General features: G+C 47.9%; 1 pseudogene; it reads right to left on the bottom strand.

The window, feature by feature from the left end:
* Positions 1 to 93,645: 93,645 nt before the first annotated feature.
* On the bottom strand, positions 93,646 to 143,558 carry LOC123129633 (AP-3 complex subunit mu-like; annotated as a pseudogene).
* Between the last annotated feature and the right edge of the window lie 621 nt (positions 143,559 to 144,179).

Here is a 144,179-nt window from a genome sequence, read left to right as displayed (position 1 = left end):
AAGAAGAAGGTTGTGTAGTAGACATCAAGCTCTTTTCTGGCGCCATTGCCGGGGAGGTTAGTGCTTGAAGGTATATCTTTAGATCTTGCAATCGAATCTTTTTGTTTCTTGTTTTATCACTAGTTTAGTTTATAAAAGAAAACTATAAAAATGGATTTGAGTTTACCTCATACGCTTCATCTTTTTAATATCTTTTGTGAGTATGATGGAAAGGAAAATTGTGCCAAAGTGTTAGAAGAAGAATGCATTCAAATGTTTGGCACTAAATCTTTGAATGATGACCATGATTGCAATGTTGTTAGTATGAATTCCTTGAATATCCATGATGCTAATGATATGCAAAGCCACAAGCTTGGGGAAACTATGTTTGATGAATATGATATTTTTTGTCCACCAAATTTTGATGAGAAAATTTATTATGATGAAAGCATGCCTCCTATTTATGATGATTATATTGATGAAAGTGGATTTGGAGAGGTCATGACTTTATTTTGTGATTAATCCACTATTTCGGAAGAGGTTCCAATTGATTATGAGAACAAAGTCGCTATCTATGATGATTATTGTGATGACTTGTATGCTATAAAGAATAATGATATCCATGAAACTTGTCATCATGATTTTAGTTTTCAATTGGATTATGCCTCGCATGATAATTATTTTGTTGAGCTTGCTCCCACTACTATTCATGAGAAGAAATTTGCTTATGTGGAGAGTAATAAAAATTCTATGCTTGTAGATCATGAAAAGAATGCTTTATGTGATGGCTATATTGTTGAATTCATTCATGATGCTACTGAAAATTATTATGAGGGAGAAACATATGCTTGTAGGAATTGCAATAATATCAAGTTTCCTCTCTATGTGCTTAAAGTTATGGAGTTATGCTTGTTTTACCTTCCTATGCAAGTTGATTCTTGTTCCCACAAGTTGTTTGCTCACAAAATCCCTATGCATAGGAAGTGGGTTAGACTTCAATTTTCTAGTCATATTCTTCATGATCTCTCTTTATGTTTCAATTCTTATCCTTTATGTGAGCATCATTGAAATCATCATGCCTAGCTAGGGGCGTTAAACGATAGCGCTTGTTGGGAGGCAACCCAACTTTATTTTTTTATTTGCCTTTTGCTCCTGTTTAGCAATAAATAATTTATCTAGCCTCTGTTATGATTGATTTTTGATGTTTTAATTAGTGTTTGTGCCAAGTAGAACCGTTGGGAAGACTTGGGGAAAGTCTTGTTGAGCATGCTGTAAAGAACAGAAACTTTAGCGCTCACAAGAATTGCTGCCATTTTTATTGGAGAGTGATATTTAGTTAATTATTTTTGCAGATGATTAATAGATAAATTAATCACGTTCAGCAATTTATTTTAGAATTTTTGGGGTTCCAGAAGTTTGCGTTAGCTACAGATTACTACAGACTGTTCTGTTTTTGACAGATTCTGTGTTTCGTGTGTTGTTTGCTTATTTTGATGAATCTATGGCTAGTAAAAGAGTTTGTAAACCATAGACAAGTTGTAATACAGTGGGTTTAACACCAATATAAATAAATAATGAGTACATTAGAGTACCTTGAAGTGGTGTTTTGTTTTCTTTCGCTAACGGAGCTCACAAGTTTTCTGTTAAGTTTTGTGTTGTGAAGTTTTCAAGTTTTGGGTAAAGATTTGATGGATTATGGAATAAGGAGTGGAAAGAGCCTAAGCTTGAGGATGCCCAAGGCACCCCAAGGTAATATTCAAGGACAACCAAGAGCCTAAGCTTGGGGATGCCCCGGAAGGCATCCCCTCTTTCGTCTTCGTTCATCGGTAACTTTACTTGGAGCTATATTTTTATTCGCCACATGATATGTGTTTTGCTTGGAGCGTCAATTTATTTTATTTAGTTTTGATTGCTATTTGAATAAAATACCAAGATCTGAAATTATTAAATGTTAGAGAGTCTTCACATAGTTGCATAATTATTCGAGTAGTCATTGATCTTCACTTATATCTTTTGGAGTAGTTTGTCATTTGCTCTAGCGCTTCACTTATATCGGTAGTGGTTTTATTTTATAGAAATAGATGGACTCTCATGCTTCACTTATATTATTTTGAGAGTATTTAGAACAGCAAGGTAGTTTGCTTTGGTTATGAATTTAGTCCTAATATGATGGGCATCCAAGAGGGATATAATAAAAACTTTCATATGAAGTGCATTGAATACTAAGAGAAGTTTGATACTTGATGATTGTTTTGAGATATCAGGATGGTGATATTAGAGTCATGCTAGTTGAGTAGTTGTGAATTTGAGAAATACTTGTGTTGAAGTTTGTGATTCCCGTAGCATGCACGTATGGTGAACCGTTATGTGATGCAGTCGGAGCATGATTTATTTATTGATTGTCTTCCTTATGAGTGGCGGTCGGGGTCGAGCGATGGTATTTTCCTACCAATCTATCCCCCTAGGAGCATATGCGTAGTACTTTGTTTCGATAACTAATAGATTGTTGCTATAAGTATGTGAGTTCTTTATGACTAATGTTGAGTCCATGTATTATACGCACTCTCACCCTTCCACCATTGCTAGCCTCTCTAGTACCGCGCAACTTTCGCCGGTATTGATGTCTACTACACAACCTTCTTCTTGTAGACGTTGTTGAGCCTCCAAGTGCAGAGGTTTGTAGGACAGTAGAAAATTTCCCTCAAGTGGATGACCTAAGGTTTATCAATCCGTGGGAGGCGTAGGATGAAGATGGTCTCTCTCAAGCAACCCTGCAACCAAATAACAAAGAGTCTCTTGTGTCCCCAACACATCCAATACAATGGTAAATTGTATAGGTGCACTAGTTCAGCTAAGAGATGGTGATACAAGTGCAATATGGATGGTAGATAAAGGTTTTTGTAATCTGAAAATATAAAACAGCAAGGTAACTAATGATAAAAGGGAGCGTAAACGGTATTGCAATGCATTGAAACAAGGCCTAGGGTTCATACTTTCACTAGTGCAAGTTCCCTCACTAATAATAACATAATTGGATCATATAACTATCCCTCAACATGCAACAAAGAGTCACTCCAAAGTCACTAATAGCGGAGAACAAACGAAGAGATTATGGTAGGGTACGAAACCACCTCAAAGTTATTCTTTCCAACCAATCCGTTGGGATATTCCTATAAGTGTCACAAACAACCCTAGATTTCGTAAAAGAATAACACCTTAAGACACAAATCAACCAAAACCCTAATGTCACCTAGATACTCCAATGTCACCTCAAGTATTCGTGGGTATGATTATACGATATGCATCACACAATCTCAGATTCATCTATTCAACCAACACATAGAACCTCCAAGAGTGCCCCAAAGTTCCTACCGGAGAATCACGACGAAAACGTGTGCCAACCCCTATGCATAGGTTCATGGGCGGAACCCGCAAGTTGATCACCAAAACATACATCAAGTGAATCACGTGGTATCCCATTGTCACCACAGATACGCACGGCAAGACATACATCAAGTGTTCTCAAATCTTTAAAGACTCACTCCAATAAGATGACTTCAAAGGGGAAACTCAATCCATTACAAGAGAGTAGAGGGGGGAAGAAACATCATAGGATCCAAAATATAATAGCAAAGCTCGCGATACATCCTGATCGTATCACCTCAAGAACATGAGAGAGAGAGATCAAACACATAGCTACTGGTACATACCCTCAGCCCCGAGGGAGAACTACTCTCTCCTCGTCATGGAGAGCACCGGGATGATGAAGATGGCCATCGGAGAGGGATTCCCCCTCTGGCAGGGTGCCGAAACGGGTCTAGATTGGCTTTCGGTGGCTACTGAGGCTTCTGGTGGTGGAACTCCCGATCTATTGTGCTCTCGGATGTTTTAGGGTATATGGAGATATATAGGCGGAAGAAGTACGTCAGGGGAGCCATGAGGGGCCCACGAGGGCGGAGTGCGCGCCCCCTACCTCGTGGCCTCCTTGAAGCTTCCCTTACGTGCACTTCAAGTCTTCTAGGCTTCTTTCTTTCCGAAAATGAGTTCCGTGAAGTTTTAGGTCAATTGGACTCCATTTGATTTTCCTTTTCTTCGAAACCCTAAAATAGGCACAAAAAACAGAAACTGGCACTGGGCTCTGGGTTAATAGGTTAGTCCCAAAAATGATATAAAAGAGTATAATAAAGCCCATAAATATCCAAAACAGAAGATAATATAGCATGGAGCAATCAAAAATTATAGATACGTTGGAGACATATCAGCATCCCCAAGCTTAATTCCTGCTCGTCCTCGAGTAGGTAAATGATAAAAACAGAATTTTTGATGCGGAGTGCTACTTGGCATAATTTCAGTTTAATTCTTCTTAATTGTGACATGAATATTCAGATCTGAAAGACTCAAGATAAAAGTTCGTATTGACATAAAAATAATAATACTTCAAGCATACTAACTAAGCAATTATGTCTTCTCAAAATAACATGGCCAAAGAAAGTTCATCCCTACAAAATCATATAGTTTAGTCATGCTCCATTTTCGTCACACAAGAATGCTCTCATCATGCACAACCGCGATGACAAGCCAAGCAACTGTTTCATACTTTAGTAATCTCAAACTCATAAACCTTCACGCAATATATGAGCGCGAGTCATGGACATAGCACTATGGGTGGAATAGAATATGATGACGGGGGTTATGTGGAGAAGATAAAAAGGAGAAAGTCTCACATCAACGAGGCTAATCAATGAGCTATGGAGATGCCCATCGATTGATGTTAATGCAAGGAGTAGGGATTGCCATGCAACGGATGCACTAGAGCTATAAATGTATGAAAGCTCAACAAAAGAAACTAAGTGGGTGTGCATCCAACTTGCTTGCTCACGAAGACCTAGGGCACTTGAGGAGGCCCATTGTTGGAATATACAAGCCAAGTTCTATAATGAAAAATTCCCACTAGTATATGAAAGTGATAACATGAGAGACTCTCTATTATGAAGATTATGGTGCTACTTTGAAGCACAAGTGTGGCAAAGGATAGTAGCATTGTCCCTTCTCTCTTTTTCTCTCATTTTTTTATTTTTTATTTGACCTTCTCTTTTTTTATGGCCTTTCTCTTTTTTTTCTCTTCTTTTTTTGGACCTTCTTCTTTTTTATGGCATTTCTCTCCCTTTTTTTATTCCTCAATTGGGACAATGCTCTAGAAAATGATGATCATCACACTTCTATTTATTTACAACTCAATGATTACAACTCGATACTAGAACAAAGTATGACTCTATATGAATGCCTCCGGCGGTGTACCGGGATATGCAATGGACCAAGAGCGACATGTATGAAAGAATTATGAACGGTGGCATTGCCACAAATACTATGTCAACTACATGATCATGCTAAGCAATATGACAATGATGAATGTGTCATGATAAACGGAATGGTGGAAAGTTGCATGGCAATATATCTCAGAATGGCTATGGAAATGCCATAATAGGTAGGTATGGTGGCTGTTTTGAGGAAGATATAAGGAGGTTTATGTGTGAAAGAGCGTATCATATCACGGGGTTTGGATGCACCGGCGAAGTTTGCGCCAACTCTCAATGTGAGAAAGGGCAATGCACGGTACCGAAGAGGCTAGCAAGGATGGAAGGGTGAGAGTGCGTATAATCCATGGACTCAACTACACGGCTGACATCCGCAGGGACTTGATCTTCGATGGATTCGAGCCATAGCCAAGCGCGCCGCACTGTCTCGATGGGCATGATATAGCTCTGCCGCCGAACAGCGCCTTGGAGGCCGCACACGCATCGGTTCCGACCATTGATTCGGAGCCTACTACGCTGATCGAGGATCAGCGGTTGGACGCTGCCTGAGGGGCTGCGATCTCAGAGGCAATCGAGCTGAACTCCAGCCCCGCACTCCGCATGGCCCGTGACTCCGAGGAGCCGGATTCCTCTCCGAACTCTGAGCCCCCCGCGCCCCTGCCGATCGAATCCGATTGGGCGCCGATAATGGAGTTCACTGCCGCGGACATCTTTCAGCACTCGCCCTTCGGCGACATCCTGAATTCTCTAAAGTCTCTCTCTTTATCAGGAGAGCCCTGGCCGAACTATGGTCAGCAAGGTTGGGATACAGACGATGAGGAAATTAAAAACCCACCCACCACCCACTTCGTAGACACTGTCGACGACTTAACCGACATGCTTGACTTCGACTCCGAAGACATCGATGGCATGGACGACGATGCAGGAGACGAACAAGAACCAGCACCTGTAGGGCGCTGGAAGGCCACCTCGTCATATGACATATATATGGTGGACACTCCAAATTATGGAGATCACTAGTAGAAAACAGGGCTATGGTCCAGGCCGGCTCAGCCCATTAGTCCCGGTTCATTCTAGAACCGGGACTAATGTGAGCATTGGTCCCGGTTCGTGCGGCTAAGGCATTAGTCCCGGTTCACTCGGGCCCTTTAGTCCCGGTTTAAGACATGAACCAGGACTAAAGGGTGCGATGACCTTTAGTCCCGGTTCGTGCCTCAAACCGGGACTGAAGATTAGACCTTTAGTCCCGGTTTGAGGCACGAACCGGGACTAATGGGGTTGAGACCTTTAGTCCCGGTTCGTGCCACGAACCGGTACTAAAGGTACCATTTTCAAACTCTACCCCCCCCTGTGGATTGCCTTTTCAGTTTAAAAAAAATAAAAGAAAATAATGGAAATGTCAAAAAAATAAAAGAAAATAAGTTTCTCATGTGATATGTGGTCTAGTTGTTGGGAAAATTTGCAAATGTGAAATTTGACTTTATTTGCAAAATCACTCTGAAATTTGTAAAAATGGGCATAACTTTTTCATACTAACTCAGATGAAAAAGTTTTTTATATGAAAAATCATCTACCTGAAACAGTCAATTGGGAGGGCGAAACAGCAGAGACAAAAAAAGTACGGGGAGAAGCACTTACCAAACGGCGACGAGCCCGACGCCGGAAGGTAAACAGCTGCGGAGAGGACTAGAGGAGAGCAAACCCTAGCGTCCACGGAGAGGACTAGAGGAGAGGCGGCTGTGGATGGATGGGACCGATGGGAACAACTATAATAAATTTAGGACCTCGAGAAGGACCCAACATTCCGTCTGGACAGGTGGCAGACCGAACAAAACGTTCCACCTGAGAGGGCGAACTATCAAACAGAGTCGTTCGGTGCGGAAATGCTCCAGCCCGAACACCTCCTTCGCGAGAAAGCTTTTTTTGTTAAATCCCTTCACGAGAAACCTTGTCGATACATCCGGGTTAAAGAAAATGGGCCAACAAAAGGCCCAACGTATGGACACAAAAACCCACAAAGACCCCAGGGATTATTAAAAAGCTAGCAATTGCATACAGACCGGCAAATCAAAAATGAAAAAATTGCCATGGCAAATTTTAGTTTAATTTGTCATGCTAAAATTTACTCTATGTTTGCCATGGCAAATATTATTTTTATTCACATGGCAACTTTTAGTTTAATTTGCCATGGCAAAAATTATTTTATTTTTGCCTTGCCAAAAATACTTTTGTTCACATGGGAAACTTTAGTTTAATTTTCCATGGCAAAAAATGCTTTTATTCACATGACAACTTTAAGTTTAATTTTCCATGGCAACAATTACTCTATTTCTGCCATCGCAAAAATACTTTTATTCACATGGCAAATTTTACTCTATTTTTGCATTTTCCATGGCAAAATAGTACTTTTATTCACTTGGCAAAAATAGCAAAGAAATACTTTTATTCACATGGCAAAAATAGCAAAGAAATACTTTTATTCACATGATTTTAGTTAAATTTGCCATGGCAAAATTTACTCTATTTTTCCCTAGCAAAAAAAAAATACTTTTGCTCACATGGCAAATTTTAGTTTAATTTGCCCTGGAAAAATATACTCTATTTCTTCCATGGCAAAAAATACTTTTATTCACATGGCTTGTTTTAGTTTAATTTGCCATGCCAAAATTTACTATATTCTTCCACGGCAAAAATACTTTTATGCACATGGCAACTTTTACTTTGGATTTCCCATGACAATATTCACTCTATTTTTTTTGCCATGGTGAAACTATTTAATAAGCATAGATGGTATCATAAAAGAATGTGAATTCATGCAAGTATATTGAGCACAGCCAACTTGTTTGGTTGAAGAAGCTCCTGTCATGCATACAAGCACAAGAAAAAAGATGAGCTTTGTCTCAAAAAAAAGATGAGCTGATTGGAAAGCTACTAACATACACTCTTTCCATGTTGTAGAACAAAGTTGTTTTCCAAATTGTGATTGCTGAAACAATACAAAAAAAACAAAAATCAAACAGGCTGCATGTTCTAGCTAACACAAATTTCAGAAAATTGCCATGTCAAATTTATAAAAATTGCCATGGCATTTTTACAAAAGAATTTCCAAGGTTAATTGAAAACAATATCTATAAATTGCCATGGAAAAATAGTACTGGCGGCTTCAGAAATATGGCAAAACATATTATGTTTTCATGCCATGGCAATGAAAACATGATTTTGACATGGCAACATACTTTGTGTTTCCATGGCAATATATTATGATGTCTTGGTCTTGCCATGGCAAGAAATAATTTAGATCTTGGATGGCTGCAAAAGTTGAGGCGACATGGCAACATATTTTGTGTTTACATGGCAAAAACATATTTTGACTTGCCATCAACTATAATTTCGAAAAACTGCCATGGAAAATTGGTCAATTAGCATCACATCAAAGTAAAAAAGTTTCTGCAATCCATGAATGACAAAAAAGTGAGCCAATTCGCTTGGCCACCTTGAGCAGATCGAAAGCTACGCCCCTAGCCATCAAGTCAGGTTTGGAAGCCTAAACTACACGGCTGACATCCGCGGGGACTTGATCTTCGACAGATTCGAGCCATAGCCGAGCGCGCCGCACTGTCTCGATGGGCATGATATAGCTCTTCCGCCGAACAGCGGCTTGGAGGCCGCACACGCATCGGTTCTGACCATTGATTCGGAGCCTACTACGCCGATCGAGGATCAGCGGTTGGACGCTGCCTCAGGGGCTGCAATCTCACAGGCGATCGAGCCGAACTCCAGCCCCGCACTCCGCATGGCCCGTGACTCCGAGGAGCCGGATTCCTCTCCGAACTCCGAGCCCCCCGCGCCCCTGCCGATCGAATCCGATTGGGCGCCGATAATGGAGTTCACTGCCGCAGACATCTTTTAGCACTCGCCCTTCGACGACATCCTGAATTCTCTAAAGTCTCTCTCTTTATCAGGAGAGCCCTGGCCGGACTATGGTCAGCAAGGTTGGGATACGGACGATGAGGAAATTCAAAACCCACCCACAACCCACTTCGTAGCCACTGTCAACGACTTAACCGACATGCTTGACTTCGACTCCGAAGACATCGATGGCATGGACGACGATGCAGGAGACGAACAAGAACTAGCACTTGTAGGGCGCTGGAAGGCCACCTCGTCATATGACATATATATGGTGGACACTCCAAATGATGGACATCACTAGTAGAAAACAGGGCTATGGTCTAGGCCGGCTCAGCCCATTAGTCCCGGTTCAGTCTAGAACCGGGACTAATGTGAGCATTGGTCCCGGTTCGTGCGGCTAAGGCATTAGTCCCGGTTCACTCGGGCCCTTTAGTCCCGGTTTAAGACATGAACCGGGACTAAAGGGTGCGATGACCTTTAGTCCCGGTTCGTGCCTCAAACCGGGACTATTTAGTCCCGGTTTGAGGCACGAACCGGGACTAATGTGGTTGAGACCTTTAGTCCCGGTTCGTGCCACGAACCGGTACTAAAGGTACCATTTTCAAACTCTACCCCCCCCCCCGTGGATCGCCTTTTCAGTTTTTAAAAAAATAAAAGAAAATAATGGAAATGTCAAAAAAATAAAAGAAAATAAGTTTCTCATGTGATATGTGGTCTAGTTGTTGGGAAAATTTGTAAATGTGAATTTTGACTTTATTTGCAAAATCTCTCTGAAATTTGTAAAAATGGGCATAACTTTTGCATACTAACTCGGATGAAAAAGTTTTTTATATGAAAAATCGTCTACTTGAAACAGTTGATTGGGAGGGCGAAACAGCAGAGACAAAAAAAAGTACAAGGAGAAGCACTTACCAGACTGCAACGAGCCCGACGCTGGAAGGTAAACAGCTGCGGAGAGGACTAGAGGAGAGCAAACCCCAGCGGCCGCGGAGAGGACTAGAGGAGAGGCGGCTGTGGATGGATGGGACCGATGGGAACAACTATAATAAATTTAGGACCTCGAGAAGGACCCAACGTTCGGTCTGGACAGGTGGCAGACCGAACAAAACGTTCCACCTGAGAGGGCGATCTATCGAACAGAGTCATTCGGTGCGGAAACGCTCCAGCCCGAACACCTCCTTCGCGAGAAAGCTTTTTTTGTTAAATCCCTTCACGAGCAACCTTGTCGATACATCCGGGTTAAATAAAATGGGCCAACAAAAGGCCCAATGTACGGACACAAAAACCCACAAAGACCCCAGGGATTATTAAAAAGCTAGCAATTGCACACAGACTGACAAATCAAAAATGAAAAAATTGCCATGGCAAATTTTAGTTTAATTTGTCATGCCAAAATTTACTCTATGTTTGCCATGGCAAATATTATTTTTATTCACATGGCAACTTTTAGTTTAATTTGCCATGGCAAAAATTATTTTATTTTTGCCTTGCCAAAAATACTTTTGTTCACATGGGAAACTTTAGTTTAATTTTCCATGGCAAAAATGCTTTTATTCACATGACAACTTTAAGTTTAATTTTCCATGGCAACAATTACTCTATTTCTGCCATCGCAAAAATACTTTTATTCACATGGCAAATTTTACACAATTTTTGCATTTTCCATGGCAAAATAATACTTTTATTCACTTGGCAAAAATAGCAAAGAAATACTTTTATTCACATGGCAAAAATAGCAAAGAAATACTTTTATTCACATGATTTTAGTTAAATTTGCCATGGCAAAATATACTCTATTTTTCTTGGCAAAAAAAATACTTTTGTTCACATGGCAAATTTTAGTTTAATTTGCCGTGGAAAAATATACTCTATTTCTTCCATGCGCAAAAAAATACTTTTATTCACATGGCTTGTTTTAGTTTAATTTGCCATGCCAAAATTTGCTATATTCTTCCATGGCAAAAATACTTTTACGCACATGGAAAATTTTACTTTGGATTTGCCATGACAATATTCACTCTATTTTTTGCCATGGTGAAACTATTTAATAAGCACAGATGGTATCATAAAAGAATGTGAATTCATGCAAGTATATTGAGCACAGCCAACTTGTTTGGTTGAAGAAGCTCCTGTCATGCATACAAGCACAAGAAAAAAGATGAGCTTTGTCTCAAAAAAAATATGAGCTGATTGGAAAGCTACTGACATACACTCTTTCCATGTTGTAGAACATAGTTGTTTTCCAAATTGTGATTGCTGAAACAATACAAAAAACACAAAAATCAAACAGGCTGCATGTTCTAGCTAACACAAATTTAAGAAAATTGCCATGTCAAATTTATAAAAATTGCCATGGCATTTTTACAAAAGAATTTCCAAGGTTAATTGAAAACAATATCTATAAATTGCCATGGAAAAATAGTACTGGCGGCTTCAGAAATATGGCAAAACATATTATGTTTTCATGCCATGGCAATGAAAACATGATTTTGACATGGCAACATACTTTGTGTTTCCATGGCAATATATTATGATGTATTGGTCTTGCCATGGCAAGAAATAATTTAGATCTTGGATGGCTGCAAAAGTTGAGGCGACATGGCAACATATTTTGTGTTTACATGGCAAAAACATATTTTGACTTGCCATCAACTATAATTTCGAAAAACTGTCATGGAAAATTGGTCAATTAGCATCACATCAAAGTAAAAAAGTTTCTGCAATCCATGAATGACAAAAAAAGTGAGCCAATTCGCTTGGCCACCTTGAGCAGATCAAAAGCTACGCCCCTGGCCATCAGGTCAGGTTTGGAAGCCTAAACTACACGGCTGACATCCGTGGGGACTTGATCTTCGACGGATTCGAGCCATAGCCAAGCGCCGCACTGTCTCGATCGACATGATATAGCTCTGCCGCCGAACATCGCCTTGGAGGCCACACACGCATCGGTTCCGACCATTGATTCGGAGCCTACTACGCCGATCGAGGATCAGCGGTTGGACGCTGCCTCAAGGGCTGCGATCTCAGAGGCGATCGAGCCGAACTCCAGCCCCGCACTCCGCATGGCCCGTGACTCCGAGGAGCCGGATTCCTCTCCGAACTCCGAGCCCCCCGCGCCCCTGCCGATCGAATCCGATTGGGCGCCGATAATGGAGTTCACTGCCGCGGACATCTTTCAGCACTCGCCCTTCGGCGACATCCTTAATTCTCTAAAGTCTCTCTCTTTATCAGGAGAGCCCTGGCCGGACTATGGTCAGCAAGGTTGGGATACGGACGATGAGGAAATTCAAAACCCACCCACCACCCACTTCGTAGCCACTGTCGACGACTTAACCGACATGCTTGACTTCGACTCCGAAGACATCGATGGCATGGACGACGATGGAGGAGACGAACAAGAACCAGCACCTGTAGGGCGCTGGAAGGTCACCTCGTCATATGACATATATATGGTGGACACTCCAAATGATGGAGATCACTAGTAGAAAACAGGGCTATGGTCCAGGCCGGCTCAGCCCATTAGTCCTGGTTCAGTCTAGAACCGGGACTAATGTGAGCATTGGTCCTAGTTCGTGCGGCTAAGGCATTAGTCCCGGTTCACTCGGGCCCTTTAGTCCCGGTTTAAGACATGAACCGGTACTAAAGGGTGCGATGACCTTTAATCCCGGTTCGTGCGTCAAACCGGGACTAAAGATTAGACCTTTAGTCCCGGTTTGAGGCACGAACCGGGACTAATGGGGTTGAGACCTTTAGTCCCGGTTCGTGCCATGAACCGGTACTAAAGGTACCATTTTCAAACTCTACCCCCCCCCCCCCCCCGTGGATTGCCTTTTTAGTTTTAAACAAATGAAAGAAAATAATGGAAATGTCAAAAAAGTAAAAGAAAATAAGTTTCTCTTGTGATATGTGGTCTAGTTGTTGGGAAAATTTGCAAATGTGAATTTTGACTTTATTTGCAAAATCTCTCTGAAATTTGTAAAAATGGGCATAACTTTTGCATACTAACTCGGATGAAAAAGTTTTTATATGAAAAATCATCTACCTGAAACAGTCGATTCGGAGGGCGAAACAGCAAATACAAAAAAAGTACGAGGAGAAGCACTTACCAGACGGCGACGAGCCCGACGCCGGAAGGTAAACAGCTGCGGAGAGGACTAGAGGAGAGCAAACCCTAGCGGCGCGGAGAGGACTAGAGGAGAGGCGACTGTGGATGGATGGGACCGATGGGAACAACTATAATAAATTTAGGACCTCGACAAGGACCCAACGTTCGGTCTTGACAGGCGGCAGACCGAACAAAACATTCCACCTGAGAGGGCGATCTATCGAACAGAGTCGTTCGGTGCGGAAACGCTCCAGCCCAAACACCTCCTTCGCGAGAAAGCTTTTTTTGTTAAATCCCTTCACGAGCAACCTTGTCGATACATCCGGGTTAAAGAAGATGTGCCAACAAAAGGCCCAACGTACGGACACAAAAACCCACAAAGACCCCAGGGATTATTAAAAAGCTAGCAATTGCACACAGACTGACAAATCAAAAATGAAAAAATTGCCATGGCAAATTTTAGTTTAATTTGTCATGCCAAAATTTACTCTATGTTTGCCATGGCAAATATTATTTTTATTCACATGGCAACTTTTAGTTTAATTTGCCATGGCAAAAATTATTTTATTTTTGCCTTGCCAAAAATACTTTTGTTCACATGGGAAACTTTAGTTTAATTTTCCGTGGCAAAAATGCTTTTATTCACATGACAACTTTAAGTTTAATTTTCCATGGCAACAATTACTCTATTTCTGGCATCGCAAAAATACTTTTATTCACATGGCAAATTTTACTCTATTTTTGCATTTTCCAAGGCAAAATAATACTTTTATTCACTTGGCAAAAATAGCAAAGAAATACTTTTATTCACATGGCAAAAATAGCAAAGAAATACTTTTATTCACATGATTTTAGTTAAATTTGCCATGGCAAAATATACTCTATTTTTCCTGGCAAAAAATACTTTTGTTCACATGGCAAATTTTAGTTTAATTTGCCGTGGAAAAATATACTCTATTTCTTCCATGGCAAAAAAAATACTTTTATTCACATGGCTTGTTTTAGTTTAATTTGCCATGCCAAAATTTACTATATTCTTCCATGGCAAAAATACTTTTATTCACATGGCAAATTTTACTTTGGATTTGCCATGAAAATATTCACTCTATTTTTTGCCATGGTGAAACTATTTAATAAGCACAGATGGTATCATAAAAGAATGTGAATTCATGCAAGTATATTGAGCACAGCCAACTTGTTTGGTTGAAGAAGCTCCTGTCATGCATACAAGCACAAGAAAAAAGATGAGCTTTGTCTCAAAAAACATATGAGCTGATTGGAAAGCTACTGACATACACTCTTTCCATGTTGTAGAACAAAGTTGTTTTCCAAATTGTGATTGCTGAAACAATACAAAAAACACAAAAATCAAACAGGCTGCATGTTCTACCTAACACAAATTTAAGAAAATTGCCATGTCAAATTTATAAAAATTGCCATGGCATTTTTACAAAAGAATTTCCAAGGTTAATTGAAAACAATATCTATAAATTGCCATGGAAAAATAGTACTGGCGGCTTCAGAAATATGGCAAAACATATTATGTTTTCATGCCATGGCAATGAAAACATGATTTTGACATGGCAACATACTTTGTGTTTCCATGGCAATATATTATGATGTCTTGGTCTTGCCATGGCAAGAAATAATTTAAATCTTGGATGGCTGCAAAAGTTGAGGCGACATGGCAACATATTTTGTGTTTACATGGCAAAAACATATTTTGACTTGCCATCAACTATAATTTCGAAAAACTGCCATGGAAAATTGGTCAATTAGCATCACATCAAAGTAAAAAAGTTTCTGCAATCCATGAATGACAAAAAAAGTGAGCCAATTCGCTTGGCCACCTTGAGCAGATCGAAAGCTACGCCCCTGGCCATCAGGTTAGGTTTGGAAGCCTAAACTACACGGCTGACATCCGCAGGGACTTGATCTTCGACGGATTCGAGCCATAGCCAAGCACGCCGCACTGTCTCGATCGACATGATATAGCTCTGCCGCCGAACAGCGCCTTGGAGGCCGCACACGCATCGGTTCCGACCATTGATTCGGAGCCTACTACGCCGATCGAGGATCAATGGTTGGACGCTGCCTCAAGGGCTGCGATCTCAGAGGCGATCGAGCTGAACTCCAGCCCCGCACTCCGCATGGCCCGTGACTCCGAGGAGCCGGATTCCTCTCCGAACTCCGAGCGCCCCGTGCCCCTGCCAATCGAATCCGATTGGGTGCCGATAATGGAGTTCACTGCCGCGGACATCTTTCAGCACTCGCCCTTCGGCGACATCCTTAATTCTCTAAAGTCTCTCTCTTTATCAGGAGAGCCCTGGCCGGACTATGGTCAGCAAGGTTGGGATACGGACGATGAGGAAATTCAAAACCCACCCACCACCCACTTCGTAGCCACTGTCGACGGCTTAACCGACATGCTTGACTTCGACTCCGAAGACATCGATGGCATGGACGACGATGCAGGAGACGAACAAGAACCAGCACCTGTAGGGCGCTGGAAGGACACCTCGTCATATGACATATATATGGTGGACACTCCAAATGATGGAGATCACTAGTAGAAAACAGGGCTATGGTCCAGGCCGGCTCAGCCCATTAGTCTCGGTTCAGTCTAGAACCGGGACTAATGTGAGCATTGGTCCCGGTTCGTGCGGCTAAGGCATTAGTCCCGGTTCACTCGGGCCCTTTAGTCCCGGTTTAAGACATGAACCGGGACTAAAGGGTGCGATGACCTTTAGTCCCGGTTCGTGCCTCAAACCGGGACTAAAGATTAGACCTTTAGTCCCAGTTTGAAGCACGAACCAGGACTAATGGGGTTGAGACCTTTAGTCCCGGTTCGTGCCACGAACCGGTACTAAAGGTACCATTTTCAAACTCTACCCCCCCCCTCGTGGATCGCCTTTTCAGTTTTAAAAAAATAAAAGAAAATAATGGAAATGTCAAAAAAATAAAAGAAAATAAGTTTCTCATGTGATATGTGGTCTAGTTGTTGGGAAAATTTGCAAATGTGACTTTTGACTTTATTTGCAAAATCTCTCTGAAATTTGTAAAAATGGGCATAACTTTTGCATACTAACTCGGATGAAAAAGTTTTTTATATGAAAAATCATCTACTTGAAACAGTCGATAGGGAGGGCGAAACAGCAGACACAAAAAAAAGTATGAGGAGAAGCACTTACCAGACGGCGACGAGCCCGACGCCGGAAGGTAAACAGCTGCGGAGAGGACTAGAGGAGAGCAAACCCTAGCGGCCACGGAGAGGACTAGAGGAGAGGCGGCTGTGGATGGATGGGACCGATGGGAACAACTATAATAAATTTAGGACCTCGAGAAGGACCCAATGTTCGGTCTGGACAGGTGGCAGACCGAACAAAACGTTCCACCTGAGAGGTCGATCTATCGAATAGAGTCGTTCGGTGCGGAAACGCTCCAACCCGAACACCTCCTTCACGAGAAAGCTTTTTTTGTTAAATCCCTTCACGAGCAACCTTGTCGATACATCCGGGTTAAAGAAAATGGGCCAACAAAAGGCCCAACGTACGGACACAAAAACCCACAAAGACCCCAGGGATTATTAAAAAGCTAGCAATTGCACACAGACTAGCAAATCAAAAACGAAAAAATTGCCATGGCAAATTTTAGTTTAATTTGTCATGCCAAAATTTACTCTATGTTTGCCATGGCAAATATTATTTTTATTCACATGGCAACTTTTAGTTTAATTTGCCATGGCAAAAATTATTTTATTTTTGCCTTGCCAAAAATACTTTTGTTCACATGGGAAACTTTAGTTTAATTTTCCATGGCAAAAAATGCTTTTATTCTCATGACAACTTTAAGTTTAATTTTCCATGGCAACAATTACTCTATTTCCGCCATCGCAAAAATACTTTTATTCACATGGCAAATTTTACTCTATTTTTGCATTTTCCATGGCAAAATAATACTTTTATTCACTTGGCAAAAATAGCAAAGAAATACTTTTATTCACATGGCAAAAATAGCAAAGAAATACTTTTATTCACATGATTTTAGTTAGATTTGCCATGGCAAAATTTACTCTATTTTTCCCTGGAAAAAAATACTTTTGTTCACATGGCAAATTTTAGTTTAATTTGCCCTGGAAAAATATACTCTATTTTTCCATGGCAAAAAAATACTTTTATTCACATGGCTTGTTTTAGTTTAATTTGCCATGCCAAAATTTACTATATTCTTCCATAGCAGAAATACTTTTATGCACATGGCAAATTTTACTTTGGATTTGCCATGACAATATTCACTCTATTTTTTGCCATGGTGAAACTATTTAATAAGCACAGATGGTATCATAAAAGAATGTGAATTCATGCAAGTATATTGAGCACAGCCAACTTGTTTGGTTCAAGAAGCTCCCGTCATGCATACAAGCACAAGAAAAAAGATGAGCTTTGTCTCAAAAAAAAAGATGAGCTGATTGGAAAGCTACTGACATACACTCTTCCCATGTTGTAGAACAAAGTTGTTTTCCAAATTGTGATTGCTGAAACAATACAAAAAACACAAAAATCAAACAGGCTGCATGTTCTAGCTAACACAAATTTCAGAAAGTTGCCATGTCAAATTTATAAAAATTGCCATGGCATTTTTACAAAAGAATTTCCAAGGTTAATTGAAAACAATATCTATAAATTGCCATGGAAAAATAGTACTGGCGGCTTCAGAAATATGGCAAAACATATTATGTTTTCATGCCATGGCAATGAAAACATGATTTTGACATGGCAACATACTTTGTGTTTCCATGGCAATATATTATGATGTCTTGGTCTTGCCATGGCAAGAAATAATTTAGATCTTGGATGGCTGCAAAAGTTGAGGCGACATGGCAACATATTTTGTGTTTACATGGAAAAAACATATTTTGACTTGCCATCAACTATAATTTCGAAAAACCGCCATGGAAAATTGGTCAATTAGCATCACATCAAAGTAAAAAAGTTTCTGCAATCCATGAATGACAAAAAAAGTGAGGCAATTCGCTTGGCCACCTTGAGCAGATCGAAAGCTACGCCCCTGGCCATCAGGTCAGGTTTGGAAGCCTAAACTACACGGCTGACATCCGCGGGGACTTGATCTTCGACGGATTCGAGCCATAGCCAAGCGCGCCGCATAGTCTCGATGGGCATGATATAGCTCTGCCGCCGAACAGCGCCTTGGAGGCCGCACACGCATCGGTTCCGACCATTGATTCGGAGCCTACTACGCCGATCGAGGATTAGGGGTTGGACGCTGCCTCAGGGCCTGCAATCTCAGAGGCGATCGAGCCGAACTCCAGCCCCGCACTCCGCATGGCCCGTTACTCCGAGGAGCCGGATTCCTCTCCGAACTCCGAGCCCCCCGCGCCCGTGCTGATCGAATCCGATTTCACGCTGATAATGGAGTTCACTGTCGCGGACATCTTTCAGCACTCGCCCTTCGGCGACATCCTGAATTCTCTAAAGTCTCTCTCTTTATCAGGAGAGCCCTGGCCGGACTATGGTCAGCAAGGTTGGGATACGGACGATGCGGGAATTCAAAACCCACCCACCACCCACTTCGTAGCCACTGTCAACGACTTAACCGACATGCTTGACTTCGACTCCGAAGACATCGATGGCATGGAAGGCCACCTCGTCATATGACATATATATGGTGGACACTCCAAATGATGGAGATCACTAGTAGAAAACAGGGCTATGGTCCAGGCCGGCTCAGCCCATTAGTCCCGATTCAGTCTAGAACCGGGACTAATGTGAGCATTGGTCCCGGTTCGTGCGGCTAAGGCATTAGTCCCGGTTCACTCGGGCCCTTTAGTCCCGGTTTAAGACATGAACCGGGACTAAAGGGTGTGATGACCTTTAGGCCCGGTTCGTGCCTCAATCTGGGACTAAAGATTAGACCTTTAGTCCCGGTTTGAGGCACGAACCGGGACTAATGGGGTTGAGACCTTTAGTCCCGGTTCGTGCCACGAACCGGTACTAAAGGTACCATTTTCAAACTCTACCCCCCCCTGTGGATCGCCTTTTCAGTTTTTAAAAAAATAAAAGAAAATAATGGAAATGTCAAAAAAATAAAAGAAAATAAGTTTCTCATGTGATATGTGGTCTAGTTGTTGGGAAAATTTGCAAATGTGAATTTTGACTTTATTTGCAAAATCTCTCTGAAATTTGTAAAAATGGGCATAACTTTTGCATACTAACTCGGATGAAAAAGTTTTTTATATGAAAAATCATCTACTTGAAAAGTTACATCCTCAAAAACCTAATAGAAAAAAGTTATGGGGCTTTTAAGATCTAGAGTGGAAAAAGTTGAAAAATATTCAAACAGTGGGCAAACTGTGGTCAAACAATGGTCAAACAAATTATTCTAGAATATTAGTGTTACTAAATAATTATTTTAATTTTTTCAATTTTTGTCAAATCTGGTCAAACTGTGGTCAAACTGTGGTCAAATTAATTATTCAAGAAATGTTAGTGTTACTAAATAATTATTGTTTTTTAAAACAATAGTTTCAAACTCAAACAGTGAAATGTGCCACTTCATGCTCAAGCAAAATTCCTGAAGGTTAATAGGATTGACATCTTACTGTTGTCAGGAAAACAACAAGTGCAGACTTGGAGCGAGGGAGAATAGAACCCGAAAGTTAAGCATGCTCAGGCTGGGGGAGTGGGAGGATGGGTGACCGTTCAGGAAGTTAGATGATTTGGAATGATGAGGGGTGATTAGAGGATAAATTGAGAAGTGATGAGGGGTGGTGATTACAGACTAGAGGTTAAAATAATTCAGAAATTTGAAAATAAAAAAAATCAATTTTTTTTTAAAAAAATTTCAAAAAAAATCATAAAATTTCCTTTAGTCCCGGTTGGTGTTACCAACCGGGACTAAGAGCTCCACGTGGCCGCGCCCTTTAGTCCCGGTTCTGGATTGAACCGGGACTAAAGGGTCAGGGCATTAGTACCGACACTTTAGTCCCGGTTCAGGAACCGGGACTAAAGGCCCTTACGAACCGGGACTATAGGCCCTTTTTCTACCAGTGGATGGCGATGGAACAGCAGGGGACGATACCTCTAAGAAACAGCCCAAGCACCGGCGTCAGCGGCGCCGCTCTAAATCTCGCCAAAGCAAAAACGGTGATTCCGGGACGGGAGATAATACTACTCCGGATAGCGCTGTAGAACACCCCCTCCAGCAAGATTCAGCATAGGAGGACAGAGAAGCCAGCCCTCACGAGAGGGCGGCGGACCAAGAGGTGGAGGACGATAATTATACGCCTCCCTCCGAAGACGAGGCAAGCCTCGATGATGATGAGTTCATCGTGCCAGAGGATCTCGCCGAACAAGAGCGTTTTAAACACAAGCTTATGGCCACGACAAGGAGCCTCAAGAAAAAGCAGCAATAGCTTAGAGCTGATCAGGATTTGCTAGCTGACAGATGGACTGAAGTCCTTGCGGCCGAAGAGTATGAACTCGAACGCCCCTCCAAGTGTTACCCAAAGCGCGGGCTGCTACCCCGACTAGAGGAGGAAGCACCTACATCACCAGCGCATGACATGGCCGACCGACCACCTCGTGGCCGTGATAGAGAGGCCTCTTGGCCCTCCACTCAAGCCATGCCCCGACGCCGCGTCAAGCATACTAAGGCACGGGAAAATGCACCCGACCTGTGTGACATACTGGAGGACAAGGCAAGGCAAACAAGATCGATCTACGGATCGCGTAGGCGCCCCACGGCACGTGACGGTGATCGTCACTCCGGATGCAATAAATCCGGCCGGGCCAAACTCATGAGACAAAGCTACTTCGAGTTGTGCCGTGATATAGCCCAATACAGAGGCGCCACACATCCACTATGATTCACAGATGAAGTAATGGATCATAAAATCCCGGAGGGCTTCAAACCCGTAAACATCAAATCGCACGATGGCACAACAGATCCTGCGGTATGGATCGAGGATTATCTCCTTCATATCCACATGGCCCGCGGTGATGATCTACACGCCATCAAATACCTCCCACTCAAACTTAAGGGACCGGCCCGGCATTGGCTTAACAGCTTGCTAGCAGACTCAATCAGTTCTTGGAGGACCTGGAAGCCGCATTCCTTGATAACTTCCAGGGCACTTATGTGCGACCACCGGACGCCGATGACCTAAGCCACATAATTCAGCAGCTAGAGGAATCGGCCAGGCAATTCTGGACACGGTTCCTAACAAAGAAAAACCAAATAGTCGACTGTCCGGACGCAGAGGCCTTAGCGGCCTTCAAGCATAATATCCGTGATGAGTGGCTTGCCCAGCACCTGGGATAGGAAAAGCCGAAATCTATGGCAGCCCTCACGACACTCATGACCCTCTTTTGCGCGGGAGAAGACAGCTGGCTAGCTCGCAGCAACAATTTAACCAAGAACCTTGGTAATTCGAATACCAAGGACAAAAGCGACAGGTCGCGTCGGAACAAACAAAAGCGCCACGTGAACAGCGACAGCAACGAGGATACGGTAGTTAATGCCAGATTCCGAGGCTACAAATCCGGTCAACGGAAAAAGCCATTCAAAAGAAATACTCAGGGCCCGTCCAGTTTGGACCGAATACTCGACCGCCTGTGCCAGATACATGGCACCCCCGAAAAGCTAGGCAATCACACCAACAGGGATTGTTGGCTGTTCAAGCAGGCAGGCAAGTTAAGAGCCGAAAACAAAGACAAGGGGCTGCATAGCGACAACGAGGAGGAGCCCAGGCCGCCGAACAACAGTGGACAGAAGGGATTTCCCCCGCAAGTGCGGACGATGAACATGATATACGCAACCCACATCCCCAAGAGGGAGCGGAAGCGTGCGTTACGGGACGTATATGCGATGGAGCCAGTCGCCCCAAAGTCAACCCATGGTCCTCCTGCCCGATCACCTTTGATCGAAGGGACCACCCCACTAGCATCCGTCACGGCGGCTTCGCCGCACTGGTTCTAGACCCAATCATTGACGGATTTCATCTCACAAGAGTCCTCATGGACGGCGGCAGCAGCCTGAACCTGCTTTACTAGGATATAGTGCAAAAAATGGGCATAGATCCCTCGAGGATCAAGCCCACCAAAATGAACTTTAAAGGCATCATACTAGGTGTAGAAGCCAACTGTACAGGCTCATTTACACTGGAAGTGGTCTTCGGATCTCCGGATAACTTCCGAAGCGAGGAGTTAATCTTCGACATAGTCCCGTTCCGTAGTGGCTATCACGCACTGCTCGGGCGAACCGCATTTGCAAAATTCAACGCGGTACCGCACTATGCATACCTCAAGCTCAAGATGCCAGGCCCTAGAGGAGTAATCACGGTCAATGGGAACACTGAACGATCCCTCCGAACGGAGGAGCACACGGCAGCGCTCGCAGCAGAAGTACAAAGCAGCCTCTCTAGGCAGTTCTCCAGTTCGGCCTTCAAAAAGCCGGACACTGTCAAGCGCGCCCAGTGTACCCTACAACAAGACCGCCTGGCACGTTCTGAGCTAGCATAGCAATGCGGCCCCAACCCTAGCCCTCGCGATATAGAGAAACCAGCGCTTCGCGTACATAACTACGCTCTTGAAATACCATGGGCACAGGGGAAGGGGCACTATCACGGCACGCCCGAAAAACGGCTTAAACCGCACCAGGGGCTGCCGGATTCCTTTTTTTTCTCTTACTCTCAGGACTCCATACTTTGGATGACCCGTTCGGCAATTCAACTGCCGCACAAACGATGCAAGATCCAGGAAAGCAGACAAGCCACACCGCATTATGGAACTCCTAGGTGGTCTCTATTACGAGCAATATACCTGTTTTTAATACAATTCCACGGCCTGCCCCTGGCCAAGACATGTTAAATAGTCCAATTTCTTTTGCTTATCGCACTATTTGTATCGTTCCGCTTTCATAGCAGCCTTTCTATCAACAATGCATAGCTTTTTGTCTATTTTTTGCATTATCCTCCTTTTTATATATATGTTTATTAATAACATGTCGCATCCGTACACTATGGTACGGCAAAATACGCCAGGGGCTTCAGTACCCATCTATATGGCATGAGAAGTCCGTACACTTTCACAAGTGCGGCACCCCGAACTTATAGCACTATATGCATCGGCTCCGAATCATGATTTGGGTCAATGGTTGGGTTTGCAAGGCTCCTATGTTTTGGTGCCTTACGTTCCGCTATATCGGCTAAGGTAGCACTAGGAGAACTACTGCGATTGTGCCCCAGTTGAGATGGGCTGAGCACCTCAGTAGAGAAAGCTAAAACCGACTGTCATTATGAAGCGAGAGACCGGTTGCTGTTCGAGAGGTTTTTCGAGTCTTTAAAGACTTATGCCGCTTTGAGCGAGGAACCGGCTTTGTCCGGCCAAGGCGTGGATAGCACCCCGAACTCGGTCTTCCGAATACTAGGGGCTTCGCCAAAATTTAAAATTATAGAGTTCTATGGCTAAGTGAGAGTGTTCAAGCATTATAGTCCGATTGCCTTGTTCGTTGTGCTGATCGCCTCCCTCGACGGACCCAATCATGGGAAAAAGAGCGCTCATGTTTATCCCGAACACCCCAGCACTAGTGGCATGGGGGCAGAAGCCGATGACTGGCCATCTCTCAATTTTTTGATAAACGGCCGCATAGAAAGTAATATTTTAAATTCAACAAGCATTGCTTAGCGCATATGAACAAGTTTTTAGCGCACAGGATAACACGAGCGAGTTCATTCAAAAATTACATCCTTGGTACATTCATCCGCCATAAGGCGAGCACCAGCCAGAACATCCTTGTAATAGTTCTCGGTCTTGCGATGCTCCTTCCCCGGGGCGGCCCGTCCCTCACAAGCTTCTCACCGTCCAGCTGACCCCAATGCACCTTTGCACGGGCAAGGGCCCTACGGGCACCTTCGATGCAGACGGAGCGCTTGATGACCTCGAGCCTTGGACAAGCCTCCACCAGCCGCCGCACCAGTCCTAAGTAGCTCCCATGCAGGGCCTCTCCAGGCCACAGCTGAACTATGAAGCCCTTCAGGGCTTGTTCGTCCGCCTTGTGGAGCTCGACCAGCTGCTTCAGCTGGTCGCTCAAGGGCACAGGGTGTCCGGCCTCAGCGTACTGAGACCAGAACACCTTCTCCGTCGAGCTGCCTTCCTCGGCTCGGTAGAATGCAGCGGCATCGGATACGCTGCAGGGAAGATCTGCGAATGCCCCTGGAGAGCACCGGATTCAGGTAAGTAACAAGTAGTTTACTTTTATATGCCTGCTTCGCATAGAGGATGCATTACCCGCCGCTATCTTTTTCACCGCATCCAATTCCTAGAGGGCCTTCTGGGCTTCGGCCTTGGCAGATTGGGCAGTTTTAAGGGCCGCAGCAAGCTCGGACGCTCGCGTCTTCGAGTTGAGCTCCAAACTCTCATGTTTTTTCATGAGAGCCTGAAGCTCTTGCTGCACCTCGCCGACCTGGGCCTCAAATTTCTCCCGCTCGGTGCGCTCCGTGGCCGTTTTCTTCTCGGCCTCGGACAGCGCCTGCTTGAGGGTCGCCACCTCAGTTGTGGCCCCTACAATAAGCAGTGTACTCTTGTCATTTTTTGCAATTGCATCTTCTTATAGGCATTTTTCTATAAGGTATCTCTTACCTTCTATCTCCTCGAGCTGCCGTTTGGCAAGGCCGAGCTCTTGCTCGGTCCGCTCGAGGCCCTGCTTCAGGGCACCCACCTCCGCAGTCAGTGCGGCGGTGGCCAGCAGCGAAGCCTGCATACGTATATTGACTCCTTTTTTAGTTAGACTCCTGCGATATTTAATAGATCCTCTATTTGGCTTTTCTTTCCGAATGCCAAACAGAGCATCAGGGGCTACTGTCTATGCGGTAATATTTTTACATATTTTTTACTTACCTCGAAGCCTGTTAGAAGGCTAGCACAAGCTTCAGTCAGTCCGCTTTTGGCGGACCGAACCTTCTGGACCATCGTACTCATGATGGTACGGTGCTCCTCGTCGATGGAGGTGCCCTTAAGCACCTCTAGCAGATTGTCCGGCGCCTCCGGTTGGACGGAGGACGCCGGCTCAATAGGCTTGCTCCTCTTGGCAGGAGTTCGCCTGCCGCGATCCGGAACCGTTGATGATTCCGGCGCGGTGTCCGGCTTAAAGCCGGACTTGGAGCCCTAGGGGGTCTGGTCCCCTTTACTCCTGGAGTCTGGGAGGTCGCCTCGCGGTTCCTCCTGGACCACCTCCTCTTGCCCCGGAGCTTGTCGCGACGTCACTTCGGCGTCATCCGCAGCACAGGGGGAGGCAGCGGGCGGAACTGAATTCACGTCCGATGAATCCAGGGAGCCGCTCGATGACTCGTCGAGACCGTCCTTGGGCGGGCTGCATGATTATATTCGACATTAGGGAAAGCTGCGCAACAAAAGGAATATCGTGAGTTACTCTGGTATCCGAACACTTACGATTTTGCTGGACGCTTGGCCCTGTCCGGCCACTCCTCTTCGTCCTCGTCGGCGTCGGGGGCGTAGTCCGGCGGAGGGGTTTTCCTCTTCTTGGACCCTTCGGCCTCCCCTACTGGGGCGGCCTTCCTCTTCTTTCCTCCCCCCGCTAGAGGGGGAGAGGTCTCTTCTTCCTCCTCCTCGTCTTCACGGGAGGAGTGCGTCTCGGACTCGTCGGACGACGAGTCGGACACCACCATATGCCGGGAACTCTTTCGAGTCCCCGCGGCCTTCTTCTTCTTGGCCTTCTTCTCCGGCACCACATAAGGTGCCGGAACCAGCAGCTTCACTAGGAGAGCAGGGGCTGGGTCTTTGGGCAAGGGAGCCGGACAGTTAATCAATCCGGACTTCGCCCGCCAATCCTGTCAAAGGTGAGGGAGTTTAGATCCCGCATAGTGTCAAACTATGAAGAAAACTTAACATCCTGTGAAAGATGAAAATATTTTACCTCACCAGCAGGACGCTACGAGATGAATCCGCGGTCTTTGGAGGCGGATGTGGGAGCCTCGGCGCCTTTGGTTAGCCCCCTCCAGACATCTTTGTACATCGTGTCGAAGAGCCTGCTAAGAGTTCGGTTCTACACTGGGTTGAACTCCCACAAATTGAAGTCCCGTTCTTGACACGGAAGGATCCAGCGGACGAGCATGACCTGGACTACGTTGACAAGCTTGAGCTGCTTGTTCGCCAGGGACTGGATGCATTTTTGTAGTCCGGTCACCTCTTCTTCGTCGCCCCACGACAAGCCCGTCTCCTTCCAGGACGTGAGCCGCGTAGGGGGTACGGATTGGAATTCAGGGGCTGCGATCCACTTCGGATCGTGTGGCTCAGTGATGTAAAACCACCCTGACTGCCACCCCTTCAAGGTCTCCACAAAGGAGCCCTCGAGCCATAGGACGTTGGCTATTTTGCCAGCCATGGCACCTCCGCACTCCGCCTGGTTGCCGCGCACCACCTTTAGCTTGACGTTGAAGGTCTTGAGCCAGAGGCCGAAATGGGGACGGATGCAGAGGAAAGCCTCGCACGCGATGATAAACGCCGAGATATTGAGGATGAAGTTCGGGGCCAGATTGTGGAAATCTAGGCCATAGTAGAACATGAGCCTGCGGACAAATGGGTGGAGAGGAAAACCCAGTGCGCAGAGGAAGTGGGGAAGAAATACTACCCTCTCATGGGGCCTTGGGGTGGGGAGAAGCTGCCCCTCCTCAGGAAGCCGGTGCGCGATGTCTTTGGACAGGTATGCGGCCTTCCTTAGCCTTTTGACATGGCCCTCCATGACAGAGGAGACCATCCACTTGCCTCCCGCTCCGGACATTGTTGGAGAGGGTTGATGTAGGAAGTGCGGGCTAGGGCGCTGGAGCTCGGGTGCGCAGAAGATGGATAGGCAAAGGAGGAAGAAGGTGTAGGTAAAAAGGTGGATCCTTATCCCCTTATATGGGCGGATGCGACTATGCGTCCCCACCAGCCTAGTAAAACTCGCTTGCCTCCCAAGCGCCGTGATAAATGGTGCGGTTGGGTTACCCACGTCCGTATTGATGAGAATCCCGTAAATAGGGGACACGATCTCTACTTTGACAAGACGTGCCAAGGAAACCGCCTCGCAAAACACGCTGAGGTGGAAAAGTGAAAACGATTCGAATAAAGGCTTGGCCGTAGTGTGAGGTCACGCTGCGGAATACGTCAGCAGATTAGATTTGTGTTAATGTTATTCTCTCTGCGGCAATACGTGGAAACTTATTTTGCAGTGCCGGACACTACTCTTGGTGTTTACAAACTTTTATGAAGAATTTGGAGGAGGAACCCGCCTTGCAATGCCGAAGACAATCTACGCGTCGGACTCGTCGTCATTGAAGCCTGGTTCAGGGGCTACTGAGGGAGTCCTGAATTAGGGGGTGTTCGGGTAGCCGGACTATACCTTCAACCGGACTCCAGGACTATGAAGATACAAGATTGAAGACTTCGTCTTGTGTCCGGATGGGACTTTCCTTGGCGTGGAAGGCAAGCTTGGCGATGCGGATATTCAAGATCTCCTACCATTGTAACCAACTTTGTGTAACCCTAACCCTCTCCGGTGTCTATATAAACCGGAGGGTTTAGGTCCATAGGACAACTTCATCATACAACAATCATACCATAGGCTAACTTCTAGGGTTTAGCCTCCTTGATCTCGTGGTAGATCTACTGTTGTACTACCCATATCATCAATATTAATCAAGCAGGACGTAGGGTTTTACCTCCATCAAGAGGGCCCGAACCTGGGTAAAACATCGTGTTCCTTGCCTCCTGTTACCATCCGGCCTAGACGCCTAGTTTGGGACCCCCTACCCGAGATCCGCTGGTTTTGACACCGACAGCTAGGGTTACAGAAGGTCGGTTACAAAGGAGGAGATATACATATCCGTATTGCCTAGCTTGCCTTCCACGCCAAGTAGAGTCCCATCCGGACACGAGACGAAGTCTTCAATCTTGTATCTTCATAGTCCAACAGTCCGGCCAAAGGATATAGTCCGGCTATCCGGAGACCCCCTAATCCAGGACTCCCTCAGTAGCACATGAACCAGGCTTCAATGACGATGAGTCCGGCGAGCAGTATTGTCTTCGGCATTGCAAGGCGGGTTCCTCCTACGAATACACCACGAAAGAATTTGAATACAAGGATAGTGTCCGACCCTGCAAAATAAGTTCCACATACCACCGTAGGGAGAATAATATTTCCACAGATCTAATCTGCTGACATGTTTTGGCAACATGACATCATGCCATGGCTCGGTGATTATTCGAACTGTTTTTCTTTAACTAGCCCCGCACATAACGCAAGGCAGTTTCTTGACATGTCTTGTCAAAGCAGAGATCGTGTCCCCCTTATTACGCGATTCTCATCAATACGGTCGTGGGTAACCCAACCACGCCTAGGACTCCTAGATTTTAGGCAAGTCCCAAATGGCCACGAGGAGGACGCTTGATATTCACCCTCTTTATAAAGGGTCAAGGCTTTTACTTTTTTCCTCCCATGCTCAATCGAATCCTTCCCCCGCCTCAAGTTCTATCACCCAAAGCCTAGGTCAGGTGCTTTGGACCTTCAATCATGTCCGGATCCAGCCTCCAGGGCCAGTCGATACCTTCCTCCATCACGGAATAGGATATCAATAAGTTGAGGGAGGCAAGATACCTGACCGCCGAAGTCTCACATCGGCTGCCCGCCCGAGGGCAGGTCATCCCTACTCCTGAACCCAATGAAGACATCGTGTTCATCTCCCACTTCATCCGAGGACTAGGCCTCACTCTGGATCCCTTCATAAGGGGTTTGATGTTCTATTACGGGCTTGATTTCCACGATCTAGCCCCGTATTCCTTTCTCCACATCTCGACATTTATGGTTGTATGTGAGGCCTTCCTCCGCATTACCCCTCACTTCGGCCTATGGCTCAAGACCTTTGATGTGAAGCCGAAGATGGTCGAAGGGCAGTATGCAGCTATAACGCCCTCAATGCGGCTATATCTCCTACGTGTCGAAGCACGACTTAGAGGCATAACCGCATTGAAAGCAATGTCGCAAGTGAGGTAATCTTCACAACAACCCATGAAAATAAATAAAGGGGGAAAGTACATAGTTGGCTTACACTCGCCACGTCACACAAATACATAAATAAGTCATTACATTCATCCAATACACTCAGGGTCCGACTACGGTACCAATATAAAGATCAACCCCAAATGCGACAAAGTCCCCGATCACCCCAACTGGGCACCACTACTGATCATCTGGGAAAGACACATAGTAACGACGAGAGTCTTCATCGAACTCCCACTTGAGCTCGGTCATATCATCTGGAACGGTATCATTGGTCCCTGCATCTGGTTTTGGAAGGAAATCTGTGAGTCACGGGGACTCAGCAATCTCGCACCCTCGTGATCAAGACTATTTAAGCTTATAGGTAAGGTAAAGGTATGAGGTGGAGCTGCAGCAAGCGACTAGCATATATGGTGGCTAACATATTCGCAAAAGAGAGCGAGAAGAGAAGGAAAAAGCATGGTCGAACAACTATGATCAAGAAGTGATCCTAGAACAACCTACGTCAAGCATTACTCCAACACCGTGTTCACTTCCCGGACTCCGCCGAGAAGAGACCATCATGGTTACACACGCGGTTGGTGCATTTTAAGTAATTTAAGTTTCAGGTTATCTACAACCAGACATTAACAAATTCCCATCTGCCCATAACCGCGGGCACGACTTTCGAAAGTTCAAATCCCTGCAGGGGAGTCCCAACTTAGCCCATCACAAGCTCTCACAGTCAACGAAGGATATTCCTTCTCCCAAGACAATCCGATCAGACTCGGCATCCTGGTTACAAGACATCCTCGACAATGGTAAAACAAGTCTAGCAACACCGCCCGAATGTGCCGACAAATCCCGATAGGAGCTGCACATATCTCGTTCTCCGGGCACACTCAGATAAGCAATCCGTACAACTAAAACCAGCCCTCGAGTTTCCCCGAGGTGGCGCTGCAAGGGGCTCTAGTTTGGACCAACACTCAGAGGAGCACTGGCCCGGGGGGGGGGGTTTAAATAAAGATGACCCTTGGGCTCCGGAAACCCAAGGGAAAAAGAAGCTAGCTGGCTAATGGTAAAACCAAGGTTGGGCATTGCTGGAGGAGTTTTATTCAAGGCGAACTGTCAAGGAGTTCCCATTATAACCCAACTGTGTAAGGAATGCAAAACTCGGGAACATAACACCGATATGACGGAAACTAGGGCGGCAAGAGTGGAACAAAACACTAGGCATAAATCCGAGCCTTCCACCCTTTACCAAGTATATAGGTGAATTAAGATAAACAATATAATAATGTGATATCCCAACAATAAACAATGTTTCAACAAGGAACAATCTCCAATCTTCACCTGCAACTAGCAACGCTATAAGAGGGGCTGAGCAAAGCGGTAACATAGCCAAACAATGGTTTGCTAGGACATGGTGGGTTAGAGGTTTGACATGGCAATTTGGGAGGCATGATAAGAAAGTGGTAGGTATCGTAGCATAGGCATAGCAAAAGAGCAAGCATCTAGCAAGCAAAGATAGAAGTGATTTCGAGGGTATGGTCATCTTGCCTGCAAAGTTTTCAGAGTTGCCTTGATCCTTGTAAGCGAACTCAATGGGCTCCTCATTCACGAACTCGTCTCCCGGCTGTACCAAAGCAATAACAACAAGCAAACGGAACACAATCAACCACGTGCAATGCTCAAGCAACATGATGCTAACATGGTATGCTATGCGGGATGCGATATGTGATGCATATGCAAGATTTGCAAAGAATGATTGAACCTGGCCTCAACTTGGAAATCCAAGAGTGCCACTGGAAAGGGGAGTTGATTTCGGTCGAAGTCGATATAAAGATCACCGGAATCGGATGCACGGTTTGGAAATGGCAAGCAAAACAAATATGGCACTGGTCTGCGATAATCAGCAAGTGACCATCTAAATGGATGAAGATAAATATGCTACAACACTCAAACATGGCAACAAAATACATGGCAGGGATCCACTCATGAAGCTTGACAAAAGATGAACACTGGGTTACGGCTAATTCATCCATTAACAGGTTCAAACAAGCATGGCAAAAGTGCAAATGATAACAGGTTTCAGACTTAGTGAAATTAACACCATATCAGTAATTTATCATCAGGAAGCAATCTTTAGAGCATGAAAACTACATGCTACAGGAACATATCATGGCAAAGCAAGGCATGGCATGAAGCTACTCAAAGCACACAACGAAAGTCCCTTAGTGACCTTGAGCCAAAAGGGATCAGAAAATACAATTGCAAGCATGTGAACATAGCAAAAACTTAAACAGATTCAGACTTAGTGAAAAACTGGAGCATGCAAAACAGATTAACAAGTAGGCATGTTTACGAGCTCGATGCACTCACTACAGAGCATGGCATGACAAACTAAGCATACATCCATCAAGAAGACATGGCATAGGAGCTAGACATTGCAAGAACAACAACATAGCATGCACGGATCAATAGCAACATCATCGGCAAAATCACTAAACATGTCAACCATCTACCAGGAACATTTTATAGCAAAAGTACAGCTCGATTGACTCAAGCTAGGTGCTCCATAATTGCAAACAAAGACATGGATGGATAGAGCACAACAATATTAACAAAACATCCTGATTGATCATCCTCAAAAGAGCCAGGGATCACTAGGAAACAACATGAACATATGGCGTAAAAACAAAATCAAGACAAGGACTTGGTGAAATTCTAAGTCCCTGAAATCAGTATCATTGAGTAAGCTACTTTGCATGCTTGTGCTAGTCACCACAAAGATCACAAAAATACATGGCATACACCCCTATAAAGATGGCATGGCATATAAAAAAACACATGTAGAGCTCAGGATCATAGCATGCACACATTAATCATGGCAAAAATGACAAAAGGCCATTTGCTGAAACAGATCTGACATATTCCTCACATAGCCCTCTTCCAACAGAATTTCGGGCATCAAGATGTGCAAAAATGAAAATGATGCAATGAGATGAAATGATGTACTCGTCGAGCGAACATTTTGATATGCTACACGCACGAATCAGAGTTACGGGTGCAGAGTTATGGCATGTCAAAGATTGCAAAAAAACTAGGGTTTCGGGGAGGAAAAAGTCAACCGAGTGATGCTCCAGATCCAGATCCGGCCAGAGTTATAGTAGCAGGGTGCGGTCTCCGAGGATGGCCGTCACCGGAGTTCGTGCTCGCCGGCGGAGGAGGTAGCCGGAGCGGAGGGGCTCGGCTTGGATGACGAGGAGGCGCGACGGAGGGCGGCGGGGTCGCCGGAGCGGCAGGTGCGGCGAGGAGGCGAGGCGCGGCCGGGTGGGGAGGGCTCCCAGGCGGCGTCGGGCGATGGCGGCGGAGGCGACGAGGCGGTCGGGCGGCGCGGGCTCCCAGGCGGCGGGGTGGAGCCGATGGGCTTCGGGGGCCCCGTCCGGGCCGAGCGGGCCGGCGGGACTGAGGCTGTGATGTGAGGCGCGTGGGGACACGTGGTGCGCCCTGGTTGGTGGCGACGGTCTCGTCCGGCGTGGGCGGACGTGTCCGCGCGCGGAGAGGGATTTTCTAGGGTTTTGGAAGGAGGGGATGATCCGAAAATTTCGGGCGATGCTTTTATATATAGGTAGAGGGAGCTAGGAAGCTCCAAATGGAGTGCGGTTTGCGGCCACACGATCGTGATCGAACACTCTATATGATGGGAGAGATTTAAGTGGGTTTGGGCCAGTTTGGAGGGGTGTTGGGCTGCAACAGACACGAGGCCTTTTCGGTCCCTCGGTTAACCGTTGGAGTATCAAACAAAGTCCAAATGGCATGAAACTTGACAGGCGGTCTACTGGTAGTAAATCAAGGCCGCATGACAAGTCTCGCTCCAATCCGGAAATGTTTAACGCCCGCACATGAAAAGAGGTAGAAAGGACCACCGGAGGACATAGGAGCGCCGGAAAGCAAAACAGACAACGGGGAAAATGCTCGAATGCATGAGACGAACACGTATGCAAATGCAATGCACATGATGACATGATATGAGATGCATGACAAAGACAAAACACACGGAGACAAAAACCCGACAACGATGAAATAAAATAACTTAGTGCCGGAAACAGCAAGAGTTGGAATACAATTAAGGTAAATTACATCCGGGGTGTTACAACACTCCACCACTACGAAAGGATCTCTTCCCGAGATCTAGGACTGGAAAAACTCCGGGTACTCATAACGGAGGTGATCCTCGCGTTCCCAGGTGGCTTCACGGTCGAAATGATGTGACCACTTGACTTTGAGGAATTTGATTGACTTGTTGCGAGTCTTTCGCTCAGTTTCTTCAAGAATAGCAACGGGGTGCTCGCGATAAGACAAGTCTTCTTGGAGATTAATGTCTACGAAGTTGATGGTGCGGTCAGGGGTCTTGAAGCACTTGCGGAGCTGAGAGACATGAAACACGTCATGCATGTTTGCAAAGTTGGAGGGAAGCTCAAGTTGATAGGCGAGATCGCCTCTCTTGCTGACGATCTTGAATGGACCCACGTATCTAGGGGCAAGCTTCCCTTTGATACCGAAGCGACGAGTACCTTTCATTGGAGAGACGCGGAGGTAAACATGGTCTCCGATCTCGAAAGCCAAATCACGATGCTTACTATCATAGTAGCTCTTCTGGCGCGATTGCGCTGCTTTGAGGTTATCACAAATGACTTTGCACATCTCTTCTGCCTCTGTGATCAAGTCATTTCCAAGAAGTTGACATTCACCAGTCTCTGACCAGTTAAGAGGAGTACGACACTTCCTGCCATAGAGAATTTCAAATGGGGCTTTGCCCGAACTCGCTTGAAAGCTGTTGTTGTAGGAAAACTCGGCATATGGAAGACAATCTTCCCACTTCATACCGAAAGAGATAACGCAAACCCTGAGCATATCTTCAAGAATCTGATTGACACGCTCGACTTGGCCACTAGTTTGGGGATGAAAAGCTGTGCTGAAACGGATGTTGGTGCCCATGGCCTTCTGAAAAGAATCCCAAAACTTGGATGTGAAGATGCTGCCACAATCTGAAGAAATCAACTACGGAATACCATGCAGAGAGACAATCCGAGAGGTATATAGCTCTGCCAATTGAGCTGTTGTGATAGATTCTTTGATAGGAAGGAAATGAGCCGCTTTAGTGAGTTTGTCGACGACAATGAATATAGCATCATTGCCACGCTTGGACTTTGGAAATCCAGTCACGAAGTCCATCTCAATGTGTTCAAACTTCTATTCTAGAATGGCAAGAGGTTGGAGGAGACCAACTGGTCGTTGGTGTTCTGCTTTAACTCTTCTGCAGACATCACATTCATTCACGAAGTTAGCAATCTCGCGCTTCATTCGAGTCCACCAATACGACTGCTTGAGGTCATGGTACATCTTTGTACTTCCAGGGTGGATAGAGAGGAGTGAATTGTGAGCCTCGTTCATAATGACTTGACGAAGGTCACCTTTAGGCACAACAATGCAATCCTCGAAGAATAGAGTATCCTTGTCATCAAGGCGATATCACTTGTACTTGGGTTGACTCTTGGCAATCCCAATCTTCACCTTCTTCACCATAGCATCAAGAAGTTGAGCCTCACAAATCTGATCTTCCAAAGTAGGAGAGACTTGAAGGTTGGCGAGGAAACCTTGAGGAAGAACTTGCAGATTGAGTTTGTGGAAAGCTTCACAAAGCTCGGGTTGGTAAGGCTTGAGAATCAAACTGTTACAGTAAGCCTTCCTGCTCAATGCATCAGCAATTACATTGGCCTTGCCCGGAGTATATTCGATACTCGGATTATACTCTTGAATCATTTCGACCCAATGAGTCTGCCTGAGGTTGAGATTAGGCTGAGTGAAGATGTACTTGAGACTCTTGTGGTCAGTGAAGATGTCCACTTTTCTTCCCAATAAGAGATGTCTCCAAGTCAGAAGAGCATGCACAACTGCCACCAACTCGAGGTCATGAGTGGGGTAGTTCTTTTCGTTGGGCTTCAACTGGCGAGAGGTATAAGCCACAACTTTCTTCTCTTGCATCAACACTGCACCAAGACCTTGAAGAGAGGCATCACAAAAGACCTCGAACGGTTTGGATTCATCAGGGGGAGTCAGAACTGGAGTAGTGACTAATTTCTCTTTCAGGGTGTTGAAGCGATGTCACATTCAGGAGACCAGACATACTTCACATGCTTTTGGAGAAGGTTGGAAAGAGGCTTCGCAATCTTTGAGAAGTTCTCAACGAACCTTCGACAATAGCTTGTGAGTCCAAGGAAGCTGCGGAGTTGCTTCACATTCTGAGGTGGTTCCCAATTCACGATTGCAAACACCTTCTCAGGATTAACATCTATGCCCTTGGCAGAGATGATATGCCCAAGGTAGAGAACCTCATCGAGCCAAAACTCGCACTTTGAAAACTTGGCATAGAACTGATTTTCTCTAAGCTTATCCAGCACCAAACGCAAGTGCTTGGCATGATCTTCCTTGTCTTTGGAAAAGACCAAAATGTCATCGAGGTAGACCAAGACGAAGTCATTTGTGTAGGGGTTGAAGATGAAGTTCATCATGCGAGAGAATGTCGGAGGAGCGTTGACGAGGCCAAAAGACATGACAGTGTATTCATATGAACCATAGCTTGTTCTGAATGCTGTCTTAGAGATATCTTGCTCACGAATGCGAATCTGATGATAGCCCATATGGAGATCAAGTTTGGAGAATACTTGAGCACCTTTGAGTTGTTCAAACAGCTCATTGATGTTGGGAAGTGGGTACTTGTTCTTTATAGTCTTCTTGTTCAATGGACGGTAGTCGACACAGAGTCAGTCCGTTCCATCCTTCTTCTTCACAAAAAGAACTCCACAACCCCATGGAGAAGAACTAGGTCGGTTGAGACCCATAAGCTCTTGTTCATCGAGTTGCTTCTTCAACTCCTTCAACTCTCTAGGTCCAAGCTTGTAAGGATGTTTGCAAACAGGTTCCGTGCCAGGCTCAAGATCGATGACGAATTCAACTGGCCAGTGCGGAGGCATTCTGGAAGCTCTTCTGGATAGACGTCTTGATATTCGCAAATGACTGGAATTTGAGAGATGCATCCAGTTCACCCTTCTCATTGAGAGAAAACAGACGGATGGTATCGTCATTAGCGGCAAAGACAATTAAATCCTCAGACGAATGAGTCAATTGAATCTGCCTGGCAGCACAATCAAGCTGAGCCTTGTTCTTATAAAGCCAGTCCATTCCAAGAATAAGATCAATATCCGAGTCACCAAGAACATTAGGAGAAGACAAGAACTTATAGTCACCCAATGTGATTGAAACATCTGGAACGCATACTCGAGAAGTCATTTGACGGTCCGGAGAGACAATAGCCAAAGGTTTCGGCAACACTTGAGTAACAAAATCATGCTTAGATGCAAAAGGTCTCAAGATGAAACAATGCGATGCACCAGTGTCAAAAAGAACTCTTGCAGGAATATCGTTAATAGGAAGGTTACCCATGATGACATCTGACGAGTCCTCTGCCTGAGCTGCATTCAGCAAGTTGACCTTGGCGTGCTTGGGGTTATGCTTAACCACTGCGGTGCTGGCAGACCTCACAGGAGGAGGAGGAGCAAGATGCCTCTGATTGAAGCATTTGTTGGCATAGTGACCCTTCTGTTGGCACTTGTTGCACGTGACCTCCGAGAGCGGACGGTGATACAGAGCACTTGATCTTGGAGCTTGAGACGAAGTCTTGTTATGAAAGCCTGGGTTGGGTGGGTGGGAAGATCCATTGCCACCTTTGCTCTTCTGCTGATAAGGCTGACGGAACGGAGGAGGAGGCAGCCAATACTTTTGCTGCTTAGCCACTTGAGTTGAGGAAGAAGGAGTTGCATCACTGACTCGCTTCTTGGAAGCATCACACTTCAGTTGGGCAGCCTCTTGCTTCATTGCCATGTTGTAAAACTCATCATACTTCTTGGGCTCAAAAAGGACGATAGCTAGCTGAAGTTCTTCTCTGAGACCACCCCTGAACTGGTATATCATGCTCTTCTCGTCAGGGACGTCTTGCTTAGAGAGACAGGCGAGCTTCTGAAACATGATGTTGTACTGGTAAACAGACATAGTGCCTTGCTTCAGGTTGCAGAATTCCTCAGGCTTGCTTTCAACAACACTCTGAGGAATGTGATGCGCTTTGAAGTCTTGACGAAATTCATCCTAGGTAATCACACGGCCTCCTCTAGAATCTTTGTATTGCTGAAACCATTTTGCAGCTTGGTCTTTGAGTTGGAAGGAGGCAAACTTGACAAAGTCCTTAGGCCTGACGTTGCTGCACTCGAAATGCTTGCATATGTCTACGAGCCAATCATCAGCGTTTGAGGCCTCGACACAGTTGCTGAAGGTCTTTGGGTGATTAGCGAGGAACTGGTTGAGTGTAGCAAACTGATTCTGATTGTTGCCATGGCCAGGATTCCCTTGGTTGCTCTCTTGAAGAATTTGCATGATCTGCTGCGTGTTTGCAGTGGTAGCGGCCATCACAGCTTGCCATGCCTCCGGGGTTGGTGGTGGTGGTGGTGGTTCCTGATTCTGATTCTGATTGTTGCCCTTAGCAGGAGCCATCCTGAAGAGGGTGACATCCGTTAGCATCATGACAGACATATATTCAAGCTAAATCAAACGGATAGAAATTGTAACATAAAGTCTTCACATCCGAACAAAATGAACGAATGCATTCCAATTGAAATGGTCACATTTCCATAAATTGAGAAGCCACTTAGATAGAGGTAGAAGAATAAAACAATAAGGTACGGACAAGAACAAATATTTGGTGAGGATTACCCAATCCCAAACCAAATATCCGCGGAAGAAGAACTAGAGCTACAAGAATTCCCACCTATAAAACTCCCGAACCTTTCCGGTTATGCAATCAGGTGTTGGGGATACAGGGGAAGCATAATATCTCACCCAAATCTAGCAAATCCTACATCCAGCTGTATCCATCCTTCAACACATAACCAAGAAACCTTCGGAAATCATTTACCTCAACATTCGAAAAGCATCCGTTATACGAGTTATGGCAATACTCCCGAACTCCCGCCCCAGTACTGGGTGGCGTTGAGGTTATCTCACCAACAACTACATAAAAGAGATTTTCGATGTCGGCGAAACTCAGGTATTCCAGAATCTCAACGACAAAATTGTGACGACAACACCTCAGAGCTCAACTCCCCGGGATAGTGCCACAACCCCTAAATGTCAAGAGGCACCAAGAACAATGTTCTCGTCACAAAACCATCGGAACGATTCCAAGATACCCGCGTGATCCTAAAATTTTTTTAGTGAAATTTGAGAAGATAAGAGTCAAAACTCTACGTCATGAGGCCTCACCAGAGCGACGAAGGGACTGGGGAGTAAAAAGAATTCCTCACTCTCCGATATATATAACCCTAATTGACTCAAAACATTTTTCTAGACTCAACAACGCCAATGATTCAATCAAGCAGGGGGTTCCTAAGGTCGGGGAAGGCTCTGATACCAACTTGTAACACCCTCGATGCGGCTATATCTCCTACGTGTCGAAGCATGACTTAGAGGCATAACCGCGTTGAAAGCAATGTCGCAAGTGAGGTAATCTTCACAACAACCCATGTAAATAAATAAAGGGGGAAAGTACATAGTTGGCTTACACTCGCCACGTCACACAAATACATAAATAAGTCATTACATTCATCCAATACACTCAGGGTCCGACTACGGTACCAAAATAAAGATCAACCCCAAATGCGACAAAGTCCCCGATCACCCCAACTGGGCACCACTACTGATCATCTGGGAAAGACACATAGTAACGACGAGAGTCTTCATTGAACTCCCACTTGAGCTCGGTCATATCATCTGGAATGGTATCATCGGTCCCTGCATCTGGTTTTGGAAGGAAATCTGTGAGTCACGGGGACTCAGCTATCTCGCACCCTCGCGATCAAGACTATTTAAGCTTATAGGTAAGGCAAATGTATGAGATGGAGCTGCAGCAAGGGACTAGCATATATGGTGGCTAACATATTCACAAAAGAGAGTGAGAAGAGAAGGCAAAAGCACGGTCGAACAACTATGATCAAGAAGTGATCCTAGATCAAAAGAGAGTAAGCTACTTTGCATGCTTGTGCTAGTCACTAAAAAGATCACAAAAATACATGGCATACACCCCTGTAAAGATGGCATGGCATATAAAAAACACATGTAGAGCTCAGGATCATAGTATGCACACATTAATCATGGCAAAAATGACAAAAGGCCATTTGCTGAAACAGATCTGACATATTCCTCACATAGCCCTCTTCCAACAGCATTTCGGGCATCAAGATGAGCTCAAATGAAAATGATGCAATGAGATGAAATGATGTACTCGTTGAGATGAACATTTTGATATGCTACACGCACGAATCGGAGTTATGGATGTAGAGTTATGGTATGTCAAAGATTGCAAAAAACTAGGGTTTCGGGGAAGAAAAAGTCAACCGAGTGATGCTCCAGATCCAGATCCGGCCGGAGTTACTGTAGCAGGGCGCGGTCTCCGAGGATGGCCGTCGCCAGAGTTCGTGCTCGCTGGCGAAGGAGGTAGCCGGAGCGGAGGGGCTCGTCTCGGACGACGAGGAGGCGAGACGGAGGGCGGCGGGGTCGCCGGAGCGGCAAGTGCGGCGAGGAGGCGAGGCGCGGCCGGGTGCTGCCGGCGTTGGGGCCGCCGCTTGCCGGAGCGGAGGGGCTCGGCGATGGCGCACGGCGGCATCGAGCGATGGCGGCGGAGGCGACGAGGTTGTCGGGCGGCGCGGGCTCCCAGGCGGCGGGGTGGAGCCGATGGGCTTTAGGGGCCCCGGCCGGGCCGAGCGGGCCGGCGGGACTAAGGCGGCGATGTGGTGTGCGCGGGGACACGTGGCGCGCCCTGGTTGGTGGCGACGGTCTCGTCCGGCATAGGCGGACGTGTCCGCGCGTGGAGAGGGATTTTCTAGGGTTTTGGAAGGAGGGGATGATCCGAAAATTTCGGGGGATGCCTTTATATAGAGGTAGAGGGAGCTAGGAAGCTCCAAATGGAGTGCGGTTTGCGGCCACGCGATCGTGATCAAACGCTCTAGATGATGGGAGAGGTTTAAGTGGGTTTGGGCCAGTTTGGAGGGGTGTTGGGCTGCAACACACACGAGGCCCTCTCGGTCCCTCGGTTAACCGTTGGAGTATCAAACGAAGTCCAAATGGCATGAAACTTGACAGGCAGTCTACCGGTAGTAAATCAAGGCTGCATGACAAGTCTCGGTCCAATCCGGAAATTCTTAACGCCCGCACACGAAAAGAGGTAGAAAGGACCACCGGAGGACATAGGAGCGCCGAAATGCAAAACGGACAACAGGGAAAATGCTCGAATGCATGATACGAACACGTATGCAAATGCAATGCACACGATGACATGATATGAGATGCATGACAAAGACAAAACACACGGAGACAAGAACCCGACAACAATGAAATAAAATAACTTCGGATGTACTTGGGTCGCTGGTGCTGCATCGGGCTAACCAGCTGTCCTCGCCCGCGCAAAAATGGGTCATGAGGCTTGTAAATGCTGCCATTGTTCTCGGCTTTTCTTGACCAAGGTGTCTGGCAAGCCATTCGTCTTGAACGCTATGCTTGAAGGCTGCTAAGGCTTCGGCGTCCAGACAGTCAACTATTTGGTTCTTTTTAGTGAGGAACCTGTTCCAAAGTTTTCGGGCTGACTCACCGGGCTATTGAGTTATATGACTTAAATCGTCTGCATCCGGTGGTCGGACATATGTCCCTTGAAAATTTGCCCGAAAGGCGTCTTCGAGCTCTTCCCAGCTTCCGATGGAGTTTTTGGGGAGGCTTTTAAGCCAATGCCGAGCTGGCCCTTTGAGCTTGAGGGGTAAGTACTTGATGGCGTGGAGATCATCTCCTCGAGCCATATGGATATGGAGGATGTAGTCCTCAATCCAGATCCCAGGGTCTGTTGTTCCGTCGTACGCCTCTATGTTTACGGGTTTGAGTCCCTCTGGAAATTCATGATCCAGCACCTCGTCGGTGAAACATAGAGGGTGTGCGGCACCCCTGTATTTGGGTGTACCGTGGTGTTCGGATGTTTGTTGTGTTGCATTGTACGTTGGAGCGCGCCTGCATGGTCCATAGATGGATCTGGTTGCGCCGTCCTTTTGATGCGAGCCCTTACGCTTATCGCGTACAGGTTTATGTGCGACGTCGATTGCCGCTTTATGTTGGCTATGAGGTCGTCTATCCAATCGGATGGCCGTTTTATTTTTCAATTGTGGAGGATCTAAGGCCTCCTCATCAAATTCGGGTAGCAACTTTTGCTTCGGATAGCTCTTGGTGAGGCAATTACTACAGTATTTCGCTGCAGTGTTGAGTACTTCACTCCATTTGATTTGGAGTGTGTCTTGTGCAACCTTGAGCCTTTGCTTCTGTTTTTTCAGACTCCTCGCCGTGGCAACACGCCTTTGGTGGGCATTATGTTGCTCCTGGCGCCTGTCCGGTGTGATGTCGTCCGGACTGTTATCTTCGACGGGTTGGGTTGTTCGGCTTGATTTTCCGTGTTGCCGTGGTCGGGCAATTGTTCACCCTGCTCTAACGCTGGGTCTATGTGTAACACCCGGATGTAATTTACCTTATCTGTACTCCAACTCTTGCCGTTTTTGGCCCTAAGTTATTTTATTTACTCATTGTTGGGTTTTTGTCTCCATGTGTTTTGTCTTTGTCATGCATCTCATATCATGTCATCATGTGCATTGCATCTGCATACGTGTTTGTCTCATGCATCCGAGCATTTCCCCGTTGTCCGTTTTGCATTCCGGCGCTCCTAAGTCCTCCGGTGGTCCTTTCTACCTCTTTTTCGTGTGTGGGTGTTAAACATTTTCGGATTGGACCGAGACCTGCCATGCAACTTTGGTTTACTACCGGTAGACCGCCTGTCAAGTTTCGTGCCATTTGGACTTCGTTTGATACTCCAACGGTTAACCGAGGGACCGAAAAGGCCTCGTGTGTGTTGCAGCCCAACACCCTTCCAAACTGGCCCCAAACCCACCTAACCCCTCTCCATCATATAGAGCCTTCGATCACGATCGCGCGGCCACAAACCGCACCTCATTTGGAGCTTCCTAGCTCCTTCTACCTCTATAAATAGACCCCTCCTCAAAAATCCTGGATCCCCTCCTTCCAAACCCTAGATTCCTGCTCCCCTCGCTGTCGGACGTGTCCGAATTGGGCCGGACACGTCTGCCCGCCGCCGCCGACCAACAGGATGCTGCCACGTCAGCCCCGTGGCGCCCCACATTGCCGCCGCCGCCCGAGGCCCGCCAGGCCCACGGGAAGCCCCCGTGGCCCGGTCTGCCCGCCGCCGCCCGAAGCCATCGACGCGCCGCCCCGCGCCCTCATCTCCGTCACCAGCGCGGCCCCGCCGCCGCGCGCCGGCTCGCTGCCCCCGCCGCCACCTCCGCCGCACAGGGCCGCCGCCCGCTGGCGCCGCCGATCCGCCTCGTCGCCAGCGCCCCGTCGTCCTCCTCGCCGCACCACCACCTCGCCTCCCCGCCTCTTCCTCATCTTCGGCCGGCGAACCCTCTCTGGTGAACAGTAACTCCGGCGAACCTCGGGATCCGCGCCGTCCGGATCTCAGATTTGAAATCTCCCGGTTGACTTTTATCCTTGAAACCCTAGCTTTTTAGCATTTTTCCGCATGCCATAACTCTGCATCCGTAGCTCCGATTCGTGCGTGTAGCATATCAAAATGTTCGCTCCGACGAGTACATCATTCCATCTCATTGCATCATTTTCATTTGAGCTCATCTTGATGCCCGAAATGCTGTTGGAAGAGGGCTATGTGAGGAATATTCCAGATCTGTTTTAGCAAATGGCCTTTTGTCATTTTTGCCATGATTAATGTGTGCATGCTATGATCCTGAGCTCTACATGTGTTTTGTTATATGCCATGTTATCTTTTACAGAGGTGTATGCCATGTATTTTTGTGATATTTGTGGTGACTAGAACAAGCATGCAAAGTAGCGTAATTGTTGATGCTGATTTCAGGGACTTAGAATTTCACTAAGTCCTTGTCCTGATTTTGTTGTGATGCCATATGTTCATGTTGTTTCCTAGTGATCCGTGCCTCTTTTGAGGATGATCAGTAAGGTTTTTTTGTTAACATTGTGGTGCTAGGTGCTATATCCGTCCATGTCTTTGTTTGCAATTATGGAGCACCCTAGTTTGAGTCAACCGAGCTCTACTTTTGCTGTAAAATGATCCTGGCAGACTGTTGACATGTTTAGCGATTTTGCCAAGGATGTTGCTATTGATCCGTGCATGCTATGATGTTTTTCTTGCCATGTCTAGCTTCTATGCCATGTAATCTTGATGGGTGTATGCTTAGATTGTCATGCCATGCTCCATAGTGAGTGCATCGAGCTCGTAAACATGCCTACTCGTTAACTATTTTGCATGCTCCAGTTTTTCACCAAGTCTGAATCTGTTTATGTTTTTGCCATGTTCACATGCTTGCAATTGCATTTTCTGATCCCTTTTGACTCAAGGTCACTAAGGGACTTTTGTTAAGTGCTTTGAGTAGCTTAATGCCATGCCTTGCTTTGCCATGTTAAGTTCCTGTAGCATGTAGTTTGCATGCTCTAAAGATTGCTTCCTGCTGATAAATTCCAGACTTGTGTTAATTTCACTAAGTCTGAAACCTCTTATCGTTTGCACTTTTGCCATGCTTGTTTGAACCTGTTATTGGATGAATTTGTCGGCGTTCTGGCAACGGGGGTCCCCAGAATTGCCTGCCTGCGGCCTGCGGCGTGGCTCAAAGGAGGCCCAGCACGGCCCATCTTCATCAACACAAGACTCAAGACCCTCGCGAGGGGCCAAGCCTCGCGAGGCGGACGACACGGAGCTTCCTTAGGCACAGCCTCATCAGGCTGGATCGCGAGGAGGCGGAGAGATCAAGGCGGGGTACCTCGCGAGGTGCCCGTTACGCAAGCCATGACGACTCAGGGCGCCAGGCGGGCGCCAGCGTGCGCAGCGTCCTTCTTTCCTCTTTGGTGCAAAGGGGGCAAGCACAGCCGCGGAGTACCGAGGCATCAGGCAAAGGTTGCCATTTCGGTGCAACGAGACCAAGACCAGGAGGACTACGAGACGGAGGTCATCGTGGAGCCCAGGGCGGTGTCATCACCAGAGCTTTGCGCAGGCGAAGACTGCTTTTGTCAGGATAGTTGATACTTGTTGTCCCCCTTCAAATTAGCCCGCCATTGTTGGCTCCTTTCCCGCTCAATATTTGGGAAGAGGACCAGGGCCTATATAAATAGGACCAGTCACCCACATAGCGGGGGGGGGGGGGGTTGAATGGGGTGGAGTTCAGTTCGGGTTCGGTCAGTTCGAGTTCGGTTCGTTCGATCGGCAGGAAGTAGAGTAAGAGAGAGAGAGAGAAAGGTGGCTGAACTCCTCCTAGCAGTTCATCACCCCAGCCAAGAACGGACCCTCGCGAGGCTATTCTTCCTTGTACTGTTCATCATCATCAGCCCCAGGAGGCAATCCAACAACCACACACTGGAGTAGGGTATTACACCACAACGGTGGCCCGAACCAGTATAAATCTTGTGTCTCTTGTGCAGTTCTTTTTGTAGTCTAGATCTTTGCGAGACAGAGAGGTAGAAGGCGTAATCTCCGCGCGCACCCCAGTGTTTGAACCTTAAGGGTCTACCGGAACCCGAAATCCGAAATTTGGCGCGCCAGGTAGGGGTGCGCCGGAATTCGTCGTCCACCGCCCCGTTCTCCTCCGACCGTCGCATCCATGTCCGGCGCTCGCTGGGCCCACGCCGAGTGCCGGGCCGCCATCGCTTCTCGCGTCGCCTAGACGGCGCCCGTCGGCGGACGTCCTCATCGTTCCCTGTTGCCTGCCGTCAACGCCGCCACCGGCCCGGCGGGGGGCGAGCAGCAAGCGTCATCCCAGCATCCATCCGTGCGGCAAGACGGCCGCACTGCTACTCCATCGCTTGCACCAGCTGGTTCTTCGTCCCGCGCGCTCCGCGCACCCATGGAGGCTCGAGCTGTGCTCCTCACGGCAAACGAGCTCTTGCGCTACCGTCCCGTTGACGACGTCTACGAGGAGTGGCTCGACCGCGTCGCCGAGCTTGTCCGTGCCGTCTGTTCCTCTGCGCCACACCCCGGCTCGCGCGGCAATGAAGCTCCGGAGGCGTACCAGCCGCCTCCTCTCCAAGAAGACGCCATGGCTCCAAGGCGCGTGCCCCCTGGGCGGAACCCGCTCCGTCAGGCGCCAGCGCAGCAAGAACGGAGCTGCCAAGAAATCCCTCGCCCGCAAGGAGCTGCCCGGGCGCTCCCAGCTCCGGCACGCCAAGACCCCGCGCTGCTCCTAGCTGCAGCGCGTGGGAACCCTCAAGACCAAGCTCTCCACCAGCCGAGGCCTTTCTTGGCCACCGCAGGCTGCCGTGCCTACACCACCGAGCTGCGTAGCGTTGCGTGGCCCGGCAAGTTCAAGCCAGACCTGCCTCCTCGTTACGATGGCACGATTGACCCTGCAGAGTTCCTCCAGCTCTACGAGCTGGGCATCGAAGCTGCCAGCGGGGATGAAAAGGTCATGGTGAACTGGTTCCCCATGGCGCTCAAGGAAGGGGCTCGCACCTGGCTCCTGAATCTGGCTCCGGGCACGATCTCTTCCTGGGACCAGATGCGCACCCGCTTCATCGCCAACTTCCAAGGTACTCGTGACCGGCCACCCGCCATGAGCGACATGCGCCGCTTCAAGCAACAACCCGGAGAGACCCTGCAGAAGTACATCCAACGCTTCAACAGCGCGCGCCTCAAGATCCCCAAGGTGTCCGAGGAGGCCATCATCTCGGCCTTCTCCGATGGTGTGCGCGACGTCAAGATGAAGGAGGGGCTGGCGATGCATGAAGACCTGTGCACCTCCCTGGAGCTGTTCAACTCGGCGACCAGGTGCGCCAAGGCTGAGGAGGGACGCCTCTCCCTCCTCGAGCTGCCTGCCGCAGAACCAGAGGAGAAAAAGCCCAAGTCCAAGGACGTGAAGCGCAAGGGGGCTGCCGTGCTCGCACCAGAACCAGACACCAAGCGGGGCAAAGATCTGCCTGAGTCCTCCAGGGGCAGCCGGTACTGTGTGTACCACGACCTCCACACCCACAACACCAACGAATGCCAAGAACTCCGCGCCGTGCGGGAAGGAAGGATCGGCCGTTGTCCCGATCGCGCCGATCGGGGCTACGGCCGAGGAGGAGGAAGAAACGCAGGATGCTGGGAAGACCGTGGCCCGCGCCAAGGGTGGCGCGATCAGCCTCGCAAGGATCACTGGCGAGACATGCCTCGCGAGGGGGACTGGAGGGATCAGCCTCGTGAGGATCGCCCACAAGGCAACGCAGGCCTCCCTCCACTGCCGCCTCAGCCAAGGAGGGACGAAGACCGCCATCAAGACAAGGGGGCTGGGGGCTTCCAGGAGCCACGCACGATCGCCTGCATCCTGGGCGGAGCTCAAGCCCCAGCCTCCCAACGCCTCTTCAAGCAGTTTGCCCGTGAAGTGAACGCAGCCCTCCCCAAGCTCGAAGCAACGCGCCCTCTCAGGTGGTCGGCGTGCACCATCACATTCAGCTCAACGGATCAACTCAAGTGTGCAGCCACAGCTGGCGTCCTCCCGATGCTCTGCTTCCTAGTCATCAACAATGTACTAGTCACCAAGACCCTCATCGATGGTGGGGCAGGGCTCAACGTCCTGTCCGTGGAAACGTTCAACAATCTCCAAGTGCCCTACGACCAGCTTCAGCCAACCAAGCCCTTCTCCGGAATCACCGACGGCTCCACGGTCCCGATTGGGCAGGTCCGCCTCCCTGTCACCTTCGTGGCACGCGACAACTACTGCACCGAGCTCATCGACTTCGACGTCGCCCACATCCGCCTGCCGTACAACGCCATCCTTAGGTACCCAACGCTAGCCAAGTTCATGGCCGTGACTCACCATGGCTACAACGTCCTCAAGATGCCAGGGAGTGGCGGAGTCATCACGGTGCCCTGTGAAGAGAGGGATGCAGTGTGTTCCCTGGAGCGAGCCTTCCAGGCCGCGTCACTGGGAGATCCGAATCGCGGAAGCAGGAGGCTTCCCGAGACCACCCCCAAGAAGAAGAAGACATCGCCCGGACCGGCCCCTAGGGAGGCAGGCCCCTCAGGGCCCGCATCTGTCCAGGGGGAGCCTCCTTCCATCGCATAGGAAAGCACGCCCGGCGCCCTCCTCAGGCAGGGCTCGGGGGCTCTCCCCTGGAGGGCCACCGACCTGGCCAAGGTCACGAGGGAGGCGCTTGGGCACCACGTGGAGGCGTGTTTCGAAGCATGTTTCCCTCAAGAAGGAGCAAGGCAAGGAAGGTCAGACCCGCAGGAGTTCGTCGACAAAGCCATTCAAGGACTACAGGAATCAAGGATCATGAGAGGTTGCTACCGACTACCGGCTGCGGCTCCCCATCCAGGCGAGGATGGTGGGCTGCGCGTCTGCGTCGATGTACCAGGGCTCAACCAAGCCGCTACGGTGGAGCGCCTCTGGCCCTCGCGAGTGGGGCGCTGCCGGGGTCCGCCCCACAGCTATGTTCGCGTGCCTTACGGCCTGCCGAGCGCGGTTGCTATGCGCCAGCGCCTCATGAGGGGAATCATGGAGGCTCAAGAAGACAGGCGTTCCGCGGCCCTGGCGGAGATGGAGGTGATTCGCAAAGAGCTACCAGCGCCTCCGGAGCCTCCCCAGGCCCCTGGGCCTGGGGTCTCATGAGGATCGGCTTCCGCAGCCTCCCGAGTCTGCTGCACCAACACCCCTTCGCCCTCGACACCCTCGGGTGACATCTTACAAGTTTCATTTCCAGCTGGGAGCGCCCTCCCAGGGCCGCATCGTTCCCAGGCTGCGTGGGTCCGTCCCTGCGGTATGTATCCCCTTTACTTTCATGTTGTTAGCTTGCTTTTTTGGGGGCGCCCCTTGGGCTGCATTATCCCCAAGTCGCTCGGGCCAGGCCCAGCGGCATGTATCTCCCTTGCGTTTATCTCCAGCTATGCATTCGCCCATCATGCTTGATTACTTGATGCCTGCCCACGGCACCTCTTCTTCTCCATGTCGACCACTTGCACGTTAAAGGGGGGGGGGGGTACCTGAGCATCGCGACTTAGGGCTCTTACTGGCTCTCCAGCCCTCAGCCTCTGGCTACGTCCACGGCATCGCGACCTGGCATACCAGTGATGGCTGAGACAAGCTCGAGGGCCGGGACCCAAGGACGTAGAGTGCCGACATCTAACCAAGTTTGCAGGAAGACAGCCCAAGATAAGGCCCAGTGCCAGGCACAACCCGCCTAGAGGTAGGGCCCGTGGGTCCCGCGCTGGCATACGGGTGCCCAGATACACCTCACCTAGCCCTACCGTGCCGGCCACGTGTCAGGGCGGGGCTGTACACGCCCCGGGGGCTCCTCCCGGAGGGGAGCCTCCTCCCACGTACCAGTGGAAGCACCATGCTCCGCGCTGGCTAACGACACTGCCGAGGAGCGGCTATGCCCGTACACATGCGGAAGCGCTATGCTCCATGCTGGTGATAAACAACTGAGGGTGGCCCCCAGGCCGCATCAACCTCAGGGAGCCCAGAGCTCACTGTCTAGCCTCATCGCAACGCCTCCCCTCGGGAGCGTCGCACGAGGGGGCTGGGCACGGGGGCTATGCCTGGGTCACGCCCGGACGTACGGCACCCAGCCAGGCCCCTCGGGCCTGGTTCGTCGCGCGCCTCTCCCCGAGCGGAGCCAAGGTATGAAGGCCGTTTGAGCGTCAAGGGGGACCCCTGAGCATCGCGACTCAGGGGCCTAACTGGTCCTGTAGCCCCTCACTCCTTAGTTCCGAAAGGCTATGCTGGGTGAGGCACGCGCGGGGCCGGGCTCTGCAGACGTAGAACGGTGGTCCCACTCGCATCTCACCTAATCACTTGCTGTTTGCGCGTCAAGCGGGACTCCTGAGCATCGCGACTCGGGAGCCTAATTGGCTCCGTAGCCCCTCACTCCTTTGGTCCCGTCCTGGTTTCTGGTCGGGGCTAATGCTGGGTGAGGTACGGGCGGAGTCGGGCTCTGCAGACGTAAAACGGAAGATTCACCTACATCACACCTCCCTACTTGATGTTCGTGTGCTAAGGGGGACTCCTGAGCATCGCGACTCAGGAGCCTAACTGGCTCCATAGCCCCTCACTCCTTTGGTTACGTCTTGGTTTCTGGTCGGGGCTAATGCTGGGTGAGGTACGCGCGGGGCCGGGCTCTGCCGGCGTAGAACACAAGCAAGTAGGGAGGGAAAGCATAAAATTCAAGGAACTTAAAAGCAAATATTACAGTTCATACTGTCGTCTCAATACCAAACGCAAGTTTAAACGCCTCCCCGAGGCATGATGCATGATGCAGGAATTAAAAGCAGGGCAGGAGCAGTAGCGGAGTCACTTGGCGGCGGTGGAGCAGCGCGGGTGGACCCGCCTCACGGAGCAGCAGAACCGGAAGCATCCTGCTTTGACTTGGTACTGAAGGCCCGGAACTTCCCCAGCAGAGCTTCCGCGTGACCCTTCACGGCCTCGGCAGCGGCAGCAGCACCCTCGCCACTTACTGGCTCCAGCAGGCTGCCAGGTCGGCGCTGGGGTTGCGAAGGTAGATGTGGGTGAAGACCCGAGTCAGCGCAGCAGAAGACAAGACACGCGCCTCGGCCTCGGCCGTCGGGCCAAGGCCAAGGGTGACATCCTCAAGGGCACGAACCAGAAAGGGGAGCAAAGGCAGGGGAGAAGGGGCACGCGAGGACCTCGCCGAGCGATTCCGCTCCTGCCGACGTGCGGACCCGACGACACACCAGGAATGATCCCCGACTCTCGAGATAAGTCACCGCTCGAAAGCACCAGCTATTGCAGCACTACCCCCGCACATAATGCAATTCTGTGTCAGTGATGCCGCTCTCCTTTCTCGCCGAACGACGGCTGCTTGGGCGCCAAAGGGGACCTCCTGAGCATCGCGACTCAGGGGCTCCTACCGGACCCCGGGTCGCTCACCTCCTGGCCTTGACCACGGCATCGTGACCTGGCATTCCAGCGATGGCTGACGCCGCCTTGGGACTGGGACCTGTCGGCGCAGAGCACCAAGCCCTCGCGAGGTTCGAAAGGGAAAACTGAGCTAGGACGGAATCAGCAACTCGCATAGCTCTGCAACAAAGGTTATGCATTAACAAACAGGACTACATGCAGCTTACAAGCCCCCGTGGGGCGCATTTTGATTCCTCACAGGGAACGGATCCTAAGGGATGCTAACTACATGAGCTCCTGCAAAAGATGCCATCATCAACAGTGGACCGTCAAGCGCCGGTGCCAACCCCATCCAGATCAGGGTCGGCGACGGCCAGACGAGCCCGCCCAGCTCCGGGAGCGGCGCCGACTCGGGGGCTCGTAGCTGTCGTCGCTCATCTCCGGAGTCGCGAAGATGTCGCCGGAGTCACTGGACCCTCCGGCGCCTCCGCCAAGGGAGCAGTCGACGGGCCTAGCCCTCACCAGGGCAAGGTCCTGGACACCTCTCCCGGGGCAACACTCCAGCCGGCGCCCGTTCCCGTCGAAGACCTTGAAGAACATCGCCAAAGCGCCATCATACTCCAAGTGGACCGCGAAGACGCCCCTTTACCTGCAGACCCGGGCGATCTCTCTCCAGCCACGAGACATGTAGACCTCACCCGGGGCAGCGACCACGACCTCTGCCTCGGTCGCGAGGGTACCGCAGCCGGCGTGCTGCAGCCGGAGCTCTAGGGGCTCCCCCGGAGGGATGATGGAGGCGAAGAAGGGAGGCAGACGAATCCAAGACTGGAGAGTAATGGCGACATGGAGCATGAACTCTCGGGAGGAGCCCTCGGCGTGAACCCCAGGAGGAATAACCCACGCCTTCGTGACCGGACGGCGCCGACGACGGCGCTGACCGCGGGGATCGGCATCGACACCTCCGGGGCCCTCGACGTGGGCATACAAGGGAAGTGGTAACCCCGGCGGAGCCCGCTCCCACCAGGGCCTCGGCGCCGCCTGACGGTCTTCCTCGTCCCGGCTGCAAAGGGTGAGCCGCTTCTTCGGTGGGAGCGGGTCTGGTCCCTCTCGAGGGTCCTTCCCCTTCTCCGCTGCAGAGAACCGGCGGATCGGAGCCATCGCTGCAAGACGGAGCAAGGATCGGGAAGAAGGAGAAGCAAGGAGGAATGGACTGGAAGGGCACGCACAGCTCCGTACTTATGGCCGGCGAAGGCCAACCGCCGGCCTCCATGATCACAGGTAATCATGGCACGATTTCCATGCAGGGACTTGTCCAACTCACGCGATCACCGAGGCGTCGTGGGGAAGTGGAGACGCCCACGTCCCATCACCCGCCACGCGACGCCCAAGGCCGCAGGCTGTTAGGGCACGCGGCGCTTCGCCCTTACCCTTTCGCCTCTCGGCACGGCCAAGTCCGGGCGCGCCTTGGGCCCGGGGGCTAGTGTCGGCATTCTGGGAACGGGGGTCCCTAGACTTGCATGCCTGCGGCCTGCGGCGTGGCTCAAAGGAGGCCCAGCACGGCCCATCTTCATCAACACAAGACTCAAGACCCTCGCGAGGCGGATGACACGGAGCTTCCTCAAGCACGGCCTCATCAGGCTGGCTCGCGAGGAGGCGGAGAGATCAAGGCGGGGTACCTCGCGAGGTGCCCGTGACGCAACCCATGATGACTCAGGGCGCCAGGCGGGCGCCAGCGCGCGCAGCGTCCTTCTTTCCTCTTTGGTGCAAAGGGGGCAAGCGCAGCCGCAGAGTACCGAGGCCTCAGGCAAAGGTTGCCATTTCGGTGCAATGAGACCAAGACCAGGAGGACTATGAGACGGAGGTCACCGTGGAGCCCAGGACGGCGTCATCACCAGAGCTTTGCGCAGGCGAAGACTGCTTTTGTTAGGATAGTTGATACTTGCTGTCCCCCTTCAAATTAGCCCGCCATTGTTGGCTCCCTTCCCGCTCAATATTTGGGAAGAGGACCAGGGCCTCTATAAATAGGACCAGCCACCCACATAGCGGGGGGGGGGGGGGGGGGGGGGGTTGAGTGGGGTGGAGTTCAGTTCGGGTTCGGTTAGTTCGAGTTCGGTTCGTTCGATCGGTAGGAAGCAGAGTAAGAGAGAGAGAGAGAGAAAGGTGGCTGAACTCCTCCTAGCAGTTCATCACCCCAGCCAAGAATGGACCCTTGCAAGGCTGTTCTTCCTTGTACTGTTCATCATCATCAGCCCCAGGAGGCAATCCACCAACCACACACTGGAGTAGGGTATTACACCACAACGGTGGCCCGAACTAGTATAAATCTGGTGTCTCTTGTGCAGTTCTTTTTGTAGTCTAGATCTTTGCAAGACGGAGAGGTAGAAGGCGTAATCTCCGCGCGCACCCCAGTGTTCGAACCTTAAGGGTCTGCCAGAACCCGAAATCCGATAGAATTAGCCGTATCTCAGTGTTCATCTTTTGTCAAGCTTCATGAGTGGATCCCTGCCATGTATTTTGTTGTCATGTTTGAGTGCTGTAGCATATTTATCTTGTTGCATTTAGATGGCTACTTGCTGATTATCGTAGACCGCTGCCATATTTGTTTTGCTTGCCATTTCCAAACCGTGCATCCGATTTCGGTGATCTTTATATCGATTTCAACCGAAATCACCTCACCTTTCCAGTGGAACTCTTGGATTTCCATGTTGAGGCCAGGTTCATTCATTCCTTTGAAAATCATGCCTATGCATCACATACCGCATCCCGCATAGCATACCATGTTTGCATCATGTTGCTTGAGCATTGCACGTGGTTGATTGTGCTCCTTTTGCATGTTGTTCTTGTTTGAGTAGAGCCGGGAGACAAGTTAGTGAACGAGGAGCCCATTGATTCACTTACGAGGATCAAGGCAACTCTGAGTACTTTGCAGGCAAGATGACCATACCCTCGAAATCACTTCTACTTTGCTTGCTAGATGCTCGCTCTTTTGCTATGCCTATGCTACGATGCCTACCACTTGCTTATCATGCCTCCCGAATTGCCATGTCAAACCTCTAACCCACCATGTCCTAGCAAACCGTTGTTTGGCTATGTTACCGCTTTGTTCAACCCCTCTTATAGCGTTGCTAGTTGCAGGTGAAGATTGGAGATCGTTCCTTGTTGGAACATGTTTATTGTTGGGATATCACAATATTATCTTGTTATCTTGATGCACCAATATACTTGGTAAAGGGTGGAAGGCTCGGACTTATGCCTAGTGTTTTGTTCCACTCTTGTCGCCCTAGTTTCCATCATATCAGTGTTATGTTCCCAGATTTTGCGTTCCTTACACGGTTGGGTTATAATGGGAACCCCTTGACAGTTCGCCTTGAATAAAACTCCTCCAGCAATGCCCAAGCTTGGTTTTACCATTTTCCACCTAGCCCCTTTTTCCCTTGGGTTTCCGGAGCCCAAGGGTCATCTTTATTTAAAACCCCCTGGGCCACTGCTCCTCTGAGTGTTGGTCCAAACTAGAGCCCCTTGCAGCGCCACCTCGGGGAAACTCGAGGGCTGGTTTTAGTTGCACGGATTGCTTATCTGAGTGTGCCCTGAGAATGAGATATGTGTAGCTCCTATCGGGATTTGTCGGCACATTCGGGCGGTGTTGCTGGACATGTTTTACCATTGTCAAGGATGTTTTGTAACCGGGATGCCGAGTCTGATCGGATTGTCTTGGGAGAAGGAATATCCTTCGTTGACCATGAGAGCTTGTGATGGGCTAAGTTGGGACTCCCCTGCAGGGATTTGATCTTTCGAAAGCCGTGCCCGCGGTTATGGGCAGATGGGAATTTGTTAATGTCTGGTTGTAGATAACATGAAACTTAACTTATTTAAAATGCACCAACCGCGTGTGTAATCATGATGGTCTCTTCTCGGCGGAGACCAGGAAGTGAACACGGTGTTGGAGTAATGCTTGACGTAGGTTGTTCTAGGATCACTTCTTGATCATAGTTGTTCGTCCGTGCTTTGCCTTCTCTTCTCGCTCTCTTTTGCGAATATGTTAGCCACCATATATGCTAGTCGCTTGCTGCAGCTCCACATCATACCTTACCTTACCTATAAGCTTAAATAGTCTTGATCGCAAGGGTGTGAGATTGTTGAGTCCCCGTGACTCACAGTTTACTTCCAAACCAGTTGTAAGGACCGATGATACCGTTCCAGATGTTATGACCGAGCTCAAGTGGGAGTTCGATGAAGACTCTCGCCATTACTACGTGTCTTTCCCAGATGATCAGTTGTGGTGCCCAGTTGGGGCGATCAGGGATTGTGTCGCATTTGGGGGTTGATCTTTTTTTGGTACCGTAGTCGGACCCTGAGTGTATTGGTTGAATGTAATGACTTTTTTATGTATTTGTTTGATGTGGCGAGTGTAAGCCAACTATGTACCTTTCCCTTTATTAATTTACATGGGTTGTTGTGAAGATTACCTCACTTGCGACATTGCTTTCAATGTGGTTATGCCTCTAAGTCATGCTTCGACACATAGGAGATATAGCCGCATCGAGGCCGTTACAAGTTGGTAATCAGAGCCTTCCCCGACCTTAGGAGCCCCCTGCTTGATCGAAAAATGTTTTGAGTCATTTAGGAATTATATATATCGGAGAGTTAGGAATTCTTTTTACTCCTTAGTCCCTTTGTCGCTCTGGTAAGGCATCCTGACATAGAGATTTGACTCGTCTCTTCTCAAATTTCACTAATTTTTTTTAGGATCACGCGGGTATCTTAGAATCATTCCGATGGTTTTGTGACGAGAACATTGTTCTTGGTGCCTCCTGTCATTTAGGGGTTGTGGCAGTGTCCCGGGGAGTTGAGCTCCGAGGTATTGTCATCACAATTTTATCGTTGAGATTCTGTAATACCTGAGTTTCGCCGACATTGAAAATCTCTTTTATGCAGTTGTTGGTTAGATAACCTCAACGCCACCCAGTACTGGGGCGGGAGTTCGGGAGTATTGCCATAACTTGTATAACGGATGCTTTTCGAAGGTTGAGGTAAATGATTTCCGAAGGTTTCTTGGTTATGTGTTGAAGGATGGATACAGCTGGATGTAGGATTTGCTAGCTTTGGGTGAGATATTATGCTTCCCCTGTATCCCCAACACCTGATTGCATAACCGGAAAGGTTCGGGAGTTTCATAGGTGGGAATTCTTGTAGCTCTAGTTCTTCTTCCGCGGATATTTGGTTTGGGATTGGGTAATCCTCACCAAGTATTTGTTCTTATCCGTACCTTGTTTTTATTCTTCTACCTCAATTCTAAGTGGCTTCTCAATTTATGGAAATGTGACCATTTCAATTGGAATGCATTCGTTCATTTTGTTCGGATGTGAAGACTTTATGTTGCAATTTCAAACCTTTTGATTCAACTTCATATTTGCCTGTCAATATGCTAATGGATGTCACCCTCTTCAGGATGGCTCCTGCTAAGGGCAACAATCAGAATCAGAATCAGGATCCGCCACCACCACCTCCACCTCCGGAGGCATGGCAAGCTGTGATGGCCGCTACCAATGCAAACACGCAGCTGATCATGCAAATTCTTCAAGAGCGCAACCAAGGGAACCAAGGCCATGGCAACAATGAGAATCAGTTTGCTACATTCAACCAATTCCTTGCTATCCAGCCAAAGACCTTCAGCAACTGTGTCGAGGCCTCAGACGCTGATGATTGGCTCGTGGACATATGCAAGCATTTCGAGTGCAGTAACGTCAGGCCTGAGGACTTTGTCAAGTTTGCCTCCTTCCAACTCAAAGACCAAGCTGCAGAATGGTTTCAACAGTACAAAGATTCCAGAGGAGGCCGTGTGATTACCTGGGATGAATTCCGTCAAGACTTCAAAGCTCATCACATTCCTCAGAGTGTGGTTGAGAGCAAGCGTGAGGAATTCCGCAACCTGAAGCAAGGCACTATGTCTGTTTACCAGTACAACATCATGTTTCAGAAGCTCGCCCGTTTCGCTAAGCAAGACGTCCCTGACGAGAAGAGCATGATATACCAGTTCAGGGGTGGTCTCAGAGAAGAACTCCAGCTAGCTCTCGTCCTCTTTGAGCCCAAGAAGTACGATGAGTTTTACAACATGGCAATGAAGCAAGAGGCTGCCCAACTGAAGTGCGATGCTTCCAAGAAGCGAGTCAGAGATGCAACTCCTTCTTCCTCAACTCAAGTGGCTAAGCAGCAAAAGTATTGGCTGCCTCCTCCTCCGTTCCATCAGCCTTATCAGCAGAAGAGCAAAGGTGGCAATGGATCTTCCCACCCACCCAACCCTGGCTTTCAGAACAAGACTTTGTCTCAAGCTCCAAGATCAAGTTCTCCATATCACCGTCCGCTCTCGGAGGTCACGTGCAACAAGTGCCAACAGAAGGGTCACTATGCCAACAAATGCTTCAATCAAAGGCATCTCCCTCCTCCTCCTCCTATGAGATCGGCAAGTACAGCTGTGTTTAAGCATAACCCCAAGCACGCCAAGGTCAACTTGATGAATGCAGCTCTGGCAGAGGACTCGTCAGATGTCATCATGGGTAACCTTCCTGTTAATGATGTTCCTGCAAAAGTACTTTTTGACACTGGTGCATCGCATTGTTTCATCTCGAGACCTTTTGCATCTAAGCATGATTTTGTTACTCAAAGTGTTGCGGAGACCTTTGGCTATTGTCTCTCTGGCCCGTCAAATGACTTCTCGAGTATGCGTTCTGGATGTTTCAATCACGTTGGGCGACTACAAGTTTCTATCCTCTCCAATGGTCCTTGATAACTCAGATATTGATCTTACTCTTGGAATGGACTGGCTTTCTAAGCACAAGGCTCAGCTTGATTGTGCTGCCAGGCAGATTCAATTGACTCATTCGTCTGAGGATGTAATTGTCTTTGCCGCTAATGACGATACCATCCGTCTGTTTTCTCTCAATGAGAAGGGTGAGCTGGATGCCATCTCTCAAATTCCAGTCGTTTGCGAATATCAAGACGTCTTTCCAGAAGAGCTTCCAGGAATGCCTCCGCACCGGCCAGTTGAATTTGTCATCGATCTTGAGCCTGGCACGGAACCTGTTTGCAAACGTCCTTACAAGCTTGGACCTAAAGAGTTGAAGGAGCTGAAGAAGCAACTCGATGAACAAGAGCGTATGGGTCTCATCCGACCTAGTTCTTCTCCGTGGGGTTGTGGAGTTCTTTTTGTGAAGAAGAAGGATGGAACGGACCGACTTTGTGTCGACTACCGTCCATTGAACAAGAAGACTATAAAGAACAAGTACCCACTTCCCAACATCAACGAGCTGTTTGAACAACTCAAAGGTGCTCAAGTATTCTCCAAGCTTGATCTCCGTATGGGCTATCATCAGATTCGCATTCGTGAGCAAGATATCCCCAAGACAACATTCATAACAAGCTATGGTTCATATGAATACACTGTCATGTCTTTTGGCCTCGTCAACGCTCCGCCAACATTCTCTCGCATGATGAACTTCATCTTCAACCCCTACACAAATGACTTCGTCTTGGTCTACCTCGATGACATTTTGGTCTTTTCCAAGAACAAGGAAGATCATGCCAAGCACTTGCGTTTGGTGCTGGATAAGCTCAGAGAACATCAGTTCTATGCCAAGTTTTCAAAGTGCGAGTTTTGGCTCGATGAGGTTCTCTACCTTGGGCATATCATCTCTGCCAAGGGCATAGCGGTGAATCCTGAGAAGGTGTCTGCAATTGTGAATTGGGAACCACCTCAGAACGTGAAGCAACTCCGCAGCTTCCTTGGTCTCGCAAGCTATTGTCGAAGGTTCGTTGAGAACTTCTCAAAGATCGCGAAGCCTCTTTCAACCTTCTCCAGAAGCACGTGAAGTACGTTTGGTCTCCTGAATGTGACATCGCTTTCAACACCCTGAAAGAGAAGTTAGTCACTGCTCCAGTTCTGACTCCTCCTGATGAATCCAAACCGTTCGAGGTCTTCTGTGATGCCTCTCTTCAAGGTCTTGGTGCAGTGTTGATGCAAGAGAAGAAAGTTGTGGCTTATACCTCTCGCCAGTTGAAGCCCAATGAGAAGAACTACCCCACTCATGACCTCGAGTTGGCGGCAGTTGTGCATGCTCTTTTGACTTGGAGACATCTCTTATTGGGAAGAAAAGTGGACATCTTCACTGACCACAAGAGTCTCAAGTACATCTTCACTCAGCCTAATCTCAACCTCAGGCAGACTCGTTGGGTCGAAATGATTCAAGAGTATAATCCGAGTATCGAATATACTCCAGGAAAGGCCAATTTAATTGCTGACGCATTGAGCAGGAAGGCTTACTGCAACAGTTTGATTCTCAAGCCTTACCAACCCGAGCTTTGTGAAGCTTTCCGCAAACTCAATCTGCAAGTTGTTCCTCAAGGTTTCCTCGCCAACCTCCAAGTCTCTCCTACTTTGGAAGATCAGATTCGCGAGGCTCAACTTCTTGATGCTATGGTGAAGAAGGTGAAGATTGGGATTGCCAAGAGTCAACCCAAGTACAAGTGCTATCGCCTTGATGACAAGGATACTCTATTCTTCGAGGATCGCATTGTTGTGCCTAAAGGTGACCTTCGTAAAGTCATTATGAACGAGGCTCACAATTCACTCCTCTCTATCCACCCTGGAAGTACAAAGATGTACCATGACCTCAAGCAGTCGTATTGGTGGACTCGAATGAAGCGCAAGATTGCTCAGTTCGTGAATGAATGTGATGTCTGCAGAAGAGTGAAGGCAGAACACCAACGACCAGCTGGTCTCCTCCAACCTCTTGCCATTCCAGAATGGAAGTTTGACCACATTGAGATGGACTTCGTGAATGGATTTCCAAAGTCCAAGCGTGGCAATGATGCTATCTTCGTTCTCATCCAGAAACTCACTAAAGTGGCTCACTTTCTGCCTATCAAAGAATCCATCACAACAGCTCAATTGGCAGAGCTATATACCTCTCGGATTGTCTCTCTGCACGGCATTCCGCAGTTGATTTCTTCAGATCGTGGCAGCATCTTCACCTCCAAGTTTTGGGATTCTTTTCAGAAGGCCATGGGCACCAACATCCGTTTCAGCACAGGTTTTCATCCCCAAACTAGTGGCCAAGTCGAGCGTGTCAATCAGATCCTTGAAGATATGCTCAGGGCTTGCGTTATCTCTTTCGGTATGAAGTGGGAAGATTGTCTTCCATATGCCGAGTTCTCCTACAACAACAGCTTCCAAGCGAGTTCGGGCAAGGCCCCATTTGAAATTCTCTATGGCAGGAAGTGTCGTACTCCTCTTAACTGGTCAGAGACTGGTGAATGTCAACTTCTTGGAAATGACTTGATCACAGAGGCAGAAGAGATGTGCAAAGTCATTCGTGATAACCTCAAAGCAGCGCAATCGCGCCAGAAGAGCTACTATGATAGTAAGCATCGTGATTTGGCTTTCGAGATCGGAGACCATGTTTACCTCCGCGTCTCTCCAATGAAAGGTACTCGTCGCTTCGGTATCAAAGGGAAGCTTGCCCCTAGATACATGGGTCCTTTCAAGATCGTCAGCAAGAGAGGCGATCTCGCCTATCAACTCGAGCTTCCCTCCAACTTTGCAAACGTGCACGACATGTTTCACGTGTCTCAACTCCGCAAGTGCTTCAAGACCCCTGACCGCACCGTCAACTTCGAAGACATTGATCTCCAAGAAGACCTTTCTTATCGTGAGCACCCCATTGTTATCCTTGAAGAAACTGAGCGCAAGACTCGCAACAAGTCAATCAAATTCCTCAAAGTCAAGTGGTCACATCATTTCGACTGTGAAGCCACCTGGGAACGCGAGGATCACCTCCGTTCTGAGTACCCGGAGTTTTTCCAGTCCTAGATCTCGGGACGAGATCCTTTTGTAGTGGTGGAGTGTTGTAACACCCCGGATGTAATTTACCTTATCTGTACTCCAACTCTTGTCGTTTCCGGCACTAAGTTATTTTAGTTCCTCGTTGTCGGGTTTTTGTCTCTGTGTGTTTTGTCTTTGTCATGCATCCAATATCATGTCATCATGTGCATTGCATCTGCATACGTGTTCGTCTCATGCATCCGAGCATTTTCCCGGTTGTCCGTTTTGCATTCCGGCGTTCCTATGTCCTTTGGTGGTCCTTTCTACCTCTTTTTCGTGTGTGGGTGTTAAACATTTTCGGATTGGACCGAGACTTTCCATGAAACCTTGTTTTACTACCGGTAGACCGCCTGTCAAGTTTTGTGCCATTTGGACTTCGTTTGATACTCCAACGGTTAACCGAGGGACCGAAAAGGCCTCGTGTGTGTTGCAGCCCAACACCCTTCCAAAGTGGCCCAAAACCCACCTAAACCCTCTCCATCATCTAGAGCGTTTGATCACGATCGCGTGGCCACAAACCGCACCTCATTTGGAGCTTCCTAGCTCCTTCTACCTCTATAAATAGACCCCTCCTCAAAAATCCTGGATCCCATCCTTCCAAACCCTAGATTCCTGCTCCCCTCGCCGCCGGACGTCTCCGAATTGGGACGGACACGTCCGCCCGCCACCGTGGACCAACGGGACACTGCCACGTCAGCCCCGCGGCGCCCCACATCGCCGCCGCCGCCCGAGGCCCGCCAGGCCCGCGGGAAGCCCCCGCGGCCCGGTCTGCCCGCCGCCGCCCGAAGCCATTGACGCGCCGCCCCGCGCCCTAATCTCCGTCACCGGTGTGGCCCCGCCACCACGCGCCGGGCTCGCCGCCCGGCCGCCGCCTCCGCCGCATCGGGCCGCCGCCCACCGGCGCCGCCGATCCGCTCGTCGCCGACGCCCCGTCGTCCTCCTCGCCGCACCTCCAGCTCGCCTCCCCGCCACTTCCTCATCTCTGGTTGGCAAACCCTCTTCGGTGAACAGTAACTCCGGTGAACCTCGGGATCCGCGCCGGCCGGATCTCAGATCTGAAATCTCCCGGTTGACTTTTATCCTCGAAACCCTAGCTTTTTAGCATTTTTCCGCATGCCATAACTCTGCATCCGTAGCTCCGATTCGTGCGTGTAGCATATCAAAATGTTCGTCTCGATGAGTAAATCATTCCATCTCATTGGATCATTTTAATTTGAGCTAATATTGATTCTCGAAATGCTGTTGGAAGAGGGCTATGTGAGGAATATTCCAGATCTATTTCAGCAAATGGCCTTTTGTCATTTTTGCCATGATTAATGTGTGCATGCTATGATCATGAGCTCTAGATGTGTTTTCTTATATGCCATGTTATCTTTACAGAGGTGTATGCCATGTATTTTTGTGATATTTGTGGTGACTAGCACAAGCATGCAAAGTAGCGTAATTGTGATGCTGATTTCAGGGACTTAGAATTTCACCAAGTCCTTGTCCTGATTTTGTTGTTATGCCAGATGTTCATGTTGTTTCCTAGTGATCCGTGCCTCTTTTGAAGATGATCAGTAAGGTTGTTTTGTTAACATTGTGGTGCTCTATCCATCCATGTCCTTGTTTGCAGTTATGGAGCACCCTAGATTGAGTCAATCAAGCTCTACTTTTGCTATAAAATGATCCTGGCAGACTGTTGACATGTTTAGCGATTTTGCCGAGGATGTTGCTATTGATCCGTGCATGCTATGTTGTTTTTATTGCCATGTCTAGCTTCTATGCCATGTAATCATGATGGGTGTATGCTTAGATTGTCATGTCATGCTCTGTAGTGGGTGCATTGAGCTCGTAAACATGCCTACTCGTTAACTGTTTTGCATGCTCCAGTTTTTCACCAAGTCTGAATCTGTTTATGTTTTTGCCATGTTCACATGCTCGCAATTGTATCTTCCGATCCCTTTTGACTCAAGGTCACTAAGGGACTTTTGTTAAGTGCTTTGAGTAGCTTCATGCCATGCCTTGCTTTACCATGTTAAGTTCCTGTAGCATGTAGTTTTCATGCTCTAAAGATTGCTTCCTGCTGATAAATTCTAGACTTGTGTTAACTTCACCAAGTCTGGAACCTCTTATCATTTGCACTTTTGCCATGCTTGTTTGAACCTGTTATTGGATGAATTAGCCATAGCTCAGTGTTCATCTTTTGTCAAGCTTCATGATTGGATCCCTGCCATATATTTTGTTGTCATGTTTGAGTGTTGTAGCATATTTATCTTGTTGCATTTAGATGGCTACTTGCTGATTATCGCAGACCGGTGCCATATTTGTTTTGCTTGCCATTTCCAAACCGTGCATCCGATTCCGGTGATCTTTATATCGATTTCAACCGAAATCACCTCACCTTTCCAGTGGCACTCTTGGATTTCCAAGTTGAGGCCAGGTTCATTCATTCCTTTGCAAATCATGCCTATGCATCACATACCGCATCCCGCATAGCATACCATGTTTGCATCATGTTGCTTGAGCATTGCACGTGGTTGATTGTGCTCCTTTTGCTTGTTGTTCTTGTTTGGGTAGAGCCGGGAGACGAGTTCGTGAACGAGGAGCCCGTTGAGTTCGCTTACGAGGATCAAGGCAACTCTGAGAACTTTGCAGGCAAGATGACCATACCCTCGAAATCACTTCTATCTTTGCTTGCTAGATGCTCGCTCTTTTGCTATGCCTATGCTACGATGCCTACCACTTGCTTATCATGCCTCCCAAATTGCCATGTCAAACCTCTAACCCACCATGTCCTAGCAAACCGTTGTTTGGCTATGTTACCGCTTTGCTCAGCCCCTCTTATAGCGTTGCTAGTTGCAGGTGAAGATTGGAGATCGTTCCTTGTTGGAACATGTTTATTGTTGGGATATCACAATATTATCTTGTTTATCTTAATGCACCTATATACTTGGTAAAGGGTGGATGGCTCGGCCTTATTCCTAGTGTTTTGTTCCACTCTTGCCGCCCTAGTTTCCGTCATATCGGTGTTATGTTCCCGGATTTTGCATTCCTTACACGGTTGGGTTATAATGGGAACCCCTTGACAGTTCGCCTTGAATAAAACTCCTCCAACAATGCCCAACCTTGGTTTTACCATTTGCCACCTAGCCTCTTTTTCCCTTGGGTTTCCGGAGCCCAAGGGTCATCTTTATTTAAACCCCCCCGGGCCAGTGCTCCTCTGAGTGTTGGTCCAAACAGAGCCACTTGCAGCGCCACCTCGGGGAAACTCGAGGGCTGGTTTTAGTTGTACGGATTGCTTATCTGAGTGTGCCCTGAGAACGAGATATGTGTAGCTCCTATCGGGATTTCTCGGCACATTCGGGCGGTGTTGCTGGACTTGTTTTACCATTGTCGAGGATGTCTTGTAACTGGGATGCCGAGTCTGATCGGATTGTCTTGGGAGAAGGAATATCCTTCGTTGACCGTGAGAGCTTGTGATGGGCTAAGTTGGGACTCCCCTGCAGGGATTTGAACTTTCGAAAGCCGTGCCCGCGGTTATGGGCAGATGGGAATTTGTTAATGTCCGGTTGTAGATAACATGAAACTTAACTTATTTAAAATGCACCAACCGCGTGTGTAACCGTGATGGTCTCTTCTTGGCGGAGTCCGGGAAGTGAACACGGTGTTGGAGTAATGCTTGACGTAGGTTGTTCTAGGATCACTTCTTGATCATAGTTGTTCGACCGTGCTTTTGCCTTCTCTTCTCGCTCTCTTTTGCGAATATGTTAGCCACCATATATGCTAGTCGCTTGCTGCAGCTCCACATCATACCTTTACCTTACCTATAAGCTTAAATAGTCTTGATCGCGAGGGTGTGAGATTGCTGAGTCCCTGTGACTCACAGTTTACTTCCAAACCAGATGCAGGGACCCATGATACCGTTCCAGATGATATGACCGAGCTCAAGTGGGAGTTCGATGAAGACTCTCGTCGTTACTACGTGTCTTTCCCAGATGATCAGTAGTGGTGCCCAGTTGGGGCGATCGGGGACTGTGTCGCATTTGGGGCTTGATCTTTCTTTTGGTACCATAGTCGGACCCTGAGTGTATTGGTTGAATGTAATGACTTTATTATGTATTTGTTTGACGTGGCGAGTGTAAGCCAACTATGTACCTTTCCCCTTTATTAATTTACATGGGTTGTTGTGAAGATTACCTCACTTGCGACATTGCTTTCAATGCGGTTATGCCTCTAAGTCATGCTTCGACACGTAGGAGATATAGCCGCATCGAGGGCGTTACATTATGTGATCATTATTTCTGCTGAGGCGGGATTTGGAGCAGCGTTTACGCCTCCGCTTTGACTGCTTCTCGAGGGAACAACCCTTCGCTGCATCCTTCCATTCCTCGTTGTTATTTTCTTTAGGTGTGTCCACCATGTATACGTCGTGTGATGAAGTGGGTGCCTAGTGCCCTGTGGGAAGTGGTTCCTCTTCGCCTCCCGCATCGTCGTCCATTGCGTCGATGTCTTCGGAATCGAAGTCGAGCATGTCGGTTAAATCATCGAAAGTGGCTACTAAGTGGGTGGTGGGTAGGCGGCGAATTTCTTCGTCATCCGCATCCCATTCCTGCCGGACGTAGTTCGGCCAGGACTCTCCTGACAAGGAGAGAGACCTTAATGAGTTCAGTATGTCGCCGAAGGGCAAGTGCGGAAAAATATCCACGGAGGTAAACTCCATGATCGGCGCCCAATCGGATTCGATAGGAACAGGCGTAGGCGGTTCGGAGTCCGTGGCCGGAGGATCTGGTAGTTTGGCAACACGGCTCTCGTGAAGGGTAAGGTCGATATTCAGCTCTATCGCTGCAGAGGATACGGCCTCCGTGGCGGGGTCTTTCTGGCCGTCCACGGATGGCGAAACCGGCTCCGAATTGAGGGTCGGAGCGGCTGCTGGTGCGATTTCTCGAACACTGTCCGATGGTAGAGCTAAATCGTACTCATCGTGACCGCGCGGCGCACAAGGCAGGGGCTCGAATCCATCGAAGATCAAGTCTCCGTGGATATCGGCCGTGTAGTTTAAGCTTCCAAACCTGACCTGGTGGCCAGGGGCGTAACTTTCGATCTGCTCGAGATGGCCAAGCGAGTTGGCCCGCAGTGCAAAGCTGCCGAACACAAAGATCTGTCCGGGGAGAAAAGTCTCACCCTGGACTGCATCGCTATCGATGATCGTAGGAGCCAACAAGCCTAATGGCGACGACACAGAGGAACTCTCAATGAAAGCACCAATGTCGGTGTCAAAACCGGCGGATCTCGGGTAGGGGGTCCCGAACTGTGCGTCTAAGGCGGATGGTAAGAGGAGGCAGGGGACACGATGTTTTACCCAGGTTCTGGCCCTCTTGATGGAGGTAAAATCCTACGTCCTGCTTGATTTATTCTCGATGATATGAGTATTACAAGAGTTGATCTACCATGAGATCGGAGAGGCTAAACCCTAGAAGCTAGCCTATGGTATGATTGTATGTTGTCCTACAGACTAAAACCCTCCGGTTTATATAGACATCGGAGGGGGCTAGGGTTACACAAGGTCGGTTAAAAAGGAGGAGATATACATATCCGTATTGCCTAGCTTGCCTTCCACGCCAAGTAGAGTCCCATCCGGACACGAGACGAAGTCTTCAATCTTGTATATTCATAGTCCAACAGTCCGACCAAAGGATATAGTCCGGCTGTCCGAAGACCCCCTAATCCAGGACTCCCTCACCGCCCATCGTGTATGAGTGGGGAAATGGAGGGAGAAACAGAGGTCTTTCGGACGATCTTGGATCAAATGTGTTTTGCCGCCCATGTTTGGCGCCCACCGTGTTGGAATGGGATCAGAGGCGGTCGTGTCACATCTAATTGAAGTTACTATCCTACCCCTATTTAGAGCAGTGGAATCGGGCTGATGGATTGTTCGTGTAATGGGTAGACAGTAATTTCCATCTCCCAAACACTTGGCTTCGGGCAGCCGACGTGGGAGTGGACATTTTGCTGTTTCTTTTGAATTTTGGGAGAATAAGCATCCACGTTTACCCTGGCAACTAAATTCAAATCCATTTTGTATTCCTATACGAATCTTTATAAATAATTATATGTGTTTATATATATATATATATTCAAAAGGACGACAAAGATGTATTCCACTGTCATATATGAATATGGTTTACAAATGCCAATACTCAAATTCAGAAGCTAGAATCCAGTTTAAGGTGAACTCGAATATTTGGAACACTTCATGTCCAACTCAAATTTCACACGCAGCATAATGTGTAATCCCATTTAGATATGTACACAAGCGATGTATCAAGATTCAAATACCGAGTCAATCAACCAAGAATGTATAGAACTAACAGACATATAAACACTTATAGAGTATATGGATCAATAATATCAACTAACATACATAAGCCAGGCCGCTGTACTTTTCTTTGCTACAACAACATCCTTTTTTTAGCCAAGCTACTACAGCATCTTGGCCCTTTCCGATGCATGCCACTTATGGTCCATCTATACTACTATTATTGCTGAATGCACATTCAGCCCGATTGGCATATTTGTAGGTCTGGCACAGCAATCAAAATGAAATGTCTCCGAGTCTTATCAATTAATACAGACTTGTGCTCAAATAAAATTACAAACCAAAAAACAAAAAACAAAAAACAAAAAAATTATTACACGATCTCTAAAATAAATGGTTTGATTGATTACATGAACAAACAACACAAATGTTATTCAAAGATGGAAAGAACATTTCACCTATGATTTACCAAGTGGGAATTTAAGTTCCTTTTTTCCTTCAGGACCTTAACAATGTGGTCAGTCTCAGCTTGCTTCGTTTTGAAATCCACCAAATATTTAATGGTTGTCTTGAGTACTTCTACTGATTGTGTTATTTGCTTCCTCAACATGTCAACTTCATATCTAAGTGCAGTTGGCAATTCATAATGCATGATTAGGCCGGTGCCACTACTGTGGGATGATACAACGTCCATGGGGACCTCTCTCTTTGATCTTGGGCTAACCTATTTTGCCATTAAAGTTCCGATTGGATTCAGAAAAGTTGAAGTTAGCAAAACGTCTCAACTGGGAGTTATAACAGCAAACCAGTTAAACAAATAAGGAATTAAAGAGTTTCAATTCGATGCTAAAAAGTAGTTATTAACATCATTGTAATCCGTTGTTGCAGCAGCAAAGCAGTTAAACAAACAAGTAGCTATTTAAGTTCAGGCAAATAGGTAATTCTTAACAGCAAGTATCAGACACATAGATAGGCGCAGTCTATAATAGGATTAACAGGCTATGGCATTATGTAATCAGTAGCAAACTAAATTAAGCCAAGCAACGTAATTGAACAATTTTGCAATAAGTGGCTAACTAAAATTCCGAGAAGCAGGTAACTGAACTTATGCTAGTTCTTTATACAGGCACACTGCAACTTCTTTTTCGCTTACAGGGTTGTACGAAGGAGTTCATGGCATCAATTGCTTGGATACGCAGTCCCAATACTTGTTTCTTCCCACACTGTATTGGTAAGTCGAATGGTTAATCTGGTAAGATGGTGCGTCCTTGATATGTTATATGAGGACGTGTAGTCAGACTAGTTGTAGCCACACACATCACACTGGCTTTTACTGTATATTTCATGCGATTACTTTTGGCATATCGAGATCTAAGCAATCTACAATAGGATGAAAAGACTGGCATCCTTCACATTATTGGCGAACTCAGTTCATAAAAACAAGCAATTCAACCATTCTGTGGGTAAATCAAAAGCGCCACTGGAATATTTTTCACTACCCCTATCATACACGCAAAAAGGGGTGACGCCACCATAGGGGATGGTATGGGTGGCCGCCTCGGGTGGATCGAAAGTGTGCACCTAGTTTGAGTCGTCCAGGTTGGCCCAGGCTAGTTTTGTTTGTCCCAATGCACGAGCAGGCAATGTAAAAAATGAAGAAAAATGTTTCAATTTGGATAGGCCAATAACATAAGTGCAAGGCAGGCCCTATAGCAGGCTCACGGCCCAAACGAGCGCCTCCCATATTGATTGACAGCAGGAAAAATTCCAATTCATCCGCTCCAGCCTCTAGTCTAGTTCGGTCCTAACCTAGCCACCGTTGGATAGACCGACACAGCACTTCCTCGCGCCCTTGTTGAAGGGTGGTCACCAGGCTTCAAGCGGACGGAAGGACAAGAAGATGAAGATCCAACCCTGGGTGTAGCCTGTGTGGGAGGCAGCAGTGACAACACGAGCATGGCATCGAGCCTGCGGAAATGGACAGTGGCAGCTTGCAAGAGTAGCATGCGCAACGAGCAGGTACATCACATCTCTGATTATATCTAATTCAACTCTTCGATTTCTGGCCAATAGTTAAACCTGACGGTGTTGTAAAATTACTTGTATGTAGGGAATCTATGAGAAAATGAAACCAATTTCTACTTATTTTATAACTCCCCCATAGGGATGGCAATGGGTCGGGTTTGGGGCGGGTGGAGCTGGTCCAAATCCAACCAATGACCCATCTCCCTACCTTCTTCCCATCCACCAAATTATCCATGGGCGCAACCTGTGCCCATGCCCAAACCCGCTGGATACCCACATACCCATGGAGGTCCATGGGCATAAAAAAGTTAGCATGAAGCCTTCCCAAAGATCAAATTAACTCATCATCATTCACTCACAAATGACAACTTAAGCTAAAAGCATAAGTAGGCAACAAGTAATACGATGAGTCCTTAAGTGTGACATACCAGATCGAGGTTGATTCTGCAGCATATAGCTAATGGCACCAGTTACATATTGCCTGCCATTTCCCATTGATTCATTCTTTCTACTATCACTGGCATATGGTCGCACATGTCATATTGGTATCCATTGGATATCCATGGAGCACAAACTATAATCGTGCCCAACCCGGTTGTTCATGGGTATCCATATCCACGGACCCATGGGCAGAAATGCGCTCCATTCCCTTGCCCAACCGGGTCGGGTATCCATGGATATCTAGATCCATGGATAAAATTGCCATCCCTACTCCCCCAATCAATACTGAACTGACTGAATCTGATGAATCTAATCAAGTTTCTGGTGCAAACATCCAAGCTCATGTTGTTCTTGAGCCTGAAGTGTCTAATGAATAGACTGCTAATGAACGATTTGATGCAAACATTTTACATGCTCCTGTTGATAAACATATAGTGTCTAATGAGGCATCTAATGCAAGCATTTTGCAAGCTCCCGTTGAAGGATTTAGTGTCTAATGATGATCTGCTATGTTGAGAGAGACATAGAGATTTGGAGGCATTGATGACAAGCAAATTATAGTGCATTTTCATGGCCTAAGGAAACATCGAGGCCATCTACCAGAAAGTCCCCGTATCATGACAATGTAGCATAAATACTTTTCTAATCTGTTGTTTGAAACTATTGGCATACTTGTGCAGGATAGATTATTGATATGCAGTTTGTGAAGTGGTTATAGGTGCAATTACACTTCGATATTTTCAGCCAGAGAATGAATAATTCAAGCAGGTACAGACCATGTATGTAGTCCTTGTACACCATGTTGCATTTTGTGTTTTTTGGTGCTTGCATCATTTAGTGTTTATAATCTGAACTACTTTGGATCATTAGCTGGTTTTCAAAGTGCATGTAGCTTCCCATTTCTCAAGTTATGTTGATTTCCAGAGTGCAAGTGCCTTAGTATTTTTTAAGTTAAATGTTCGCCCTTGGTAACTTGAATTCGTGGATCCGCCACTGCACACAAATCATACACGAATGCAAGTACGAATTAAATGAAATGCAAGGACTTATGCTAGCTCATTGTACAGGCTCACTGCAGCTCTGCTTGCGCTTGGGATGTTCCATGTACAAGTCCATGTTACCACTTGCTTGGATGTGCATGCCTTGTGCTCCTTGCATCCCCCTCTGCAGTTTTGACACGACGAATGGCTGATCAAACAAGAGGAATCGACCTTCCTATTGTACCAGAGGACAGATACTTACAAGGTTATATGGGTGTGCAGGATGTGTACCAGATCCCGTAGCACCGTCATGCTTCGCTAAAAAATGAATTTTCTTGTTTCAGATGATATCTCCAGAAGAAATAAGAGTTAAAGTCAGAGTTGGATAGGCGTGTAAGCTAAGAGAGCAGTGAAAGGATATCCAAACATCATCGGAACAGTGCACAAGGGAGTGATGTGTGGATACCTAGTTCGGGCCGGCGTTTGGGCATGCTCGCCTAGCTAGAGTGTGGGTCACTTCAGAGCCGTTGAGGGTGATGCGCTGGCATTGGCTGGCCGTGCACGGATGCAGATCTTGAGTGGCAGCGGAGCACTACGATGCGGTGGACGAGACCGTTGGTGATGCCCCAGTGGCCTCGGGGGGCGGAGGCGCGACGATGTGCTCGGTGAAGTAGCCCTGGTGAGCTGGGAGACGGCGTCGGTGAAGCGCACCTGATGCGGTGGAAGTCGGTGTATGTGAGGCACGTCGGTTGCGGCGGCCGACATTGTCGGTGGACAACCCGGTGTGGTGGATGAGGGCGTAGATGAGGTAGCTCCGGTGCGATGGTGAAGCGCGACCATCGTCTTCGTCGTTGTCGTTCGGCACAAAGGTGGGGAAAGAGACAAAACGAGGGGCAATTCTAACTTTGCTTGGGTTGGCGGTGAATTAGGGATTTGAGCAATCTGGGCGCGGAAGGGGACGGTGGGGAAGGGAGATTTTGTAGGGATGGAATTGGGGCCGCCAGATATTTCAATCCGAAACATGGAAGTACGAACTTATTTTGTCGTCGACCTTTTTTTGGGGGGGAGGGAGGGGGGTGGATGGCTGGGTGCTAAGCGTCCGTCCGACACACGCGACCACCATGATACGACCCTGGTCTGCCTGGTGCGCCTACATTTGAAAATGCAAACGAATCTTCTTTCGTTTGCAAATGAATCTGTATGTATTACCATGCCCGTGTTTTCCTTTCAATAATTAGTCATTCGGAACGAGATACTATAAATTAATTAATGAGGAGTTATTTGAAAAAAATCGAAACGGTATTCACGCTAACGTGGATTAGAGTGTGTGTCACATAATTAGTTATTTGAGTTAGAGTGTGTGTCACATAGCGATCTCCAATTCTAACATGGATTTCATATTTCACTGTATCCATGCTACATTTTTAATACAAATTCATATGTATATGATGAATACCATGGTAGTGAGAAAACTTTTGGATGGATTCAAACATATGACCTACAAAATAGCACAACAAATCGAGTCAATGTCAACTTTTCGAAACCTAGTATGGCACGAATTCGAAATAATTACACATATGCACGGTCCTCAGTTCAAATCTTACAATATACACCGAATTGAAACATCGATATTAACTCTCATGCTATCTACATTCAAATGTTGTTTTTAGCCCCCCCCCCCCCCGCGCACACACGGTACATACTTTCTGTATCGGTCAATCTTCCTCTCCTAACCACCTTAGGAAGCTATCGGTTTCCAACACACATCCATTCTTTCTCTCCATGTTTCGATCTCTAACTCTCTCAACTACACAACCCCGCTTTCCACTCTGTTACGAAATGTATTTACCTCACACACCCACCATTGCACCCCATGTCGAGCTCTCTCTCTCCCCCTCTCCCTCTCACCCTCTCACGCTAAATACATGCATTGCCTATCTAGCCCCCAACCTCTCATGCGCACGCACGCACATTGTCTATCTAGGTCACTCCCTCGAGACTGTCTCACTCTTTCTTTCGCACGGCGGGCCACACTCGCTCAATCTCGCTCTCTTTATCTGAGTCTCGTTTAACCTTGTTTTCTTTCACACACAAATGATATATCTCCCTGTTCGGGCCTCGATCGACACACTCTATACTCTCTCACGCAGATTGTCTATCTAGGTCAGTCCATCGAAGCCGCCCCCATTCTTTCGACCTCATGGCGGGCCACACTCTCTCTCTCCCTCTCTCTCTCCCTCTCTCTCTCTCTCCCTCTCTCTCTCTCCCTCTCTCTCTCTCCCTCCCTCTCTCTCTCTCTCTCTCTCTGTATGTCTCTATTGACCTCGCTCTTTCTCAGACAAAAACGATATATCACCCCCATTCTTTCGACCTCATGGCGGGCCACGCTCTCTCTCCCTCTCTCTCTCTCTCTCTATCCCTCTCTCTCTCCCTCTCTCTCTCCCTTTGTATGTCTCGATTGACCTCGCTCTTTCTCAGACAAAAATGATATATCACCATGTTTGAGCCCAGTTCGACTTATTCACATTGTATACTCTCTCACGCACATTGTCTATCTAGGTCACTCTCTCCAAACCGTCTCACTCTTTCGATCGCACGACGACCCTATATGATCGATTGACCTTGCTTCCTCCCACGCACAAAATATATCTACACGTCTGTGACTAGATCATCTCTCAAGCTCTATCTTACAGCCCTCACCCTTGCCAAAAGCTCAATCGGACAATATCATTCTAGAGCATATATATTTGTTCAATGAATGTCGCACCACACTCACTTTTTCTCTCTATCTATATGTCTCTCGATTGACCTTGCTTTCTCACGCCGTATCTTCCACACATTGAAGCTACCTCTCCATCCCTCGCAAAGCCGGTGCTCTTTACATTGCGAGGGGCACTCCAACCTTGGATTAATTTGTGTAGGCATTTATTCCGGTCGGTTTAGATTATATTTTTGTAGCATTCGGCCCACAACTACTCGAAACACCGTTGCAACCCCCACAACTCCCCTAGTCGATTTCCCTCTAGCTCGGCCATCGCTCTCTCGCACGTCCTTTCCCACCTTCAGTGTCGCACCATGGTATTATTGCAAAAAACTTTGTTGTTCTCTTTAATTATTATAAATAAGATACAAAACTACACACTGATAGTCCACTTGGAATGGAACAAATTTCGACCCACAAATTAAAGTGCTACAAAGTACACACCGAGGGGCCCACATGTCATGAAACAAATTTGGACCCATATACAAATTAAAAAATAAAGGATGAGGATCGAACATGCGACCAGGGCCTTCAAGCCGCATGTTAGTAGGCAACATACGTAGAACAACAATGTTTGTTGTACCTCCCTTTGTTCACATAATGTTTTTATATTACCACAGCCTATTTAATTGATAATATGTAATATTATTTTTAGTACTATTCGCCTTCACTTACTGGTGAGTTCCATGTGTGCTCTCTCTCTCCTCCCCTTCTGCGTTTAGACGCACGGGCAAACATGAAGAACTCGCGGGCGATGTTGCCTTTAACCATATCTGGACGCGTTCACAAGTTACAGCACTAGTTTCACGTGCTAGCAGCACTAGTCAGTGTGTACATGCAATGCACGTTAATTTGGAATTATATTAAGTGCATGAGGATATTAAGTAGGATATTATTTGCATGTTATTATGTGATTAGCACTATTATTGGCATGAAATTAACTGCACGCTAAACGTGTTGAGCGCTCGACATTGAAGCAGTCTAGGTCGTTGGATGACAAGGAATACATGTGGCTTGTTGACGTTTTATATTTAATTTGATATGGCTCTAGCAGAACATTCAATCGATCAAACCATAGATTTTTTAAGTCTGACTCCGACCTTAAATTATATGACGATTGATCTAAAATAAACGGAAATGATAAACATTCTGATTTTAAGCATGGCAATCCGAACGTTTTTCATGGCAAATTTAGATTACGCGGCGGCGGTGGGGGCATCTTGCAGTGGGAAGCGGCTCCTCTGTCGTGCTCTGTGTGTCGTCGGGCCACTGACCGACGGCAACGGCGGCGCCTTGCGCCGTTGTTGGCGTACTCCTGGACGTTGTCTTACCTTCAAGGAAGGCCAAAATGTTCTGGACTTCAGAGCGAGTCAACTGGCGGGAGGACGCGACTGCCGTTGGTGCAAGGAAGCGGTCGACGGCGGCCATCCATGCCGTTGAGGGTGGCACTGGCACCCGCGCAGGGACAGGCGCTGTCAACGGTGCAGTGGAGACATTCGTGTGCACGGGCACCAGCAGGGGCGCGCGTGTTAGTGCACGCGCAGGCGCATGCGCTGGCAGGTGCACGGGCACCGACACGGGCGTGCGCGTCCGTGCACGCGCAGGCGCATGTGCTGGCAGGTGCACGGGCGCGTGAAAGTCGGCGGGGACCTCGTGGAACCCCATGGCATCAAGCTCGGCGACAATGTGCGGCTCCTAGCCCATCAATGCCATAGGGATGGGTGCTGGCGCAGTCAGGGCGACGGGCGCCGGAATGGGAGCGGGGACAGGCGCGACGTCTTCTCGGAAGGCCAGTTCAAGCTCGTCCAAAATCGCCTTATGTTCTTGAGACTCCGGCAGGGTGTCTTCCTCAGGAAACTGGAAGACTAAGGGCAAGCCATCGTGATGCGGCATGGCATACATTTAGGTTAGGCTGGTTGGAGATAGACGACAGGAGAATCGGAGAGGAGGAGAGAAGATTGTAGCAATACCGGCTAGTGCAGGGTTGATTTTAAATTGCAGCGCCAGCGACATTAAAAGTGGGAGCAGTTGGGACGAAGGTGGGCAGCGGATCCTGGTCAAAGGGCTCGCCTCCTGGTGAGCCTGCACAGCGGTCTGCTTGCACACGTCCCTGTTAGCCGGCGCAATGGTCTGCTCGCATGCCTCCCGTCGACTCACACGCTTGCTCGGACGACACCTGCCGATGAGAAGCGGGACTCGTGGTGGCACGTAAACGCCCACAGTTTCAATAGTGAAAGCGTTCGCCTTAACGTGACAGGTCTTTGTTCCAAAATACCTTGGCTCTTCATTTGTGCAACTTGTCATAAGCAGCTTGTCTCAAATTGAACAAAAAAAATTATGAAGTAATATTTGTGCCATATCACGTGACCATGCTCAGTTTCAAGAATTTATGGTCACTTTTGGATTTTCTGAAATGTAAGATCCAGGATTTGAAACAATATCATAACGTGCATCATGCAATAAATTTTCAAGCCATACATCTGTTCTGTTTTATTTCTTAAGAAAGGATTTGGTCAAACATTTTGCTTAGTTAGACTTCAGACAAGTTATATATGCAGAGCAAAAGGATAATCCCTCCGTACCAGTGCATTGCCTGATATATTAACTCAAGTACTAGGCACGAACAAACAGGTTCAATTATGTGCTCATTCTGGTGTAGTAGTAGTAGTAGTACTAGGCAATGCAGTTAACGGGTGACCTTGGCGAGCGGCGACCGAGGGAATTGAACCGTGCTCGGCACAGTAGGTAACGTTGTCTAGTTACTAAAGCACCCCTCCGTTGTTCATCGGTAGTCATTATGGACTGGGGACATGAGGGGAATTTCCTAGGGCTGGAATTATGGCCGCCAAATATTTCGACTCGAAACGTGGAGGCTCGACTGGTTGGGGTTGCCTAATGTGCGTACCACGCACGCCACCAGAAGGACACGAGCCCGATTTTTTTATTTTTTATCTTTTAGGACCAACACGAGCCAAGGTCTGGCTGGTACGCCGCTGGGTCCTACCATTCGAGAATACGAAAGGAACCTTTTAAATTGCCGAACGAATCTATGTGTATTACAATGCCCGTATTTTTCTTGCAAATACTAATCTCAACGTGGTAATTGATTTATGATGAGTTGTTGAATTAGAGTGAGTTTGTGATATAGTGATCTGAACGTGGATTTCACATTTCATGGTATCCCTGGTAAGTTTTTCAATGCAAATTCAAATTTAAAATATGAACAATATGGAGGTGAGAAAACTTTGTATGTATCAAGCATATGACCACACACACAGAGAGACACCCGCACACGAACACAACAACAATCCAATAAGTGTAGTCCACCTATTTTTCCAAACCATGCATGTATGACACGAATTAAAAAATACTCCTTCTGTTCCTAAATATTAGTCTTTTAGAGATTTCAACAAGCGACTACATACGGAGCAAAATGAGAGAATCTACACTCTAAAATATGTCTATATACATCCGTATGTGCCAGTCCATTTGAAATCTCTAAAAGACTAATATTTAGGAATGAAGGGAGTAAAATGTAAGACATGCATGGTCCTCAATTCAATATTTAAAACGAACATGAAACTGAAACATGAATATTAAGTCTATTACTACAGTACATGCAAATGTTGTGTTTAATTAGGCAGAGCTATGATTGTCGAGGGTCACCCCCTCGACCTTAGATAAAATTGTGAAGCTCTGTTTAGGTTTTTTTTAGATTATATTTGTCCCCACCCTCCCAACCACCGATTGGTTGTGCACCTCCCACCCCTCCTCCCCGGGAGAATATCATGTGCCCCCATACCTTATATGCTATATGCCGATACGAGTTGCTTGGAGCTTGTAGATCTGATATATAGCAGCTCACATGATGTCTTAATATTTTTACAAGAAACCTTGATAAGTTTGAGAATTGCACACAATTTGTACAAAAACTACTCAGATGCCCTTGGATCCCATATCCATCAACCTCGAAGCTCGTATCACCGTAGCATCTAAGATGAAGGAGGACATCATATTCTCCTGTATGTAAGAATATCATGTGCTACCACACCGTAGATGCTTTGGTGATACAAGCTCTTTGGAGCCGTTGGATTTGTGACCCAACACCTCCTCGGTGGTTCGAATGCTTTTTTGCAGAAAATCCCCCAAAGAGCTCAGCCACTGCTTACAAGCACAAAGACTGCTCAGATGCCATTGGATCTCAGATCAAACAACCTCAAAGCTCGTATCACCGTAGCATCCAAGCTGCGAGAGAACCTTATGTTTTCTCGCACGGGAGAATATGAGGTGCTCCCGCTCCATAGATTCTATGGTGATACAAGTTCACGGAGATCTAACGGCCCACAGTAGGAGGTTTGAATGTTTTTGCAATATACGGTTGAGAGAGTTCGGGAATTGCACAGAAAGTACAAGTACTACGCATGTGCCATCTGATCACTGATCATACGACCTAGATGCTCATATCACCGCAGCTGGTAATTAAGCTACGGGAAGCACCTAATATGAGCAACGGGGAGCAGTTGGATCCAAGATGCAGCGGCACACATGAGGCCTGAATGTTTTATTTGCAAAAAAACCTTTGGAGAGTTTGGAAATTGCACATAATTACAAAGACTACTCCCAAGCCATTGGATCTCACTTCCAACGGTGTAAAAACTCATATCACCATAGCATCTAAGCTGCGGGGTGGATGTGATATTCTATGCTGCTGTCATTTTTGTTTGTAAACTTGCAAAATATGTGTAACTTGTGCCGTTACTTGTCTAACCGCGCAAAGTGTTTGTGCAAAAAAACCATCCTACACTGAAATATTGGAACAACACACGGGGGTCCCACTTGTCATTAATCAAATTTGGACGTAAAACTAACAAATTTGAAAGACAAGATTCAAACTGGCAACCTGGACTACAAAGCGTAAGTCAATAGCCTGAAACAACAACGGTTGTTGGCTTTGTCCCATAACTTGATTTTATACAGTATTACGTTGAGTAGAGTAGAGTGAGTGCCTCGTCAACACGTGCATGACTGTTGACTCACTTACTGGTGGGTCCCAGGTCTGCGATCTCTCTCTTCTCTCCATCGTCTAACCTTTGCATGGGCACACACGAAGAGCGGCGCTAGCTTGCCGTGGTGTTATTACATCTAAAAAAAGCTTGGAAAATAGAAGAGTCGCCTAAAACAAGAGACGTTGTGGCTGGTCGAGACGGAGCTAACCACACCTATCCTCCGTGCCATGTTAGCATGATGAAGCTGTGTGGCTAGTGGGGTGTTTTCGACCGAATGGCTGGGTCCTGAGGTCGAACCATAGGTACTACGTCCGATACAGTACATTTTTACACGCACATTTTTCCTCCGTTCCGAGACATGGCACACCCTACCGCGCGGTTTCGGGGTCCTCCCGGGTAGTGCACGCATATATTCTTCCTGACGTGGGATGCCCTACTACGTTTTTTCGCCAAAGCAAGTAAATGAGTCGTCAAATCACGGAAGACCACTTTTACCGCCGAGTACATCAGTAAAGCACGGTGGCTAGCTAGTTGGGCTAGTTCGACCGATTAGCTAGGCCGCCACCACATCACTACAGGAATCAGCTAATTTGCCGTCTGTGGCTGTCTTTGCCATCAGTTTTTGGTCGGGCGTGACAGCAAAGACCAATTTTGCCATCAAATGCAGACGACAAAGAAATACAGACGGCAAACGGCTCACTTTGCCGTTTGCTAAAAATTTACTTACCGCAAAATAGACTTTGCCGTCTGCGAAAAAAATATAGATGGCGAAGAGCATACTTTGCCGTCTGTAATAAAAAATACAGATGACAAAGATATTTTCCGTCTGTTTTTTTTGTACAGACGGCAAAGAGCATACTTTGCCATCTGTAATAAAAAAAGCAGACGGCAAAGATCTCTACCGTCTGTGTTTTTTTATTACAGACGGCAAAGCAAAGAAACACAACACGCGGATCGGTCTCCTGGATCGATGAGCTGGCATCATCTGCAGCGTCCAAAGACTCCCAACCGGCCTCTCTCTCACCTCACAACGCATGCACCCAGGCGCGTCCCCACCCTCTGGCCCACCCCTCTCTCTGCCCATCCCACGCCTCACCCATCTTATCCTCTCCCCCATCTCTCTGCCCACGCCCCTCTCTCTCCGCTCGCGCTAGCCGCCACAGCTCGTCTCACCAAACAGCTACTGCCCATGTACGTGCGCCGCCCGCCTTCGCTCACCTCCGCCGGCCACCCGCGTCTACCCGCCTCCGCTTGCCTCCATCGGCCACCCGCGTCTGCGCGCCTCCCGCGCGACCAATCGCCTCCGCTCGCCGTCCGCACGCTGCCCGCATCCACCTGCCTCGGCTCGCCGTCCGCGCGCCGCCCGCGTCCACCCGCCTCCGCCCACGCCCCGGCCCCGACCACGTCCTCCGTTGCCACGCACGCCACGCTGGCCACGACCGCGTCCTTCATCGCCATGCGCCGGCCCCGACCACGTCCTTCGTCACCACGCGTGCTCCGCCGGCCTCGACCTCGTCCTCTGTCACCACGCGCTCCGGCCCTGACCGCGTCCTTCGTCGCCGCACGTGCCCCGCCGGCCTCCTCCGTCGCGACGCGCACCGGCCCTGACCGCGTCCTCCGTCGCCACGTGCGCCCCGCCGGCCTCGACCGGGTCCTCCGTCACCAAGCGCCCCGGCAATGGGGTGTCTCCGGTCCTACCCGTTGCTCAGAAGGCAGCCGGCTTAGGCCGAAGTTCTCTAGCATTTTTTGTTTTTTAAGGATCGAAGCTGACACAATCTGTAACTTGTAATCAGATTTTGTTATATATTCACAGATGATTGTCGCACTACTAGAACGTGGCACAAATGAAATATTGTGAGACTAAAAACGTATGTGATGATTTGGCTTACGCTTTCGGTTATATGAGACTAAAAATGCATGTGTCCGGCGAGACGCTCTGAGTTGACGTCATTTAGAAAAAATAGAATACAATCTTTGTCGTCTGCTGTTCTGTCCTGATGACGGAAAAATACATGTTTGACTGATGGCAAAGACTGCATGCTTTGCCGTCTGGTATTTCCACCAGAGAGGGCAAATTTATGGTTGGCTAACGGCAAAGACTTTGCCGTCTGCCCGATAAAGAGCTGACGGCAAAGTACTCTTTGCCGACTTTGCCTTTGCCGTCACACTTTGCCGTCAGCCAGGTGACGGCAAAGTCCTTGCCGTCTGTATTTCAGCCTTTGCCGTCTGTACTTGCCTGACAGCAAACTGTCTGATTCTTGTAGTGCATTTGTTTTTTCACCCCTTTTTTATCTACTTGCTGACAGGTAAATTTAAATATCCACCGCGGCGTTGCTCTGGTGTTTGAGTGTGGGAGGATTTTTAATTTTTTGATTGACGGGAGCAGGCGCGGCAGGATTTTTAATTTTTTGATTGACGGGAGCAGGCGCGACAACAATTAGTCACGATGATTCCGCTTGTAAAACCCACTGCTCCCTGATGTGAGAAATCGTCGGCTGGTGTTTTACCATGGTGAAAACCAAAAGATTCCCCGCTCCTCGGCTGGCTCCCTCCGCCTTCCCATAGATTGCATTGCCTTTCAGCTGTTTCGCCCCCTGCATCACCAACATCGTGCGCCTCGAGAAGCAGAGGGACTTTGGTGATGTTTAGGCGCCCTCTGCATGGGCATGTCCATGTTTTGGCGAAACATGACCGTTGTATCAAACTCAGACGGTGCAGATCAGTCACTATAGCACAAAGCGTGTGGGTGTGTTTGGTTGCATTCTCATCTCAATATACTCCTCTGTCTAGGTGTGTAAGTCACCTTACGGAAACCAAATAATCCCAAAACACTTAGGCATGGTACATTAACTCCCTCCCCGTTTCTTGTTTTGTGACATATCAACCAATAAGAGACGTGGGCCGTGCATGCTTTCAATGACTTGAGACTAATAAACATGACATGCAGTGGTTAGTTCATTGCATGCAATGCTATTAATTAGCAAAAAGACATTAAGTTTTCTCGTTTTCCTCTCCGCCTTGGTGGCAGTGCACAACGTAAGATGACTTACACACCTAGACGGAGGGAGTAGTTGTTTCCTCTTCGTGTATATGTGTTAACCTACTAGTGTGGACTCATGCACCCTTCATGTATGCACTCTGCCAAACACCCAAAAGTGGGTCGAGAAGGGAACTTTTTCTCCCATCTCGTGCACCCATCATACACCCTACACTATTCGTGCTTCATATGGTTCATGTTTCATGGAGCACTGTAGCACCGTGCTCTCCGTGCGCTGTAAACCTAGTTCTGTTAACATTGATCTCACTGTTCATTCTCGACTGGACAGTCGAGAAAGCGGTACTATGTTACTACATTACTGTTCATATAGTTGACATGCGCACAACATCATTTGTTCTCATCATATCTTACTACACTAGCAACAAGATTATGTAGTACTGATGTATGAACCATTTCACATGCGTAGTAGTAGGAGCACTGTGTATGTTCAAGTGGCTACCGTGTTTCGCACTCCTCCGTCGTAAGAGTGGAAACGCTTGATGTAATCATTTTTTCTTCAGAAAAATAGTGGACACGCTCTACCGTGCGGATCCTCCTCCAGCCATGCACTAAATTACTCACTTTCGCCGACGTGTGGGACAACCAGCACCGGGGTCCACTAGCCATGCACTAAATTACTCCGTAGTAGAGTGACGGTAGACTACCCTGATCGAAGCACCGCAGTAATGCCCAACGAGCTGTCAAATCACAAAACCCCCTCCTTTCCAGCAGTAAGTTGGACAGACGAAGCAACCATCATTTCACTCTTGTCTCTCAGCTTCCTCTCTACCCAACTTGCTTCTCCCTCATCTTGTTCCTCATTTCTTCAAGAAAACCCCGACCTGCTTCTGCCATTGTTCTTCTCTCCCAAAGAAGGAAAGGTGAGCGCATCAATGGTGTTGATTCTGGCCAAGGCCCGGTCTTGCAACCCCGAGACTGATCCTATAACTCACTCTCTTTTCTTCTTTTGGGTTTTTGATTATGGTTTCTTTTCTTTTAGTTCTATTGGATAGTTTCTTGATGGACGTTGGAGCACCGACCGAAGTGATGTCTATGGCTCTGGCCAAAACCGTCGAGGCTCATGGTACGAAGAAGCGCAAGCACCCCGCCGAGACTACCGCAGACAAGCTCAAAGCCATCGCCCTGTCCAAGCCCCACTCTATGGGATCCCTCATTAAGCAAGTCCAGGTAATATCTCTTCTTGACGATCTTTTTCTCGATCTTGATCGTGTTTATTCATCTAACACGCAGTACTAGTACTAGTAGTACAACTTTTTGGGTGATCTTGCATGTGATTTTTGTGTGCCAAATGACGGTTCTAAATTCCTCTTTTGACCAAAACATGCGAGTGGTTGACACTGATTTCTTTTAGATTACTTTCAACTACTCCCTCTGTCCCAATTTCTTGTCTTAATTTGTCTAGATACGGATGTATCTAATACTAAAATGTGACTTGATACATCCGTATCTAGACAAATCTAAGACAAGAATTTTGGGACGGAGAGAGTACTTTTTGAACATCAACGCTACCTTTGAAGAGGGTATATTTGCCTTAGTAACTTGTGTTATGGATATTGTAAGTAATCCCTCTGCTCTCATGCCTTTGAAGACATGTTCTAGTGTCTTTGTTCACTCATTTCTGTGCGTATATGTAGTCATATATGGAGTATAAAATCGAAAATCATATTATATTTCTGAATGGAGGTAGTAATAAAATATGGTTTCTGTTTGAATTAGAACCAGGTCCATGGAGGAGATGAAGTTCTCAAAGTCATGCCGTGTGAGCTAGAAGACCTGAGGATGAGTTCTACTGCTAAACTATCCAGCTGCCGTGTCCTTGTCGCCACGTGTCCTGAACTAGTGTTTTCCTGTAGTATTGTTGTCAGGCGTGTTCTCGATGCTGTACTTGACCACAACTATTCCCTGGTTGTGCCTTAGATTATGAAGGGTGTGGTTCTTGTAAACCTTCCCAACAAATCTGATGCGGCCTGTCTTCATGATCATGTTTATGAGTGGAAAGACCACTATGTTAGGTTCTCCAAGGTTGACGAGATGGTGATGGTGCATGTAGACATCTCTCACGAAGTCCATGGCCTGGTCAGTTATGCGGGGTTCATCCCGTAGGTCGGTGGCAAGAAATAGTCTGCAAAGTTTAATTAGTGCAACTTTGCTTGTCTGGAGTAAGTACTATTGTTCAGTACTTGATTTGTGTTTGTGAACCCTGTATTGTTTATTAGTACTGCCGCTTTTGTTGTGTGGTCAGTCCTGAGAACGTTCTATGTTAATGTCTGTCCACTCAATTCAGTCTGTATATTTTGAAGTATCCAGATCATCTTTTTTGTGAGGACGGTTTATCAATAATGGTTACACTCCAATATCTGTATTCATTGCAGGGTTTATTGCACCCACCAGGGTTTCCAGTCCCATGGATGTTCGGTCCATACGATTTGTCACGACCTTTGGACTATCCTGCTTGTGGGAGTAGGCGGGGCCCCTGCATGCCACCCGTAGTTGTGCGATCAATCTTCTGTTTAGTACTTCAGCATAGTGATTTCCTGGTAAGGATTCACTCGTGTCACATCAAGTAAATCTTATTGATTTACTGTCTAAATCTTATTGATTTAATGTCATGTTTTCTTTCTTTTCCTGCAATTTTACGATGCAGGTTTTGCCATGTGACATTCATCACAAAATAAACCGTTTGGTTTTCTCTATGATGGCTATTTTTGCAGGTTTCACTTCTTATGTCGTGTCAGTAACGAAGGCACTGTCCATCACTTATATTACTGGAAAAAATTAGATCAGTCTGTTGTTTGAGTACAAGCTGAATCCTAGATCAGTGCAGTTTGGTTTAACAAAAATGCCACAATTAGTCCTTCTCGCGTTTAAAAGAAATGAAGAAAAAAATGGATCACGGTCACGAAGCCTAGTCAAGTTAGAAAGCTGATCATAGTAGACCAGACACGATCGCCGCTGTCTCGCACATCGGTACCACCTTCAGCAACGTATCGAGCACCGGCAGTTGCTCTAGCACTGACAGCAGCATCAACTCAGTCTGATCCAGCTGAGGATTGGGCACCGACCGCGTCAGTGGATCAGGCTGATCTACCGGAGGATCGGGCATTGACACTGGCACCAGCTCTACAAGGAGCACCATCTCCGGCAGCAGCGGCGGCTTCGGCACCTGCACCAACCCTTGCATCTGCTCCAGCCGGTGCAACGGCAATTGAACAAGCAGTTGCACCGGCAACAGACTAGGCTGCAGTTCGCACTTCATATACCAAAATCCTTACAAAAACCGACATGTCCACCTTCTTGGTAAGCATTGGCCGCCCAAGTGTTTCGTTCTTTTTTCTTTCCTTGTTGTTTCACATGATTCACTGTGTTGATCTAACTGTTTGGGTATGTCTTCTTGTTTGCAAACATAGAATTCCTAGAGCAACAAGGGAGTCGTTCAACAATTTGGGTGACAGCGGCCAAGTTTCTCTTACCATGCGCAGCCTTGGTGTGAATGAACCTGCTCAATATACCGTAAGTACAAAGGATGGTCACATGATGATTGATGCTAAAGGATGGTCAAGGTTCAAATCTAAATCATATCTTGCGGTAGGGGATGATCTCAAAATCAAACTTTCTCGGTAAGGAGAGCTGGTCCAAATCAACTTTGAAATTCTTCAGTAGCAGCACACAACTGCCGAACTGATCTATCCTACGAGAGATTTTGATGTAATAATCTGGCATGGTGAAACAAGTGTCCTGTGTGTATAAGTAATATGACAGTATTATTTATCACATGGTATATCGTTGATAGAATTGCAACTCTCATTGCTAGTTAGGAACTATCATTCAATTTCATTCCAACAGCTGCCGTGCTTTATTCAATTTTGTGTATTCGCCTTGTGACAACATCTAAAACCAGCGCCGTACCGATCGCTTGCAATTTGAAAAGCACTGAGGTAGAACACCTGCCCCCCCAAACATGCAGGGTGGGCCTGCGGCCCAAAGTCCAGAACCGTGAGCCTGTCTGAGTATTATATTCTCAGCTGAACCCCCATAATGCCCGTGCGTTGCACGTAACATCAAGATGCATTTGTATGAGTATTTTATCTTGTGAGAGAAAAGGATGAACGAGGGAAGGCCTTATTTTCAAATGTGGAGAGGTATGTGGGTACCTTTTTGCAAAATTGCCATAGTTTCCTTCCTATCCGTCAGATATAAATGTTACCTATATTGCAGGATGGTAGGCACACTCTGTTTTTTATAATTATATATGTTATATATATTCCCCTTGATTTTTATAATTATATATGTTACCTATATCGCTGCTTTTTTATGGCCGAACTTGGATAAACTTTCTCAAGTGTTACGGACTGAAAGTTGGCGCACGAATGTTGATGGAAATAGCAGAACCTGGTCTCATCTTCACTGTGATCTTCCACCCCGATGACGTTCCAATTGTTCATCCATGTTAGTTTTGTATCTGGTTCTTGCTTATTGCCTCGATTACTTCTTAATCCACCTATTCTGTCTAACTAATCACAATTTAACTTTAGAAGTAGCAACGAATCTCTCACGAAGACGCTACTTCTAACTAATGTTTTCTTATAATTGGTGGCACGTGTAGGTTTTTTCAGAGTTAAGAAGGCTGCTCGTTTGTTATTCTGTAACAACTCGGCTGTTACTGATGGCACTGAAGTTGGCTGGGACGACATCCACAAGTTCCTACTCTTTATTGATCGTCTTGAGGTCCTTGTGGGGCGTTTCAATGGTGGAAGAGAGAATTCCTTATTTGACACCACCTTAAAATGTGGTTCCTTATTTGGCCTTGAAGAAATTTTTCTTCCCTGTTTGACATCTCCTCTAAATTTCTTTCCTAATATGACACTTTAGTGCATTTTGTTAACTAGCAGTGTTAAAGACAGATGTAAAAAGACCTTTTTACCCTTGATGCATAAGGTGACCAAAATTTTGTACATGACAATATCTATAGTTATATTACATATTTGGTCATGGTAAATAACCAATTGAGACCCTATAATTTGAGCGGATGGTGGTTGAATGTACTATGCTCAGAGGACTCCGCCGCCGCCGAATGCCTCGACGAGATGCGAGTGATGGATGGGTGTGGGCGTTGGCAAATGGATGGATGTTGTGAATCTTGCGAATGGCCTTGTGCCTCTGTAAGTATTTATAGGGAAGGGAGATAGGAAGAGGGCGAGCGTACCCAAGCTACACAGGTACCGGTGCGCCATCTGGTTGACATGTTTGCTCCCAACCTTCGTACGTACTCCCTCCGTGTCTTAGATTTGTCTAGATACGAAGGTATCTAGCACTAAAATGAGTCTAGATATATCTGTATCTAGACAAATCCAAAACAAATAATTCGAAGCGGAGGGAGTAACTCCCAAGTTTGCTGGCTGGATCAATTGCGGGTATTTGTATACGTGCATGTACACAGTAGAACTCAACCACATTTAACACATCACGGCCAACCCAGACTATACTGGTGCGTGCATGCATTAGTCAAGTATTCGGATATTTGGAGAAGTATAATACGCACCAGCCAGAACGCCGGTAAACAAGTATTCGGAACTGACGCATGGACATTTAGATGTATGTACGAGTCGATAAGACGTCATCTGCAAGGTTCACTAGCTAGCTACATGATCAAATACATAGACTGATGTATGTATGTAATCGGCCAGTATACGTGTGTGCAAGCATGCATGCATGCATGGTACCTGAAGTAACCGGGCAATCAAGGCCCTGTTTGGATACATGGGTTAGAGTTAGTTTCGGTTAGTTTGGACTCAACTAACCTAAAAATATCCAAACAGGAGGGTTTGGGTTAGATGCATCTAACCCATTCAAAAAATCTAACCCATTAAAGAGGTGCTTATTTTGGTTAGTTATTTTTGGGACCACTAAAAAACACATTTTTTCTCTCGCTCTTCCCGCAGCAGATCCCTCCCCACTTTCTCGAAACTTTTCATCCTCTTCCTCCCTCCCTCTCACATCGTCCGTGAAGGTGTCTCGCCATATCCGCACTTCATCTAACCCTACCATCCAAACACCTCTCTGGCTAGAGTTAGTTCAGGGTTAGTTTAGGGTTAGAATTCTAACTCTAACCTTTAACTGAGTTAGAGTATCCAAACAGGGCCCAAGTGTGTGCATGCACAGGGACATTTTCTTTTGTTTGATGTGGGCTAGCGACTAGCACAGGGGTATTTTTGTCCATCCAATTTTTTCTTGACGGAACAGTGTAATGAAATCGATGGCGATGTCACATAAGGAAAGAAATTTAAACTACATGTCAAATAGGGGAGAAAAGTTTTTCCAAGGTCAAATATGAAACCACATTTTAAGATAGTGTCAAATAAGGAATTTTCTCATGGTGGAAGGCCACGTGGGATATGTGTGCCACTGCTGCACTCGTTGAACAGGTCCAACTGTGTCGAGAAACTTATGGTACGAGCTATTTTCTGTTATATATGTTGTTCATAAACTATTGCTTATACACAATTTTACAGCTGTGATCTTCTTGAAACAGAAACTGCCCAGTTCTATTTTTCCTATACAGATGCCTGACCATGGTCGGGTCAGACTTGCGCTTGGTCACAACATGATGTTTATGTCGACCTACTCCATTCCCCTTGGAGGTGAAAAGATACTTATTCATGGGTGGTCTCAAATAATGAAGGCACGTCCATCTTGGAGAATAGGACAGAAGATTATGTTCCTGCTTTTCCATGGCTCTAAAGCGAATGTCCTGTTTATTGACCACATTGCGAGATGAAGCCGCTTTCAGAAGGTTCTGGATGCGCGGGGTGTTGCCTGGGCCTTGTCCTGGGGCTTGGCGGCCACATTGGTTAACTGTAGGCAAAGTAGCACTATTGAGGCATGCTTTGTAAGGTTGAACCTGTATAAGTACTCATACCGCTTTCAGCTATGGTTGTTAAGTGCCCCTACTGGTTTCAGTTAAGGTTGTTAAGTCCTCCTGCTGCTTTTATAGTCTGTCGTGTTTCTTCAGTCCTGTCTTCCTCCAGCCGCCAAAACCAAACCAGCGCCGGCAGGGCCGCCTGCTTCCGCCTCCCATGGCTGGCTGTCTCCTAAATCGTTAACACCGACGTCCGAGGCCTCACCGTCGTCCTCCACGCGCTTTGGTGCGCTCACCGCGAAGCCGCCCTCTCGCGTTGTCAACATGGTCAACAAACAACAGGAATCGGCAGAAGTACGTGGAGAGGATGACAGTACGGGCCCACCATGTCAGTGTATGGAAAAATAAAATGCTTCCTCCTAGTGTTTTGTTGACATCTGGGACCCACGACATTGTGAGCGTATATTGTTAATAGACAAGAGAACAGCACAAGATCGGCTGACACCTGGGACGTAGCTGATCGAGCAGTATTTTTTGTTATTGTTGAGACGGAGCAGGGTTTGAACTGGGCCATGGCCCGTCTAGCCCAGGCTTATATTTTATGTTCACCATCTGACCAGCCCAGCTATTTTTTCTTTGTGAAAATGAGCCTAGTTTATTTTTTCTCAAGAATACACAATCCAGGCCTACTTATTTTTCTACGCCTTGATGGGCTACAACTCTTTCAAGACGCCTGCAAATCTTGAAAGTAATATGAAATTGGTTGTAAATATAAAAACATATGACAAATTTGCAATTATTTTATAATTTCTGAATTTTTTCACATTTTCAGATTCCTATTTCACTGGGCATTAACCTAATTTAAATATATCTTCAAAGTACTTTAAATCTGGCTCGACATTTCGGTATTAAAAATAGTTTGGAACCCACAGAAATATGCGAAATTGGCCCTGGCCAACCAAAAAAATGGACTGCAATAAATTGCATTAGAAGTCGCAATGAGCTATATATAAATTATTAAAAAAGAGGGAATGGTCTGACTTATGGGCCTATTAAGTTGACGCGTATGCAAGATCTTTTTCGTTATTATATAGGTCAATAAACGATTCTAGCGGACGTAATCGTTGGATGTCAATCCAACGGCCGTCATGTTTCTTCAATCTCTGATCTTCTTGCTCCAGCCGCCAAATCCAGCGCCGGCGGGACCGCCTGCTCCCGCCTCCCGTGCAGGCCTCACCGCCCCCTACTACTCCCACCGCTGGCCAGGGCATCCCTCTATTCACCCACACCCCCTGTTATTCTGCGGCGACGGTAGCCTCACACCGCAGCCAAACCAGTGAACCCTCGTACTCCTCTCCGCGTGGGCATCCACTGCCGCGTCTTCCCCGGCTCTGCGTCGTCCCCATCCTAGGCCTCGCCGTCGTCCACCCGCTTGGTGCTCTCGGCGTGGCATGGTCAACGTGGTCAAGGAACGACTTCCATCGGAAGAGTACTGTCGTGGAGAGGCTGACTGCTGGGTCCATGGCATCCGCAAGGAAGTGCCTCCTTATTACGCGAAAAATAATTATTCCTCCACCTGACAGGAGGGACCCACGAGATGGGCCATCGTATTTGGCAAAAAAACCTTTTCCCCTGACTGCTGGGACCCACCGGAGGGGCCATTACATTTCACGAAAAAACGTTCCCCCCGCTGTCACCTCGGACCCACCGGAAGTGCCTCCTTATTACACACAAAAAATGAATATTCCCCCTGCTGGTTGGGACCCACCTTGGTGGGAGGCTGACTTGTGGGCGTACTAAGTTGACGGGGATGGAGTGCTTTGTCAACTTAGTCAATATGAACGATTCTAGCTCCAGTGACCATATGATGTCCATCCAACGGCCGTAGTGCTTCTTCAACCTCTAGTCTTCCTGCTCCAGCCGCCCAAAGAAGCGCCGGTCGTGCCGCATGCTCCTGCTTCCCGTGGCCGGCTGTGCTGCCGTGGAGGCCTCACCGCCCCCTACTATTCCCACCGCTGGCCAGGCCATCCCTCTACTCACCCACACCCCCTATTATTCTACAGCGACGATAGCCTCACACCGCAGCGAACCAGTGAACCCTCGTACTCCTCTACGCGTTGGCACCCACGTCTTCCCCGGCTCCGCGTCATCCCCTTCCTAGGCCTCGCTGTCGTCCACCGCCCTGGTGCTCTCGGCGCGGCATGGTCAACATGGTCAAGGAACGGCTTCCATCGGACATGGACTATACGTGGAGAGGCTGACAGCTGGGTCCATGGCCGCAGCAAGGAAGTGCCTCCTTATTACGCGCAAAATAATTATTCCTCCACCTGACAGCGGGGACCCACCGGACGGGCCACCGTATTTCGCAAAAAAAACGTTTAACCCTGACTGGTGGGACCCACCAGCTACACCTTCGCAAGCAAGGAAGTGCGTTCGGGCAAAAAAACACGATTCGCCCCTGACTACTGGGACCCACCAGCTACATCTTTGCACGCAAGGAAGTGCATGACAATCAGGACCCACCTGGTCGAAGCGTACGTAGCATTGTCATTCTGCTCGTGAACGTGTACATACATGCTGGTCGATGTAGAGGAGCGCACGTAGCATATACATGTACGTACAACGGCCAGGGTGCAAGAAAGTAAATACGGCCACGTACGTACATATGGGCGGGGTCTTGAACGCCTACTCGCTCGTACATACGGCCAGGGCTCGTGTACATGGCTGGGTCGGAGCGGAGAAACAGCGTCGTCGTGTTCATGGGGAGCCACCCGGCTGGGTCAGAACGGAATGCATCGTCGTGTTCATCGGGAGGGCTTGGATGGAACAGCCGATGGAAACGAGGCCTGGCGTACCGCAGAATGGAGGAAACGGCCTTGTGTTCGACCAACCACATTCGAAACGGGATCCTGTTCATCGGGAGGGCTCTAGCGTACCGCAAAACAGAGGAAACGGACCTCCTACGATCGAAACGGGGTCTTGTTGATCGGGAGGGGTGTGGCCTACCGCAAAATGGAGGAAACAAACTGGCGTTGGAGTGCTACGGTCAAAATGGGGGTCCTGTACATCGAGAGGGGTGTGGCGTACCGCAAAACGGGACTCCACGGGATACTGTTCATCCACCGTCGACCTCCTCCAGCCTCCACCTACGACTATTCATCCATGGGCTCCTGTTCATCCAGCCTCCACTGCGCGCTACTCCACTGGCTACTGTTCAACCAGCCCTATCAAGGGACCCCTGTTCAACCACCCCTCCACGGGCTACTGTTCATCCAGCCCTCGACCGTCTACTGTTCATCCTGCCCTCCATGGGGTGGTCCTGTTCATCCAGCCCTCCACGGGGCCTTGTTCATCCAGCCCCAACCAGCTCGATCGATTGGGGTCCTTTTCATCTAGAGGCAACACCACGGGGTCCTGTTCATCTACCCCCACCGGGAACTGTTCATCCAAACCCCCCAGCAACACTCACTGTTCATCCCGAGGTAGCATCGATCGACTTCAGTTAGCAGCAGTAGCGAAGGAATCGCTCAATCGGGTTTAGTTAACGGCCATCGATGCTTGGGTTCAGTAACGCATAGCCTGCAGTGCAATCGCTCGGGTTCAGTTAGAGCCCAACGCCTCACACCCACGCGCGTGCGTGTACGAGAGAAACACGCATCGCTCGGCCCCGACCACCCACCGTAACTGGGAACACCCCGATATTTTCCTCACTCTCGCTTCTACCACGTTTTTTCCGTCATGGACGGCCCAAAGAATGTCATGCAGCTGCGTCTCTGGCCCGCCCAGGACGAAAAACTCATTTTCTGTCATGATTTTTTGTCATAGAAGTAGGACCCCACCACATCTATGATGATACCATGTTTTGTCACAATTATTGTCATAGAAGTGTCATAAGTATGGCATAAAATTTTTCGTTCGGTCCAAAATGTCACGAATGTGTCTTTTTTTGTAGTGTGTGTCACTATCGCGTGCTGTCGCTGGGTGTGCGGGTCGCGGCCGCATGCTGGCCGCCGAGCTTGCTCACCGTCATCTCGTGCGCTTGTTGACTTGCCACATCAGCCCTGACGGTGGGCCCCACTTGTCATAAACCTGTTTAAATCTTCTAAACTGGTCATTTTTGGAAAGTGTTAGTTTTTGCTACGAGTTAGTAAAAATGGTAGTTTTTTGCATAAATTTGTAAAGTAGTAGTTTCTGGACACGTTTTCATGAAATGTGGTAGTTTTTGGTTAAATACTCCATGCATGCGGTACCTGCCACGTGGGATTTCTTTTTATTTCCGAACATTAAAATGTTTTATCTATTTAACCGTATGTCAAAATTTAGATCCATTTTCACGGTTAGCTTTTTCGCGACGAGATGTTCCAAACTAGATCCCATGTTGATATGTTCTGATAACTCTTTTTTCCAACACTAGTTGCCAGATTACAATCACTTGGTCACCACTTGGTCACTAGGTATAGTCAAGTTGCTTACCAGGTTAAAATCAAATGGTTGCTAGATTTTTTTCACTTTGCTGCTTACCAATGTAAGCCTTTTCTGATACTAATCACGTATTTTTGGTGCTCGGAGTGGATCGAATATTCACTACTGACTCTTAGATCATCGCTATTACAAATAAACATGTGAAAATAATCTGGTAACTGTGTGTTGTTTAGATGGTAACTATTAACTATTAATATGGCAACTACAATTTTATAACCTGGTAATTGGCGACGAAAAAAAAGGTTTGTGAAACTATATGGACATGTACATCATGGTTATGATAAAAACATCTAAAATTTACCTGGTTGCTATGTATTATTTGGATGGTAATTGGTAATCACTAATATGGTAACTACCATATTATAGCCTGGCTACGACGAAAAAAAGTTTGTCAAAACATATTAAGATGGTATCTTGTTTTAGAGTACTCATCGAGACAAACCCAATGGCGAAAACGGATCTTCATTTGGATTAATGGTTTAAGAGATAATTTATTTTGAATTTTCGGATTAAGGAAAGATTCCGTGCATGCATACATGATTCGGTCCCTCTCCAATACCAGAAAGCGCCGGTTGGAATCACTTTGTGGGGCATGTCCCCTTGTTAGATTAACCGATAAATAAATAAATATATCTTCTCTAATACTAATTTTTAATTTTTTTACTATCTTCTCTAATACTAAAGAGGCAAATTTTCCACCTATTTTTCGTCTTTCGTTTTCTCCATCACGGACTCCGGCTTGTGAGACCTGGATGGATTACTGCTGAAAATTTTAACTTTCCGAAACACTTTTAGTTCAATTGCCATATAGTTTGTTTTACCACTTAGTTCTTGTACATCGGCCTGCTACTTAAGAGTTGATGTCATGCATCCATCATGTAAACTGCATTTTTCAGCATACTCGTTCTGATTTTCAGTTCAGATGTTGACTAGCATAGGAAGGCTTTCCTTCAGGAAACTAACCAAAATCAGACAACCAATGGATCTATCTTTAATTAAAGAAAATATATACAAACAACACTAATTTTTCTGTACAATTGTTCTCAAATTACAACTTCACACAAATAGCTGTGACCCTGACAAGGAAACACCACCGCGTTTTCTAACCGTAGGTAGTCAGGCATGACTGAGCATATGTAGAATAATTGAGTTCTAGCCTATGTGAATTCAGCAGTGATCATGACCGTACAGTAGAAATCAAAACCTTGATGTAACATCCGCTAAGGATCTACACATTCAGCAGTCTTCGCATTTGCAAGCAAAACACAGGATTATGTTGCTTTCGCAACAACCATGAAAAATGGATCCAGGTCTACAATCCTGAACATCATACAGAGCCATGCTAGCCATGGATAGACAATAATACCTTGATAGTCCCACGGTTCTGGGCTATGGCACCATGTCGAATCACAGAGCAAAATTTGAAGTCCTATGACCTGACATCATACCTTCTAGCTTGAGTTTGGGCTCGAAAACCTTTGTATGGTGCGCTTTGTGTATTTTTCACTTCCAGTTTATCAATTTGAAGCACAGACAGTGCTACCTCCATAATCCTGAATTTCACCTGAAACGTTGGAAATGCATGAAAATGAGCGAGTCCTTCCTCCAGACGTAGATTTCCAGAGAGGGATGGTGCTTTATCTTTAGGAATATGCCCAATTGTCCAAAAACATGTCTACATAAATAAATAAAATGCTATTAGACAGACATTTTGAGGTATATGTAGTGTTCTAAAGTTTAGAAAATTAGAAAAATCATATTAATAATAGTGCATGATGATTGATTCACCAGCACATCGTTTAGGTTTTTCTAGTTCCGAGCTTCCTTTATTAGGACGTAGCTTGATGCGTGATGACAGAAAATGGCACAGGTGAAGTTACAGAAGTGATGGGAAACAATGTACTGACCTAATCAGCAAGGATGTCGACTATACCATGGTTTCTTGTCAAATCAACAGAAGCAATTAGGGAGGCAACCGAAACTGCACTATTATAGAATCAATAGGTTTTCCAGGATCATTCCGTATCCCCACCATCACATTGACATGGCAATTCCCAGAATCAGATGATAACCGTGGCTTCATATAAATTGGTGTGGTCTTTAGTTTCTTAACCCTGATTATTTATGATCAAACAATGAGAACATATAACAGACATCCTAAGATGGGAAAAACATAGGAGCAATAGTACTATTTAGAAGTAGATATTTATGCACCTATAACTCATAAGCTTGAACTGCACATCAGGAGGAACAAATGATAGGATCTGATTGGCCTCCTACGGTCTGAATCTGACACATGAGTGTAACCTCACACCATTGATAAGGGTGGGATTAGCAAATGACAAGGTCCATTCTGGTAATCCTGGAAGACTGGAATTCACTTCAATTACACCACATGTCTCACATTTCACTAGAACCCCTTCTCTGCAAATAAAATCAACCAGTAAAGATGCCAAACATAAGAAATATTCTTTCAGATGTGTGGATGCCAAAAGATAACAAAGTTGGGTAGCTGGATCATCTCATCAGTCATCACAAAAGAAAAAGGAACTTCTACATTGCTAGCCACAACTTCGCCTATTGTATTAATTTTGGCCCTTTGTTCAAAATTTAGTACTCCTTCCAGATCACGAATAGTTGACGTTTCAGACAACAATTCAGATACCAATGCGGTGTTAACTGCCATGCTTGTTCACCTTCTTGCTCCTACTTAATATAGATGCGGTTTCACATATTGACCAATACGGTGACATACAAGTACAAGGATCAAATTTTGTCGCTCGCATTTTTTGGGAGCATCAATAACACAAGGACAAACCTAGCCACTACTGGAATCAGCTACTTTGCCATCAGCCAGCTCTTTGTCGTCCGCTAGAGGACGGCAAAGAAGCTCTTTGCCATCAGCTACCTGAAAGCAGACGGCAAAGAACAGGCTGATGGCAAAGAAAGCATTTGCCATCAGCCTGTTCTTTGCCGTCCGCTAGCGGACGACAAAGAGGGAGGGGGCCCCACTGAGGAGGTGGGTAAAAAATACTTAACGGCCCCCTCTTTGCCATCCGCTAGCGGACGGCAAAGCACACATTAGCGGACGGCAAAGGTGGCGGACGGCAAAGATTAAACGTATCTAACGGCCGGCGCGCCCCACCCCCTTCTCTCTGTTTCCCTCCCACACGCGCGCGCCGCCGCCCCCACCACTCGCCGCCGCCCGGTCGCACCACCGCCCCGCCGCCCCACCGTCCCCCCGCCCCGTCGCCCCGGCCCCCCGCCCCGTCTCGGCGCCGCCGCGCCCAGGCCCCCCGGCGACCCGGCCCCCCCGCGGCCCACCGTCCCGGGCGCCGTCGCTCCACCGGCCGCCCGCCCCGTCGCCCCCGTCGCGCCCCGGCCCCTCGGCGCCCCGGCCCCCGCACCCCACCGCCCTGGGACCGGCGCTGTCGCCCCAGGCCGCCCCGCCCCCCTCCTCCACCGGCCACCTCCTCCAGCGGCCCAGGTGAGCTCTACCTCTCCTTTTTTCTGTTTTTTTAGTTTTAGGTTTATCTTTAGTTTAGATTTAGTTTTAGTTTTAGTTTTAGGCTTAGTTTTAGGTTTAGATTTAGTTTTTTCCTTTTTTTCTTCTGTTTTTTAGTTCTAGGTTTATGTTTAGATTAGATTTAGGTTTAGTTTTAGGTTTAGTTCAGTATTAGGAAAGAAAAAGAAGAAGAAGAAAAAACAGGAGAGGAGAAGAAGAAGAAGAGGAAAAAGGAAAGGAAGAAGAAGAGGAGGAGGAGGAGAAGAAAAAAGAAGAAGAGGAAGAAGAAGAAGAAAAAAACAGGAGAGGAGGAGAAGAAGAAGAGGAAAAAGGAAAGGAAGAAGAAGAAGAGGAGGAGGAGAAGAAAAAAGAAGAAGAGGAAGAAGAAGAAGAAGAAAACAGGAGAGAAGGAGAAGAAGAAGAGGAAAAAGGAAAGGAAGAAGAAGAAGAGGAGGAGGAGAAGAAAAAAGAAGAAGAGGAAGAAGAAGAAGAAAAAAATAGGAGAGGGGGAGAAGAAGAAGAGGAAAAAGGAAGGGAAGAAGAAGAAGAGGAGGAGGAGAAGAAAAAAGAAGAAGAGGAAGAAGAAGAAGAAAAAAACAGGAGAGGAGGAGAAGAGGAAGAGGAAAAAGGAAAGGAGGAAGAAGAAGAAGAAGAAGAAGAAGAAGAAGGAAAAAAGGAAGAAAAGGAAGAAAAGGAAAAAAGACCCCGACCCGGCACCCCGACACGACACCCCGACCCCAAGACCCCGACCCCGACACCCCGACCCCGACCCCGACCCCGACACCCCGACCCCGACCCCGACCCCGACCCCGACACCCCGACCCCGACACCCCGACCCCGACCCCGACACCCCGACCCCCCGAGCCTGACCCGACACCCCGACCCCGAGTCTGACCCGACACCCTGACCCCGACACCACACCCCGACCCCGAAACAACACCCCAACACCGACACGGCACTACCCCGACATCGACACGACACCCCGACCCCCCGACCCCAAACAGCACCCCGACCCCGACACGGTACCCCGACACCGACAGGACACCCCGACCACCGACACCTCCCGAAAAGGTGTTCTTTGGCCTTCTAGAGGCCGACGGGGTCATATATTTGTGAATTATTAGTTAGGTCCTATATTTTTCATTTTGTTATGAAAAACATCATATATAATTGTGTTGATCGTGTAGTTTTAAATGTGCGGTTGTTTCATCGCTGCGAGGTTTGGTGTTTGACGACCTCGCCGTGCGTTTGACAAGCTCTGCCCCTTCATTCGTGGGTGAGCACAAATGACAAGTCCTCCTCCCCCATTAATTATTTGATCTATTCCGATGAAACTTGATAGATAGATATATATGTGTCTTGAATCATCAGTATGCGTAACCAATATGTGTCTCCCGTTCGAAAGCGTCATAGTTATAAATATGCATTCATTTGCATATTTATAACCTTGATTCTTTCGAATTGTCCAACGCTATCCATGGACAGCCCGAGTATGTGTAGATTGGGTTCGTTTTCCCATATGCTTTGCTTCGGATCTGACGCATATATTTCGTCAGTGCCTCCCCTGTTGTTCTCCGGGTACACATCCTATCTGTTTATTGCAGAGACGTGTATCAGGAGAACAGCGGGGAGGTGCTGCCGAAATTTTGCGTCGGATCCGGAGCATAGCATGGGAAAATGAACCCAATCTACACATACACGGGTGGGATTAGGACCTATCATTACCTATTAGAGTGTAGGTTGCATGGACGTAATAAAATTGACAAAGTAGATCAACCGATGAATATATACATGGTGAATTACATATATAATTGTTGTGTGCCTAGTAGCTCTGAAAGTCAAGATGAGTGACCGTGCATGGATGTATACGGGTCACACTGGTCAGAACAAATGGAGCGCTGAATGGTTCACAAAAACTAAGGGGTTTGTGCAAGCCGCATTTGCATATGGCCAAAAGAAAACCTGGTGCCCCTGTTTCCGGTGCGGCAATTGGGAAAAGAAGACAGAGGATGAAATGGGCAAACACCTGCAGAAGAGTGGTTTTACGCCCGATTATACGTTGTGGACATTTCATGGTGAGTCTGCCCAACGTGACCGAGCTAAGGTGGATCATCGTCGCACCGACGAGCATGGTACCGGGATGGAAAACATGGTGCAAGGCTATGATGATGCTTGGGATTCGGACGAGGAGATGGAGGAATCTGCAAAGGCCTTCAATGAAATGTTGGAGTCTTCGGAACGTCCGCTCCACGAGCACACTGAGCTTTGTCAGTTGGATGCCATCTCACAAGTAATGGCTCTGAAGGCTCAATTCAACTTGGGCAGAGAATGCTATGACGCAATTATGACAGTATTTGGACGCTTTCTACCCAAAGGCCATGTAATGCCTGCAAACCTGTACCAGTCGGACAAAATCCTCCATGCACTAAAGATGCCCTATGAGAAGATACATGCCTGTGAGAAAGGATGTGCCTTATTTAGGCTTGACTATGCGGACTTGAACTATTGTCCCATTTGCAAGTCTTCCAGGTATATTGTGGTAGACAACGGTATGGGTGAGAAGACACAGACCAAAATCCCCGTTAGTGTTCTTCGGTATATGCCAATCGTACCAAGACTTCAACGTCTTTTCATGGTCTAAGAGACGGCCAGACAGATGACATGGCACAAAACAGGCAAAAGAACCGAACTAGATGCAGATGGGAATCTGATGATGGTACACACATCGGATGGTGTTGCGTGGAAAAAGTTTGATGAATTACATGCTGACAAAGCGGCAGATCCGAGGCATCCTCGAGTCGGCATCAGCACGGATGGGTTCAGTGTGTCTGGTATGACGGCAGCCCAATACAGTTGTTGGCCTGTATTTGTCTTTCCACTCAATCTCCCCCCCCCCCCGGACAGATTATGCAAAGAAAGAACATTTTCCTGACGTCGATAATTCCAGGACCCAACTATCCGGGCAAAAATATGAATGTGTACATGCAGCCGCTTAAGGACGAATTGCAAGAAGCCTGGGATAATGGGTTCAAGATATACGACGCCTTTAGCAAACGGAACTTCATAATGCGTGTCTGGTACATGTACTCGACGCATGACTTGCCGGCATATGCACTATTCGTTGGCTGGTGTGTGCATGGAGGGTTCCCGTGCCCCACATGCAAGGGAGCTCTTGAGTTTCATTGGCTTCAAGCCGGTCGCAAGTTTTCTTGCTTCGACATGCATAGACAGTTCCTGGATCCTCGCCATAAGTTCAGGAAAGACAAGAAGAACTTCATCAGGGGTAGAGTTGTCAAAAACTCTGCACCACCTGCAGTGACAGGCCAACAGACCCTAGATCAGTTAAACACTCTCGAGCCAGATCCACAACGTCCAGGGCACTTCAAGGGGTATAATACTAAGCACGCGTGGACTCACAAAACATGCTTATGGGATCTGCCTTACTTCAAAGACCTCCTTTGCCCACACAACATCGACGTGATGCACACTGAGAAGAATATCGCCGAGGCACTTTTTGGTACATTGTTTGGCATAGATGGGAAGTCAAAGGATAATACTAAGGCTAGAGTCGATCTGGAGGCGCCATGTGATAGGCCGTTACAAAACATGAAAGAACCGAAAGGAAAGCAGAACTAGACGAAGCCAAAGGCATGGTTCAATCTTGGAAGGCCAGCTATGAGGGAAATTCTCTTGTGGGTGCAACAGCAGTTGATGTTTCCCGATGGGTATGCAGCGAATCTAAAGAGGGGAGTGAATCTTGATAAACTGAAGATATTTGGTCTCAAGAGTCATGATTGGCACATATGGATTGAGCGGGTAATGCCAGTGATGTTGCGTGGCTTCATCCCTGCGGATGAATGGCTAGTACTGGCAGAACTCAGCTATTTCTTTCGTGTTCTTTGTGCGAAAGAACTATCGCCTGGCGTGCTAGAAGAAATGGAAGAGTTGGCGCCGAAGTTGATCTGCAAGTTAGAGAAGATCTTTCCACCGGGCTAACTTAGGCCCCTCCGAGATGGTGTGCCGATCGGATGGATTGTTGGGAGGTGTTGGTCAATGCGTGGTGCTCAGAAGAATGGCTGGCCACCCACAAAGAGGCCAAGGACAAACGTGCCCAAATGGAAGGTGTGCCACACCACCAAGGCAGCTCCAACTTATTTCAGTACGGGCGGAACTGGGTATGTGGTTTGCTTCATGATTCATGCAATTCATTCATCATACTAGCTTTAGCCCTTTAATTACTAATTTACTTTGTTTCTCTCTTTCAGGCATGCTACAATATGGCGGATAAGGTGCTAGAGGTGTACGACCTGTATGCCATGGCCCACACTGGCCCTTACAAGAAAGTCAAGGCATTCTCTGCGTCTGACCTCGATGATCCAAAGAACTTCACCAACATCTCCGCCCACGACAAGCTCGTGCAATATAGAGATCAGGGGAAGGCGAGGAAAGGGGAGGACTTTAACCCGAGCCAGGGTCCCATTGATACAGAGCTGCTGATGATATCTGGTGGCGGGAGGTCCCATGGCTCCATAGCCATGGGAGATGGACTTATCCATTGTCCTAGCACTCTCCCGGAGATCAAGGCGCGCCAGTCGAGCTCCTCTCCTGAGATAAGGCCTCGTGAACGGCCAGTCCAACTCGCCTTCAAGGTTAGTTATACGTACTCAGCTATCTTTCTCCATTACATTGTGTGTGCTTCCATCAATGATTACAAATGGTCATGTGAGTGGTGTTGCAGGCTGCTATACAGAGTGAGAGAGATAGAACGGAGAAACTTCTGGCGGAGGTGGCGGAGAGGCAGCGGGAGTTGGAGGAGAGGATGACAAAGATGTTGGAGGAGGAGAGGGCACGGAATGACATGCAGGCAAGGGCCATGTACGAGCTCCTTGTGGTAAGTTTCTTCTGCATATTACTTGCTAGCCTTAACATTTGAGTCTCATTACTAACTAGTATGACTCTGTTGTGAAAACCAAATGTGCAGTCTGTGTGCGAGAAGTCCGGTCAGACCGTTCCGCCGATGCCAGTGATTGCTCCTGGGAGCACGATGAGTTTAATTTGAATGGACATTACTTGCTAGTCTTAACATTTGAGTGTCATAATGCTAACGAGACATTGGAAATGATCTTTGGTGCAGCTTAACTCCAGAAACGCATCGCACGATCCTTCTCCAGCTACCGGCGAGAGCCAGCCCGCTCCTTCTCCAGCTACCGGCGCGAGCCAGCCCGGTCCTACACCTCCATGATCACGGTAAGTTTCTATAGTGTTTTGCTTAACAAATGCATAAAGACCTAGACTTAGCTTTATTTCCTCCAATATGCTTACCATAATGACCTAGAGTTAGCTTCTTTTCCTCCAAAATGACTTAATAAGCTTACTGACCTCATAAACCATCCATTCTACCTAAGTTAGCTCTAAAACGATATGTACTTAGCTTACTTATGTCAAAAATTGCATAATTAACTTAGTTAGCTCATAAACGATCCACTTTACCTAGGTTAGCTCCAAAATGACCCATCTTACCTAGGTTAGCTTATAAATGACCCAGTTTATCCAAGTTAGCTCTAAAATGACCCAATTTACCTATAGTAGCTCCTAAACGATCCATTTCACCTAAGTTAGCTAAAAACGATCCATTTCACCTAAATTAGCTCTTAAATGATCCATTTCACCTAAGTTTGCTAAAAAAAGATCCATTTCACCTTAGTTAGCTCAAAAACACCTTAGTTAGCTCATAAATGATCCATTTCACCTAAGTTAGCTCATAAATGATCCATTTCACCTAAGTTAGCTAAAAAACAATCCATTTCACCTTAGTTAGCTCAAAAAGATCCATTTCACCTTAGTTAGCTCATAAATGATCCATTTCAACTAAGTTAGCTCATAAATGATCCATTTCACCTAAGTTAGCTCAAAAACAATCCATTTCACCTTAGTTAGCTCAAAAAGATCGATTTCACCTTAGTTAGCTCATAAACGACCCATTTCAAGTAAGTTAGCTCATAAATGATCCATTTCACCTAAGTTAGCTCATAAATGATCCATTTCACCTTAGTTAGCTCAAAAACTATTCATTTGACCTTAGTTAGCTTAAAAACGATCCATTTCACCTTAGTTAGCTCATAAATGATCCATTTCAATTAAGTTAGCTCATAAATGATCCATTTCACCTAAGTTAGCTCAAAAACAATCCATTTCACCTTAGTTAGCTCAAAAAGATCCATTTCACCTTAGTTAGCACATAAACGACCCATTTCAAGTAAGTTAGCTCATAAATGATCCATTTCACCTAAGTTAGCTCATAAATGATCCATTTCACCTTAGTTAGCTCAAAAACTATTGATTTCACCTTAGTTAGCTCAAAAACGATGCCCTTCACCTTAGTTAGCTCATAAATGACCCATTTCAACTAAGTTAGCTCATAAATGATCCATTTCAACTAAGTTAGCTCATAAACAACCCATTTCAACTTAGTTAGCTCATACATGATCCATTTCAACTAAGTTAGCTCATAAATGACATACTTCTTGTTCTAGTCTTCTTCTTGTTCTAGTCACCTATTTCTAACTTTCTTATTTACCATTTTGCAGATTTCATTCACTTCATGGAACCTAGCTTGCTATGATGGAGTGCTTGCTTTTCCTTTCATGAAACTTTGCATTGTATCTAGCTTGCTATGATGGAACTTCCTATTGTAATATGTATACGGATGGAACTTGCTTAGGTATGAACAATGTGTATGGATGAAACTTATGTGATATGTGATATGAAACTTATGTGCTGGATATCTGATATGGAAATATATCTATATATGTCATATATATTTGCTCTGAAAATTGTTGGATTCAAAAAAACAGAAAAAGAGCCAATATGCAGGCTCTTTGCCGTCTGCCACCGACGGCAAAGAGCTCTTTGCCATCAGCAGCGTACGGCAAAGAGGCCACGTGGCAGGCAGCTATGCTTCCTGGGAGGCTGACCAATTTGGTCAGTTTGCCTACAGTGGCTGACGGCAAAGGCTTTGCCATCCGCGGCGGACGGCAAAGAGCAAAAACTTTGCCTACAGCGGCGACGGCAAAGGCCTGCCGTGTAGTGACGTCGGCTGACATCACACGGCGGACGGCAAAGGCCTTCCGAAGTTTGCCGTCAGCGGCGGACGGCAAAGGCCTGCCGTTAGCCACCTAACGGAGTAACAACGCACTTATTGCCGTTTGCACTCTTTGTCGTCCGCTGCTGATGGCAAAGGCTCCTTTGCCGTCAGCCGCCCGAAGCAGACGGCAAAGTACCTCTTTGCCGAACCTTACTTTGCCGTCACCTTTTGCCGTCCGCGGTGGACGGCAAAGACCTTTGCCGTCAGCCATCCATGCCTTTGCCGCCCGCCATGGCTGACAGCAAAGTAGCTGATTCCTGTAGTGAGCCATGGATGCCTAAAATCCCCCAATGTCATCATTTCGTGTGCTTTATGAAAAAAACCTCCAATGTCATGTTTTCATGATATGAAGGTAGTAACACATATCATATTTAATGGCAGATTTGGAACGCAATATAGAATATTCACTAGTTGGTACTCTGGATATACCGAAGTCTAGTCATAGTTTCCTGCAGATAATTCAACAGTGCATCACTATTGACCTAAGGTCCTAGAAGCCAGTCAAATATTTGATGAATTTTCTATTACTTCAAAATCTAAATGTGCGAATTGAGAATACGAGTTCACACATGCATCAAAGGGGTGTAAAAATCCAAATTCATAGATCACATGAAATAACTTTACTATACCTAGATTGGTTAAAAGGAGAAATGTCGGAATACCTATTCACACATGCATCTAGTTCCTCAACTATGTTAACATGGACCCCATTGCTTGCATCCTTGACAATTCTTGCTCTCCAAGGTACAAAGGAAGCAGTTGCATCCGGAAGTTTGTTACCAATAGTAGAACTTTTACCAGTCATAATGTTCAGCATTTTGCTGACCATATTTGGTTGGGCAACCAACTCCTTTAAGATGTTCGGCTCGGTAGTGAGTGGAAAGCCATTGTCCATCATTTCATCTAGAATCTGGATTCATATAAGAATTATATTGTTTACAGAACTTACATTAAAATGAATAGTCCAGTTTTACCAGTCATGGACAACACAAGCAACCAAGCGATTAAAATAGCTGATTGCGATTAAAGTCTCAAATGCAATAGACATCCTCGATTGATGTTCCTTTAACAGAATGAACTTAACAGATATAGAAAATAATTTCCAACAAATAGATAGTTCTACGCATTGAAATTCCACGAGCTTTGTAGCTCTCTATATGCAATTCAATTTGTCCATAGTAAAACTGCTAATTCTAGTGTGTTATCTTATTTTCCAAACTTTAAAGCTTAGTTCTTTTTCATAATCTATCAAAGAAAATTATCTTGGGATGAAATAAAGTGAATACCAGTTCCACAGTTATAATGTGATAGGAGTGAGAAAAGATACCTGATAAACAATTACAAAGTTATCATTGATTGTGTCTTCATTTATATCTCCAAGGTAATTTGTCAAGACATTCGCCACACAAGAGAGAAACTAGATGCGAAAAATCATATTAGCACACCCAAAGTTAGCAAAAGTTAAAAGCTGCGATATAGGCTATCTGCTATTTTAGGGACAGACAACTTTAGGAAGTTACAACATAGTTGTATGTGTCTTCTAAGGAATCAAATGTCATTGAATTAAAGACAAAAGAGTGCAATATGAAGAGCACACCTTGATAGCCATCAACGGGGTATCTCCACTTGGGTGCATGTCAGGAACATCTGGCCGTTCCGATATACTTGGAACAAGTAGTGTGTTGGCGACACCGTGACCTGCAAGACCTTCCAAGGTGCAAGAAACATCATGACATCAACACTATAGCAGCTCGAAATTTGCTGCTTTAAAATGATTTTTCTACAATAGCAACTGTTGGTGAACGTAGCATGCAATTTCAAAAAAATCCCTAGGATCATGCAAAATCTATCTAGGAGATGCATAGCAATGAGAGGGGGAGAGTGTGTCCACGTACCCTCATAGACCGAAAGCGGAAGCGTTAGATTAACGCGGTTGATGTAGTCGAACGTCTTTGCGATCCAACCGATCAAGTACCAAACGTACGACACCTTCGAGTTCAACACATGTTCAGCTCGATGACGTTCCTAGAACTCTTGATCCAGCAGAGGGTCGAGCGAGAGTTTTGTCAGCATGACGGAGGGGTGACGGTGATGGTGACGTGATCCACGCAGGGCTTTGCCTAAGCACTACGACGCTATGACCGGAGGAGCAAACTGTGGAGAGAGACATCGCACACAACTTGGAACAATTCTTGTGTCTCCAAGGGGTGCCCTGCCCACGTATATAAAGGAGGGAGAGGGAGGAGGCCGGCCCTAGGGGGCGCACCATAAGGGGGGAGTCCTACTAGGACTCCCAGTCCTAGCGCCCCCTTCCCTAATCCAATTCGGCCTCCTCCCTTGTGGGGTCACACCAGCCCCTTGTGGGCTGGTTAGCCTACCTCCTATGGCCTATATGGCCCATATCTTTCCACGGGGGGTTCCGGTAACCCCTCCGGTACTCTGTTATGTACCCGATACACTCTAGAACCCTTCCGGTGTACAAATACTACCTTCCAATATATCAATCTTTACCTCTCGACCATTTTGAGACTCCTCGTCATGTCCGTGATCTCATCCGGGACTCTGAACAAACTTTTGTCACCAAAACACATAACTCATAATACAAATCGTCATCGAACGTTAAGCGTCACTAGTGCAGAACCGGGCAATAGCACCGGTTTGTAAGGCTTTTTAGTGCCGGTTCGGTACCCGGCACTAAAGGTCCCCCCTTTAGTACCGGTTCAGCACGAACCGGTGCTAAAGGGCAACCACGTGGCACGAGCCAGCTCCGGGGGCAGGGAGCCCTTTAGTACCGGTTGGTGACACCAACCGGTATTAAAAGGTTGGGGGGTTTTGGGTTTATGATTTCTTTTTCATTTAATTTTGTGTTTTCCATTTAATTCTTTTTCATTTGCTAGTATTTTACGATACTACATATTGTACACATTATGCATATATATAAATAGAATTTCTAGTAGAACCGATCATATATATATATCATCGAATGTCTCACAACCACCATTAATTAATTCACATATATATATACAATTAGCTAGCTATATACAATTTCTCCTAATTGGTGCCTTTTTAGCCAGTGGCATTAGCCTAATTGGTGCCTTCGGAGCACGATAACAATTGGAAGTGGTTCATGGGGGCGGTAGCGGGTAAAAGTATTCTCCTTTGGGATCTATGACCCGGTCGAGCAAAAATCCCGCTATTTCCTCTAGAATTGCTTTTATGCCGTCCTCTAGTAGGAGCTTCTCCCGCACCTCTTTGAACTGTTAAGAAGGAGATCAATATGCATGTGTATTAGTTGTGTGACTAGATATCGATAATGGTGTAAAAATTGTGAATAGTGTTCTAACAAACATACCCACTCCTGTCTTTGAGATCTGCTCCTTTTGAACGCCATCATGCGAATGTTCTCGCAAACGTAGTATGCACACAAATTATTCCCCGGCGCCTGCTTCAGGGCCTTTACGAGAATGGAATTTGATCAGATAATAATTAATAAAGTGTGATAATTGAAGAGATGGCAGCTAGCTAGTACTACTTAATTACTTACCATGGGTCGATACCATTTCAGATTTTGTTTCCATGGGCCTGGAGTGACCCTGATGAACTTTGCCCAAGCCCTTCCCGCCAACAAAGAAAATGAATAAATGGGTTATTAAATAGTTGTTATCAGGAAATGACGAACTAATTAAATAGGCCGAGATATAGTTAATAATGATTGAAATTACCTGTTGACTATCCCCTTCACGATGGTGTAGTTAGTTGGTTTCTTAAGTAGTGAGTCTAGTACTTCAACTGTTCCTTCATCAACTTTAATGATTAACAAGATCCAGTGAAATTTGCATGCACACACGTTTGCATGTCTTAATTAAGCGGGCATATGTAAGCAAAAACATGTAGCTAGCTAGTTGGCAAAAACCGAATTTGTAGTACAAGACAGTGTGACTCACTCGAAGTTGTAAGGAAGTAGTATATCTTCATTGTATTTGAGGCGCTTGAAGAACTCTAGCATGCTTTCCTCTACACTTTTTTTGGTAATATGGATCTAATTTCGATGTGTATTCATTAATGATATTTGGGTCAACGAACCCAATGCCATAGCGTCCACCTTTTTTCATCTCATAAATCTTCATCTTGCATAATACCACAGAAAAGAATATAGTGAGGATAATTACAGGTAATGATTGATCAAAATGATCACTACAGCTAGCTTGAGACTTAAATTACAGGAAAGAAATCACTTACAGACAATAGAAACTGACGATAGATTTGTCGAGTGCGTCTTGATTGTATAACTGAAATAGTTTTGTATACTCAACGGACACAGCTTTCTCATGGTAGTAATGATCCTTCTTGACATTCCCCATGAGGGACTCTCGATTGGAAATCTTGGTAATGTCCATGTACCATTGATGCAATTCATACATTCTCCTTGGGAGCTTCTTGACCTCGTCTGGCTCGACCAAAGGTTGGCCCCGGACATATTTCCGTTTTAATTCCTCCTCTCTAGTCGGAGACATGGGCTCGATATCGAGGAGTTGTCCAACTGTGATCATGAGGCTTTTAGCCTGCTCAATATGCTCCTCGGTTATTACCACATCGCCCAGCCCGGGAACGTTAACGGTTTGCCCACAATAATATTGGGCGCGCGTACTCTCATGTGTTGTTGGCACAACAAGCGGGGGGATTGATTGCGCCGCCTGTTCTCCCAGCTGGGGAACGGTTTTACCGCATGTTTTGCCAGCTGATTTGCTCGAGCTCGAGCTCGCCTCTTTTTGTAGACGTGCTCGATATAACTTCCTGAGGTGGCGCTCATAGTCTGTGTCAACAGGCTTGGGAGCTGGTGCTCTAGCCATACGAATGAAGTGGTCAATCTTTTCCTCAGGCACTTTCTCCCTTGGCGGCGGTGGCGGTTTGGGTGCAAAATCGGCTTCCACCTCGGCCTTCGATATGGCTGCGTTTTCCTCCTCGAACTTGTCGTAAGGCCTCTGCGGAAGAGACGTGAGGCTGCTTGGACCATATTGAAATCGCTTGCCTCCGCCTATACCTCTAGTACTACCTCGACTTGTACCGCTATGCACCATAGCTGAGGCGGCTCTCTTCCGTGATTGCTGACGTGGCGAAGACGGCTGACATGGCTGAGTTGGAGGAGGAGGAGTGGCCTGAAGCTGTGCCGGACTTGGAGGAGGAGTGGCCTGACGCTTTGCCAGACTTGGAGGAGGAGGAGTGGCCTCAAGCTGTGCCGAACTTGGAGGAGGAGTGGCTGGACGCGTTGGTGGACTTGGAGGAGCGGGAGTCTGCTGACTCGGTGGCGGACTTCGACGAGGAGTCGGATGACGCGGTGTCGGTGGCCTTCGAAAGATGATGCAATTCTTTCTCCATAGGATGATACGATGGTTGGCCTCTCCTAGTGTGTGCTCCTTGTCACCTCCAGGAATGTCAAGCTCTAGCCCCGAATATTGGTCCACCACCTCATCAACCAAGACACGAGCATAGCCCACTGCAATCGGGTTGCAATGGAAGGTTGCCTCGGGGGGATTTGTAAAAGCAAGGGCGTGCGCTACCTTCATGGATATGTTCTTCATTTTGAAGTGTAGCTCGCAGTTAGTGTTCTCCATGATGTCATCCACTGGGTAGCTATCCAGCAATGCATCGCCCGGGGCAGAACCCACGCTGCTTCTCGGCATGGATGGGACGGTGCTATCCAATGCTGGATGATCCGCTAGCTGCTCCAGCTGCTGAGACCCCCTTTGCTGGCTAAGTGAGTCGATCTGCTCCTGCTGCCGCTGGAATTTGACTGCCAAGTCCATGTGCGTTGATTCTAGGCCTTGAAGGCGTTCATAGTCCATCTTCCTCTGCTCCTCCTCCATCTTCCTCTTCTTCTCCTCCGCAATATTCTTTCTCGCATGGGTTCTGTAGTCGGCGTTCCAGTCCGAAAACCCCTCATACCACGGAATAGCGCCCTTGCCTCGTGTTCTTCCCGGGTGTTCAGGATTTCCCAGGGCACGCGTAAGCTCGTCGTTCTCTCTGTTGGGCTGGAACACCCCCGATCGAGCCTCTTCTATTGCAGCAAGTAGCTTATCTTTGGCTCCGTCCAGACATGACTTCTTCGAAACTTTGCCTGTCTTCGGCTCCAACTCCCCCCATGCGCATAGAACGAAGTCCTGCACCTGGGGGCCAGCTCAATGTTTCTGGAGTGACACCTGCATCCTCCATCTCTTTCTCAGACTTATCCCACTTAGGCATTCCCACCGCATAGCCACATGGCCCCAGCTTATGGAACTTATCCTTTTTTGCGGCATTGGCCTTGTTTATTCTCGACCGTTCCTTAGACAATTCCGAATCCTTGAATTTCATGAAATCATCCCAATGAGCACTTTGCTTCTCTAGTGTTCCCTCGAATACTAGAGTCTTCCTTCATCCCTTGACGTACTTGTCCCATTCACGATTCTTGTGGTTCTTGAATGCAACTGCCATCTTCCTAAGAGCAGTGTCGTTGACTTTCTCCACATCTGCATCTGTAAAATGATCTGGTAGGGTGAAATGTTCCATGAGCGTTTCCCAAAGCAGAAGTTTTTGTCTGTCATCGACAAAGGTAACTCCTGGACGTGGCTTTGCTGGCTCTCTCCATTCTTGAAGGGAGATTGGGAGTTGGTCCTTCACAAGAACTCCGCACTGATGAATGAACTTGTCCGCAATCTTCTTAGGCGCTAATGGTTCACCATTAGGTTTGATGGCCTCGATATTGTACTTTACGCCCTCCTTCAACTTTTTGTTCGGGCCTCGTTTCCTGTCGCCTAAAGATTTGCTCAATCTGGATGGCTGAAAGAAGGAAGATCGATTCGTTAATATATCTTCAAGTCATTTAAAACATGTGTTGATCACCAGATGCCTGCTTATATAAATATATATACCTCGCCGGTCTTTGTTGTTTCAAGATCAACATTTTCTTCGTCATGTTCATAGTTCATGACTTCATCAATTCGGTCATCGCGATCGAATATCATATCACCCTCCCCGGTGTTGTTTAGATATTCGGAGCCGTCATAATCTTCTTCATTCTGATCATCATCTGGCCTGCGAGGATTGCGTATGATATTGAACAGGGCCTCTTCTCCCTCTCTGCCGGTATTGTCCGCCATAGGTTTTATTTAACTAATCCAAAAGAAATATATTCAAATTACAATGCATGGATGCAATCAATTAATAAGGAAAAACTGAATCAATCATAGTACATAATAAGCATCATCGAATATAATCTCGAATACGTCGTCTCGAATAATAGATATAATCTCAAATACACCGTCTCGAATAATATATATATAATCTCGAATAAATCATCTCGAATATTATATATCGAATACATCACTAGCTAGCTAGCTAGCTAATAAAGATCGAATACTAGAGAGTAATCTAGGCGGTGGACAACCAAAGTGAAGGAACCATCACTGGATCATAGTTCAGGTGATCTCCCCAAAGAACCTGCCAGGTATTGGAGAACCTGACGTCCATAGCAGCCATGTAGCGATGGACGTGCTCGTCCTCCTCCCTGACACGGCGACGTACCACCTCCGGCGGGGTCGGCTCCCTCCGCACCGAAAGTGGCCCACGCGAACGCCACCAATGGAGATGAGGGTCGACAATGGGACCCGGGGCCGGGTTCCTCACCAAGCGTCACGCCCCTGAAGGTAGCACCTCCCAGTGCCAGCCCGGCAGAGCCCAGCCCAGGACATTGGTCCTCTGAAGTAGGACATCGTCGCGAACGGGTCGACGGCGAGGATGCGGGCCGGGCATCATCGACAACAAATACTATATGCCGCAAAAGTAAAGTAACATTTTTTAAATGATCGATTGTGATTTAATATATGCAAATTCTAAATTTTCTAAGTAAAACTAACATTTCTAATATTTCTATAACTAAAACTAACATTTGTAATATTTATATAACTAAAAAACATTTCTATATAACTAACATTTCTATATAACTAATATTTCTAATATTTCTATATAACTAACATTTCTATATAACTAACATTTCTAATATTTCTATAATTAAAAAACATTTCTATATAACTAACATTTCTAATAATTCTATAACTAAAAAACAGAAAGATTGCTAACATTTCTATAACAATGTGTGTGTGTGTGTGTGGTACATGGCGGCCGCGGCAGGAGCTCACCAGCGAGGCGTGGCGACGGGGGGCGGCGATGGGGACGGGGACGAAGACGGAGACGGCGACGGGGACGGGGCGGCGACGACAGGGCGAGGCAGCGACGACAGGGACGGGGACGGGCCGAGCGGGGACGACGGGAGGACGGGGCGGGGCGCGGCGCGGCAATGGGGACGACGGGGACGGGGACGGCGATGACGACAGATGGCGACGGGGACGGTGATGGGGGCGGCGACGAGGGGCGGCGGCGACGGGGCAGAGGAGAAAGAAGCAGAGGGAGAGATGAGAAACTGACAAATTTTTTGAAGTGCTTTCTGTCGGATTTCGGGTTCCGGCAGACCCTTAAGGTTCGAACACAGGGGTGCGCATGGAGATTACGCCTTCTACCTCCCCGTCTTGCAAAGATCTAAACTACTAAAAGAACTGCACAAGGGACACAAGATTTATACTAGTTCGGGCCACCGTTGTGGTGTAATACCCTACTCTAGTGTGTGGTTGGTGGATTGACTCCTGGGGCTGATGATGATGAACAATACAAGGAAGAACAGCCTCGCGAGGGCCTGTTCTTGGCTGGGGTGATGAACTGCTAGGAGGAGTTCAGCCACCTTTTTCTCTCTCTCTTATTCTTCTTCCTACCGATCGAATGAACAGAGCCAAACCTTCCACCCGCCTGCTATGTGGGTGGCTGGTCCTATTTATAGAGGCCCTGGTCCTCTTCCCAAATATTGAGCGGGAAGGGAGCCAACAATGGCGGGCAAATTTGAAGGGGGACAGCAAGTATCAACTATCCTGACAAAAGCAGTCTTCGCCTGCGCAAAGCTCTGGTGATGACGCCGTCCTGGGCTCCACGGTGACCTCCATCTCGTAGTCCTCCTGGTCTTGATCTCGTTGCACCAAAATGGCAACCTTTGCCTGATGCCTCAGTACTTCGCGGCTGCGCTTGCCCCCTTTGCACCAAAGAGGAAAGAAGGACGCTGCGCGCGCTGGCACCCGCCTGGCGCCCTGAGTCGTCATGGCTTGCATCACGGGCACCTCGCGAGGTACCCTGCCTTGATCTCTCCGCCTCCTCGCGAGCCAGCCTGACGGGGCCGTGCCTGAGGAAGCTCCATGTCGTCCGCCTCGCGAGGCTTGGCCCCTCGCGAGGGTCTTGAGTCTTGTGTTGATGAAGATGGGCCGTGCTGGGCCTCCTTTGAGCCACGCCTTAGGCCGCAGGCAGGCAAGTCTGGGGACCCCCGTTCCTAGAACGCCGACAGTAGCCCCCGGGCCCAAGGCGCGCCCGGACTTGGCCGTGCCGAGAGGCAAAAGGGTAAGGGCGAAGCGCCACGGGCCCTAACAGCCTGCGGCCTTGGGCGCCGCATGGCGGTTGATGGGACGTGGGCGGCACTGTTCCCCCCACGCCCCCTTATTCTTCGCCCTGCTAGGCGGACTTGTAGTTGCACACAGCCGCTCCCCTTCTTATTGCTCGAGTGTCTCCTGTTCTTCCTTCCTTCGAACGCCTACTCCCGCCTCCAATCTAATCTCGAATCTTCCCCCTCCTTCCCATCGCCATGACTCCGACGAGGAAGGAGAGAGGGGAGAAACCCATGCCTCCGTCTTGTGCGCCGCCATCGGTGGCCCCCGTCGTCGGCCAGTCGACCGTACTCAATCAAGAGTGCCTGGGCAGGGACAGCTTGGCTCTGTCCACCGTCTTCAATGAGTGCGGGAGGACGACAGCCTGGCCCGCGTCCCACTTCTCCATTGACAGGATAGCAACCGAGGCCCCATGTTTTACCTATGCCTTGTGGGCGGGTCTGGTTCCCCCCTTCTCTGATTTCTTCAATGCCGTGCTCTCCCATTATTAGACCCACATGATGCATCTAAGTCCTGAGTCCATCACCCTCCTTTCGGTCTTCGCCTTCGTTTGCGAAGCCATGGTGGGCATCCCTCCTCGGTTGCCTTGCTACGCCACTTCTTCTCACTGCACCTTGTCGACCCTTCCCAATGCTGGGCGTGCGTGAGCTTTGCTGCCGAGCCTGAGACCGAGGCCTCTGGGATTGACTTCAAACTCCCCTTTCCCGCGGTTGGGTTCCGTGAGCGGTGGTTGTATGTGGACGCAGGGGTGCCCAGCCCCCAGCTATCAGAACCGACCTTGCCTGTTGTCCCCCATTCGGGTTGGGGCCAGGAGACGCTCAAGAGCCCCCGGCTCGTCTTTGTCTGGAGCCGCTTCGCGCTCCTGAGGAAGCTCGGCGTGATAGCGCCTAAGGTGGTGAAGGAGTTTCTGTTATGCCGTGTTGCTCCCATTCAACGCCACTCTCGCCGGATGTGGGCCTTCCATGGGCGCGAGGATAGCATGAGGCTCCAGGAAGAGGCCCTGGCTCCCGCGGTGCTGAAGTCGACGCTCTTGACCTTGGCTAGGGACCCCAATCCCGGCAACGTCCGGCAGGGAGGGACCTTGCTGTATCTCTGCCAGAGCAGGGCTGACTTCGTGAAGCAGATGCCCATCTTTGATGAGTGGGGGTTGCGCCCCGCCGGCCTCCAGGGACCTCGCGAGAATCCAATGGTGGTGACTGCCCTTCCAATCGGCCAAGGCGACTCCTCCTCAAGTGGCGGAGCAGGGAGGCAGGAGGCGCCGGGGGCCGAGGGGGCTCCTGATGAGGTGGCAGCACCGGGTGATGCTCGCGGGGGGACAGCTCCTGGGACCCGTGCCGCTGCGGTTGAAGGTGGCAAGCAACCTCTCCCAGCGCCCGGGGCTGAGGCCTTGGAGGCCCCAGCCGCGTCTTCTGGTGAGGTGATGGACGGCACGCGCCAGGCAGGCGCCCCTGACGCGGACCCTCTGATGCTCCGTCCTCGCGGCAGGTTGATCCTTGCGCTCTTCTCTTGGGCCGCTTCCGCGTGGACTTTGAGGCCCTCCGGAGGAAAAGGGAGGCCCTGGGTGATGACTTCCCTTGTTGCGTGCAGAAGTGCAGGAAGTACTTCGCCATTGACGAGTAAGCCTTCTTCCTCTCTGGCTCCTGATCCTCTTGTTGCTTTCACTGATCCTTGCTCCGCAGGCCCCTCCCGGCCGAGCTCGCGGAAGTAGTAGAGGTGCCGCCTCCTTTGGCTTCGCCCCCTCTACCGTCCTCAAATGCTCCGAGCAGCTCCGCCCTTGTGGTGAGGGCGTCTGAAGGGGCGGACCATCCCGAGGTGCACCGCGGCCCTTCATTCCCCACGATTTTCCTTCATGAGCCCTCTCGGGGAATAGCCAGTCTGCCGTGGGCTTCTCGTCTGGTCGTGGACTGCGACTGGTCGAGGCGCCTCCTACGCCCTTCATCTGGAGATGGGCTGGCTCCAGGCCGGGCTTCTGGTGCAGCGTGCCCGGCCGTCGCGAGGGCGCCAGCCCCCAGCCCCCTGCCCGGAGGAGGAACGATGATTCTTGGCCCCCGATGCTTGCTTGGGGCGGATGACGGTGTGGAAGACGTGCTCGAGCGCACCCGGGAGCACCGCGCTCGCCGCCAAGGATTCCTTCGAAGGGCGACCGACGCGGTGAACTTGCTTGGGGAGGAGCTTGCTGACGAAGACGCGCACCTGGAGGCCGAGGGCCTGCACCTGGCTGCTGGGAGGCGCGAGCTGGAGGCCGCCATCGCCCTAGCGCGCCGTTAGCGTGATCTTGACGATGAAGAGGCGAAGGCGTCGCTGGAAGCCTCTCGAGTGGCCCGATCCCAGGCCACCGAGGATGCCCGGAGAGCTGACCGATGGCGAGAGGCGGCTGAGGAGCGGGCTCGTGAGGTCCTGGCCCGGTGCTACTCACTAGAGGAGCAAGTGGAGCTACGCGAGCTGGCCCTTGCGTCGATGCGGGTGGCCTCCCGCGACCCAGCCGAGCTCCAGAAGCGCGAAGAAGCGTTGACGCTGGAAGCCGCGGAACGCACTCGTGAGTACGAGCGGCTGGAGACGAGGGAGCGCTTGGTGACGCAGGCGGAGGACGATGTCGCTGCACGGGAGGCTTGTGTCCTGGAGGAGGTCGGTCGTCGGGTGGCGATGATGCGCCAAGACCTCGAGTGCGAGTTCGAGAGGAGGCTAGAGTTGATCCGGGTCGAAGCTGAAGGGAAGACCGCAGCCTTGAGGGTCAAGCGGGAGGAGGCAACGCGGCTGGCCGACGCCTCCCGGGCCGCCCTTGAGGTAGCGTGAGGGGAGTTAGCCGCCTCCCAGGCCGAGATGCTCCGTCTTCGTCAGCGGGTGGAGGAGGCTGAGGGCGTCGCGTGCCAGAACGTGGACGAGATATGTTAGCGGCAGGTCCTGGAGCAAGTGCACGGTCCCATGCTCGCCACGCTCCGGGAGAGAGCTAGCGCGGCCTTGGGCAACATCTGTGAGGCGGCTGTTGGCGAGCCGCACACAGCCAACTATGCTGGCAACCTTCAGTTCTTCACTGCCATGGTGACGCAGCTGGAGGCGTGTTCGGCAAGGGCCGATAGGTTGGTGGAAGAGAGGAGTCGCGCGCTGCTCGGGCGCGCCTTCTCCCGTGTCTTCAGCCATCTCCTGAACATGGATTCCTGCTTCGATTTTGACGCTGTCATCGCCCCAGTTCCCCAGGCCGTCTGAGGTGACCTGGCGCGCTGGGTGGAAGACAACGTGGACGCCCTTGTCAGGGCCTTCGCTTCGGACGACGACGTTATCGTGGGTGCTGATGAGGGCGGCTTGGCGAGCGGCCCTGACACCGCCGACGGCGACGCAGACGATGATGGCGAATTTGGCGACCCCAACGAAGGCTTGGGAGGTGCTTCCGGGGACGCATTGGGGAATTGGTCCGACTGAGTGTGTATCGCTCCTGTCTTTTTTACCCTGCATGAATAGAACTCAGGTTTTTGACCTAATGGCTGTGAGAGCATTTTGGGAGGGGAAGCCCCTCATGTAGAACCTGTGTTCGTCGTATCAGTAGTTGTCAGCGCCCACGCTAGGCGGTTGGCAGGTTTACCTTTGTTTCGCGCAAGCCCCGAAGCAGCCTGTGGGAGGGCCTTTTCCTGAACGCGAGAGCTTCACAGGCACTCGCCTTGCTTCACAGGCTCTGGGCCTTTTCCTAAGCGCGAGAGCTTCACAGGCACTCGCCTTGCTTCACAGGCTCTGGGCCTTTTCCTTAAGCGCGATAGCTTCACAGGCATTGGCCTTCTTCACAGGCTCTGGGCCTTTTCCCAAACGCAATAGCTTCACAGGCACTCGCCTTGCTTCACAGGCTCTGGGCCTTTTCCCAAACGCAATAGCTTCACAGGCACTCGCCTTGCTTCACAGGCTCTGGGCCTTTTCCAAAACGCGATAGCTTCACAGGCACTCGCCTTGCTTCACAGGCTTTGGGCCTTTTCCAAACGCGATAGCTTCACAGGCACTCGCCTTGCTTCACAGGCTCCGGGCCTTTTCCGAACAGGGCAACCTCCGCAGGCACCCGAAGATCCTCCCGAGAGCCAGCAACAGCAGCAATTTGGGTTGCGCACAAGCCAGGCCTGACCGGACTCGCGAGGGGCTCGTGAGGGGAGGCTGCTGTGGCGAAGCGGTAAACAGAACGCGAGAAACGGCTCGAGCGAGAATAAGCACCCCTTCCCCGAACACACGCAAATCTCAAATTTGAATCCAACTTAAATCCAGCGGGGGAAAAGCTACAGCCAAAGGGAAAGGCAATGAAAAGCAGACAAAAGGCCGCGTCCGGCACCTAATCTAGTCTTGGACGTCTTCTCACCACAGCGGAGCTAAGTGCTGTCCACTGGGCGTGGGAGGGAGCCCAGGGCCTGAGGCCGGCACCCCTGAGACTCCGGGGCGTGTACAGCCCCACTCATTATTACGTGAGAGTGTCACGGGGCGGCGAGCTTCACAGGCACCGGGCCTTCTTCACAGGCACTGGCCTTGCTTCATATCGCCAGACAAGGGCCCCGCCTTGCGCCACACACTAGTGCCATCAGCAACGACCGGAACCCAGGACGCCGCCCGATGGGGTAGAGCGGTCGCCAGCGGTTCCCCCGACAACCACGGGTCCTCTGCTAGGGGCAGGCCCTGAGGCACCTCCCCAGCAGAGGGCCTACCTCCTGAGAACGCCATGCTCCGAACGTCGTGGTGGTGATGTCGGATCTCGGCCCCTCTCCTGCAGCCCCCTGCGCCCTCCTCCCGAGGGGTAGGAGACTGTGGGAGCGGGGCAGCTGCTTGCCGCGGTGACCTGCACCTCCTGTGATCCATGGTTAGCGTATACCTACTCCTGAAGAGTTAGCGGTGCCCGATAATCGTTGCCTTCAGTGTGGCCAGCGGGTCCGTCCCGGGGCTCCTGGAAAGGCTCAGCTTCCATTGCCTCGTCCCCCCAGCTTGGGCCGAGGAGCGAGCCTTGTCCGTTCTCGTGAGGGTGTCCTTGGTCCATCATGAGGGGCACGTATTCCTCCGTCGCCGTCATCCCGAGTGCCACGCCGTGATGCCCCGCATGCCACGTAGTCCCACCTGTCATGCCTATAGTGGGGTGGCAATGCGGCCGCCCACCGGGTCCGCGGGTCGCGTTGAGTCCTTCTTCTTCGCGGGCCGGGGGCGGGGGCAGCGCCGCCGCCGGTCCGGTGCTGACAGCTTCGCTGGTGTCGGAGTAGCCTTGGAGCCCACGGGCATGCGCGGAGCCCCCGCGCGGGTCGCCCTGGGCTTGAGATGGGAGCTGGGTGGAGAAGGGGTGAGCCCCCGAGGCGGCGAAGCCCAGGAGCTCCGCCACTCACTCCAGCAGCACGTCGTGGCCGCCCTCCACCAGTCTGCACCGCACCAGCTCTCGGGCCACCGTGAGCGCGGCCCTCGAGTTCGCCTGCTCCCGGCGGGTGTAGGGTGTCGTGGTCGCGGCGTGATTGGAGGCCCTTGCTACCGACCGTGCCTGCCGCGGCGTAAGAGTTGCCAAAGTCTGTCCGCGTCACCCGCGGCCCGCAGCGCCCTGCGGACCGTGAGCTGCCTGGGGCACGGGGTTGCCCAAGGCGAGCGGTTCCGCGCGGTCGGGCCACGCAGCCCATGGGTCGGGGTTTCCCTCCTGGTCGCCGGGCATGGTGATGACGACGCGACGGGGCGCGGAGTGGTGGAAGACGGATTCCGGTGCACCCCTACCTGGCGCGCCAAATGTCGGATTTCGGGTTCCGGCAAACCCTTAAGGTTCGAACACTAGGGTGCGTGCGGAGATTACGCCTTCTACCTCTCCGTCTCGCAAAGATCTAAACTACTAAAAGAACTGCAGAAGGGACACAATATTTATACTGGTTCGGGCCACCGTTGTGGTGTAATACCCTACTCCAGTGTGGGGTTGGTGGATTGCCTCCTGGGGCTGATGATGATGAACAATACAAGGAAGAACAGCCTCACGAGGGCCTATTCTTGGCTGGGGTGATGAACTGCTAGGAGGAGTTCAGCCACCTTTTTCTCTCTCTCTCTTTTACTCTGCTTCGTACCGATCGAACGAACAGAGCCGAACCGTCCACCCGCCTGCTATGTGGGTGGCTGGTCCTATTTATAGAGGCCCTGGTCCTCTTCCCAAATATTGAGTGGGAAGGGAGCCAACAATGGCGGGCTAATTTGAAGGGGGACAACAAGTATCAACTATCCTGACAAAAGCAGTCTTCGCCTACGCAAAGCTCTGGTGATGACGCCGTCCTGGGCTCCACGGTGACCTCCGTCTCGTAATCCTCCTGGTCTTGATCTCGTTGCACCGAAATGGCAACCTTTGCCTGATGCCTCGGTACTCTGTAGCTGCGCTTGCCCCCTTTGCACCAAAGAGGAAAGAAGGACGCTGCGCGCGCTGGCACCCGCCTGGCGCCCTGAGTCATCATGGCTTGCGTCACGGGCACCTCGCGAGGTACCCCGCCTTGATCTCTCCGCCTCCTCGCGAGCCAGCCTGACGGGGCCGTGCCTGAGGAAGCTCCGTGTCGTCCGCCTCGCGAGGCTTGGCCCCTCGCGAGGGTCTTGAGTCTTGTGTTGATGATGATTTGCCATGCTGGGCCTCCTTTGAGCCACGCCGCAGGCCGCAGGCAGGCAAGTCTGGGGACCCCCGTTCCCAGAACGCCGACATTTTCTTATATAGAACAACCTTTAGTACCGGTTGGAGCCACCAACTGGTACTAAAGGTCTGTTTTGGCCAGGCCAAGCGGCGGGAACGGCACCCCTTTATTACCGGGTGGTGGCTCCAACCGATACCAGTACCGGTTGGAGCCACCACCCGGTACTAAAGGGGGTGCGCTGGCACAGGTGCGGTGCATCATGTTTAGTCCCACCTCGCTAGCCGAGGGGCGTCCGCACTGGTTTATAAGCCCCAGTGTGGTAGCTCCCTCGAGCTCCTCTCCAAAGCAGGCCTACTGGACCGAAATGTTCTGCTGCCCTGTGGGCCTACTGGGCCTTTGCGGGCCTGCATCCTGGCCCAACAATAGGTTGGGTTTCTAGTCGTATGCAGGCCGTTGTGGCGCAGTAGGTGGGCTTTTTTTCTTATTTTTTTTTCTTTATTTATTTTTGTTTTATTTATTTTTGAGTTGTTTTTTTCTTGTATTTAGAGTTTCTTTGTGAATATTTTTGATTTAGGTACAAAAAATTACAAACTTTCTGTTAGTACCGGTAGTTTACAAATTTGAATAGTTTAAATTTTGAATTATTTGAAATTTGTGTGAATCACTAGTTTGTGAATAACTTAACTTTGAAAATAGATTTTTCAGTGATTCTTTTTTCTTATGTTTAATATTAGTGTGTTTTATCAATATATTCAATTTGGTAATGCTTAGGTTATTTAAAAAATAAAATGCCTTTGTAACGGATGAGTTTTCGTCCGAAACCCTGATACTTCGAAAGAGATTGTTAACTTTGAAAATAGATTTTTCAGTGATTCTTTTTTCTTATGTTTAATATTAGTGTGTTTTATCATTATATTCAATTTGGTAATGCTTAGGTTATTTAAAAAATAAAATGCCTTTGTAACGGATGAGTTTTCGTCCGTAACCCTGATACTTCGAAAGAGATTGTCCATTTTGTACACGAAGTGCATCCAGTTTTTGCGGTAACCCTCTCTACTTTTTTGCACATGCTACGTGAGTGAAATTATGATACCATGCCAACTTTCAACCTTTTCTGAGTTCATTTGAAATGCTTTTCAATTTCATGGTCATTTAGTTGAAAAAAATCAGTAAATGCATGAAAGAATTTGCTTGCACATAAAATTTCTTCGCGTTTCAAATGCCAAAACACATAACTAGCTACCCTAACTATTACAGAGATTCCCCACTGGGTGTGAAACACAGAAGAAAGTGATGATAGTGAAGCCAATCACATCCCAGATCTTTGGGTGTGAAACTTTTTCTTCGCGTGTGTCCCTTTGCGCCGTAGCCATGGAAAATCTTCATCATTTAACTGGATGCTCGGGTTAATATTCACTGTGAATGGAGCAATTTCGTCAAACTTTTCATAATCTCCTGACATGTCTGTGTTGTCATCCACTCCCACGATGTTTCTCTTCCCAGAAAGAACTATGTGCCGCTTTGGCTCATCGTACGATGCATTCGCTTTGTAGACAACCTGTGGCACATCATTTGCTAGGACGAATGGTTCGTCTGCATACGCAAGATTGTTGAGATCCACTGTTGTCATTCCGTACTGCGGGTCTTCCGTTACCCCGCCTCGTGTCATATTGACCCATTTGCACCGAAACAAAGGGACCTTCAAACCACGTCGATAGTCAAGTTCCCATATGTCCTGTATATAACCATAATATGTTTCCTTTCCCGTCTTGGTTTCTGCATCAAAGTGGACACCACTATTTTGGTTGGTGCTCTTCTTATCTTGGGCGATCGTGTAAAATGTATTACCATTTATCTCATACCCTTTGAAAGTCATTATATATGAAGATGGTAACTGGGACAGCAAGTACATGTCATCTTCAGTAGAGGCATCATGCATGGTACGTGTCTGCAACCAGCTGGCGAAACACCTGGTTTGTTCATGTGTAATCCAGTGATCAGGACTGCTCCGGGTGTTTGGAGCGTAGCAAATTCTTGTGTTCATCCATATACGGCGCCACCAAGGCGGAATTCTGTAGAACTATGTAGTGTGCTTCAGTGAGAGAATGTCCGTCCATACATATTATTTGTTCCCCTCCTAGCGTGCCTTTTCCATCCAGTCTGCCCTTATGCCGCGATTCAGGAACACCAATCGGCTTAAGGTCAGGAATAAAGTCAATACAAAACTCAATGACCTCCTCATTTTCATGGCCCTTGGAGATGCTTCCTTCTGGCCTAGCACGGTTATGAACATATTTCTTTAAGACTCCCATGAACCTCTCAAAGGGGAACATATTGTGTAGAAATACAGGACCCAAAACATTAATCTCTTCGCATAGGTGAACTAGGACGTGCGTCATGATGTTGAAGAAGGATGGTGGGAACACCAACTCAAAACTGACAAGACATTGCACCAAATCATTCTCTAACCTTGGTATGATTTCTGGATCGATTACCTTCTGAGAGATTGCACTGAGGAATGCACATAGCTTCACAATGGCTAATCGAACGTTTTCCGGTAGAAGCCCCCTCAATGCAACCGGAAGCACTTGCGTCATAATCACGTGGCAGTCATGAGACTTTAGGTTCTGGAACTTTTTCTCTGCCATGTTTATTATTCCCTTTATATTCGATGAGAAGCCAGACGATACCTTAATACTGAGCAGGCATTCAAAGAAGATTTCCTTCTCTTCTTTGGTAAGAGCGTAGCTTGCATGACCCTGATGTATGCCGTCTTTTCCGTGCATATGTTGCTGGTCCTCCCGTGCCTCAGGTGTATCTTTTGTCTTCCCATACACGCCCAAGAAGCCAAGCAGGGTCACACAAAGATTCTTCGTCACGTGCATCACGTCGATTGCGGAGCGGACCTCTAGGTCTTTCCAATAGAGCAGGTCCCAAAATATAGATTTCTTCTTCCACATGGGTGCGCGTCCGTCAGCGTCATTCGGAACAGGTTGTCCACCAGGACCCTTTCCAAAGACCACCTTCAAATCCTTGACCATATCATGTACATCAGCACCAGTATGGTGGCGAGGCTTCGTCCGGTGATCTGCCTCACCTTTGAAATGCTTGCCTTTCTTTCTTAAGGGATGCCTGCTCAGAAGAAATCAACGATGTCCCAGGTACACATTCTTCTTACAATTAGCCAAATATATACTGTCGGTATCGTCCAAACAGTGCGTGCATGCGCGGTATCCCTTGTTTGTCTGTCTTGAAAGGTTACTGAGAGCAGGCCAATCATTGATGGTCACGAACAGCAATGCCTTTAGGTCAAATTCTTCCCCCATGTGTTCATCCCATGCACGTACACCTGTTCCATTCCACAGTTGTAAGAGTTCTTCAACTAATGGCCTTAGGTACACATCAATGTCATTGTCGGGTTGCTTAGGGCCTTGGATGAGCACTGGCATCATAATGAACTTCCGCTTCATGCACAACCAAGGAGGAAGGTTATACAAACATAGAGTCACATGCCAGGTGCTATGGTTACTGCTCTACTCCCCAAAAGGATTAATGCCATCTGCACTTAGACCAAACCATGCGTTCCTTGCGTCATCTGCAAACTCCTTCCCATACTTTCTTTCGATTTTTCTCCACTGTGACCCGTCAGCGGGTACTCTCAACTTTCCGTCTTTCTTACGGTCTTCTCTGTGCCATCGCATCGCCTTGGCATGCTCTTTGTGTTGGAACAAATGTTTCAACCGTGGTATTATAAGAGCATACCACATCACCTTGGCAGGAATCTTCTTCCTGGGGCGCTCGCCCTCGACATCACCAGGGTCACCGCGGCTGATCTTATAGCGCAATGCACCGCATACCGGGCAAGCGTTCAAATCCTTGTACTCACCGCGGTAGAGGATGCAATCATTAGGGCATGCATGTGTCTTCTGCACCTCTAACCCTAGAGGGAAGACAGCCTTCTTTGCTTCGTACGTACTCTCGGGCAATTCGTTGTCCTTTGGAAGCATATTCTTTATCATTACCAGCAACTTTCCAAATCCCTTGTCAGATACACCATTCTCTGCCTTCCATTGTCAATTCTAGTGTGGTGCCCAGCTTTTTCTTGTCACCTACGCAATTCGGGTACAACAATTTTTTGTGATCCTCTAACATGCGTTGCAACTTCTTCTTCTCCAAATCACTTGCGTAGTTTCTCTTTGCATCGGCAATGGCCTGACCTAGATCATCAACGGGCTCATCCGATGCCTCTTCTTCAACTTCTTCCCGCATTGCCGGCTCAGCTTCTTCCCGCATTACCGGCTCAGCTTCTTCCCTCATTGTTGTATCATCGTATTCAGGGAACCCATGGCCAGGATAGCTGTCGCCGTCCTCTTCTTCTTCATTGTCTTCCATCATAACCCCTCTTTCTCCATGCTCGGTCCAAACATTAAAGTGGGGCATGAAACCGGACTCAAACAGGTGGAAGTGAATGGTTCTTGACGTAGAGTAATTGTGACCATTCTTACATCCAGCACATGGACAAGGCATAAAACCATCCACCCGCTTGTTTGCCTCAGCCGCAAGCAGAAAAGTACACACACCATTAATGAACTCGGGAGAGCATCGGTCATCATACATCCATTGCCGGATCATCTTCACTACACAGCACCGAAAACACCAAATTAATACAATACATAAAGTTCATACATAAAGATCATACAACACTTAAATGCAACAAACAAATAACTATCTAGCTCAACAAATGCGATCAAGATCGCAACTAAGGTAACAATTGATCCAACAGCATAATGATACCAAGCCTCACTATGAATGGCATATTTTCTAATCTTTCTAATCTTCAAGCGCATTTTGTCCATCTTAATCTTGTGATCATCGACGACATCGGCAACATGCAACTCCAATTCCCTCTTCTCCCCCTCAATTCTTTTCAATTTTACCTTCAAATCCTCGTTTTCTCTTTCAACTAAATTTAACCTCTCGACAATAGGGTCGGTTGGAATTTCCGGTTCAACTACCTCCTACATACAAATATCTATGTCAACCTGATGGGCATAATTTGTCATAAACACGAAATGCAATGAATAGTTTTAAAAGAGAATATACCACATCCGAATCATAACCCGGACGAGGGCCGACGGGGACGGATATCAAAACCATGGAACTATGTATAACAAACAACGTATGGGTAAGATAATTATATGAGTAACTATATATACAAATCACACAAACATAAAATTTTTATATAAAACTTCATGAACAAGAGGCTCACCACAAGGTGGTGCCGGCGATGGGAAGTTGCGGGCGATCGACGGTGGTTAGGAAGGAGATTTAGAAGGCACTAAGTAAACCACACCTACATATGCAAACTAAGTGTTATTTTGACCTCAAATTTCATATAAATCAAATACTAGCACATATATATAATTCCTCCCAAATTACTAAACTCAAAAATCAATCACTATATAAAGCATTGCATGAGCTAATCTAGCAATGAGAGATGAAAGGACAATGTTGCTAACCTTTGTGATCATTTGAATGGATGGGGGCCTTCAAATCTTGACAAATTTTGGGCAAAAAGTGTGATGATCTTGAGAGGAAGAGGGAAAAGAACAGAGAGGAGAGGGGAAAGGGGAAGAATAGAGCAAGCTCGGGTGGACGAAGGGTCTATGTAGGACGACCTTTAGTACCGGTTCGTGATACGCCCCGGTACTAAAGATGCTGGAGGGGCCCCGGACTGACAACATCCTGCCACCACTCACTTTAGTACCGGTTCGTGGCACGAACCAGTGCTAAAGGTTCACCACGAACCGGTACTAATGATGTCCGCCCGCCTAGCCATTGTAACTGGCACTAATGGACACATTAGTGCCAGCTCAAATTCAAACCGGCACTAATGTGCTTCACATTTGACCCTTTTTCTACTAGTGCGTGCGGACCCTATGGGTTCAAGAAATATGTAGACATGACTGAGACACATCTCTGGTCAATAGACAATAGCAGAACCTAGATGCTCATATTGGTTCCTACATTTTCTATGAAGATCTTTATCGGTCAAACCACAATGACAACATACGTCATTCCCTTTGTCATCGGTATGTTACTTGCCTGAGATTCGATCATCGGTATCCTTATACCTAGTTCAATCTCGTTACCGGCAAGTCTCTTTACTTGTTCTGTAATGCATCATCCCGCAACTAACTCATTAGTCACATTGCTTACAAGGCTTATAGTGATGTGCATTACCGGAGGGCCCAGAGATACCTCTCCGATACTCGGAGTGACAAATCCTAATCTCGATCTATGCCAACCCAACAAACACCTTCAGAGACACCTGTAGAGCATCTTTATAATCACCCAGTTATGTTGTGGCGTTTGATAGCACACAAGGTGTTCCTCTGGTATTCGGGAGTTGCATAATCTCATAGTCAAAGGAATATGTATAAGTCATGAAGAAAGCAATAGAAATAAAACATAACGATCATTATGCTAAGCTAATGAATAGGTCTTGTCCATCACATCATTCTCCTAATGATGTGACCCCATTCATCAAATGACAACACATGGCTATGGTTAGGAAACTTAACCATTTTTGATTAACGAGCTAGTCAAGTAGAGGCATACTGGGGACACTTTGTTTTGTCTATGTATTCACACATGTATCAAGTTTCCGGTTAATACAATTCTAGCATGTATAATAAAAATTTATCATCATATAAGGAAATATAAAATAACAACTTTATTATTGCCTCTAGGGCATATTTCCTTCAGTCTCCCACTTGCACTAGAGTCAATAATCTAGTTCACACCGCCATGCGATCTAACACCAAAAGGGTTTACTATAGTCAGCAATCTAGTTCACATTGCCATGTGACTAACACCCAAAGAGTACTAAGGTGTGATCATGTTTTGCTTGTGAGAAAAGGTTAGTCAACGGGTCTGCCACATACAGAGTTGTATGTATTTTGCAAATTTTTCTGTGTCTACAATTCTCTACATGGAGCTTAGCTAATTGCTCCCACTTTCAATATGTATCTAGATTGAGACTTAGAGTCATCTGGATTAATGTAAAAGCTTGCATCGACATAGCTCTTTACGACGAACTCTTTATCACCTCCATAATCGAGAAATATTTCATTAGTCCTCTTAGGTAACTAAGGATAACTTTGACCGCTGTCCAGTGATCTACTCTTGGATTACTATTGTACCCCCTTGCCAAACTCATGGCAAAGTACACAATAGGTCTGGTACACAGCATATAATACTTCATAGAACCTATGACTGAGGTATAGGGAATGACCTTCATTCTCTTTCTATTTTCTATTGTGGTAGGGTTTTGAGTCTTACTCAACTTCACACCTTGCAACACAGGCAAGAACTCCTTCTTTGACTGTTCCATTTTGAACTACTTCAAAATCTTTTCAAGGTATATACTCACTGAAAATATCTTATCAAGCGTCTTGATCTATCTCTATAGATCTTGATGCTCAATATGTACACAGCTTCACTGAGTTCTTTCTTTGAAAACTCCTTTCAAACACTCCTTTATGCTTTCCAGAAAATTCTACATCATTTCCGATCAACAATATGCCATACACATATACTTATCAGAAAGGCTGTAGTGCCCCCACTCACTTTCTTGTAAATAGAGGCTTCACTTCAAGTATTTGTAAAACTATATGCTTTGATCAACTCATCAAAGTGTATATTCCAAATACGAGATGCTTACACCAGTCCATAGATGGATCGCTGGAGCTTGCACATTTTGTTAGCACCTTTAGGATCAACAAAACCCTTCTGGTTGCATCATATACAACTCTTTTTGCTTTCTTACTTAGCTACTTTGTAATTTAATTTAGCTCTTCACCCTCCCCCCTCCTCACCCACAAAGTGGGATGGCCTTGTAACATACAAACCATGTACAGTTGCTGATTCTTTAATTTAATTGCAGTAGGAGCCTCTCCTACTGTTTTAGGGTTCAAAAAAAACTCTTCTTTAATAAATCCATTCAGGAATTCAATTTTGACATCCATTTGCCAGATTTCATAAAATGTGGCAATTGCTAACATGACTCGGACAGACTTGAGCATCTCTACGAGTGAGATAATCTCATCGTAGTCAACACCTTGAACTTGTTAACAAGTCGAGCTTTGTGAATAGTAACACTACCATCAGTGTATGTCTTCCTCTTGAAGATCCATTTATTCTCAATGGCTCGCCGATCATCGGGAAAATCCACTAAAGTCCATACTTTGTTCTCATACATGGATCCTATCTCAGATTTCATGGCCTCAAGCCATTTATCGGAATTTGGGCTCATCATTGCTTCCTCATAGTTTGTAGGTTCGTCGTGGTCTAGTAACATGACTTCTAGAATGGGATTACAGTACCACTCTGTTGGAAATATGCCCTAGAGGCAATAATAAAATGATTACTATTATATTTCCTTGTTCATGATAATTGTCTATTATTCATGCTATAATTGTGTTATCCGGAAATCATAATACATGTGTGAATACATAGACCATAACATGTCCCTAGTGAGCCTCAAGTGAACTAGCTCGTTGATCAAGAGATAGTCATGGTTTCCTGACTATGGACATTGGATGTCATTGATAATGACATCACATCATTAGGAGAATGATGTGATGGACAACACCCAATCCTAAGCATAGCACAAGATCGTGTAGTTCGTTTGCTAGACCTTTTCCAATGTCAAGTATCATTTCCTTAGTCCATGAGATCATGTAACTCCCGGATGCCGTAGGAGTGCTTTGGGTGTACCAAATGTCACAACGTAACTGGGTGACTATGAAGGTATACTACAGGTATCCCCAAAAGTATCTGTTGGGTTGACACGGATCGAGACTGGGATTTGTCACTCCGTATGACGGAGAGGTATCTCAGGGCCCACTCGGTAGTGCATCATCATAATGAGCTCAGTGTGACCAAGTGTTTGGTCACGGGATCATGCATTACGGTACGAGTAAAGTGACTTGCCGGGAACGAGATTGAACGAGGTATTGGGATACCAACAATCGAATCTCGGGCAAGTAACGTACCGATTGACAAAGGGAATTGTATACAGGATTACTTGAATCCTCGACATCGTGGTTCATCCGATGAGATCATCGAGGAGCATGTGGGAGCCAACATGGGTATCCAGATCCCGCTGCTGGTTATTGACCGGAGAGTCGTCTCGGTCATGTCTGCGTGTCTTCCGAACCCGTAGGGTCTACACACTTAAGGTTCGGTGACGGTAGGGTTGTAGAGATATTAGTATGCGGTAAACCGAAAGTTGTTCGGAGTCTCGGATGAGATCCCGGACGTCACGAGGAGTTCCGGAATGGTCCAGAGGTGAAGAATTGTATATAGGAAGTCCAGTTTCGGCCACCGGGAAAGTTTCGGGGGTCACCGGTATTGTACCGGGACCACCGGAAGGGTCCCGGGGGTCCACCGGGTGGGTCCACCTATCCCGGAGGGCCCCATGGGCTGAAGTGGGAGGGTAACCAGCCCCTGGTGGGCTGGTGCACCCCCCATGGGCCTCCGCTACGCCTAGGGTTGGAAACCCTAGGGGTGGGGTGCGCCCCACCTGACTTGGGGGGCATGTCCCCCCTTGGCTGCCGCCCCCCTTGGAGATGGGATCTCCTAGGGCCGGTGCCCCCCCTAGGGGCCCTATATATAGTGGAGGGGAGGGAGGGCAGCTGCACCCAAGTCCCTGGCGCCTCCCTCTCCCCTTGTAACACCTCTCCCTCTCGTTGGAGCTTGGTGAAGCCCTGCCGAGATCACCGTTGCTTTCACCACCACGCCGCCGTGCCGCTGGATCTCCATCAACCTCTCCTTCCCCTTGCCGGATCAAGAAGGAGGAGACGTCTTCCCCAACCGTACGTGTGTTGAACGCGAAGGTGCCATCCGTTCGGCACTCGATCATCGGTGATTTGGATCACGACGAGTACGACTCCATCAACCCCGTTCTCTTGAACGCTTCCGCTCGCGATCTACAAGGGTATGTAGATGCACTCCCCTCTCCCTCATTGCTAGATGACTCCATAGATTGATCTTGGTGATGCGTAGAAAATTTTAAAATTCTGCTATGTTACCCAACAGTGGCATCATGAGCTAGGTCTATGCGTAGTTTCTATGCACGAGTAGAACACAAGATGTTGTGGACGTCGATTTTGTCAATTTACTTGCCGTTACTAGTCTTATCTTGATTCGGCGGCATCGTGGGATGAAGCGGCCCAGACCGACCTTACACGTACGCTTATGTGAGACAGGTTCCACCGACTGACATGCACTAGTTGCATAAGGTGGCTAGCGGGTGTCTGTCTCACTACTAGGAAAAGGGCTAAAGATGAAATTGACACTAATGGCGCACCAGAGAAGTGGAGCGCCACTACTATATACTAAGGGCGCACCATGTGGAGATGCGCCATTAGTGTGGAAGACACTAAAGGCGCACCAGGCACACGGTGCGCCACTAGTAACAAAATGTTTTTTTCATTTTTTCAAACATACTAATGGCGCATCCGGGCAGATTGCGCCATTAGTAGTTAGAACTACTAATGGCGCACCAGCCATAGAGTGCGCCACTACTTTTTTTTTACTTTTTTGCAAAACTACTAATGGCGCACCGTTGCATTGTGCCACGGTGCGCCATTAGTATAAAAATTATTTTTTTTACTTTTTTGCAAAACTACTAATGGCGCATGTCTGTGTGGTGCGCCATTAGTATGTTGGGTTACTAATGGCGCATGGCTGTGTGGTGCGCCATTAGTAACCTGGGACCAGCTAGATATTTTTGGACAGCCACACCTACACACTCACTTTCCCCACTTCATTCCTCCCACCTCCTTCTCTAAGCTTGTCAGCTGCCTCCTCCTCCTCACCTTATTTGCACCGTAGATTCATCAAAATTAAGTGTTGAAATTACCTTTTTTTGATAGGTAAGTAAGGGGACAGCTATCTTCATGTTGTAGATCTACTTTTTTTCTCCCTAGCTCGCTCCAACAACATACACATGCACTTTTGTGGCCTAGCTAGTTCTATGTATGTTTGTGGTGTTGCATATGTTTATGGTGTTGCATATATGTTTGTGTTTGCAGGTACCAGTATTTGAAATGTGATAGTTGCCAATATTTTGCGAGAATGTTGATTCATTTCCATTTTGGCGAGAATTTTGGCACTATGCATTCTTTTTGGTCCTATTTTTAGGGAAAGTCATGCCAAATTTTTTCTTGGTTCTAAAATATCGTTTTGCTCTACCCCGCAAGCGACCATGGTCCGCACGATGACCGAAGGCATCGTGAATAGGCTTTTGAGCTCTGCGAAGGCCGAGATGCTTCAAAAGAACGAGACGGAGATAAGATGTCCGTGTCAAAGATGCAAGCTGAAGAGCCTTATTGCGGGCCCGGATTCCGGGCAGGTTGTAACACCCCGGATATGATTTACCTGATATGTAATCCAACTCTTGCCCTTTCTGGCGTTAAGTTATTTTATTTTCTCGGGTTCAGGTTTTTGTCTCCATGTGTTGTTATCGTTGTCATGCATCTCATATCATTTGATCACGTGCATTGCATTTGCATACGTGTTCATCTCATGCATCCGAGCATTTTCCCCGTTGTCCGTTTTGCATTCCGGCACTCCGTTCTCCTCCCGTGGTCATTTCTACCTTTCTTTTGTGTGTGGGGATTAAGCATTTCCGGATTGGACCGAGACTTGCCAAGCGGCCTTGGTTTACTACCGGTAAACCGCCTGTCAAGTTTCGTACCATTTGGACTTCGTTTGATGCTCCAACGGTTAACCGAGGGACCGAGAAGCCCTCGTGTGTGTTGCAGCCCAACACCCTTCCAATTTGGCCCAAAACCCACCAAAACCCTCTCCATCATCTAGAGTGTTCGATCACGTTCGCGTGGCCGAAAACCGCACCTCATTTGGACACTCCTAGCTCCCTCTACCTCTATATATAGACCCCCTCCTCAAAATTCCGGATCCCCTTCTTCCAAACCTTAAAAAATCGGCTCCCCTCGCCGCCGGACGTGTCCGAATTGCGCCGGACACGTCTGCGGCCGCCCGTGACGAACCGCGAGCCGCCACGTGGCGCCGCGGGTTCCCAGCTCGCCGCCGGCCCGCAGGCCCGCAGCCGGCCCCCGAGCCCATCGCCAGGCGCGCCCCCGCGCCGCCTCGTCCCTTCGCCCGCGTCGGCGAGCTCCCCGCTCCGGCCGCTGCACGCATCGCCGGCCTCGCCGCTCCGGTGAGGCACCGCCGCACCGACGTCGCGCCGCCGCCGCGCACCCTCTCCGGCGACGACCGCGCCGGATCCGCCGCTCGTCGCCCTCGGCTTCCGCGCCCACCACCGCCTCCTCACCGCCCTGGCAAGTCCGACTCTAGCGAACCTCGGCAGTCGCGCCGCTGCTAGAGTGCCCTCGGGCCAGATCTGGATCCAGTTTTCGGATCGGTTGACTTTTTGCCCCGAAACCCTAATTATTTTGCTATGTTTGTCGTGTCGTATCTCCACATCCGTAGCTCCGATTTGGGCATATAGCATATCAAATTGTTCGCCTTAGAGAGCACATCATTTCATCTCATTGCATCATTTTCATTTGAGTTCATCTTGATGCCCGAAATGCTGTTGGAAGAATGCTATTTGAGATAATTATCTGATCTGCTGCTCCAATTAGATATTTGTCATTTTTGTCATGTTTAATGTGTGCATGATATGCCCCTGAGCTCTACGTATGTTTTGTTATATGCTTTGCCATCTTTCCATAGGTGCAACCCATGTATTTTTGTGATGTGTGTGGTGACTAGCACAAGCTTGCAAAGTGGTGCATTCGTTAATGCTGATTTCAGGGACTTAGCAATTCCACTAAGTCCTTGATCTGTTTATTTCATTATGCCACATGTTCATGTTGTTTCCTAGTGATCCGTGCCTCTTTTGAGGATGATCAGTAAGGATGTTTTGTTAATCTTGTAGTGATCTATCCATCTGTGTCTTTGTTTGCAATTATGGAGCACCCTAGCTTGAGTCAATCGAGCTCTACTTTTGCTATTTCGTGAATCTGGGCAGATTGTCTACTTGTTAGCGATTTTGCCGAGGATGTTGTAGTTGATCCGGCCATGCTATGTTATTGTTCTTGACATGTCTAGCTTGTAAAATGTGTATTCTTGATGGGTGCATGCTTAGATTGTCATGACTTTCTCTGTAGTGAGTGCATCGAGCTCGTAAACATGCCTACTTGATATCTGTTTTGCATGCTCCAGTTTTTCTCGAAGTCTGTGATCTGATTATGTTTTTGCCATGTTCACATGCTTGCAATTGTATTTTCTGATCCCTTTTGGCTCAAGGTCACTAAGGGACTTTTGTTAAGCTCTTTGAGTAGCTCCATGCCATGCTTTACTTTGCCATGTTCAGGCCCTGTAGCATATAGTTTTCATGCTCTAAAGTGTGCTACCTGATCTGAAATTCCAGACAAGTGTTAATTTCACTAAGTCTGAAATCTGTTTACCAAATGCATTTTTGCCATGCTTGTTTGAACCTATAAATTGATGAATTGGCCGTAGCTCATTGTTCATCTTTTGTTAAGCATCATGAATGGATACCTGCCATGTGTTTTGTTGTCATGTTTGGGTGATGTAGCATGCTCATCTTGTTGCATTTAGATGGCTACTTGCTGTATATCGCAGACCGTTGTCATATTTGAATTGCTTGCCATTTCCAAACCGTGACTTTGATTCCGGTGATCTTTATATCGTTTTCAAGCGATTTCATCTCACCTTTCCAGTGGCACACTTGGATTTCCGAGTTGAGGCCAGGTTCATTCATTCCTTGTCAATTCTTACATATGCATCACATATCGCATCCCGCATAGCATACCATGTTTGCATCATGTTGTTTGAGCTTTGCACGTGGTTGATTGTGTTCCGTTTGCTTGTTTGTCTTGTTTGGGTAGAGCCGGGAGACGAGTTCGCTAACGAGGAGCCCATTGAGTTTGCTTTCGAGGATCCAGTCAACTCTGACAACTATGCATGCAAGATGATCATACCCTCGAAATCACTTCTATCTTTGCTTTGCTAGACACTCGCTCTTTTGCTATGCCTATGCTACAATGCCTACCACTTGCTTATCATGCCTCCCAAATTGCCATGTCAAACCTCTAACCCACCATGTCCTAGCAAACCGTTGATTGGCTATGTTACCGCTTTGCACAGCCCCTCTTATAGCGTTACTAGTTGCAGGTGAAGATTGGAGACCGTTCCTTGTTGGAACATTATTTACTTGTTGGGATATCATTATATTGCCTTGTTATCTTAATGCATCTATATACTTGGTAAAGGGTGGAAGGCTCGGCCTGTCGCCTAGTGTTTTGTTCCACTCTTGCCGCCCTAGTTTCCGTCATATCGGTGTTATGTTCCCGGATTTTGCGTCCCTTACGTGGTTGGGTGATAATGGGAACCCCTTGATAGTTCACCTTGATTAAAGCTTTTCCTGCAATGCCCAACCTTGGTTTTACCATTTTCCACCTAGCCTCTTTTTCCCTTGGGTTTCCGGATCCTGAGGGTCATCTTATTCAAACCCCCCCAGGCCAGTGCTCCTCTGAGTGCTGGTCCAATCGAGCGATGTTCGGGGCTGCCAGGGGCAACTCTGCGGTGGCCTACCCGACGTCTGGCTCATCTGAGTGTGCCCTGAGAACGAGATATGTGCAGCTCCTATCGGGATTTTCGACACATTCAGGCGGTGTTGCTAGATTTGTTTTAACTTGTCGAAGTATCTTGTAGAACCGGGATACCGAGTCTGATCGGAATGTCTCGGGAGAAGGTATATTCCTTCGTTGACCGTGAGAGCTTGTCATGGGCTAAGTTGGGACTCCCCTGCAGGGATTTGAACTTTCGAAAGCCGTGCCCCCGGTTATGGGTAGATGGGAATTTGTTAATGGCCGGTTGTAGATAACTTGAACCTTAACTTAATTAAAATAAATCAACTGTGTGAGTTACCGTGATGGTCTCTTCTTGGCGGAGTCCGGGAAGTGAACACGGTGTTGGAGTAATGCTTGCCGCAGGTTGTTCTCTAGTTACTCGTTCGCACTTTGCCTTTCTCTTCTCGCTCTCTTTTGCGAACAAGTTAGCCACCATATATGTTAGTCGCTTGCTGCAGCTCCACATATTGTACCTTGCCTTACCTATAAGCTTAAATAGTCTTGATCGCGAGGGTGCGAGATTGCTGAGTCCCTGTGGCTCGCAGATTACTTCCAAACCAGATGCAGGGCCTGACGACTCCGTTCCAGATGACGCGCTTGAGCTCAAGTGGGAGTTCGATGAGGACTCACGTTGTTACTATGTGTCTTTCCCTGATGATCAGTAGTGGTGCCCAGTTGGTGCGATCGGGACCGTGTCGCATGTTGGGTTGATCTTTTATTTTGGCGCCGTAGTCGGGCCATGAGTGATTGGATGATGTAATGCTATTTATGTACTTTGATTGGCGTGGCGAGTGTAAGCCAACTATGTTTCTCCCTTTTTATCTATATATTACATGGGATGTTGTGAAGATTGCCTTACTTGCGACATTGCTTTCAATGCGGTTATGCCTCTAAGTCGTGCCTCGACACGTAGGAGATATAGCCGCATAGAGGGCGTTACACAGGTGTGGGACCACCTGCTCTTGCGTGGTTTCATGGATGGCTATCGTTGTCAAGGTGATGAAGATGACTATGAAGTTGTCCATGGGGGCCGGGCAAGAAATGAGGAAGGGCAGCAAGACAACCACCGCGGCTCGGGCGGGCGAGAAGACGAAGAATCTCCAGGACATGATCACGACGGTGATGATGTACACAGTCATCATGTAGAAGATGCCAGACATGATGATGAGGAAGATGCCGGAGCAGACGAAGGGCATGATCATGAAGATCAAGATGCCGGAGGATCAGACGACGATGGACCATCGATGGGCTGGGTGCAGGACCCTCATATTCAAGAGCTGCTTCTCAAGCAGACGGATAACGCAAGAGCTGCCGCCCGAGAGAAAGCCAAGCTGGATAAACTGGAGATAGACGCGGTTACTCCATTGTATGAAGGATGCAGACCCGAGGATACCCGCCTGAAAGTAACACTCATGGCTTTGAAGATGAAGGTAAAACACAAAATGACCGACGCATGCTTCGACGAGAACATGTCATTCTAGCACGAACGTCTTCCCAAGGGGAACAAGTGCCTGACCAGTTTCGAGGAGGAGAAGAAAGTCGTGTGTCCTCTGGGTTTACCGCACATGAAATACCATGTGTGCATGAACAATTGCATCATTTATCAGGGCGAGCATGCGGAGTCTACCATATGTCCGGTGTGTGGCGTCACTCGATACAAGAAGAGGAAGAAAGCTCCTCGAAAAGTGGTGTGGTACTTTTCGATCACTCCTCATCTGCAGCGGTATTTCGCAGACCCTAAGGTAGCAAAGCTCCTATGTTGGCACGCGGATAGGGAGGAGAAGAAGCGAGAAGATGACGCAAATGATCCGGAGATAAATAAAAAAGACAAGATGCTTAGTCACCCTAAGGATGGGAGCCAGTGGCAAGCATTGAACTTCGAACACCCAGAATTTGGGAAGGATCCAAGGAACATCGTGCTGGGCGCGAGCACTAATGGAGTCAATCCATTTGGCAGCCAGAGAAGCACACATAGCACCTGGCCTATGTTTGTGTGGATGTACAACCTTCCCACCTGGTTGTGCATGAAGAGGAAGTACATTCACATGAGTATGCTAATTGAAGGGCCGAAACAACCAGGGAACGACATCAATCTGTATATAGGGCTGCTGAAAGAGGAGCTAGACATGCTGTGGAAAACGCCAGCCAATACATGGGATGCTGCAGGGAAAGAATATTTCCCTATGAGAGCCGCACTGCTCACGACGGTGCACGACTATCTCGGTTACGGATATCTCGTGAGGCAGGTGGTCCACGGATTTTCTGGATGCATCAGGTGCATGGATGACACAACGTATCGCCAGCTAGATAGAGATCCCGGGTCTTCGAAAACCGTGTTCATGGGACATCGAAGGTGGCTTCGCGACGATGACCCATGGAGAAAACGCAAGGATCTGTTCGATGGTGAAACTGAACTCCGAAGACGCCCGCGTACGAGGAGCGGCGAGGAAATAGACGGGCTGTTGAAAAATTGGAAAGATTGCCCACTGCCGGGAAAGAAGCAAAAGGCGCCAGAGCCGGGAAAGAAGCGAAAGGCGCCAGAGCCGCTGCTGAAGGTATGGAAAACGAGGTCTGTTTTCTGGGACTTGCCGTACTGGAAGATCCACCGTGTGCCTCACAGCCTTGATGCCATGCATATCATGAAGAACGTGTGCGAGAGTCTGCTTGGTACCCTACTCAACATGCCAGAGAGGACCAAAGATGGGCCGAAAGCAAGGGCAGGCTTGAAATCAATGGGCATCAGGCAGGAGCTTCACGCTAATGATGATGATGATGATGATGATGATGATGATGATGATGATGATGATGATGATGATGATGATGATGATGATGATGAGGCGAAGCAGGACACAGAAAGTCGTCGCAAAGGCAAAAAGGCCAAGAAGACCGGAAATGACTACCCTCCCGCGTGCTTCACTCTAAGTCAGGAGGAGATCGAGAAGTTTTTCACCTGCCTCGTAGGAGTAAAACTTCCTTATGGTTACGCGGGGAAGATAAGCAGATACCTAGACCCAGCGAAGCAGAAGTTCAGCGGGATGAAGTCTCACGACTGTCACGTGCTGATGATGCAGATACTTCCAGTTGCAATCCGTGGGATCATGGACGTGCACGTCCGTGAAATGCTATTTGGCCGATGCAACTTTTTCGACGTCATCTCTCGGAAGTCGGTTGGCGTGAGGCAACTCAGAAGGCTATAGGAAGAGATCGTGGTGATACTATGCGAGCTTGAGATATACTTCCCTGTCACACGCCTAGTGCTAGTATGCTCTGAGCTAGCTAGTCTTGTGTTGCATCATGTTTAAATTCTTATGAATTTGAATTGGGGACTGTTGAAACCCTAGCACAGATGAATCCAACTAGGTTCAAATAAAAAAAATATCATTTTCAATGATCCCAAAATTCCTTTGGAAAAGTTCATCATTTTTGAATTGGTCTAGAACCTCTGCCAAAAATGGTGCACAATTTCCTAGTCACTTTGGATTTTTGAATGAATTCATAAAGTATTTGAATTTGGGCATTTAATTGCTATAAATAATTAAAATGCCCAAATAATTCTGAAAGTGGTTGAGGGCTATTGGATATATTCTCAAAAGTGCCCACAATTATTTTCAGGGTTTCTGAAAATGCCTTAGCATTTTATTTAAGTCAAAACAGTTACAGAAATAATAGGAAACCAGAAAATAGAGAAAAGAGAGAGAAAGAGTTTACCTGGGCTTCTTACCTGCAGTAGAGCCGGCCCAGCTCCTGTTCTGGCCCAGCCCACCAGGGGCTCCCCGGTCTTCTTCCTCCTTCGACAGAAGGACAGAGGGCGCGTGCCCGATGCGCGCGACCACGCGCCGCGCCACCTCCTGCTTCCCGACGCTGCCCCGACGTGCCTACGAGCGCCACGCACCCCCCTGGACCCTCTCGCTCACTCCCTCGATCTCATCTCCCTCCTCTGCTCTCTCTCTCTCGCCAACTCAACGCACCGGAGTGCGCCACCGGAAAACACCGCGACCACCGCCGTCCCCTTGCCCCGTGGCTGTGCCCCGAGCTCCGCCCAGGCTCCAAGTACCTCTCCGTCGACCCACGCAAGCTCGGACGACCCCAAGACGACATGGTGGCCTTCTTCCCCGTCCACGGCCGCCGGATGCCGCCGCCCGATTCACCGTCTCCGCCGTCTCCTCGAGGCCACTGAGCTGCTCAACGACCTCCCAGTGAGCTCGCCCCTCTTTCCCCTCTGCCCCCCTGCTTGCTCCCGTCCTCTAGCCGCTGCCCGGAGATCACCCGAGGCCGCCGTCCGCCATGGCCGATGAACCCCGTGCTCTCGGGCCCCTCCGCTCAGACCAGTCGCTCCGGCGTGCTTCTGCTGCCCCATAGGTGCCGCCTAGCCACTCTGTTTCCTTGCCCGAGCAACAAGCCGCATCCCCGCGTGCGTCCGAGCTCCGGCCGCCGCCTGGCTTGACGCCATCGCTGCTGCCGTCCACCTCGCTCCCTCCCGTGGCCACCACCGGATGCGCCGCACTGCCAGCAACCCATAGCCGCAAACCGCGCCCTAAATGGTGCTCTGTAGCGCGATTCCGACTCCCTCTGCTGCGGATTTGGTCGCCGGCGGCTAAACGCCGGCGGCTGACGTGGCCGTCATTAGCTTGAGGCTAATTAGCGCGTTAATCTCACCCTGTGCCACTGACAGACCGGCCCCACCCCCTAGTTAACTGCGGGGTAAACCCCTATTAAATTTTAACTTAGACAACATGGACCCACACGTCAGTTGACCCGCTGACGTCATCGTTGACTGGCCCCACCTGTCTGTGACTCGAGCCAGCACTGTGAGACTGACCAGTGGGACCCACTGTTCAGGTTTGACCTGGCCAGCCACAGTTGACCTAATGACGTCATTCTTATGTCATGCTGATGCAGTAAAGCCTTTTCTGGAATTTAAATAAATCCTAAATGATTTATTATTTTCAGAAAATACCCAAAACTTCCAAAATTCATAGAAATTAAACCGTAACTCCAAATGAAATAAATTATATATGAAAAATTATCAGAAAAATTCAAGGAATCTGTTTATGGCATTTTCATGCATGTTTGAACAATGTTTGTCCTCTGTTTTGGACAAAACAAATAAATGGCATTTAACTAATCATATATGGAGTTTGAATTTGAATCTTGTATTCAAACCAACTTCATTTAATTGTGTTGCTAGTTGCATTAGCCCAATCAACAGCATATTGCCATGACATTATCATGCATCATAATTGTTGCATTGCATTGATTGTGTTCCTCTTTGTTTGCCGGTATTTGTCCCCTCTCGGTAGACGCTGCTCCGACACTATGATCGTTGACACTGATGAAGACTCAATGTTATCTTCAGAAGTGCCAGGCAAGCAAAACCCCCTTGCTCATTACGATACAATCCCACTCTCTCGCTCCTGCTCTCTTTTACTGCATTAGGACAACAACAATTCAACTGTTACTTGCTGCGGTAGTTGATCCCTTGTCCTCTGCATGACCTGTCATTGCCACAGTAAATAGATAAAACCCACTAGCATGAGTAGGAGTTGTTTGAGCCCTGATGTGCCTACTCATTCATGCTTGTTTGTCATGCCTGCTACTGCTTAGAGTTGAGTCAGGTCTGATTCATCGGGGATGAATCGGAGGTGTGTAAACATGTCCTACTGTTGAGAGCTAAGTGTGCGAACACGATTTGGTAAAGGTAGCGGTGAGAGGCCATGTAGGAGTACATGGTGGGTTGTCTCATTGAAACCGTTCTTAGGAACTGAGTTCTGTGTCTGTGATCTATGAACAGCTACTACCACTCATTGGGATCCTTAATTGACCCTCTCGGCTTCTTAATCACCCTAGTCCTCTGTCCAGTAGTAGCAACTAGTTTCTGGTGTTTGTAGGATATGTGTTGGCGGTCGTGCGTAGCACTGACCCTAGGGGTGGGCTATGTTGCGGTAGATACACCGTGGCCGGGCATGCCGGGCGCCCATTTGGTGTCTCGGAACCCTGTACACATCGTTCGGGGCCGTATGTGGAAACCTCGGCTGGACTCCCTGCAGATGGAACCTAGATAGGCGATAAACCTGGACTAGAGACTTGAGTGTTTAGGTAGGCAGTGGCCGACACCCTCGTTGGGCTTCCGCTTGAAGGTTGCCGAGTACATGTCATGTAAACGACGGTAAGTGGTGGGAGCATGTGTGAAGAAGTACACCCCTGCAGGGTTATCATTATCTATTCGAATAGCCGGATTCCTCGGATATGGAAACTTGGACCCCTTGCATAGTTCATAGACAAGTGAAAGTGGATACTCTAAAACTCGCAACATAAGTGTGAGTGCTATGGATGGCCTTCTCGTAGGGAGACGGGAGCGGATCCATAGTGGTGTATTGAATGGTGAATATGTGGACTCGTGTGCGCCACCTCAAAAGAGTTGCTTGCAGTCGTAGTTCAGGTTAGCCATTGAGTCAAAGCTGGCTTGCTACAGTTAAACTCCACCACCCCCCTCATTGATACCGATGCATATGTAGCTAGTTCTGATGTAAGTCTTGCTGGGTACATTTGTACTCACGTTTGCCTATTTTATGTTTTGCAGAGAGACATCAGTCTCGCTAGTAGTTCCGCGTGGACTTCGACGTTTAGCTTGATACCTCAGCTACGATCTTTTGCCCTTGGCAGGATCTGGTAGATAGTCAGGCTTCTCAGCCTTCTTCATTTGTAGTTGTCTATACTTAGACAAGTTAAGCTTCCGCATGTGCTTGTTGCTTGTATGCTCTATGTGTTGGGTCATAAGACCCATGTTTGTAATATCTCGCTCCTCGGAGCCTAATGAATAAATATTTTGAGTCGTAGAGTTATGTTGTGATGCCATGTTGTATTTACACATATCGAGCATATTGTGTGTATGATTGAAATGCTTGGTATGTGTGGGATCCAACAATCTAGTTGTTTATCCTTGGCAGCCTCTCTTATGGGGAAATGTAGTCCAGTGCTTCCTTGAGCCATAGTAGTCTGCTACAGCTCGGTTCACCAGAGTCCTGCTAGCCCAGCACTACTGCTCAGATCACTTGACTGGCCGGCATGTGTTTCACTTCGTTCCTGTGTTTGTCCCTTTGGGGAAATGTCACGTGGTGACATCCGGAGTCCTGCCTAGCCTGCTACAGCCCGGGTTCCCAGAGTCCTGTTAGCCTAGTGCTACAGCCCGGATTCACACGCTGCTAACCGACATGCTCGATGTGATTCATGTATGCCTGTCCCCATAGGTTAGTGCCGCTTTGGGTTCACGACTAGCCATGTCGGCCCGGGTTCTCTGTCATATGGATGCTAGCGACATTATCATATACGTGAGCCAAAAGGCACAAACGGTCCCGGGCAATGGTAAGGTGACACCCGTGGGAATACCGTGCGTGAGGCCGCAAAGTGATATGAGGTGTTACCGGATAGATCGATGTGACTTGGAATCGGGGTCCTGACATTCCTGCCCGCATTCTTCGACGTTATGGTGCATCTGCTGGTCCATATCGTGGAGGATATCATCCAACTCGGGCCGACATTCCTGCACAGCATGATGCCGTTCGAAAGGATGAATGGTGTCATCAAAGGATACGTTCGCAACATGTCACGTCCAGAGGGAAGTATAGCCAGGGGCTTTCTGACCGAAGAGTGCATCTCATACTGCACGAATTGTCTAGGAATCGAGAACCCCGTTGGTCTGCCCGTCAACAGGCACCTCGGCAAGCTCGCTGGATGGGGTCACCGTGAGGGTCGCTGCGAAATGCATGTCGACTTCGAGGGTCGACTTGCCGACTTTGAAAGAGCAAACCTAGTCGCGCTACAACACATAGACGTGGTCGATCCTTGGGTGGTCGATCCTTAGGTCTCATAGCTAAAGCACAAAACCTTTATTGAGAAGACATACAATGACCGAGGCCAATAGAGGATGGACGAAGATATAATCAAAGTGCACAACTCATGTTTCACGCGTTGGTTCAAGCAGAAGCTTCTGTCGTACCCTTTACATGAGGATTCTTCCGCTGAAGAACAACTCATATTCGCCTTGTCACAGGGCGCCGAGCACAACCTGATGACCTATGAGGCGTACGATATCAACGACTACACATTCTACACCAAGGACAAGGACATGAAGAGCGATGGTTATCAGAACTCCGGGGTAATGATGGAATCCTACACCGGTAACGACAAGGACAGATACTACGGAAGGATCGAGGAGATCTGGGAGCTGAGCTACGCTGGAGAGAAGGTCTCGATGTTCCGTGTCAGATGAGCCAAGAGCGTCCTAAAAGAAGACCGGTATTTCACCACCATGGTTATACCCGAAGCCAAATCCAAGACCGCGGGCACAAACATCACCATGAAAAATGAGCCATGGGTACTGGCTTCCCAAGTGGACCAATGCTTCTTCATTACCGACCCGTCAAAGCCCAGTCATGTTGTCGTGAGGAGAGGCAAAAGGAAGATCATCGGAATGGATGGAGTAGCCAATGAGCAAGACTTCGACAAGTACGGCGACACGAAGATCGAACATGACGACGATGATGAAGTAGTAGCAGCATACACCACAAGAAGAAGCATGACCACCCTACCTAAAGGACGTCTGTTCCACAAAAGAACTCCATTTGCGAAAAAGAAGGGCAAGAAGATTATGAACAGATAGCTAGCAAAGATCGACTATATTTAAATCGTAGTCTTCATTTCTCGGTTGTATTTCATGGGCACTTTTTGATATCATGAATATTTTTAAATTTCATGGGCACTTTTTGAATTCATGAATATTTTTTTCAAATTTGATGATATTTTTTCATATTCAATATGATAAAATATTGAATACTCATGAGGACACTCGATCTCGATCCCCCTCCATCTCGATCGCTATCCCCCCCCATCTCGATCTCGATCCCACCCGCACCCTCCCCCGCTAGCTCCACCGTCGTCGACGACCCACCGCAGCCTTCCCCGCTCCACCGCCGCCGACGAGCACCCCCCGCACCCTCCCCTGCTCCACCACCGCCGATGAGCACCCCCCACACCCTCTCCCGCTCCACCGTCGCCGACGAGCACCCCCCGTTTCATATTCATATTCATTTTTAAAAAAATAATAATAAAGTGTAGACTACAATTGTTGTTAAACAACAATTATTACTGTTTTTATAAAAAATATATTACTTTTTCATATTCGAATTCATTTCCTAAAAAATTATTACATGCAATAAAAAATAAAAATAAATTACTTATGGCGCACCTTTGGCTGGTGCGCCATTGCTATTTATAAAAAAAAGATTACTAATGGCGCACCTCTGCCTGGTGCGCCATTGCTATGTAAAAAAAAGATTACTAATGGCGCACCGACCACGGGTGCGCCATTAGTAAGATTCCCCCCCCCCCTAGCTAATTCCCTCCCTCTCGCCAGATCCCCTTCGTCCCTCTCCCTCGCCAGATCCACCCGCGCGCTGCCCCGACGCCGCCGCCCCGACCCCCGCCGGACTCCACCCCCGCCGCCCCCCCGCCCCCTACCACCACAGCTCCCCCGCCGCCTCTCCTTCCCTGCCTTCTTCTCCACCCCGCTGCCCCGACTCCCGCCGCCCCCACGCCCTCGCGCCCCCACTACTGCAGCTCCCCGCGCCGCCGCCCCCGCGCCCGCCACCACTGCAGCTCCCCCGCGCCTCCACCCCTCACCCCCACGCTGGAGGAGGAGGACGAGTAGGAGGACGAGTAGGAGGAGGAGACGGAGGCGGCCGACGCGGAGCAGGAGGCCGCGGAGGATGCACTGCTGGACCGCGTGCAGGCCCTCATCTCCCGCGTCGTCAAGCAGGAGGCCAACCCCAACCCGCGCCTCATCCACACCCTTGCCACCATCCGCGTCGTCGAGCAGGAGGCCAGGTAGTTCGCCCATCCCCTCCCTCTCCCCCTTTCGCCCAAATGCTCAAATCAAGGGCTGTTAACGGTTTCACTGTATGTTCACTTTAGTTTGATGGCGATGCCTTCGAATGATTTTGATGTACTTCCCTATTGTGTAGTGTTGGTGAATGCTAGTGTTGTTTTTATTGTGTAGTTTATGAAGGTTTTATCTTCGGAGTTTAAACATTCATGGTCATGGTGTTTCTGATATAGCTTACCACTCATGCCAAGTGGTGGTCGTGGTGTTATTGTATCAAACTTCGGATTTATTAAGATTTGCAAACTGCACTGCAGAAGTTTGCCACCACAACAGGGTTATTAGTTTTAGGTTTGCATATGAAAAGTGAAAACAATCGTAGTACTCAGTTTTATTTTATTTTTGGACCATGAAACACTTGAGGAGACAGACTGCTAGGGTCTCAACTATGTTACTGTACCAGCAATAATTGTGCAAGATCGTTGTGGAATGAAGTACAACCATGCAAATTCCTGACAATATTTGTTCATATCTGCAATGTAGGTGGAAAATGAGGGGTTAAAGTCTTCCATTTTTTACTTACACCTAGTGATAGATACTCACCCAAATGATCAATGAGGGCGAGGAAAAAAAGGCCCG

This window comes from Triticum aestivum, chromosome 6A (genome assembly GCF_018294505.1).
Source record: "Triticum aestivum cultivar Chinese Spring chromosome 6A, IWGSC CS RefSeq v2.1, whole genome shotgun sequence".
Taxonomy (NCBI): Eukaryota; Viridiplantae; Streptophyta; class Magnoliopsida; order Poales; family Poaceae; genus Triticum; species Triticum aestivum.
This window is presented reverse-complemented; position numbering and strand designations above follow the sequence as displayed.